The sequence below is a fragment of the Strigops habroptila genome, chromosome 5, assembly GCF_004027225.2.
Source record: "Strigops habroptila isolate Jane chromosome 5, bStrHab1.2.pri, whole genome shotgun sequence".
NCBI classification, from domain to species: Eukaryota; Metazoa; Chordata; class Aves; order Psittaciformes; family Psittacidae; genus Strigops; species Strigops habroptila.
In genome coordinates this window covers 77,607,740-77,751,918 of record NC_044281.2, presented here as the reverse complement: position 1 = coordinate 77,751,918, position 144,179 = coordinate 77,607,740, and the positions used below count along the sequence as shown (strand labels likewise).

The 144,179-nt window shown below is 41.6% G+C and overlaps 1 protein-coding gene across 11 annotated transcripts; it reads left to right on the top strand.

Moving 5' to 3' along the window:
- Positions 1-34,081: 34,081 nt before the first annotated feature.
- Positions 34,082-121,754, top strand: FGFR2 (fibroblast growth factor receptor 2). 11 transcript variants are annotated; one of them, XM_030487368.1, is made up of 18 exons: positions 34,082-34,523; positions 38,657-38,916; positions 54,583-54,849; positions 55,529-55,603; positions 62,898-63,067; positions 69,621-69,744; positions 88,598-88,788; positions 89,621-89,768; positions 93,676-93,878; positions 102,857-103,008; positions 106,555-106,676; positions 107,305-107,415; positions 108,181-108,371; positions 111,718-111,840; positions 113,191-113,261; positions 115,293-115,430; positions 116,189-116,294; positions 119,948-121,754. In XM_030487368.1, the coding sequence occupies exons 2-18, from the start codon at positions 38,742-38,744 to the stop codon at positions 120,110-120,112; spliced, it is 2,532 nt and encodes an 843-aa protein (XP_030343228.1). In that variant the 5' UTR covers positions 34,082-34,523; positions 38,657-38,741; the 3' UTR covers positions 120,113-121,754. The 11 variants fall into 11 exon arrangements, with proteins under 11 accessions (XP_030343228.1, XP_030343229.1, XP_030343226.1 ...); XM_030487369.1 differs by lacking the exon at positions 34,082-34,523 and adding an exon at positions 37,084-37,138; XM_030487366.1 differs by lacking the exon at positions 34,082-34,523 and having other exon boundaries at positions 38,617-38,916; positions 93,676-93,872.
- Positions 121,755-144,179: the final 22,425 nt, after the last annotated feature.

The following is a 144,179-nucleotide window of genomic DNA, read 5'->3' as shown; positions in this document are numbered from 1 at the left end:
TCAGGTTAGATGTAAGGAAGTTCTTCCCTGTGAGGGTGCTGAGGTGCTGGAACAGGTTGCCCAGAGAAGCTGTGACTTCCCCATCCCTGGCAGTGTTTAAGGCCAGGTTGGATGGGGCTTGGAGCAACCTGCTCTAGTGGAAGGTGTCCCTGTCCATGGCAGGGGGTTAGAACTGGATGAGCTTTAAGGTCCCTTCCAACACAAACCGTTCCATGATTCTGTGTTTCTACGCCTGTAGCAATGACTTTGGAGCCTGGTTTGGGGATAACTCAGTCTTGCCAGGTGGAAGCAATGACTCAGAGGGACCGCTCCTCCTCCTGATTCCTCTCCTGTCCAGACGTGGTTCTCTACCTACAGCCTCTGTCATCGCCTTCTCCTCTTCAGCCCTGTTGATGTGTTCCTAATCTGCCTGCTGGCAGCCCAGGATAGGTGTCTACCTGGAAAACTGAAGGAGCATTGGTATAGAAGTACAATATCAAAATACAGGATTTAGGGGTGAGGCTTTCCAGGGACTGTCTCAAGCTACTGATGAGTGAAGAGTCATCACAGTCATGCTTCAAAAAGGACTAAAGTGGTAATGCTAACAGGACAAAGGGAAAAAGGAAAAATCTATCCTTATGGTGTGCATCACTTGGAGACAAAAAGATCTGAGTGAGCTCATAACACTCCATGGACTTTAACAGTATCATACTGCTTTACATAGACCAGAAATGACTGCTACAGATACTGCTCTTGGGGCAAATCTTGGGCTTCAGCTTCTGTATTGTTACCAGTGCCTTTAAATTCATATAAAGTGAAAACATTTCAGATTACAGATTTTGATTCTAGAATTAGTTGGACTGACTGGGTATCACAGCATATAAACCTGGCAGATCTAAGGGCTGGGGCATCTTAGCTCAAGTTCTGTTTCAGAAGTCTGACGTTTCCAGCATCTCCTACTGGTGTCAGAATGAGTGAAGGTGTTCATCAGTGGTGTCAGAGGGTTGAAAAGCATTGATGGGGTGAACAGGTGAATGTCTCCACAGGAAGACAGTGAATGATGCAGTCCTTTGCTCCTCGAGCTTAATGCGTATATTGTGGGTTCAATGCATGTTGTGAGTCTATAGTACTCAGTTTCTGTTGTTCTGTCTCCAGTTTGGGGAGTGAAATTCTACCTTGAGACTCCTAGCAGCATCTCAGACAGGCCCCCGTAAAGAAGTGGATATCATCAAATGGGGTAGACCTTCCAAAAGAAAGTGTCCCTGACATGGCTTCAGGGACTTCTGCCATGTGCCCCTATTCTCCTTGAGATAGTAAACAGCGCAGAAGTCAAACTCCCATGGAGTGAGGCTGGGTTATAGGGGTGAAGCAGCACCCCTGGACTTGCTGCAATGCTGTGTCTAACAAGGCCTTCATTGGATGACTTCTGGTGGGAGAAGCCATCCTGCATGGCTGGATGCTGGCAGAGCGATGAGAGACGTCTCTCTCCTTCTGGCATCGTTAATAGTTTTATCTGTTTTGCTTCTCCCTGCCATGCCAGCATGGTGAGCAAACTGACAGTATTCGTCTGGTGCGAGTGCCAGCCAAGGAGAAGGGCAACAGAACTGCTGAGAGTCATGAAGAAATTATGTGGGGCTGGGACAGACTTCCCTCTGAGTCTTACCTCTGCTTTAAAACCTGGAATGCAGTCTTGGAGTTGATTAGAGAGAGCTGCTCCAGCCCTACCCATGAGACTGCATCCGAGCTGCTGAGTTGGAGGGACTATTGTCATCCCAGTGCTTCTGCTGTTATTTCCCCCCTAGGAAAACAGGCATGTGGCTCTGTGCATGGTGAAAGAGGTTTTGAGCATTGCGTTCAGGCCTGGACCTCTGAATGGAAAGACTGAGCTCTGCTCACCACTGAGCGAGGCTCCATGCAGCTTTCTGCCCAGAAGCTGTGTCTCTTGTGCCAACTCTGAGCCATGCCCAGCTTTCCCAGAACATTATGCTAAACCATCCCACTTTCTGCTTCAAATAGTGAGGAGCTCAAAATCAGGATTAGGATATGTGGGTATTCTCATGGTCCAGCTTTGGGAAAGGTGGTTGATAAGAGTACACCATTGGAAATATCTGCCATGGAAGTGATCCTGCAGAGGTCATCTAATGTGAAGGGAACAGCTTTTGTCTGAGTCTGCCAGACAAGGAACTAAAAGACATCTTTATTTTCTTTTCTTAAGCATTTCAGCTTCTGTCTGACTGTTGCAACCATCCTATTATTTGCTGCATCACTCTTCATCCCAGCGACGTGGAAGGCAGCCCTGCTCTTTAATCACTTGCCTTTACTGCTCACTTGTGGCTAATACTTGCTCCTCAGCATTGCAAGTGGAATGCAGTAGCACTGCTTTGCATTACCACCCTGTAGCTGAGAACCAGGCCAATATCATCAAAATTCAAGGCATTCCTTTCCCAAAAGCACTTTACATGGAAAAGTACCCTTAACTCTCTCTAGCCCTGAATACCAGGCGTGAGGGCCTCTTTACCTGCCAATGATGCTGGGCAAGCTTACAGCCCAGATAAACCCTAAGCAGCTGGGGAATGGGCTCCAGTTCTTGTTTCACCACTTGAAAAGTAGCTTTTAAAAACTGGTTGGAATTCAGCCTTTAATTTTGCACCCACAGATTTGAACCCATAATCAGATGTAGGCTGGGATCTGCAGATCTCATCTGCTGCACTACTAATGCCATCACCATGCATATTGCCTGCCTAATCCAAAGGAACAGTTAGATAATTAGGCATCTAAATGTCTTTAGTTTTTCCCACCACTAGTTAGGAACAGGGAATTAAAAGGCATTGGGTCCTCTGCACACGCCCTGGGTAAGCAGATTCTTTCACCCCTTATCTCCTGGTCATTCATTTGGTATCTGTAAGTGCTCCCTGCAGCTTTCCCATTTATCCCAGGCTGTTTTCCTAAGAGTAGCCCTCTGATGCGCTACTCCAAATGGAATTATTATTCTTACACAAAACCCCAAATCCACACACTTCCCAAAATGAGACTTAATTTAGAGGCAATTCTTTCAAACATATTTATTTTCTTTTCTTTTCCAAGTCCAAACTTCAGGAAAATTTCAAATGCAGCACATGCAGCATTCATGGCTTGGGGCTGTGCCTTGGGCATCGCTTCCAGGGGAACACAGCTCAGCAGAAAACTGTCATTTTTAGTGGCATTCCTACTGCAGCAGGATTTGGAGGAGGGCATGAGAGGTTTTATGGCACAGCCTTGTTGTTCTTGTTGATGTTGGTGCAAAAAACCTGTTATGTTAAAAACCTGCAGCCTCTGTTCTCTGCTTAATGATGGGGAAAATGGTCCTGTGGTTTGCTTCTTTGCTTGAAATGTCACTCCACACCTGAAAGGAAAAAATAAGGGAAGTAAAATGGAAAAATCCCACGTTTTTTCATTTTTTCCTAAGTGTATGGAATGAGTATGAAAGTGGAAGTTATATTTTTGATGGGACACTAATTGAAGTAACCATCAAAATGTGTGTTTACTGCTCGACAATGTCATATTTAAACAACTTCATTCACAGAGTGATGGACTTCACTCATAGAACGAAGTCGAATGGAGCAAAATGATTGGACTTACTTTGAAGTAGGTGATTCTCAGAAGTACTTTATTATGTTATTAAAAAAAATCTCAGTCTCTGCACAGAAGCAACTGATGCTTCATCAGGTTTTGGATGTCTGCTCACCTCTCCTGGGGAGTATGAGCTCAGTGACCTGACTGATTTCCAGCTGGAACTGAACGTTGTCTGGGTGTGATCCCAATGTCCAAACACACTAACCGTGGATGGTGGCTGGAGACTTCTCCAGAGAAGCCAGCTGATGCCAGGAAGATATCACTTCAATGAAGTCATTGGATGGGAGTCGCATTTTGCTCTCAGGCTGTGGTCTCGGCCGCCTTTCTCAGCCTGGATCATGATTAATGCTGTGTCCAGGCTAAAAATTAAGACTTTTTTATAACTGGGCATTGAATTTGCTTTTTCTATTTCCTGACTCATTTGAACCTGTGTCAGGCCAAGCCTTTTTCCTCCCCTGGAAAAGCTCTGTAAATCTCTTATCATTTATCCATTTTGGTAAGCTGTTGATTTTCCTCTCCATCTTGCCTTTCACTCTGGAACTTGCAGCATGTGTATATTTGTCGTAAGCACACATTTCTTTCTATGTCTTGAGATTCATTTTATTCTTTCCATCGTTTTGCATTCATTACCTTGCTTTGTCGCAATTTAGGCTGTAAAATCTATGGGGTAGAAATTTTACTGCAAAACACAGCTACAGTGGTTTGCAGACAATAATGCAGAAGGCAAATTATGTATTTTCATGGGCAACCAGTGTGGTTTTAGGAAAAGCTCTTTTTGCAGATGGACAAACAACATTGAAATTGAGTGGAATTTGTGTCTTTGTAATAAGCTCCCAGAGATTAATTACTTTGTGCTCTTTGTCATGTTCAAACTATGGGGAGCACCAAGATAATGTCAGATATCATGTAGGCAGTAGCTAGGTGGAACATCCCTCATAAAACCTACAGGATTTGGGTACTCATAACATTAAGCCTAATGTTCATCAGTTTGTTAGGAGCAATGAAGTGCTGGAGGTACCCGTCTCCCCAAGGAGCTGTTGCAACAGGACCCTGGTTGCTTACAGCCCACTGATGTTTCTATAGAGGGATGCTTGCTCCAGCCTCTTAGCCCAATTCCTACTAAGGATAACTGGATAATTATTTGGGGTTTTTTTTCCACTTGCATTTCAATTGCTTGTTAAATGCCGTAGGGTATTTACTCCACATTTACTCTTGAGCAATATTGTTGAATGCTGTTACCTGTCCCACTGGTGGAAGTGGTGGGGGTTTTGTGAGGCTGTGCAGACTCCTTCCACATGAAAGACCCTGTTCTTAGGAATATCAGGTTTTATTATTTATTTAAAGGATGTTTTCATGACACTGCAATTTCTAACCCAGCATGGTGAAACCATAAAATAATAGTGGGTCTGTTTAGAAGAATGTGTTTTATTTGGCACATTTGGGGAATAGCGGTACAAAGGAAGAAAATAAAGTTGCAATGTTTATGGCAGCTGGGTTCTCTGTCCGTTGGTAACCACTTACCACAAATAACTGCTTGCTGGTGCCTACACATGATATTTTAAGATCCGAGCTCTTAAAAAGAAGCCCTTAACCATCAGCAATATTTAGTGCTGTACAGTCTCCTGGCCACCACATAATGACTGCAGTGTTTTTTATGAAAATGAAACTCATCGCATTCTGGGCTTTGTTTTAAGACCTCACATCAATCACTCAACCCCAGGCCATGCCTCACACCTTTTCAATTCCCATAGCCTTGTCCTTTCCGTTACGTTAGTCTTAATGTCTCTTTTCTGCCTTCTTCCTTACTGCCTCCTCCTTGTGGAAATAGGCTCTCTCCAAAGCTCTTTTTGCTGAACAGTCCTTATAGTTATCTGGAAGAGAGCAGGAAACCTGGTCAAGTCTATGCAGCAGACACAACTAGAGCACACTTATTGACTGTTTCTTACAATAAAAACAAACTGGGCATAAGTACTGAAAAGATCAAGCAGCAGGTCAAGATAAGTAAAGGGAAAACCATTTTTTTCCTCCACAAAATTAACTGTGGGACCCATTGCCAGAGGATATTGTGAAGGCCAGAAATAGATATTACTTTTTAAAATGAACTAAGTAAATGAGTAAAGGCTGGATTCATCACTCCTTATGAAATGCAGTGACTCAGACAAGAGAAGCCACTGAGAAAGCACCCAGGAAGTTGGTAGGAACTGAGAGGTACCAGCATCTGCTGCTGGTCCTGTGGGAAGCAGGATGGATCTGAGTCAGTCACCATTCTGCGCTTTTCAATCATGCCACCCGTAAGGAATAAAACAATTACAAACATAATTACAAACTGGTACAAACTGTATAAATGCAGTTCATTTAAGGTTAGGGTTTGCCTTACTGATGAAATGACTCAGTTGTTTGACTTTTTGATCTCTCAGTTTCTTTCTTTCTGCCTAATACTTTCTTTCTCCTGCTCTGCCATGCGGAGTTTTGTTTGTGTACTACTCAGGGCTATGACCGTGTCTTTCTTTCTGAAAGGCTGTCTCATGCAACCAAAAAAATACAGTAGCTTTATCCATTCACTTTTACTTTCTCCCATTCCTTGACAACCCCATATGTTACAGCTCTCCTTTGCTCCTTAGTCTCCTGTTCACTAAACAGTGGATGATGTATACTGCACAAAGTCTTCCAACCACCCTCCTGGTGAAACTGGGGCTCAACAAGCAACGAGGCCAATGTTGAGTGTCTGACTCTTCCCACCAGTCTATTTTGCTCTGAAAACCTCCCACCCGTTGGTTGTTTTGAATTAGGGTTTTGGCCTGGCATCACTGAATTACATGACATGGCATGAGAATATATACTGCAAACAGAACACAAAACTGATCTGCGGCTGTAAGTTGTCTATACAGTGCCTTTAGCATCACTTTATATGCTGTGACTTGGATAGTGCAGGCTGCAGTCAGATGGATTTCCTGCACCGAGGCTGTACTCTTTCATAGAATCACAGAATGATCTGTGTTGGCAGGAACCTTAAAGCTCATCCAGTTCCAACCCCCTGCCACGGGCAGGGACACCTTCCACTAGAGCAGGTTGCTCCAAGCCCCTGTGTCCAACCTGGCCTTGAACACTGCCAGGGATGGGGCAGCCACAGCTTCTCTGGGCACCCTGTGCCAGCGCCTCAGCACCCTCACAGGGAAGAGCTTCTGCCTCAGAGCTCATCTCCATCTCCCCTCTGGCAGGTTAAAGCCATTCCCCTTGTCCTGTCCCTACAGGCCCTTGTCCAAAGCCCCTCTCCAGATTTCTTGTAGGTCCCCTTTAGGTATTGGAAGGCTGCTTTCCTATCTAGGATTACGATATCACAAAGGAAACGAAAGAAGAGATAAGCCACAGCTTCAGCAACCTCATTTATCTTGTTCCTTCTCATCTGAGATGCTGGTATACAAAGAGATACTGAGGAGCTTTGTTTCATTGCCTTGCTGAGGATGCCGGGCGGTTGGGCAATGCTTAGTGCTGCTAGTCCCCAGATGTCCCGATGCTGCAGAGCACAAATGTGCCCACAGTAAACAACCAGGGACAATGGGGACTCTAAGGAGGAGGAATGGGCTTGTACCAGGGCTAGTAACTGTACCTGAAATAACAAAGGGGCAATTCAGCTCGTTGGGATGGCGTACTGTGGCACAGTGCAGAAAGAATGAATGCGGAAAGATTAGCAAGGCTTGGCTTGTGCAGGGTGGCACATGATAACATTATTGGTTCTGTCATTTGATGCTGGGCAAAGAATGCAGAAAGAAAGTGCTTTTAGTCAGCATATGATATTGGTAAGGTTATTTTCTGGTATTTTCTGCTCCGTTCCCTTTTTCTGTCCCACGAGTCATTCCTCTTCTCCTTTTATCTGGTGATATTCCCGGTTATCAGGCAGCAACATGACTGCGGGATTCCTAGCATAGCAGAGCCAGCGGGGATCAATACACTCAGAAATTCCAGGAGTGGCTTACCAGCACTCGAGGCAGACTCTGAACACATCAAAACCTGGATGTCTGTCCTGGGGCATCCATAGCGGAAGAAAGGGAACTGTAACATCTGAGGAAAAAGTGGTCTGATGATGGTCTTTTATACTCTGACACATTGAGCAGTTCTGCTCAGGAGGGTGAGTGCACGTCGAGAAACCCAGCATGAGGCACCCGGGTTGAAGATGTTGGTTTGTACTCTCTGTGACATACTTTGTAAAACAGAAATCTTAATGTAAATAGTAGCAGATAAAGGCCTTTTAAAATGGCCCGTTGCCATGAAGAAAAGGAGCTGGGCAAGCAAACAAGCAAACGCAGCCGAGAGAATGAAGGTCCCATAACTCACAGTGCATTTGTTTACTTACTTTGGCATGGGGCTCAGGTGTGAGTTCATTCTTTGTTTCTCTCTGCAGGCTGGAGTTAAGCCTGCCTGCTCCTTGCCATGCAGGTAAAATAACTCGAGTACTGAAGAATATTCTTTAAAGCTGTGCTTTTCCACCTTGTTTTAATGAAAAGGCACATGCCTTTTGGAAAAAGAAGTCCAAAGACCAGCTAAAGTTAAATAAATAAAATCTGCAAACTGTTTCGTGCAAGGCTCTAACAACGGTTTTCATTTATTCTCCGCACATCTCCCTGAAAGGAGCTGAAGTTTGAATGTTCATGGCTTACTCTCCCCAGTTTTGCTTCCTGGCATAGATCTTTGCACATTTTCATCTCTCAGGTGCTGCAAATCTCCACGGACCCTCCTGGATGCAGACTTTTTACACACGCTCTTGGTTATATTAGTCCTTTTTATTTTAAACCTTGTAAGCATTTTTTTGATACGTACTTTTTGATCTTAGGCAACTTAGACCCTTTTACTGAGAGTTTAATGGTGTCTTCTCAGGGTACAGAGAGTTTGGGAGAGGGCAAAGTGTAAGAGCAGCAGTGAGGGCGGCTGAGCAGAGCCCAGGTAGGAGCTGCTTGGTTACAGAGGAACTGTTTTTGGGGAGGACTGGCCACATCCAGCCTCAGGAAAGGGACTTTAGTTTCCAGAACTAAACCCAGCTCTGGGTAAGCCCATCCTGGAGCTGCAGGTGAGTGGAGGTGTGCTGCAGAGCCATACTGGTTGTGTAACCCAAATGCCTCTTCTTTGGGATGGATAAAACAAAGAAAACAAGTACTTGGAGGTAGTAACCTGGGTAGACTGAGAAGCAGTATCTGCTGTGTGGAGATGTGGAGTCTGGAGTGCAGGAAGGGAAAGGAAGAGCAGGCAGCTGCCTTGTGGATGGTCCACCTATTTGGTTAATGATGGTAATAAAATAGGATTAGCTGCTAGTCCTGGATTGATGGCCATGGCAATTGCCAGGCACCCAGCTTCCCTTCTGTGAGTAAATAAAGGTGGGGGCACGTAGAAATGAGTTTTTAAAGCTAATTAGCTGGGTGTTAAGTCTCATCAGACAGTTAATGTTTCTAACGAGTACAACCTGGGTTTAATTGTAGCCTCTGTAAATGTGTTTGCCCCATTAATACCTGTCACTATTGATTATGCAATTCCCACTCAGCTGTTTGAATGCTTGTTTCAAATGGGGCTTTACATGGGTTTATTTGTTTATAGTACTGCTAGAGGATAGTAGGAGCTTTTCAAGCCAGAAGATATATTTTCTGTTCTGTGAGCTCCCTTATCTGAAGGTAAGAGGTTAAGGGGGAGACTTGAGAGAGATGCTGATGAGCACCTGTGGTTTGATGCTACAAAATCCATGGGAGATTTCTAAAGTGAGGGCAAGCCATGGTTTGGATTGTTGGTGTTTGGAGGACCTGGTTCAGGTCTCATAGATGTGACTGGGAGCTCCCACCAAAGCAAACAGATCCTGAGTCATACAGGAGAGTCCTGCTCCTGTTTATACCAGCAACGAGAGAACCATAGCAGCAGGAAAACAAACTCCAGGAGAGGGCAGGCAAATGAGACAGCCCTGGGAAGAGGATGGAGCTGGAGCTCAGCAGGGGTGCCAGAGGGGACACTGGGGAAGTTCAAGAGAGGTGAAAGCTCCCTGCCAGCTTGATAAGGGAAATATTAATCAGGAAAAATCTTTATTAGACCTGACTCAGACATTTTTGCCATATCTGAAATTGGAATGTTTGCTTTTACTGCTGTTGATTTTTCTCGTTTTCTGGCTGCTGCGTCTCTGCTGAAATCTTTGTGGCACAGATGGCTTCTGGTGATTTGTGTGTGAGTCCTTTCAGGAATAATATGCTCCTTCAGGACAGCTTTTTTTGGTGGTTTTTTTTTTTTAAAGTGACACCTGTTTGATGTGGGTATTAATCAGAGAGAGCCATAAAAGAGTGGGCTGATGGGTGAAAACCCTTCTCTTGATCTCCCTGTGCTTATCTTTAATGCTTTTAAGCTTATAGTATCAAAATAACTAATTAAGGTGGCATTTCTGTGGTCAAATTGAGAGGCCTCCTTTGGCTTCCAGCTCTTCATAGCTGTTCAGCTGATATGTAAGCAAGCATTTCTGTGCAGGGCATATGGGGTACGCTGCAGTCCTGGCGACTGAGTAGAGGAGTTTATTTTGGAAACTGCTAATGGCTTTGTTTGCACATTTATTCCCTTTGCTGAGAGAGGCTGCAAACTGTTACTGCGACCTTTTGTGTTACTATGATAAGAAGCTGTTTTGGAAGAAAGCAGGTCTGGTGCTTTGGAGACCCAGGAGCCTTTGGAAAGGCCTTCAGCCCATCTATGCAGAGGGAGGTACAATGCTGTTTGCAGCTGCAGTCCATAGGCTGGATAATATTTGCTAGGGTAAATACTTAGAGTTTAAGCATAGGAATTTAGGAATAAAAAGAGGCTAATGTATATGCCTTTTCAAGGCACTGGATTGCTGATTTTGAAGGTCCTGTTATGGAGGCATCTCCAACCATGGTGGGACAGATTCAAGTTGATTTCCAATAGAGCAGAGTGGAGGGGAACACGTCTTCCTCCCATCTTCACTGTGGAACCATACAAAGTTGTCCAATGCCAAGAGAAAGGGGGCTTTTGGTTTCTACAAGGGGAAATAGCAAATCATCCTGACCTTGCAATGTGTTGTTCTGTCTTCAGACCATCTCTTCAACAGAGCTGCAAAAAAAAAAAAAATAGAGTTTAAATGTTAATTTTTATATAGGTAGCAAATTGTTTGTTCTTTTTTTTGGCACTAGAGCTGCAAACAAGGCATGTCATACTGCCTTCATAAATTAGCCCTAATTTACTTTCAAGTTTTGATAATGTTGGTTTCCATACATCCCCAGTTCCTGTTATTAAGACAAATCTAGTCATATGAATCATAATTTATGGCAGGGAAAACTGAATTATGAAGACATTATTACTTCAAGCCCTATGTATATTTTATTGGTTAAATAAGTAGCTTGAAACAGGTCAATCAGAAAAGAAAGAACAGTGCTTGCTGCTTTTTGCAGTGTCCTTTTCAGATCTTGTGTATAATAATATATAAAATGAGGCATATTTCCCTAGCTGCCATTCAAGAGTGAACAAAGCTTGTTATTAGATGTCTAGCCTGGTTTGTTTGATTTGAACTGCAGTCAGAGGGATGAGTGCATGCTTGACATTTCTTCTGCAGTAAAATGTCTAAAGCTATGCCAGCCCAAGCTCCATTATGGGAAACTACTAAAATCCATTCAGTATGTTCATGAACAATTCTAACTTTTAATAAATTTACAAAGTATATAACTGCTTTTGGCTGCATATGTGGCCAAAGGTTTTTGATGTTAAAAAGGAATAATAGTGTAGGTTTTCTTAGATATGGAAAAAATACTAGCAAAATCCATATTTGTTTTATACGCCTGAGCCTGTTTATATTGCCCATGCTAAGGATTATATGCCCTCAAAAACAGAGGAATCTTGTCTACAGCTGTTGTGGAAAGTCTTTATTGTGAAAGATGATGGAGAAAAAGTAAAGAACTTTATTAATGAATATATAAATAATGAGAATAGAAGACAGACCAGGAGCAGTGACTCTAACTCAGTTCCTTGAACCCTGGAGGTAGTTTAAGTATATCCCTGCGCTGATCCCTGTTGAACAAATAATGTGAGTATATCTTTGAGTTTTATTATCTTTAATGGGGCTTACACATGTGTTCAATAAAAATGTATAATAAAAGCTCTGCTGAACTGGGGCTCTGGGTTTGCTTTTTAGGTCATGGATAATGGTATTTGTCCAGCTTGTCCTGATAGTTACAGATAAAATCACTCTCTGTGTTCAAAGTAGTATTATACATGCTTAAAAAAGTTAAAGGGAAAAGGCAAAGTGTATTTTGCCCTCTTGGACTCCCTGGAGATGCTTGTCTTGTTTGGTTGATGGTTTGACACCTTTGCTGGTGCTTCTCGGCGCATCAACTTGAAGTACTGCTTAAAAGATCTGACTTGTCTTCTCTTTTAAGCTGTAATATCTTCACATAAGGATGCTCTATTTCCAGCTCTTGGTCCAAGTTGTGGTAGGAAGTGGCATTTCACTGGGGTTGCTGAGAAGCCACCAGCTGCTTTATGGGGTATGCCTAAAATGGGAGCAGAATAATGTTGCTTATCCTAGAAATATAAACTGCTAATGTCCCAGGAAATCCACCACAGAGACATCTCTCCCTATAGCTGTGAAAAACAGCAGACCCCCCAAACCAGGGCAGCCATTTCAAGCTTTTTAATGCTACTGTAACTCAGCCAGGAGGGCTTGGAGCATCAATGTTGGGGCAGAGGAACACACAGAGATCCCCCTGGGACATCTGCACGGTAGGTATGGTCTTAGTTTCTTCATTCCTCACCTACCAAATGCAGAGGAGAGAAAAGGAGGATAAAGAAGGAGGAAGTCTAATGTACCTTTCAAATCTCTGCTAGGAGATTAGCAGAACCTAAACTCTGACAAGAACTTAATATGGCTTTTGAGTTTGGCTAGGACAGAAGACGCTATGGATCAATATCATAATCAGATATTCACCACTTTAGATATTGCTGTGCAAGCTCCAGGGGTTGTTCATGTATGTCTTACTTAATGGAATTATTTATGTATCTTGAGGTATGCACAAACCTTTTTTTTGGCACAGTTATTAGTTAACCAGTCGAAAAACTGATGCAAATGGCAGGCAACTAAGACCAGAAATCAGTGTGCAGCAGTGGCCTCTACTATACACCTTTACTGCTGGCTCTGATGCAGCCCTGTCAAGGCTTCCTCCAACAAGATGTGTTGGACAAGCTGGAGGGATGCTCTACACCCAGTCTCTACAAGCTCACTCAAGACTGATGTGGCAAGAGGTATCCTGGCTCTGCCTCTTTCCAGCAGCAGAAGGAAGTGATTTCAGAGTTGCTTCTTTGAGTTCATGCCACCCAAACGTGGATATTTCTTTTGGTAAACAAAGAATGTGTGCAGCTTACTTCATCTTGGTGAATAAAGTGTGAGCATATGTAAGCTTGACGCTAGTGCAGAGTTCATGACTGTGAGAGGCTGATCCAGCAGCTGGGGAGCTACCAGCAACCACAACCTGGTTTTAGAGTTTTGGCCTTTGCAAGCAAAGGAGGTAGTATTAACTCCATCAAGGCTGATAGAGCAGCACAACAGTAGAGATGTCAGTGAGATCAGTGCAGAGAAGATAACGGACCAAAAGCAAGCAGCCGACATAAGTAGGAGATCTATTTCTAAATGAAGGAAAGAAAATAAACCCCAAATGTTTTCATGCTGACTGCACTAGCACATGGACAAGCCTGGGAAGGCAGAAACATGTCCTCCCAGAACTCACCTTAGGAGAGTGTCCCAGTTAGGGATCTGCCTTTCCACCAAAGGGTCTTACCTGCTTAGAGCTTTTTCTTTTTGGCATTTGGACTGTTGTAGGTCACTTCCAACTGAAATATTCTATTTTCTAACCCCTTTCTGTTCTATTTTCTAATTGCTTCCCTCCTCTGATTTTAAGTGAGCCATTTTCACTATGAGGGTGCTGAGGCGCTGGCACAGGGTGCCCAGAGAAGCTGTGGCTGCCCCATCCCTGGCAGTGTTCAAGGCCAGGTTGGACACAGGGGCTTGGAGCAACCTGCTCTAGTGGAAGGTGTCCCTGCGCATGGCAGGGGGTTGGAACTGGGTGAGCTTTAAGGTCCCTTCCAGCACAAACCATTCCAAGGATTCTATGATTCTGGCCTGGCTCTATAGCACAAATGTGTCAGCAAAAACACTGGTGTGATACAGGATCTTCCATGTACAGGCAGCCTCTTGGTAGAAGGCCTCCCAGGCTACTGAAGGCTATGTCCCAATATGCCAAATAATAGGGATAATCAATAAAAACTCCAGATGAAAAGTATACTGGTGGCAAAATGACACTGCTGGGTGGTGTAATTAATCTGTGGTACTGTAGTGTATGCACAATAATAACATACCCATATCTCATCCCTAAATTATGGATAAGTTGGGTAGCTGGGAACATCTATGAAGTGATTTCTGAATTCAAGTCTGGATTGTGAACACAATGTAGTTGGGGTGGTTTTACTTAAAGAATGAAAACAAGATGTCACGGATCACTGTAGCACATACAGCAAACCAGGGTTCTTAGTCACTGTCAGTTGTTTTTCTGGTGGCTGGCAGTTATCACTTAAATTTTCCTAGCAAACTAGTTTGAGTCCCAAATATATGCCACTAATCAATTTGTTCTGGAGAAGAGGCTAAGCTCTTTATGCACAAAGATGTTTTTTCATCACTGGAAAACCATGTTTCCTTCATGAAATCCCCACTTTGGGATGTCCATGATGTCTTTAAACTGTCTCAAAAGCCTTTTTACATAAAGGCTCAGGGATAGTACCTGTTAATAGTAGTTTAACACTTCAGACTGTGTAACTGATGTTTTACTATTATTGGTTTGACGTCTGGGGGAAACTTTACTAATATTTTATTCCTGAAGATGAATCAGGTCATCCAAACCAGACATTACTATGAGGATAAAGTCTTCTGTAAACAGAATTATGTTTAATGGTCCCACTTCCAAGTGGTTCTCAGCACTGTTGCATTTCTTAAGCGTAGTGCAGACTTCCTAATAGTTTGATTAATAGTAAGATGGTTTGATGTTTTTAGCCTCAGCGTAAGAGCAGGGAGCTGCTGCCTTGCCATTCCTATTGTCAGCTGTTAGTCTGTGTTCACCACTCCTGGATTGCAATGAAGTTTTGCATAAGGCTTCTGTTTTTCTGAAGATAAACTAATACAATTTGCATGTGTTTCCAATCTTTTTATGTCCTGGTTTTCTTGGGGGGTTTCGTGTGTGTGGGTGAGGTTTTTTGGTGCATTTTGATTGAGATAATCTGGCAAACAAGTGTGTGACTATCGGCGACAAACTGACCCTCATGCCATCAATGATTCCTGTTGGGATGTTTTCAGTTGTGGTCCAATAGCGTTAAAGATGAAGACGAAGGAAGACAATATGGCCCCAATGAAACTAATTGGAAAAACTCCCATAAACTTCAGCAGAATCAGGATATAATCCCTGCTATTTAAGACTGAAGCAAAACTACATGGGAGAGAAGCCTTAAAAAAAAAAAAAAAAAAAGTCATTAGAGAACAGTTGTGATCTTGCATGTTGAATGTATTTAATTAGAAGGATTTTTCCAGTATCTCTAGAGAATTTAGGGACATTCAGTGGGACCTTCTTTTCTGTTTGGAAAATACTTTGCCCATTGTGGGCACTAGGAGAGGAAAAAATTGAAATAAGCTGTTTCCAATTGCAGTTGGAAATGTAATACAATGGGAGAGGGCTGGGACCCACAGGGAAGCCAGTGGCAGCACTCCCATTGACCTTAATGGGAGCTGGACCACATCCCACACGGCCTCGGAGACATTTGTGGGAAAAAAACGTCTACTGTAAAATTGAAAGATGAGAATGAAGAAACTCATGAATTTCAAAACTCTCTGGCTCAAGCAGGGTCAGCGCCAAAACCCGCTGAAGTAAACACGAAGGCAACGGTCAGGCTGACTTTGTTTGACTCGGTTGTGTCTCTCTCTTTGTTCTGCAGAAGATTTTGTCAGTTTGTTAGCTACTACTCTTGGAAAACACCTGTTCATCACACAGATAATGTATGATGGCAACAGTTCACTTTTGTGCAACTGGATTTTATCCAAAACCATGGGAGATATTTGTGTGTTTGAAGGTTTGTGACCTCCACTCTCTGGCAATTCCCCACCTAGAGATCCCCAGGGATGTCTGCCATGGGATCAGCTCATGGTGATATGAGACCTCTGGGAAAGGGCTGAATCACATTGCAGCCTGGGAAAGGCTGGCAAAAAGGGATCTTAGAGAGATGAGGTCTCTTTCTGCAAGGTGAGTTAGACCATGGTGGTATACAACTGGTGCCATCTCACTGGCAGGAAAATGAGGAGGAATTTTCATTAGAGGTAAAGTATTTTCTGGGTTTGAAATGCAGCTGAGGAAAAGCATCATATTGAGAAGGCATTCACGTAGAGGGAAAGAAACACCTAAAGATCTGAAAAAAAAGGTAAAAATGTCTTCTACATCAACAGTTCAGGCCAGCAAAGCCCTCAAGCTGCTGTATGACAGTATGAACGTAGACCCTTATCTTGAGTACCAGGATGAGCTTTCCTCCATGTCTCTCCAAATGCATCAGTTCTCCAAACCACATGAAGAAGTTTCCAGAACATAAAGAAAGCCGCGCTCACCGATACCAGCTTTGGAGGAGATCAGGATGGTCCTCACCCCCAAACTGCACTCGGATAGGCAAAGACCCATTAAGGCACAGCAACGCACAGAAAGAGCCTGGCTCCCAAGAAAAGGGGTGCTTGCACTTCCAGAAGAACTTGCTAGAAGCCACAGCGCATCTTGGAAGGAACGGGGATCGTGTTTCAGCCTTGGATTTCAGGCACACATTGTGACAGCCCGCGGCAGACATGCCAGGAACTTCATTCCGTAAATCACATTTCTTGCGAAGGAGGCCTCTGTGCTCAGTAGTAGTAGCATTTGTTTCTTCTTTTTCTTGGCTGCTTTGCTTGGAAGTAGTGTAAAGACTTAACCCTGGTGAGAAGGACCTGCAGAGAAATAATGGAGTATGTGAGAGCTCCGGCTTTTGCCTTGTTAAATGAAACTCAGTCTATATAAACACCCTTGAAAAAACCCACTGGTAATGCTGCAAACACAGGATTCAGCAGTGGGCTGTTTTCATTTAGCTTTTTGGCAGCGTTTTTAACAAGAATATGTTTTTTTGCGACTTTCAAACCAGACACATCATCTTGGATGAACTATAATGGTAATAAAAGCCTTGCAAATATCTCTATTTCTAACCCAGGTTTTGCTGGAAACATCTTACTACTTAGAGGAGAAATAGAACCTTCATGTACTGAGTGTAACAGCTTGCTTAGAACTGAGTGTGTAGTAAAGCATATTCCTGTCTTTACTTGTGCTCCATCTTTACTCATAGTGTTCCTCCTTTTGGTTTGCTCACACCATATTGTTATGGGTGGTTTTTCTTTCATCTAGTCACAGTGCAGAAACTTCAGAAGCTAGTGACCTGATGTACCTTGCCTTTTCCCTCTGAAGTGTGTGATGTGTTTAGTGTAATAGTGTTTCATATACACCAGGGCTAGCATCTCTGCAATGGTCTGTTTGTAGGGCAAAGTCAGTTTAGCTGTTGAGGGTGAGGAAGATCTCTGCTCTTGGGTAAGTAGGTACTCCAGTCTGGAGCAGGGCCTGCTTTGAACATTTCTGAATAAATATTTTGCGTAAAAATGTATATATGGAGCTATGATGTTCATCATAACTATAGTGGTGACCCTAAAGAAAAGAATGTAGAAAATATTAGTGGAGATAGTCATCATACAAAGGTTTTAATTAGCTAAAGCACCCATTAATTTGTGGAACAGAGGCAAACAGCTGCAATTCTACAATCTGCTTCTACCAGAGATACTGAACCCTGTCACTAGCTCTTACAGGCAACCATCCTACGCGTATCTAGCTGCAGCCTGAGGTGAGGGAGGAATTCTTCCTCACTACCATCTAGAAAGATATTTCAGAATCTCTATCACTAGCTAGAAACTTGCTAACTTCTACATTGTCTTGTCATTGCCAGCTGGACAGCTTGGCATAAGTTGTCATTGTTAATCTTGAGCAGCACAACTCCATTCATTGAATTCAGCCTGCTTTTTTATTCTAGTCTGTTCTCCCAGAATGGACATGCCCTTCTTCATCTATTTAAACAGTCCTTCCCAATCTTATGCTATCAGCAAAATTCATCAACATGCTTTTATTTCCCATGCCAAGAATATTAATGAAAATATATAATATATTCAGCCCCATGACCAAGCTTCTGGGAGCTCTCCTCTTTCAGTCCCCCTTTCAGCATCCCTAAGAATTTCCTTCTACCTCTCGGGTGAGAGAGCTGCAAGAAACACTGGTCTGTGCCTGTTCTTCCTCCCAAAAGCTGGGGGAAGCCCCCCAAACACAGGATGAGACTGCTGGCAGTTCACCATGGCATCCCTGGTGCCTTGTGCCTTTGTACCCTGCTAGTACTGAGCATCCTGCTGAAAGGTTGTAGTGGTGGGTCATCAGGCTTAAAACAGTCAAGGGTTTGGTTTGTGTTTCAATTATTTTGCTATAGAAAATACAGTAAGAATGTAAAGAAGCCCTAAAAAGTCATAATTTCCATATTGAGTACTCTTATAGTGTAGAAATGAGAAAAATAACTAACTGTTGACTTCAAAGTCTATGCCTAAAAAAACCTGAAGGCAGTCTGGAAACAGGTGAAGGTAGGAACGAATGGGGAGATGGCTTAAGTAAGCTAAGCTCTGTGGTTCATGGTCTCTTGAGGGGGCTAAAATATCCTGTAGGCCTCTACCATCCTTTGACATGCAAGAAACAGGCTCACTCGGTAGTGCCAGGCCAAGAAGTACATCTTTTTAACACAGAGATGATAAGAAAATGCAGAACACTTGAAGCTGGAGCTGTCTCAGGGTCAAAACACATCTTACTAATGAAGAGTTGAGTGTGAAAATAAATTGCCTCTTGCACAAAATTGTTGGGTTTTTAAGAATTATAGGTGTCTGGATGCTTATCACTAAGAGCCCTCTAGGACTTCATTGCTTTGATTAAAACTTGATAGGCTTGCTGTCCATGAAAGCATAGATTCAGTACGTCATCATCATACCTGTGCAACTCTTTTCCTTCAAAATGTGGCATCTGCATAGAGGATCTTCCCCAGCTTTGAAGCAGAGCTTCCCTCTGAGGATGTCAATTGCACCATGCTCTGCATGGCTGCAAACTGCTCTGCAGCAGCTGCAAATGCAACCACTGTTGACCATAACAGAAATCGTTGCCTCCAAGCTCATCGCTTATTCCTATGCACAAAACCACGACCTTACCATGCTTCTGTCCTCCTTCACCAGGTGAACAGTTCTCCAATGTCAATCACAGCAGTTGCAGGATATTTGGGCGTCACAACCTGAAGGAGGAGTGAGAGTGTGGTACTATTGTTGTGCTGGTCATTATTTTACTTGGTGCAGTGCGCCATAAGGCATGCAGTGAGTTAACTTCATGCTGTGCTATTGCTCAGAGTTACAAGTCAGACTCTTTGCATGAACACTGCCCACGCAGCAGGGAGAACTGTCAAGCTGCAACACGCCAGAGACACTGAGACACACCTATTGGAAGGGCGATTCGCCTCCCCCTTCGCCTTTCCCTGCTTTAGCCTTCCAAAGTCAAATGGAAAATAACAGGTACTGCATTGTTTATTTTCAGATCTTCTGCGCCAAGCACGATAAACATGTCCTGCACTGTGAAGTGTAGACAGTCACAGAAACAACATACTTACACAACATTTTCCTGCTGATTTGTGATGGCATGGATATGGCTTTCTGCAGTTGGGGCTTGTGGTGAAAACAGCAGCCGCAGCCTTGTGTATTCTGTGTGAATATTGCAGTTTAATGATGTTTAATGCAGTATGGCCCATAATAACATGGGAGATGGGTTGGAAGGCCTCTCAGAGAGGTGCCCATGCCCTTCTGCATGAGCTGTGATGGTCTGAACAGTCACCAGGAGCCAAGAACTGCTGAGTCACAACTTCACCAGTTGCGAAGAGGAGTTGCTGGGGCTATTGGCATTACTGTGTGTCTGCTTCCATAACCTATTTGCTGTCAATCACTTCTCTCCTCTAGCCCCTCGGGGTATTTAATTGAAAAATAAATATTCTTACAGTAGTGCTATGGGTGTGTGACCACAGGCTTTGCAGAGGGAGGTGGACAGTATCATGGTGTGCGAGGATAACTTCTAAGAATAAGGATTGTACAAGGATCACTTGGTGTTGGGAACAAGCCCTCATGTGGCATGTGTGTTGGGGAGCTGCATCTGGCTCTGGGACAGTGCCATCCATGGCTGAAGTGTGGGGACCAGAGAGATGGGGAGCAGGACTGATGTGTGGCCCCAAAGGCTCTTTCCTGCCTGGAGCCACCAGCAAACCTGGGATGTGCTGTCCCTGCTGTTGGTCATACACCATCATGGGTGCGTGCTAGAATCAGTCTCTCACCACACTGACCATGCTTTATTTTCTCCCAAATGTTAAATTCATCTACACAAAAGATTGAATAACCAACCTTAATTTAGGTTGCTCAGGTTAATTTAGGTTACTTTATTTACTCTGTAGTAAATTTACACCGAGTTTACTGGCTGTTCCGTGTGAACTCTCTCTGGCAGTATGTGCATCACCCCAAGCTTCTCTGTGTGGACAAACCACAGGTGCAAAGATATTGGTGCTGGGAAAGGGCTCTTTAATGAAGCAAAGTTATAATGAGGTTCTGCGGCTGAAAGCTGAAGCTGAAGAATTCAGACCAGTAATAAGGTGTGCATTCTTGGCCACTGGAGAATTTAATATCTAAAACAATTTGCCTAGGGACATGATGAATTCTCTCTTTGAAAACTTAATTTAAGATGGGGTTGGTTTTTTTTCCTAAACAATCTGGTTCAACCAGAAGTTATGGTCTTGATGCTGGAGGTACTGGGAGCAAATCTATGACCCAGGCAATGTAAGAGTTTAGACCAGATCCTGCAAGTCTCCACTTGGGTGGAATAAAATGTTTTGAATGATATATAAAAGCATTACTTACTCTCCTGTTTTGAATCTTAACCTGCTCTGCATGAAGAAATGGGGGAAAAGTGAGAACAAATGACCTTTCCTGAATTGTTTGTGATGTGTTTTTACCTTTTTATACCTATTTCTCCAATAATTTCTCACTGCCATGAAATGTGCTTGGCCTAAAAGGAATCAGAACACCTTTGTAGAGTTTTCCGATCTCTTCTCTTGTCCTGAGGAATGGGTTACTGCCTGCCTGCCTGCTAGAATACCAGCGTTAAGGGATAATTCACCAGGAAATACCCCAGGCCAAGTAATGAACTGCACAGTACAGCAGCCCTCTTTCTGCTCATTTTCCTGTAAAAACAATCCCTGTGCTTAGATATTTAAGGAATGCAAAATAAAGTGGTGGTAGTGACTTTGAGCTATTAAGTATATTTTTCTACTCTTCCCCTTAGTATAATGCGGCATAGAGGGGAGTTTTACAAAAGCCCCTGTATTTGGCAGGGCACAGACCTCCCTGGCTGGAGCAGAACTGCTCCTTCTCCTCCTGGTCCTTTGTAGAGGAGCTGTAGCTGCAATGCAGTGCCATCCAAACTGCTGCTACCTGCCCCAATGGCCCCTGAATCCACAATCCCCTGCAGATGAGCTGGGACGAGTATGGGCATGCAAAATGTTTACTACACCACTGGAAATACCTCAGCTGGCAGGAACTAACAAGGCTGTTACCACAGCTGTGCTGAACAGTTGGTAGCAGGTTTTTAGTGAGAAGGAAATAAAAGGCAAGTAAGAAGAGGACCTTTGTTTGAGATAGTCCCATAGAAACAACCTCTGCAACCCAAGAGTATTGCTACATACTCTTTCAGCATTGTATAGATCTACTAAATTAAACTATCAATATAATAATCTAGATGAATCCCTGTACTTTTTTCAGCTGTTTTATACAAGAACCCTGAAGAAAAAGGGAAAGAAAGGCCTATATATGAGGTCTACTTGACTTTTCTTTGTTGCTAATGATAGTGGTGAATGAGTATCTACAAGGAGTGCCAAACTTAATTGTGTTGTATGTGAATAAAGGGTCTTCTCTTAAGACTCTGCAATTGGTAGGTAAGCGAGAAAGTGCTTTTTGGGGAAACCAATGCAGAGATTCCAGTATTTCCCATGATTTTACATTTAAATGTATTCAGTCAGCTGGTTTGATGAACTCTCACAGTGCCCATACATTAGTCACACTCCCTCTCCTGTGATTTACAAAATCATTCTAATAAATATTGCTGGTTATTTTAACTTGTTATTTTACTGTAAGCAGAGCAGGGACAGAGGAGAACTGATTTACCAATTTACTTCATGTGAAGCTCTTGTGGAACGCAGGTAAGGCCCAAGGGATCAAATACTGGAAAAAGATTCTTTGATTTGTCATTAAGCTAAAGCCAGGATCCATCCTTTTGCCAATGCTAAATTATTCTTCATTTTGTACAATGCAGCTTTACATATTTGTATTACTTTTTTAAGCTTCTTGCCCAGTAGCTATTGAAACTAACAGAGAAAAACCACGTTTTCTTTTAAAAAATGGCATGCTTTGGGGGAAAAAAAACATACCTACTGACAAGAACTTTCATTTTTGAAGGAAAAAGAACACTTTGGTGAAGAGTGTTTTGGGAAAAACTACATAGGTTTACCTATGTGTTTACTGAAAATAGACAGAATAGTCTTCCTTTTACTGGTAATGAGGTGCAGACCTGAGAAGCCCTGTTGGGTTATAAGCTGGGAAAGTTCTTATGTTCTTCTGCCTTCATGGCCTTCAGCAGCAGAGGTGTGCAGGATGGCATTTTAAGGTTGTAGCTTGCCAGGGTACTATATACTATGTTGGGAAGAATACTCTCTAGGCAGGCAAGGCAGTGAGATTTATAAAAGGAATTTCAAAGCATGCAATTGAGAACTACATGTAGGTAATTTTTGCTGGGCAGATGTTTCTTTATTGGTCTGAGACACACGCTGCATTTTAAAATGCTTCGTGCTGTTTGCCCAGTAAAAAGTATTGTCCAGTAAAAAGGAACAAACAGTTAATCTTCAGTGTCCTAGCCTTGGCTCTGGCTCTGTTCCTCAGGCTTGTACTTACTCTAGAGCAAATGTTTCTGCTGACAAATTCACAGTGATTTTTCATATTGTTGGTGTGGTCTGGCACATTTCTACAAGGAAAACAAATCTTGATATCAAAAGGGGAATATTCTTATAAAGAGAACTTGAATAAAGACTTGGCTATTTGGGTGTATATCTTCCATCAGAAACTCATTCTTATGTTTAAAATGAAAGGTTTTATTGACTTCAAGCAGAAAGAAGAAACATCTTTTTAACAATAAAGCATACCATAAACTCCTGAAAATATATGATAGTCTGTATATTTATACTCCTTCATAGAGCAGAGCTGGAACCAAACATTGAATAAAGACAATCAGTAAACTTCTAGTAGATAAGGCACATGTGCAACGGCCAGAAACCCTCATCATGGGCAAATTAGATGGTATTGCCAACTAGCAATTAACCAAAAGTGTCATTAACACACAATTGTTTCTTCCTTCTGCTGCTCTTCTGATGAAAGGATTTCCCATTTCAGGTTTTAATCCAGCAGGTAGTAAAATATATATGTTTTAACTAGTGCTGACATGTGGTGGATGGCAATCAACTGGGGCATCAGGTGTGACCATTTTTGGATGTGAGAACATCACGTACAACCTATCCATGCATTGGTGCTCTAGCTGTTAAATGTGATACTGTAAGAGTAAAGGGAGAAACAGCCCTGAGGTGCTCTCTAGCAATAAGGTCCACTTCCATAATGCATAATTGGTAGGAGCAGACACAACCAAGTGTGTATGACCATGTCTTACCCTAGCATGATGATAGTCTGAGTGGAAAACTGACCTCAGGGAGATTAGCTGTATGAAAGCAGTACCCAGCCCTCACACAGAAATAATTTCCACTGCTTATCTGCAAGCGCTGCTGTGGAGTGGGAGAACTGAAGTCAAATATTACACTTTAAAGGACAATTACGTGTCCTTCACTTCCTCAAGCCTCTCGAAAGCCAAATAGCACTATCTAATCTAAACCACCCCAGCTCTTCTCCATCCCCTCAGACACATGCTGTGCATTACATTTCTGCAGAAATTCATTGCAGTCTGGTTCAGCAATCCCTTTGAAGTCCTTGGGAGCTTATCTGTACTCCAGCAAGCCAGGGTGTGTTCCCGGCCAGCTTGCAGGCGACCATAAAGCACAAATTTATCCCAGAGGCCACAGGTGCCTCTCAGGGGATTTGTTTTTCCTGTATATCAAGAAATCTCCAGAATTCACCCCGAAATTGTCGCTTGGCCTGAGGTGCTGCTGAGTGTGAGTGGGAATGTAGTATGGGATACATCACAGTGCCTGGTGGGCATGGTCCAGGAGAGCTTCAAAACAAAACAAACTTCAAGAAAGCACTGAAAAAGATCATAGCTGTCTTTTGGTACAACGGAGCAGGTAGAAACAAAGAGGGGCTGGCAGGAAGCATCCATCTGGCTCCCCACCAAACTTCATTTCATCCCAGTGTTTCAGAGCACTGTAACCCCCCAGCTGCACCCACCAGCATCAACCTTTCCCTGCCCAACTCCGCTTCCACTCTCCAGAGGGTGTCCAGACCCCTGCTCCCCCTACCCTTAGGGCCCCACATCCACCCCTTTCCTGGTAACCATTATTGCCTTCCCTAAAAAAAAAAAGTTGGAAAATGGTTTTACTGCCACAGGACAAAAGGGGGGAAAAAAAAGAGTCTGACGTTAATCCTGAGCTGAAAATGGCTGAGCAAGTATGTATGTTGATTTAGGGCTGTTCTTGTTACATTCTTGAAACTGCTGAGGTTATCTGGTAATCCATCTGAATTGCAGCTTGCGGCATTTCGAGCTAATTTTCAATTGTGCTGCATTTAACTATTCTTTACCTCCTTGTAGCACATGTGGAAAACTGTACATCAGGTTTTGGAGCCCCTAACCTATGGCTGTGTCTGCATCTGAAAACGGAGAAGAGAAATTTGGGGGGCTTATGACTGTTAAAGGCTGTTTTTCCAGTGCTGGGTTTTGGCTGGAGGAGGGATGCAGTTGAACAGCGCGCTCTGTTTATTTTCTGACTGTTTTGAGTGAACGCACGTCTCCATAGATGTTTAGAGAGCAGCAGCGCTGGAGATGAGGTTTATTTATTCACAAGATATGTATCATGCAAACAGCTGTGAACTGCTTCTCCTCACGGCTCTGTCGGTGCGGTTCGACTCCCACCCCAGCAGACCACCCGAGGGAGCGGAGGTCTGCATTGCTCATGGGGCTGCTGCCTCTTCTACAGCAAGGATCATACTGCTGGGCTTAGCAGCTCCTGGGGCTGAAGCTCTGTGCAGCAGGCTGGAAAGTGGGTGAAAAACTGGGTACAACCTGGCAGTGTGCACTTGCAGACCAGAAACCAATGGTGTCATGGGCTGCATCCCCAACACTGTGACCAATGCACTAGATACAGCTCTGGTGTCCCCAGCATAAGAAGGACATGGAGCTGTTAGAGCAAGTCCAGAGGAGGTCACAAGGATGATCAGGGGCTGAAGCACCTCTCATATGGAGACAGGCTGAGAAAGTTGGGGCTGTTCAGCCTGGAGAAGAGAAGCTGCGTGGAGACCTCAGAGCAGCTTCCAGTGTCTGAAGGGGGCTACAAGGATGCTGGGCAGGGACTCTTCGTCAGGGACTGTAGTGACAGGACAAGGGGTGATGGGTTCAAACTGAAACAGGGGAGATTTAGGTTGGATATAAGGAAGAAGTTCTTTACTGTGAGGGTGGTGAGGTGCTGGAACAGGTTGTGCAAGGAAGTTGTGAATGCTCCATCCCTGGCAATGTTCAAGCCCGGGTTGGGGTAATGGTTTTAAACTAAAAGAGGGGAGATTCAGACTAGGTATAATGGTTAAATTTTTCATGATGAGGTTTGTGAAACACTGGAGGAGGTTGTCCAGAGAGGTGGCAGATGCTCCATCCCTGGAAACTTCCAAGGTCAGGATGGATGGGGATCTGAGCAACCTGATTTAGTTGAAGATGTCCCTGCCCATGGCAGGGGGTTTGGACTAGATGACCTTTAAAGGTCTCTTCCAACCCAAACCATGGACACATGGATTTTGGAAGACTTTTTTTCCCTCTAATGAAGTTAATTTACTTCTCCTACCATTCTGTCTATTACGAGAAGAACTCCAAATGGGTGACAGATTTGTCAAATGTTTGGATGCAAGGCATGAGTAGGAATTTTCTCTTGGGCCCTTTTGGTGATGTTGGCATCCAAGAAAAGGAAGCCTCAGTATTAAACCCTGGATGTGACATATCCAAGGACCAGACACATTTTCCTGAAGGACAAACTGGATGTCTCTAACCAGATGGAATCACAGCATGATTTTCCTGTGTGATCTTTGGCAAATAAGTTCCTGAGGAAGGTGGGGGTTAACCCCATTTTTCACATCCCTTTGGAAAATGCTCCTGGTCTGCTCCCTACCCCCAAACCAGCAAAAACCTGGAGATCTGGGGCAGGCCAGGATATGTGCACAGAAACCTTGTATTTCCACATCACGTCCTGGCTTTGCCACAGTTGTAGTGGGGTTTTAGCCCCATATGACATCCCTCTTTCAGCTTCTTTTCCCTTTCGTCCCTCCTTCTGCCTCTCCCCATCCCAGGGAACCCACTGACCGCCCGCAATCACTTGTTGTTCCTGCTGCCTGTTTGTTTGCGGAGGCAGGGTTAAACAGTGTGTTATTTCTTATCTGTAAATGACATTTTTCCCATTGAGCACAATTACAAATGCAGCTCCTTCGCTTTCAGCTCTGTTTTTCACCTCTTGCTTTCCCTCCCACTCCCTCTTGGATGTACACTGGAGATCACAGTAGTTTCTGTTTAAAATGGTTCAGCTTCTGTGTTCTCCAGCATTTAACCGGGAGCCTGTTGCTACACGCTGAGCAGGGTGGGACTGATGAGTCCTTTATTTCTTTTTCCCCTTAGAAAGTAGCTTGCTGAATGTAAGGCTTCAGGGAATAAGATTTACAGGAGAGAAATTGCTGGTTATGTTTTTAACGCAGAGCTACCTCGCTGGCCAACATGGTGTTTTACCCTTTGCATGCCATGGAAAGCTCCTATTAGTGCTAAATGTCACTGAAGGTTCAATGTTTCTTCAGTTCCTGACTCCTTACTGCATTTTTCTCATCCTCTGCAGTGAAAATGAAATTTGCTTTCAGATTCACTGCTGAATTTCCCTTATTTGCAAGTAATGAGGCTGCATATGTCAGTAGAAATTGGAACCCCCTTTGAAAATCTTCTTTGGGGGGATTTAGCATCTGTCCCTGGTCATCATGACTGCTCTTTTCATAGGACATGCAATGTTTTGGGACACATCCAGCCTGGGGAGTTGTGGAGAGGAGATGGCTTGTAAGACGCCATCTCTTTTGAGCCCCTGATGGGGGATGTCCATGGGACAGGGTCCTGTGGATCCCAATCCAGAAGCTGCCTGTCTGTGCCTAGAGTGAGGAGCACTCTGCAGGACAGGGTAGCTCTTCAGATGCAGCTTCCTCATAGGAAGCATTGTGGGGGATCTGCTGGGATGTTTTTGGGTCTTTTTCTTGCCTGTGTTTATGCTCTTAGGGCCTGATCTTCCCAAACAGCTGAGGGCTGCGGCTGGGAGCACTACTTGTTGTGCACAGCCAGCTGGATGCAGCACCAAGCAAGGTCCCCGAGCGCTCGGTGCTCACTCAACACTTCACAGCAGAGGGGAAAGAGCATGCTGCAAGGTGGAATAAGCAGCGTGCCGGCTTCACCGGCATCTGGTCAAATCGATGCTGGCTGGGATGTGTGATCTGGGACTCAGCCATCACCTTCCCATGGCAGGGCTTGAACCAAAGCACTGGGTGGTTTTCTCAGTCTCCAAGCTTTTGTACAGTTTGCTCTCAGGATTTGCATTCACTATTGTATCAGACTGAAGGAGCAACAGCTCTAAGACTTTATAAACCTTGTTTATAAGATTCCTCTTGCCCCAAAACGCTCATGGTACCTGCTCACCAAGCGCAAGGTGGTCAGATAATCAAGTCGTGTTGGCTCTTCAAGGCTCTCCTTGGCACATTAAAGGAGCACTATCTCCAGCAAACATTAACAACCAGCAAAAGCCTTTCTGCAGATCCACACAGACCTGCTGTATTCCTCCCGCTAGAGGACGGTAGCTGTTGTATGCAGACATCAGTAGCAATTTACAACAGAAGCAAGAATAAAACAGCCCTACCCTTCCTGTAGAAACATGTTCCTTTCTAGTGGTTTTCACATAATGAATCCCAGTGAATATTTAACTAAGTCTCCCCTGTAATCAAGTTTCTGGCCTCCTTACTTGTATCCACAATGTAAAACATTTCCTGATCCATTGCATTCAGCAGCCCTGGGAGTCTCCAGCAATATCTGTTTCTCTGCTTAATTGGCATCAGAAGATGGTTACTGGGTTTTTCTCATCCAGCAATCACTGATACGACCATTTCTATCCTCTAAGAGATGGAAAGGATCTTTAGCACCTCAGCTTGGCCACCTAAATCAAATGCAGACCTCTTTGAGCTTTGAAATATCCCTGTATATTCACACACATATGAATACTCATTGATATGCATATTCAGTAATGCAAGTCTAGATTTCATGCAAAGTGAGCTCCCCTGTAACCCTCCCTTTAAAACACAAAAGAATGAAAGAGAAAAGTGTGTTTCTGGGTCTGTGCGAGCAGGGAAGGAGGGAGGATGGTTTGGATCTGTGTGGTGACTTAGGAAACCTTTCTATGGTAAAACCTTTGACTTTTGTCCATATTCCTTAAACAAACAAATCCCTAGTTGTGTTTGGGCTTTACCTGCCTGACCATTACCTTTTCATCCCATTTTTTGGACTGCAGCTTGTGAACGTGGTTACAGAGTTAACAAATGAGGGCTGTTGAACCTCAATGCATCTCTCTTTATGCAGAGGCTTTCTTGGGCAGGTCACTGGCTTCTCCCCAAGGCAATCCAGTTTCTCAAGTGAAATTGTGGGTACCTTAATCACCTGGCAAAGTGGAGGACGAGGTCATCTTACAGTGGAGACTGATAAAAGACATGATTTTCACTGGGGGAGAGACACAGGAAGAAGCAAATTCCTGTGAAAACTATGGTAGGAGACAGAGAAGTGAAATTATGTGCAAAGGATGAGGAGAGAAGAAAGAATATGAACTGCTTGTGGAATGCTGACTTAAAGATGGTTTGAGGGATGAGTAGAATGAAGCAGGGAAATAGTTGTAGGCATTTAGTGCTTCATCACCCAGGGCTGTGGAAAATAAAACATCCAAAAAGGACTTTTATTTTATGTTTTTGAGCTGCTGGGGAGTGAACGTGCCCGTTTGTGTCTGCAGCTGGGCCTCTGAAAGTGGAAACCCAGAGCCTGACACCGAAGAGAAGGATGTGGGAAGCAGAAGGGGTCTGCTGGGTTTCGGAGGCATGGGGTGGCTGGGTCAGAGGACCCTGCCCAGGAAGAAGAGATTGCCTACACTGTGCATCCCTGCTATGTAGTTTTCTGCGCCTTCCAGAGTTTAAACTATAACATGAACCCTGGTGTGAGGCCAACTTCACACCTTCTGCTCTCAGGTTGTGCCTGAAAGTAAGAGCTGAACCCTGTGGTGTCACCAGAGAAGAATCCAATCTGATATAACATTGCAGGGGAAGCTGCCACAACCACCAGTTGGTGTAGTTAGACAACAGAGCTTCAGTAAAACAAACCAGTGTGTATTGATCAACTGGAAGCAGGAACGAGAAGTGCGCAGGCCAACAAGCAAAATATATCCAACTTCTGTAACAGAAAGACAAATTGTCTTTGCAGCCTTTGTCTTCTCATTTTTATAAGTCTGGCTCTGTCTTGCTGTGCCCTGCTTGGTGCTGAAAAGGAGTTTATTCACATGGTTTCTCTGAGTCCTGCTTTAAGGGAGCTCACTGTTAAAAGATCTTCTCCAATGGATGCTGCTTTCCACTCTTTTAGAACACATACTATCCCCCAAGAGCCAGAGGTCCTCTACCAGGACAGTGTGTGACAAATTTTTTATGAGAGAATACATAATAAATTGAGGATTTTCTTTTATTTTGATTATTTAGTATTCAATATTTGCATTATGGAAGTGCCTGGAGGTTCCAGCTGAGATCGGTGTCCTATTGTTCTAAGCCATGCATAAAAACACGGTCAGAGATGAGGAGCTTACCATCTAAATAGATGAACTGGGTAAAGGGTGGGAGACAGGAAGCGTCTATTATTCTCATTTCATAGCTGGAGAGCTTGGACACAGACAAATTAAGCGCCTTTCCCAGGACCATGTAGGAAAGCTGATGTAGAAGGGCAGTGAGCATCGGATGTCCAGTATCCCAGTGTAATACCCTGCTCATAACACAGCACATTTCCTGTAAATACATCTTGCAACAGCATAATAACACAAAAAATGCTTTTTTCAATGTTTTCCTTAAGACTTACAAAATGAGAGGAGTACCAGAAAGGTTACATGGCTACAAGGCATAACAATCTGGAGGCAGTGTTCATACTCAAATGCCATTGCAAGACATTGACACAATAGCAGTGAAAATAATCTCTTTTTTTTCCAGCTGCTTAGCCTTACTGCATAAAGAAGTATCTCTTAGAAGTTTCTGCTCTGCATTATGCAGAGGGAGATAAAAAATTGATAGGCAAAAGCAATTAATTTGCCACTTTCTGTAGCTTAACTAAAGAGAGCTTTTTATTGATAAACCCTCAGTAAAACCATCCCTCTACAGACCAGGGCTTCAGCCCTTCCACCCCATATATATTTTGCTGCAAAAGTACTTGGTAGCCCATCTGCTTTGCACTTTTATGGATAATTATTGGACCTCCTGGCATTAAAATAAAGAAATTCTTACCTCAGTTTTCAGTTCAGCAGCAGCTTGAAGTAATACATGGTGAGGGCTAGCGGTGGAAGTCTCTCAGTAGCGGTTTTGTGTTAGAAAGGGATCGTGTTTACATGAACACAAAGTGACTTTCCCCTAAGACACTGACAAATATACAGAGCAACTTTGCCTGTCTTGGAGAAGAAAAAGATTATCAGAAGTGGGTTCCTATGATCTGCTTCTTTGGCACCCTAAAAAAAAGTTCAAAGCTCCCAGGAAAGGGAGCCATAAATACTTTGGAAACCAGGTAAATATTTTAGCTGCCAGAGTTTGGGTTTAGGCACTTTAGAAGAACTTAAAAGAAAAGCTAAACCTTGGACAAGTATTTAGTTACATCCAGCATGGTCAAGCAAAATTTTTGGACAGGACATGGAATAACAGGGAAGAAATGTTGTTTCCCAGTGTCTTCTGTAGAGAAGCTAAATCCTAATGTGTGTGGCTGAATTAGGATCTAGAGGATTTCTTTCCATAGATCTCTGAACTTGAATGTGTGGGTTTTCTTTTTCTTTATTTAATTTTCTGTATTATATTCCTATTTTCACCAGATAGAAATGTGGAATGTTAGCAGGTCCTGCACCTGGAGAATAGAACAGTAATGAAGAATTGTCTTCCTTCGGGTACCCATGGCCTCCCTTGCCATCTGTCTGCAATGTGGCAGGACCTGGGGCTTGCTCCTCGCTGGGATCCCATGGAGGAGCCTGTTTCTGTGGAGCCCTGATTACAGTAACATCTCCAACACTTAAAAGAAATGTCAGGGGCTCTGTAAGGATTAGAACTGAGGCGAGCTCAGAAGCAATGTGTTGTGTTTTTATCTAAGGTGACTTTTCCCACATTACTCGAAGGCATCGGTTGCCTATCTCACCTTATCTCTCTCTTGATGCAAGCTCTTTATCTTCTGCTTAACCTTCTACCTTCATCCCTAAAAGCCCTTGAGCCGGGCTTTTGGTGGCTCCAGCCTGGGAGCAGCCTGAAGTCAGGCACATCTTCACCTCAGCCTGCCAAGCAAAAGGAGATGCCAAGTGGAAATGAATCCATCTCCTCACCTCTGCCTGCTCCTCGGTGGAGATTGGGCTGAGCCCAGCTGTGCCTTCCCTGTTGAACATTAACCATATCCCTGCCTGCGTGCGGAGGGGGGACCAGGGTCCAGCTGACAGCACTGACAAAGAGCTGGCAGGGCTGAAAGATTCAATTTAACTTACTTTCTCCTCCCCCGCTTCCATATGCGAGGCGGGGGGACAGCACTGTTCCTGCTTTTGAAACTTGCGGTGCAAAGGAGCATTGGTGTCCTCATTTTCCTTCCTCCCTATTGATGTATCATTGCCAGGATGAAAAAGGACGTCTCAAGAGCTTTTGAAAAAATGGGTGACTACTCAAGACATTTTATAAAGGAGGAAGAATGGGGAAGAAAATAGGACTCGGTAGGGGGTAGAAGGAGCCTGAATGTGTGCCTTGTCTGTCTATTCTTTTGCTTGAAACCTGGAGCTGTTGTTCCTATTTCAGTTCAAACTGTCACCTTTAGTTCATGATGGCTTTACTGCCCTTGCTCCTGAACCTCAACAGATTGGGGCTTATTTACCTATTCACACTCTGCTGTGGAACCTCATTAATAGGCTTATTAGCCACACTATTCACGTGCAGGGGGGCTCACAGAAAAGGTCCCAGCCACTTTGAGAGGAGGAGGAAAAAACTGTAAAGAGATTATGCTCTCATTCAGCAGCCTAACTGCTATGAAAGGCTCCCTGGGCCCACTGAGATCTCTTGAAGCCTAAATATGATGACAGAATTGATCTCCCCCCTACTCCCCCCTTTTAATTCCAAACATGCTTCTGCTTTTCTCAGATGGAGGAGCTGGGCTGTTGTGGGCCACTTTAGGAGAATGTGGCTCATTTAAGAGAAAAGGCTGCTATTGATAGACTGCTATCTTTTCATCCCCAAAAAGAATAAATTCTGACAAGTGCTTCCAGACATTGGGAATAGGTGTTCTGATTTGTCATTTTTAGTGGAATGCTTCCTTTTCTTTCAGAGTATGCAAAGATATTGATGAATGGGGAAAGGTATTGCAGCTTCCTGTGCCGGACAATAATTTATGTGAGAATGCGTTAACAATGTTTTCAATGGGCAGTGGACATGCCCGGAGCTGGGAAAATTGGATCTTGACTGTGACATCTCCGCTTCTCAATTAGAACATTCACATGTCTGTTGCTTTAGGAACAACACCAGAAAAATAATTAAACCTGTGTTTCTAATCAATTACAAATTCGTCTGATGTCCCTCATAAAGCCTGAATTACTGCTGACGATGGTGGGAAAGTACTTGCTGGGAGGTAGGTATATGTTCCAGAGAAAACTTGTTTTCGGTGTCTGGAAGTATGTAAATAGGGAGTTACACTATGCTATGCAGCCACAGTCCTTGAAAATCCCCTTGGATCAATATTGCACACAGCATACAAAATGTACAGTAGGGCTATGCTTAAATAAAGTAGCTTTAAATTGATGAACACTGATTTAATTTGAGGCAACCACCATTTATTGATTTCTTTGTCAAGTTGACTCTCCAAAGCAAGCATTACATGGGCTTTGTATTAGCAACCTTTTAGTTAATGGTATCTAAAGCAAATGTTTCATTAAGCATGTATCAGGTTAAGCTAGAGTGAATTTTGAATGCCAGTTTAATGCAGTTTTAAATCTGTTTGTGCAGGCGGATGATGTTTGCACAACTGTTGGACAACTTCCCCTGTTTGGGCACTATTAGTAAAGGTGCTCTGTGAGACAAATTCACCAGGTGGTTGAAATCAGGCTTTGCACTCAAAGGCTCCTAAACGGAGGGTGGTTTTTTAGCGGGTGCTATGCACTCATCCTCTCCAGCTACAGGCTACAGGCCAAGCAGGGCTTCTGAGCCAAAAGAGCTCCTGGAGAGGTTTGTTGGGGGAAAGCTGTTGAGACGGGAACACTTTTGTGTGAGGATGGGGATGCCGATGCTGCCCTGTGCCGCCCCACCGTGCGGCCGGGCAGCACCAAGCCCCAAACCACTCTCCCCATCCTTCCTTTCCAAACTTTGAGCGGGGCAACACTGTGCGGGATTCCTCCCTTTCCACGGCAGGGATTTTGAACTAGATGAGCCTTAAGGTCCCTTCCAACCCAAACCGCTCTGTAATTCCTGCTTCCCTCCTGCCCCTGCGTTACCGCTGTTCCTCCGCGGTACCCCTGCCGCGGGCAGCAACTCCGGTCCCCGCTGGGGTGGTGGCGGCGGAGCGGAGCGGGGCCGTGCGGTGCCGGGCGGCGGGGAAAGGTGGCTCCGGCGGCGCGTCCGCCGCGATTGGCAGAGCCGAGCAGCGCCGTCCAGGAAACGGCTCGGGTTGCAGCGGGGGGAGTGACCAGGGGAGGGAGGAAGGGAGCCGGAGGAGTGCGCCGGGAGAGAGGGGAAGGGGAAGAGAAAGGGGGGGGGAAGAGAGGAAAAAAAAAGCCCCACCAAAACCAACCCAAACCACCACCCACCCGAGGGGGGTTGTCGGCTTGACAAAGCTGCGGGCGGCTGGATGGAGCGGAGCGGGACCCGCAGCGATGCCCGCACGGGGGAGGAGGCTGCTGGCGCCGGGCACGGCGGGCTCGCCCCTCTGAGGCGGTAGCCGCTGCAGCCGAGCGAAGGGACGGGACGGGACGGGGCGCCGGGCCGGCTCCTGCCTCGCCTCCCTGCTACCGCGTCCCGCGGGGGATGCGCCCCGCTGCGCTGCTGCGGGTTTGCCAGCCGGGGCTGCCCGCGGAGTGACCGCGGCCGCGGAGGGGTTCTTCCCGTCCCCGGAGGAGTTCCTGCCCACCGCGGGGACCCGCAGCCCAGCACCGCGCCTCAGCCCGCCTGTTGCGGGCGACCGGACCTTTCCCGCGGATCTTCCTCGCCGCAGGTAATGGCACTGAGCGGGATGGGGGGGGGGGAAGGCGCAGCCACCTTGTAAGGTGGCGGAGGGCAGCGGTCGGGCTGCCGGTGCGGGGCCCCGCAACTGGTGCACGCCGACTCCGGGGCGCGCTGTGCCGATGCGGGGCTTGGGATGCGGCGGGGGGCTCCGTTTCTCCCGTGCTCCCCGTTCTGTCACTTGATGGTCTCTGTGGGGCTGGGGGGGGGAGAAGTCCGAGGTATATTTGGGGCCGATGTCCAGCGGTGACAGCGGGGCGGTCGGTGCGGGATTAGAAGGGGGAGGCTCAGCATCCGGGGAGCATCCCCCCGGTTCGGAAAGGGATCGCCTGGACCGGCCGCCCGCAGCCCGGCGCCGCCGGAGCGGGGGGTCCTGCCCGCCGCGGGGCTGGGAAGGGGGTTCCCGGGGTAAAGCGGGAGAGAAATCCCCGATGAAATATATATTTAAATGCAAAACGGCCCGTTCAAACAGGCACCCATTATGCGTTTGGTGTGAAACGCTATCAACATTTAAAACTTCATTGTCTCCTTTGTACCAAATCCCTGTAAATCTTCCACTAGCCTTTACTCATTTTCATCTGAAAAGCCTGTTTGGGCTGAATAGACAGCAATCAGCAGCCTCGGGACTTCTCTCTCTCTCTGGAATGTCAATTAAAATGCAGATTTTTTTTTTCTTTTTCTCTCCCCCTGATCTCTTGGTGGCAAAAGACTTGAGAAAACCAGGATAGTCCTGGAAAGCAAATGAAAGAAGTTCAAACAATGCTAAAGTACTGAAGCTGCCAGCCGGTTCCCATTAGTCGTCCAGAATTAATGTTTAATAGCTGTGATGCTCAGATTTGCTTGGAGATTGAACTGTGATGAAGAGTCTTGTTAGTTACATATCTGTGTATATATATTTATAGATGCGTGTATATTTATGTGTGGGTATATGTGTGTGTATGTGTATATAAAGCTGTTAGCTCCAAAGCTTCACGTACCTGGATTTTTCTGATGAAGCTACTGGGCTTTTAGGGCGCTGGAGATTTCTTTGTGGAAGGAAGAGCCATATTTCATTCAGATTTTGCTATTCCCTGCCTAATAGAGAGAGATGCTGAAGGGCTGTACAGCGAGCAGTGTATTGATTTGGTTAACATACTCTACAAATTGTACTCTCCCTGGGGAGTGATAAACATCTTATAAACAACAATGGAAGTAGATTAAAAAGAACACTGAGCATTGAATTTAATTAATGCCACTGCTGAACAAGTACTACTTGTTTGTGTGTGTGAGTGCGTTTAAGCTGAAGTACAGCTTGGAAGAATTTGGTTGGGCTCCCAAACCAGTCTGCTTTCCCATGCTTGTCAGTTTGGCAAAGAAATTTGGGCAGGTATGTGACGAGGTGAAAATTGACTTGATGAGCGAGTGGCAAGGAGAGCCATCAATCATTGGAGCCTGACAACTCCTCCCCAAAGTGTAGGCTGAGAAGAGAGACAGAGTTCCCTTTCAAGGGGAAAAATAAACACTACGTGTGGCTTTCACTGAGTCTGAGACTCCAGGAGGGATTATGGTATTGTAGTCAGGAAGCCAGAATTGTGGAGGCCAAAAAGCATGCTGGGGCTGTGTTCCAAACATTGAGATAGAGGTACATAATTATCCAGCACAGGAGGTCTTTCCAGAGACTCGTCCCCCAGCAACTGTGGCGATTAAACTATGAAAAGAATTTGGTTTCATTTCATCTTCGTTGGACTCTGCTTCTTTTGGCAAAGGGCAACCCTCGAACCCCGGTCGCTGTTGTGGTGGTAAAGAGGGGTTTGGTTTCATGGATGGGTCCAGAGCTCTGATTTGTGCTTTGCTACGCCTTTGCAAGCCACGGGTTTGATTTTTGTGGTGCCCTGTGGATGAAGAGCCCCTTCGTTCTGCTGGCAGATGTTCAGGTGCGGAAGCAAATATCTAGAGGTGAGAAGATGCGTGGTCAAGTAGCCTTGTGGCCACTTCAGGCTTTAGGCTGAGGATAGGAACCACAAACGTGCTTTCAGTGGTGTATAATGTAGCCTAAAAATCTAAACCAGCTGAAATGTAAGTGGAATTAATGCTGTTGGAGTCTGGAATATAGGCTAGCATTCTGGTATGTTTTCTTTTTACAAAACCGTGATTTTCTCATTTATATACTTTGCCTTTAATTGGAATTTACAGGATGATTTATGGCAATTAAATCAGCATTACATCCAGCCTGTTCATTAGAGTTTCTACCTGCTTTACAGCTGGATAAACTGAGCTACAGAGCCATGGATATGGGTCTGTGGGTCGCGCGGTTGACCGGGGTGGCAGCATCCAGGAGGGCTTGATCCGATCCCTCACTGAATGCAATCCAGTCCCAGAGACAGAGCTCTCTTCAGTTCTACACCTGCTCAGTGCTTATTTAAAGAAGAGCTGGGCAAGCTCTTTGCAAATGTTTATGCAGTGGTCTGGTGATGTTTTCACTGGAGGTTTAATAGTAGTTGCTAGCTTGTGGTCTGGGATGCTTGTGCTATGTTCGAATCTCTAAAGGAGGGACAGAGCTTTTTGCTGATACCAGCTGAGGAGAAAAAAGCTTGCCCTGAAGAATAAGGGATTCACCTGAAATACCAGGTATTAATTATTTTCCCCAAGTGCTTTATTTATGTCATCTAAAATCTGTTCCTACTGACTCCAGATGTAACATTATTTAGTACCCAAGATAAAAGATGCCTCAACAGCATTTCTGTCCTTAGCTCTGTGAACTTGGCTTGTACACAGCAGATAGCAAAAGGCTAATAAAATCTGAATACACTTTTTAATGGTTGGCCTTATAAAGGGAGAATACTTGGCTGTGTTTTGTGTACTATACGCTGAGGTACCATACCACATCCAAATGGCAGGGGTTTTGAGAAGTTTGCCTTTATCTTTGCACTCCTTGCCTTTTTAAGGGTGAGGGCAGGAGCGAAAAAGAGTTTTTATGTTATTTTTCGCCTTCAAGATGAGTGCTCTTGAATTTTCAGTTGGGTTTGATCACATCTAAGATGAATCATTGGCCAGGTTGTATTATCCATTGACTGAGGTTTACCATCTTTTATTTTTGAAGCGGAAAATCAGGTCTAATTTTCTGGTTGAGCTGTTAAATTACTCTGTGAGGATGCTCTTCTGACCCTTACCTGACATCTTCCTGTGGTGGCAACAGAGTCCCATTAAGGGAGTAGTAGTTACTTTGGTACTGCTTCTCTTTTCCATCAGCCCATGCCTGGATTACCAGTTAACTCCATCCATTTAGATTAGTTTTACTGTGAATAAAATACTTATTTTTTTTAATCTTATCTGAAAAAATATAGATCAATAACCATTTTTGAAAGAGAAGAGAAATGTGTGTGCGCACAGTTTAGCATATATGAATGGAAAACAATGCTGGGGAGGTCCCCTGTGAAACTGCAGTCTGTACCATCCTTTATAAAGATTTTAATTGCCTGTAATGCCACGTAGCTAACCAGTATCCCTGCAAAGACTGGAGCCTTCCACCTGTACAGAGCTCTCAGGCTTTAGAAGGATACTGAACTGAGTCAGAAGAAGGTTCATCCATAGGGGAGCTGGAAGTCCTGTGGTGAAATAGAGTTTTACAGATTATCCAAGTATTTTTCAACTAGCTTCTTCTTTTTTTTTCCTTGTGGAAAATTACTGAATTCCTGCAACTTCAGCTGGCTGCAGAATTGCCTAGGTGAAGGAACGAAAACCAAGGCAAACTTACATAAACCTTCAAACAATAACAAGAATATAATTTGTATAATTGTGGTAATTTTGTAGCATTACAGGTTATGTGCCTGCACATGTGTGTGCCTCTCGGTTTGTTTTAAAACCTGTATGTTTTTCTGTCAGTAAAATAGCTCTCTAAATATGTGCTGAGAAGTGATTTTGTGAAAACAAGGAGGACTTGGTTACGCCTCAGGTGATGATGGAAGCTGCTAACAGAAAATGAAAAGTCACTCACTTTTCACATATTCTTGAAGCTGGAAAACTATTTTTCCCATCCTCCTCCTCCCTTCCCTCTCCCCTCAGCTCTGCTAGGGGCTTTCTGAAGTTTTTGGGTTTGCACTTTAAGATGTTTTTGCTGACAATGTTAAATCTCTCTTCTCTCCACAGCAGCAGCAGCCGTCGTTCCAAGGGAGGAGGTATTACCCTGGCCGAAGGCACTGCTTTCTCTCCATGCTTCTCTAGAGGTGTTCAGATGGGATTAAAGTCCACATGGAGATATGGAAATGGACCAGGAATTTGCTCTAAAAAGATGGTCAGCTGGGATTCGGGTTGCATTATCTGCCTGGTGGTGGTCACCATGGCTGGACTTTCCCTGGCTCGACCTTCATTTAATTTAGTTGTTGAAGACACCACGCTGGAACCTGAAGGTAAATCACTCTATAATCCTTAACTCTGCAAAAGAAGTTAATTCTAAATGCCTGAATGTCTGAAATAAAGTCAACATCTTTATATGCTTTGATAAATCTAAGGCAAGTAACAGATTAGCCCTCAAGAATTATGTTTTTTGTCTTTTCCTGCTCACACATGGGCTGTGTTCATGCAAGCGTTCGTTTGTTTAATCTTATGCAAGCGAGTGGTGTCAGTGATTTCACTTGGGACTGTCATCACGTTGTATAATCAAAGCGTACGGCTGAAAGTTTTCAGGAACGGGTCTGTAAGGAAACCAGGCTGCTGCACTTGCATACGTGTTACATGTTGCTGTCTCAAGGAATGAAATGGCTGTATAGCTGCATGTCTTTGTGATTGTCTTAACCTGAGAAGTTCAGAGAAAAATAAACCCCATGAGTTTTTCAGTCACGGGGCCTGAATGTTCAGTTTTGCCAGGCACTCTGCAAGTGGTGTTGCAGCTTTATTAGTGTTTGTACTTTGGATACATTTCCCTACTGCTGTTAATATCCAAGAACAACCGGTACAGTGTCTGAATTGCAAGTTCTGAAAGTGTAAATGTTGAGATTTGAACAGCAAGGACTGCAGTTCATTGCTGGGAAAGCAAAGGCTAATTGAGACCTTTACATTGGAAAAGGTGTTTTGATAAAATCTCCTTCTCTGAGCTGGCACCTGTTGATACGTTCTAGGTATATCCGTTCCTTAAGCTTTGCGAAGTGCTTTTCTTCTCCAAACAGCGAAGGAGGGGCTGCCTTTTTATTGTCGTGAACTGATTGTATATAAGGGTGATTCTACTGGATTGTGTAGGATCTTTCCTGCTCTCTGAGCACCTTAGGGGGAAAGAGAGGCTTCCTTCATAAGGTTTCATCTGTCCCTTGGAGGAGTGATTACATTTCTAACAACTCAACTGTCAACCTAATATAATAGTCCATAGAGCATTTCTGCCTCAGCAAGCTTGCTGGAAAGAATTTGGCCTTTACACATTCTACTACTCATGTCCACGGATACGGCTTTGTTTTTATTTAATACATTTTCATGCAAAACTTATTTGTTTCTATCCGCTGCCTCTAAAAATAGACGTCACCAGCTAACACATATTTAGAATCTGTTCCAAGTACATTTTTATTGATGGCAGGAGATGAACTATTTAGAGACGAGAAGCCCTCCTCCCTAGCAAGTGTTCCTGAAAGAAGTTAAGAGTACAGCAATATTGTCATCTGTCAGCCATAGAGATTGCTGATAGCAAAGATGTTTTATTTTCCTTTTGAAGGTAACTTGAGAATTAAGAAAATAAAGCCCAACTCTCCTCACCACTTACTGTATGGTTTGTTAATTGCACATCTGGTGCCTTTTTGGCTTTTCAGAGGAATGACAAAAGCATGAATAATTCTGGTTGCAGACTTGCTGTTTGTAGTGAGGTTCCCTAGTTTTAGGGTTAAATCAGAAAGAATGTGGATGCAGGATTGGTGGAGTGTTTTACGGGGGGAAGAGTAATATTTTCTGTATGATGCCGGATAATTTTTCAGCTTTTCAGGGAAAGAATAGCTTTTACTATTTTAAAAAGCACAGTTTAAAACCATGTTTCTTCCACAGTAAATATCCAGGGGGTAGAATCTGGGTTTTATCAAAGAGTAAATTGTTAAAAACGATTTAAAACTTCTTCCCTGGGCAGGAATGTTACTGACATGAAACAATTCTAGACGTGAGAACCCGAATCATTACCAGAAATGAGACAAGGAAAAACTAAACCAAAAAACCCAACAAAAAAATGCCTCAAAGTTAATGGCATAATAAGAGCTTTTATGCTGCAGAATACAGGGAATTGTGTGGGATTTATATCTGAGATTTGGGAAATAAAACCTCCTTTATGTACTTCATTAAACCCTAAGTTTTACACAATCACCTTCTCCGGGTTCCATCACTGCCACCCACAAGCTTTCCAGGCCCAAAACAAAACAAAAAACCCTTCCAAAAACCTCTTCAAAACCAAAGCAGACTTCTTTTTTAATTTAGTAAATGCCAAACATTTTGGCCAGAGCTAATCTGGGGGGTCAGGTGCTCCAATAATGCAGGTTTTCGGTAGGGCTGCTGAGTATGCAGTCATTAGAGCTATGACATTTCATACCAGCTGAGAAGGTCAGCAGGGCCATGACCTTTGGTGACACGTTGATCTGTTTTTTAGTCTTCCTTCATGGACATGCCCCGAATTCTGTGTTTATTTTTGATGTTAGGTGCTTTTATCATTACGATTTATTGTGTCAGTGACTCAGAATATTAAAAAAGAATATTCTTTTTCTTCTGTATAGAAGATTAAGGGGAATTGAGATTGTGGCTTTTTGTCCCTTTGATTTTAATAGAGGATATGTTCTTGTCTCTTAGCTAAACCTAACTTTAGGTTAGGTTGCAACCTTCAGAATAGCTGGTGTTAAGCACGTACTTTCGTACAAGCAGTATTTATCTAATAGGGTAATCAACTTCATGGATATGTGCAGGACATGGGCAAGATGTTATCATGCTTTGAGGTGCTTTGCTTGTGGTTATTTGCAGTCAATCAATCTCTTTGGTAGCACACTTTCAGGTGCTTTTATAAAGTGCTGGGCTCATTGAGCTCTGAATCTCATCTGTGACCATTAGATATTACTCCAGTAATTTACTCAGTATTTACTCTGAAAATGGTATCTTGAGCCGTTGTAAATTATGGTATCAATGATATTGTGGCTGTTCACCAGTGGCTGGATTCTGAGCGTTATTGGTTGTGGTGCTTTCTTCCCTAAGCTAAAATTGGAGGCTGTTGAGCGTCGTGAGCAGAAACAGGACCTGTAGGAGTTAGTTTGAGGGCTGTCAACTATCAAATTATGTCTCACATCAAGAGTTTACATCTGTGTTTTTTATCCTAGGGAGTATAAAGCCTTTCTGCTTTTAAATATTTAGAAATAAGCCTACCCCAGTGTGTACAAAGGAGCCATTCTCTTTCTGTGTACCCGGGCTATGAAGGCCTTTGATGATAGCCAACATTTCAAAAGGGCTCTGACCGCACACATAGGTTGAAGGGTTACTTTGTGAACTGAATAATTAGTTTAGACATATATTTGATAAATAGCAAGCTCTCCCTTGACCTTCCCTTGCCTGGGCTGTGTGTTATCGTTCTGCTGGGTAGCTAATTTAGTTTCTTCCCCACGTGCAATGCCTTGACGCTGTCCTTGGAGCACCCACTTGGAGCCCTCACCCGGTGCGGTAGCAATGTGTTTCAGTTCTTTCAATTTAGGTCAAATTTCAAAGGACTAATTTAAGCTTTCCACGAGGGACAGCCTAATTCTGTGTCCTGTGAAAAACACAGGAGTTCAAAATGGCCTTAAATGTGCGCTTGGGAGCAACAGTGAAGAAGAGAGACTTTCTTTGATGGGTGGTGTGTGCTTATGGTGGGCTCTGAAGTGAGTAAAGAGTTGTCATTTGGGTTTTAACTTGGTCATAGCTATTTTCTGGCACTAAACAACATAAAAACGTAAACACATTCACTGTAGTACACAGAGCAGTATCTTAATTTTGGTAAATATATTGCATAGTATGAGCAATATACCTTAATTTTGGCGACAATGTTGCATAATATGGGCAATATACCTTAATTTTGGTAGCACTGTTGTGTATATGAGCAATATAACTTTAAGTTTAGTAACAATATTGCATATATGAGCAATATACGTTAATTTTGGTGACAATATTGCACAATATGAACACTATGCCTTTGTTTTTTGTAAAACTGCTGCATAATATGAGCAATTTACCTTCACTTTTGTAAAACTCTTGGCAATACTTAAAGGTTAACATCACCCATGGTCACAGTGGTTAGCTCAGTCCACTTGGACATCCTCTGTTAGCCACTGCGACCTGCCTGGATGAGGATGTGGAGTCCTGTGAGGTTCTTCTTGGGCTCCCAAGCAGTGGGATACAGAGGATCCCAGTGGTGGGATGTGCCCTGTCCCATGCGAAGCAGTGTGCTCCCCATTCTGGATCACCCTCATGGGTCCTCTCCATGCCACCCTGCTGTGAGGGACCCCACATGGTGGTCGTCTTCCAGGAGTGGTGGAGAAACATCAGGATGCTGCTTCCAATTTGGTCGGAAAAATAAAGCAAAAAGTTCACCCAGGGTTCCTTTGTTGCTGGTGTTTTGGGGTTTTTACAAGAACAGTGGCTTTGATATCGGCAAGTTCTGAGTAACAATTCAAACTGATTAGTTAAATCAGAGTTTAGGGTTTGGGTTTATTTAAGGCAATTATCACAGCCTATTATGGAGGAATGTGACATCCCCGCAGCTTCGGGTGAGGGTTGGATGCCCTTTCGGGGATCCGGTTCAGTAAGTTATTTGGCCTAGTACAGGAATTGCTAGCTGAGATTCTGGGGAACTGTACAAACAGCCAGATTAAATCAGTCTTAATGTGTCCATTCTGCGTTGAAAATCTGCAGCGCTTTAGCAGGGGCATGGTCTTGAGCTGCAAACTAATTGGACATGGGTAGGGTTGTTATTTACTGGCTGTGTTGGTGAGACACTAGGAGTTGGTAAGGTGTCAGAGTGGCAAATATTTTGCAAAGTAGTACAAATAATTGCACATTTCAGGCTTATCTGCCATTTTTGCTTTCTTTTTAAACCATTCATATAGATAAAACCCTAACCCAGTGACCAACTCTGATGGATGTGTAGTTTTCCAACTTTAAAATAGCTCTTCCTTGGCAGAGAACTTGCAACAAACTTCAGGCCGTAGTAACTTTTTTACAGGCAAGCTACAAGTTTTCAAGTTACCTTTGAAAGCAGAATTTCCAATGAAAATGCTGACATCTCCAGTTATGTAAGTTGTCTACATGTGAGACGAGGGACTGTTGTGGTGCTTTAATGATAGTCATAGCATAGCTCTTAATGAGCATATTTCTATATCCAGCTTCCCAGCTTCAGTAGAAATGATCACTTGGCTTTGAATACATACAGTCAAAGATTAGTATTTTCTTGGAGTGAATATTTACTTCAGGAACAGATGGGGATGTGAGAAAAAGATTTAACTATCCCTTTTATCATCAATAGAGAAAAATTCCTTATTGGAAATGTCATATTTATAAAGCGTTACATATTTTGTGAGTCCTCAAGGTTGAAACTTTACAGTGAAAGCAGAGACTTTCTTTGAAGCAGAACTCCTTAGCAGTATAAATCCATGTTTTTAAAAGAACCATCGCCCGCTTAGGCAAGTTACATCTTGTCTGTTTGTAATAGTGTGCCTGGTTTCACTAGAAGAGAAAATATATTACAGTGTGGTTTAAGAAGTGCAAAAAAGTCCTTAGTCTTGCACCAGTGTGGCTGAGGGTTTGGTTCCCTGGTCAAAGCAGGACATGCTGTGCTTCTGCATCCATCAGTGGGTCGAGTGGGAGCATCTTCCCAGCGTCATTCAGGATGCGCTGATTTGTGTTTGTGGTGGCTGTGGGAAACTGGGCAACGTTTTAGCGTGGAGCCTGCCAGGGTAAAATTATCCTTACAACAAATTGGGAACCAATCTGAAATTCAGACCTTTGAATTTCAGCTCAGCACATTGCGCTGTGTGTCTGTAGTGTGGTTTTTGGTGGGGAGAATTTGGCACGATATACCCCCAAAATGAGAGGTGCCATCTTGCAGTACTAGGGATAAACTGTCTTTTAAGCTGGTTGAAAGAGAAACAACTTTGAATACAGGCAGATCTTAAATAAAGACCAGATTTGCGAGAGTGCAGCAGCCAACAGCTCCTGTTATAATTATGAAACGTGCACTGGGAGCGCCGAGCTGTTCTGGAAGTTTGGTCTTTTGGGTTTCAATCGAAGCAGAGAATGTCAGCGAAGCTGCGTCTGCATTTAGTCCATGGGGACTGTGCCTCTCAATGAGGACAGTTGCAAAATGAGATATTCTGTGAGATATTCGATCTTATAATCCATATACCAATTATGTACATCTCCAGGTTATCCGTTTCCATCTTAATTATCATTCCTGGCTTTTTTATTAGTATTTTTTTACTTTATGTTTAAAACAATAACCCTTTTTTCGGAGACTGGTTTTCCTGGACCTACTTCTGAGTATCAGAGTAGTCAGCACCTGGTATAGAGATGTCGCACGGGCTTCGCTTTCTGCTGGTTCAGGTCTTTTTGCTGCTTGTCACTACACAGATGCCATTAACCGTACCAAGGAGAGGCACAGAAAGGCAAACTGAGCGCTAGCTGCTTCCTTCGCTTGCCACGCTGCTATAATTTTAATTGTATTTCTAAAATGACTGTAAGTGAGAGCATTTGGTGAACCTCAGCGACGCTGAGGAGCTGGGATCTGACCTACTTTCTTTCCCTTCCTCACATGCTGTTGCAAGTTGTGTGTAATTATTGCTTTTCCTCCCCCGCAAAAGAACTGGCTCATGGGGCTGGGACACAAACCAATGTGGAGCAGCCCTGCAAAGCGCCTTACGGTAGTAAAACCACAAGAACTGAGAGGAGAGCAGATTTCTCTTGTACCAGGCTTGCATTTGTGAGGGTTTATTGGGAAGGGCAATGTGCTGGGGGGCTAGAAGGGAGAAAAAGGAGGGTGAGAAGCTGGTTAGGGAGGAGAGAACTCGTATTTTGGCTGTATATATATATTTTTTCCCCCTCCTAGCTTTTCATGAGTTCCTATTTTGAAAGGAGTTTTGGGACGTGGTAGTTATCACCTCAGGCTTTCTCCCAGGGGGTTTGTGGCTGTTTGAGCAGGGTTTGGAGTTGGCTGCGGTGGCTGGGCATGCCTCAGCAGTCTGCACTGAGCAGGACAAGTCTTGTAGGAGGTTAAAATGTGGTTGGATGGAACAGAACATGATCTGAGCACCATGCTCTGCTGAGTTTTTAGACTTTATAAGAAGTCATGGTGTAGAAAAGCTACATAAGGTTCATGATGCTCGGAAGGATGGGCTGTGTGTAGGTTTGCTGCTGGCAGGACCTGCTGCTGGAGAAGGTACTGCTGTGAGACTGGCTTTGCAAGTTTGTAAAGTGCCCTGCTCACTGTCTCTGTGTTGCAATGTTTAATTTGTTTCAGGGAAAGTAGTATGATTTATAATGCTGAATGCCACCCAACAGTTCTTAAAAGTCATTTCAAAACCACAGTTGAAATTCTGAGCAGTTCTTGAGCTTTGTTCTAATAAATATAAGCTTATTAATGAAAAATAATCCTGTTCAGATATTAGAGTGTTGAAATACACAGATTTGTCTGATATTGTTTGCTCACCAGGGTATTTCAGACGCGCAGATTAACATGGAGGCTCCTTAAGAAACCTGCACCACTGCTCAGTAATAGCCCTTCTCCTAACAACTCAGAAGCATTTGAACTATCTTCCATTAGTATGGCAAAGTGCCCAGGAGCCACTGCTACCAGCAAGGAGTGATGGAGGTGTCTGCAAGTTAAAAATAACCCTTGTCATGTAAATGGTTGTGTGCCACCTGGAAGTGCAGATAGCCAGCCTAGCTTTTAACTTCAGGGCTTGTTCTGCTGCTCTTGCTTTATCCCCAGGTACCCACTGGTGATTATTCTCTGTGTGGAGCTGGAATTAACTTAGCTCCGGTACCTTTTGACTAAACGTTAAAGGGGAGCCTGGCATGCCTCAAAACCTTGAAGTATTTGGAGAATATCCTATGGTTTATACGTGTTGTGGCAAACACTTTTGAAAGTGCTGAGGGGATGTTTTGGGGGTATTGTTTCCAGAGACTTTTTTTCCAATCCCACTTTAGGAAGAGGGGGAAGATGAATTTCAGGGGAACAGGCAAGACGAGACTTCCAGACAAGCTGCTAAAATTAAGAGGATTTGTATAGTCAAGTAAAAATGGGACCGTGTACAAAAGAAACAACTGCTGACTTGCTTATAGGGAATCTGAATAAATGTTCTCTGCATCCAGAACTAACACTTGAACATGAAATTGTGCAATTTTTAACCTCACAGTTGTAATTTATTTCTTTTGCATGTTGAATAGCAATAGTCCCGAGCGTGGCCTTCGGCAAACCTGGAAGAAATAGGTTGTGTTTTTATGTTTGGATTTGTGCTGTGTTCTGTTATGTTTTTATGTTGCTCTTGAAATGCAAATAAAGAACCTGAAAAAAAGCTACAGATTGGAAGAGATGCAAGAAAATATTAAACCCAAGAAAAAGCCTTTGCGACTAAATAAACCTGCTCATACCTTTCCCCAAGGCTGTGTATCTTATATGGAGCCTTTCCCAAGCAGATCTTAATGCTAAGTTGGACAATGGGAGTTGGTTAAATTGCTCTGTCACTTAGTTATGTGCAGAATAGAGTCAGGAAGATTTGATGTGCTGCTGAAAGCAGAAATAATTAGAAAATGATCCTAGTCTTGGATTCTGCTTTTTAGAGAGAGAAGGTTAATTTTTTTCCAGCTTTTCATTTGAGGTTCCGGCAGAGGTGATACATTTCCCCTTTGAATTGTATAATAGATTACATGAGAAGACTCTTCTATAATGAGTTTGAAGAGTAGTTAATTATTTTTGAGATTGTATTACTTGTGTGTGAGGTTTATATTGTACTCCCCTGCACACTTAGCACAGGGACTATCACTCTCTTAATTTAGGCAGCTAGGGGAGCTTATGGCTCGAACAGAAGTGGTCAAGATACGGTGCTTGGAACTAAAGGTTCAAATCCTGAAGGTGGCCTGTAGTTTCTTATCTTACTGATGATATTATAAAAAGCAGCACAATAATTTTAGGGGCTTTGGTGTGGCTGCTCAAGGTTGGGGGTGTGTTCTCCCTCCCTGGTTACCAAGTCTTTGAGCAGAAGACATACTGATTTGCTGTGTCTTGCTCTGCCCCATGTCTGGAGATAAATCCTATGGTGACTGTTGTATGAAGAAGTCTTCATCCTGTAAGGAGCAGGCTGTGAAGAATGGGGACAAACAGGAAGAAATTGCAGGGCAGTTCCCAGCAGCAGGAGGTGGCCTTGCTGGTCTCTGCTGTTTACTTTGAACTTGGCACGCTCTGAGTCTTCCCTGGCTTGGCTTCCAAAAGCATAAAGCACACGGCCAAGCCCAGGAGCATGTGATACTTGGCATTTTTGACGCATATTGCGTGGTTGTGCAGCCATAACTCAACAATCACAACTATAAAGACAGGTAGGAGCAAGCAGGCTGCAAGTTGTAAGAATTTTTAATCTCTGTATGAAGCCTAGACAAGTACAATTTCTCCTTCTTTTGAGAAGGAGTCTTCCTTTAACTGCAGGGTGAGACATCAACCCAGATGCTTTTGCCATTAAAGCCATGCTACAAACATGGGGTGGGTTCACCCACCTCACCACGTATCAGCCAACACACCAACATAGCAGGGGACCTCAGGAGGCTTGTCCCCATTGCTCTCTTCAGCTGGGTGTGATGAAGCCCTTCCTTGTGTCCGTAGCCAAGACTAAATGCTGCCTGGGGGTAGTTACCTCAAGGAGTTGCAGTTCTGTAATTGCTCATCTGCCAAAGAGCATTACACAAGGCAGATAGATGTAATCACATGGGCATGACTTTTAGGTGCACATGCAGAGCTCTTTTTCCTTGGCCAGGGGGTCTTGCAAGTGGTGAAACTCTGCTGCTCACTAGAATTATTTATTTTTCTAAGTCTTCAAAGCTTAGGAAGAAAAGTTAGCGCAGTGTAACATTTTCCCTTACCCATGATGACATTGGCAAGTGTTTCAATTGGAGGAGATTCACTTTTTTTTAATGATCTTAGTATATGTAACACTCAATAGGAGTTGACATGATGTTGGAGGTCCACGTTTTAGCAGGTCAGTGTGGCTGGAAGCTCTACGCTTGTTCTGGAGTACCGGGAATGTATTATGTGGCAACACTTCGTTTTGCAAATGTTTGCTTCCAGAGCAGAAGGATTCCTCCTGTTCCTCTGGTTTCATCTCTTGTACCCATCAGATGAACTAGGTCTCTATAGAATAAGGATAATGGGGTTAAATAAGATGCCAGGGAAAAAAAAATCTCAATTTATTTTGCAGAGTCTAGCACTTAATGTTTTATGGAATCACTGCTTTCAAATAGAGCAACCTGGAAGCTTGGTTTAAGGCTTGTGAAGACTTAGAATATGTCACGTATTAGTGTTTGTAACTATCATGGATATCTCTTTGATGCTTTGTGCTTGATGAAGTTTTACTAGAAGACTTAAATCCTTGTCATCACATGTTTTTATATGTTAGAGGAGGGAGAATGATTCCTGCTCTTTGGAGTGGTGTTCAGTGACAAGTGATTTTTTTATATATATATGTATATATATATTTTATATATATATATTTAGTGTTTTACAATTCTAGAAGGAACTGTAGTGATTTGGAAGGGAAAGGTTTTTGTCAGATCAGAGGCTTCCTGATTATGCCTGGCGGAGGCAGAGCTGGGCATAGCTGGCAGCTAGCTGACGGAAGCACAGTACAAATAAGCCAGCAGGAATCCAGTGACTTTGGAGAAGCAGATGGATGAATTGCAAATACTGTTTTGTCCCCATTTGTATAAGGAGACGTGCTTAGCCTTTGTGGCTTTGGTTTGCTGTTGGCTAATGGGTGATGGTCACTGTGGCCAGGAATGACTCTTTGCATTTTTAAACTGGTGGTTGTTTCTTTTGTAGGCTGAGTTTGCCACCCAGCATCAGAAGAGGAGATGGAGCTACTCTTAGTATTAGCCTGCCAACTTAAATTGAGGAAGAAGCCCATCAGTTTGTACCTGGGAGGTGGGATGGAAGGTTGCAAGCCTGGCTCATGATACCTTGGCTTCCCAATCCTTCAAAGGCTGCTTCTGGGAGAGAGCATAAAGGCTTGGGTTTGACTCCCAAAGTCAAATAGCCTGTGGCTATTCTGCTTCAGGCACGGTTCGACATCCCTATTCCATGTTGCTCATCCAGTGTGGTCTTGCTTGATTTTCCTCAATGGCAGGAAAAACAGGAGACGGGTAGGAGAAGCAGGAGGAGTGGTAGTGGTTGGCAGCCAGGCATTCCCTGTGGGGACATTCAGTTTTGCAATGAACCTCTTGGATTCCTGACAGGTCAGGTCTGTTGACCCTTCTGGGCACGCTATGGTGAGTGTTTAGTTATTTACTAAAGCCTTTTGAAGCGAAAGTGGCTTGATGGGGTCTGAGGCTTTTGTGTTATGGAGAGTTGTGTGAGAATCTTTGCTGGGGTTAGCTATTAGCTGATTGTTTAATTATTTGGCTCTGTAACTAAGTAACTAAATGCCTTGAGCCTTAAGATAAGCAGCTCTTTGTTAACGTTTTAATAAATGGAGACAAATAATAATAACTTAAAACCTAAGGAAGTATAAATCTCTTGTTTCAGTGACTGAATCTTGAACAGAAGCATGATTTGGAGTATAATTGCGTATCTCATAACAATCTGAAGTAGAGCATTCAGAATGTCCCCAGTCCTCTCTTGTGGTCATGGCTTTTACACAAACAGTATTTACTCCATTTGATGGCTGGATGGCATAAACCATGCTGTGAGACTGTATGAGCAGGCAAAGAAAAAGTTCACATGCGTTTATTCAAAAGCAGCTTGGTTTTCCATGGTGGTATTGTTCAACAGCTCCACCTATAAAATTTAAACACATTCTGTGCACTACTATTACAAATAAGGATGTAGCTGGGAGAGGACGATAGCAGAAACAATGTGCTCTCCCTTGTCCCCCAGTGTCTAAGAACACCACCAGAAATTTTGCACGTGCCTTTGTGGCTTGTTTGCTTTTTAAGGCATGATAAATAAGTGCTATACACATCAGGTAATGCGCCTTTGCAGTAGGAACTAATGCCACAATTACAGGATTTGCAGGAGAACTTTCTTAGAATGGAATTCATTCTTTAGCCTGGAGGATAGAAGGCTCTAGGGAGACCTTAGAGCAGCTCCCGGTGTCTAAAGGGGCTACAAGAAACCTGGAAAGGGGCTTTGGACAAGGGCCTGTAGGGACAGGCCAAGGGGAATGGCTTTAACCTGCCAGAGGGGAGATTGAGATGAGCTCTGAGGCAGAAGCTCTTCCCTGTGAGGGTGCTGAGGCGCTGGCACAGACTTTTCCCAGAGAAGCTGTGGCTGCCCCATCCCTGGCAGTGTTCAAGGCCAGGTTGGACACAGGGGCTTGGAGCAACCTGCTCTAGTGGAAGGTGTCCCTGCCCATGGCAGGGGGTTGGAACTGGATGAGCTTTAAGGTCCCTTCCAACACAAACCATTCTAGGATTCTATGAATCCCGTGCTGCGTTCCCACAGCTCAGCAGAGCTCTCCCAGGGAAGGGCTGATTTACAGGCTTGTGGTGATGACTGAAGGATGCAGTTTCAAGGCAGAGCTTTGGAGAGGGCTGGATGAGCATGGATTTGATACCAGATCACAAGCCTTGCTCGGTGCTGCAGGCTCTGCAGGGCTATCTCCTCCTCCTTCTCCCATCTAGCTATTTTCACTAGGGGAAAACTCAGGGTGCTGCTGCTGAGAATACTGGAGGATGGATGCAAATGAGAGCCGAGCAAACTTGCACACTTATTTCCCTGTTATGCTCAGAAGATGTGGATGTAAGGAAATAATCCTGATGCCAGCCTCAGAGAAGCCATGGGTTTGATGGTACAGCTTGCACATGGGTTCAAAACTTGTCCCTAACTTTCAGAGCAGTGTAAAAATCCTTGTGCAGTGTCCTGGAATGAGAATTAACTTTGCACATAGGTTGTTTATGTGCTGCTGGGAATGTTTTAACAGTTTAGACTGGTTGATTTTTGCATTGCAGCTGATGGGCGGACTCATGCCTCCGAATCCCACCTGTTCTCTGTTTGCTTTTGGGCACCATTTCAAACCCACACTGGAAAGAGTTTATAGGCAAACATTATAAAAAGTGACAGTCTTAAGTGCTGCTACATTCTAGTTTGGCAACACAAAGGCTTACCTGAAATAACTCACTATTTCCAAACATGACTTCATTATTGCATGACAACACTTTGCTGTGTCTTCCCTGAGACTCTAGAGAGAAAGAAATGGAGGAAGATAATATTTACCAAATGCTAATACCTATTGAAAACTTATTTTTCATCAGTGTACTAGTAATTTTCTGCGGAAAAGGCATTTTTTTTTCTTTGTAATTTTGAACTAAATTACTGCTCTTGAGTTTGGATTTGCATTTGTTTGAAAGACTCAGTGTACATTTGGGGATAGTAGTTTCTAAAGAGGTGGAATCAAGGATGGGAGGTAGAAAATTACTTACCTTCTAATTGTATGTGAACAACCAATCTGCCCAGGAGGATGCTGCAACCCATGTGAGCATCCTGTGAGTTTCCTAGCCCTCTTTGGTAAAAGCCTCTAATGCACTTAAAGGAGTGTTGAGTTATATTCACCCATGGTGGATTTTTACAAAGCTTAAACAAAGACATTTTCAGACTCCAGTACATTGTTGGCACAGTGTAAACTCTATTAAAGAAATTTGCTTTGCAGGTAGAGCGTTACAAAGAGTCTTAAAAACTTCAAAGTAAATTAGCTGGTTGGCTTCAACTTCCTTCTTTCTTTCTTTTTGTTTTAATCTGACAGAGGAATCTTAATTTAAAATAAAATCTCAAGCGAACTCAACTATACTGTTACAAAATACACATAGAAAGGAGCCCATGCTCCTTCTGGAAATTAGGTTCCTAACAGCATAGTGTAGTACTCAGTGAAGCACCTGCATTGCAGATCTGTGGATTTGTGACTGTATCAGCAAGACTGAATTAGTTTATAAGGAGTGTAAAGCTGTATTGGAGCTTGTCCTAGACTGAGATGGAACTTTGCACGCTAGAAAGTTTAGAGACCTTGTTATAAAATCTAATCCAAGAATCTTTATGTTCTCCATGACTGGTCTTGTTTAAATGGTTTTATGTACTTCTTCTGGTCACCATCTTGGTGGGATGCATGTGTCAAATCTGTTATTTAAAAAACCGCATTCGCTCTAGAGAAAAAACCAGGAGAAGCTGCTTGCTTTGCAAGGTCACATCACTGGATCTGTTCTCACTCAGGCAAACTCCCACTGAACTCCCTGAAATGACATAATTCCAGGATGAGTGGGAGAAGAAATCTGGCACACTATTTTCAAGTGTGTCGGTATAACCCAGTATTTAAATGCACAAGTGTCCCATCAAGGTGGCCACTTCTGGTACTTATAGAATAATGGACTATCTCAAGTTGGAAGGGACCTATAAGGATCAAGTCCAACTCCTCTGCTCCTTGCAAGGCTACCTAAAACTAAACTGCTGACAGAGCTTCAGCATTTCCAGACTCACATTCACAGGCCTGCTCAGATGTGATGCTTGTTTCGGAGTTCTCTGTTGGAAGTGTGATACAAGAAATGACAATGCCATGCCCTAAGGATAAGGAAGAGAGGTTTCAGGGTTTCCGTATTCTTAGAAGCAAGGGTGGGCATCGAGGAGTCACCTACTTTAATATTTTCTCCCTAACAAACACAAAGGTGTGTGTGTATATTTATATATGTACACAGTGGTGCACAGTTGGTGCCTGCATGGGAATGATGTGTGCCGCGGAGCAGCTGTCTGTGTGATGTGACCCTCCTCAGGAGCAAACAGAAGATGGTTTCATGCTTCTTTCCTTTATTTAATGTTCCTTGGTGAGGCGCAAAGGCTTGTGGGAGAGGGATATTGTGATTGTAGGGAGAAACCATTACAACTGCAGTCCCTGTATCTGGAGCATCCCTCTGTGGAGATGGTCCCAAGTGTCTGGAGCTGTGGTTCCCTCCCTCCTGCTGAGAGCCAGCCTTGGAAAAAGGGGTGATGAAGCTCTAGTAACTATAGGCAGATGTAGTTTTCCAGGGATTTTTTTTTTTGGTATAAGACTGTAGTTTGACTTTCTTTTTGTTATTTGGTTACAAAAGGGAATTGGTGGATGAGACATTTTGTTTTGAACTTGTGTGTACACTGTGATGTTGAAAGCTTTGCTCGTGTTCCTGGGTTTCTGCAGTATTCTGCTCAGGAGAGGCTGTGAAATAAGAAATGAAGCCTAGGTTAAGGGAAAAAGTTACTGTCACTGGGAGCAGAGCTGGTGGTGTAGAAGGTAAATGTAGAGGCTTTGGGAAGGGTGCAGGGATTAAAATAAAGGGCGTCATATATGCTGTGTATAGGAACTCATGTTTATTAGGTTAGCGAGGGGGGGTTTGATCATTCTTTTCTTCCAACACAGCTCTTCGCAGGTTGAAAAAGAAAACAACAAACTTATAAAATCAGATGGGGAAAGGTTAAATATTAATCTGAATTGCAGACCCAAATGCTAAGATATAAAACCGGATTTGCTTCTCGAACTCCTCCTGCCTCCTCCAAATTCCTCAAAGCCCTAGGTTCAGCAGCACTCATCTCTCTGGAGTCGCTTGCTGTGACCAGTGAGAAGGGTTGTGCCTCTGCGTGGCACTCGGGACAAGGCACTGATCAAAAGGGAATGAGCTTTGCTTGTGGTTAACTTCTTGACAATGAAGCCTATTCCATACCTGTGCGTGGTTCAGTTTTACAAGGCAGATTGCTGGACTAATCTGGATGAAACTTTTTTGTTTAACGTAAGTTGATTTCTGTGGATGAAAAGGGCCTTCACTGACTTGTGTTGGAAATTCTCTCCTTTCCCCTCTCTTCTTTTCCTCCTTTCCTCCCACCTTCACAGAGCCGCCAACCAAATACCAAATCTCTCAGCCAGATGTATACTCAGCACTTCCAGGAGAGCCTCTTGAGTTGCGCTGTCAATTGAGAGATGCCGTCATGATCAGTTGGACTAAGGATGGGGTCCCTCTGGGGCCTGACAATAGGACAGTGATTATTGGGGAGTACTTACAAATTAAGGATGCTACACCCAGAGATTCGGGCCTCTATGCTTGCACTGCTGTTAGGACCCTAGACAGTGATACTCTGTACTTCATTGTAAATGTTACAGGTGAGTGTACATAGGTTTTTGCATGTAGATGCTGTAAAATGTGATATGAAGACACATTATGCTATAATGTGAAGCAGTCCACTCGGGCACAGCGGGTTGAGCTGGATTCTCTAGTTATTTAGGTATTTTCCTCCTTGTCCTTGCCCTGAGATGGACTCTGTATATACTCCTTTTATTTCAAAGGATCTATTGTGGGGGGGGGTGTTAAGGTCCCTTCCAAACCAAACCATCCTATGATAACTGCTCCTGAATAGCTCTCTGTTTTATGCCACTATGACAGAGTTGTGATGACGATAAAGCCAGTAGAATGAATACAAAGGTATTCAGAAGAGGAAAAGGGGTGTCCCACATCCTTTAAGTTTAAGGATAAATCATTCTGGAGATACTCAGTTCTATTGAACTGAATGTCTTTAAGAAAAACAAAAATTGTAAGTGGAAAGAGATTTTTGGGGTTAGCAAGCTCCCTGTAGAAACTTTTCAGCATTTCAGGATTATTAGCTAGTTTTGTTAGAATTTTATAAGAATAACACACGTTTTGTGGCTGGATTTTCTTTTTCTGTAGCTACTGCACAATGTAACATCTGTTCTCCTGATAGATAATCTTAAGATGTAGCATATCGTTTTATTTGTCTGTAAAAAAATAGGCTGGTTTAAAGACTTGATTATTTTTAATGTGCAGATGCTCTTTCCTCTGGGGACGATGAAGATGACAATGATGGGTCCGAGGACTTTGTGAATGACAGCAACCAGATGAGTAAGTAACAGCCAACTGCCAGAAGTCGCTAGCAAGATCCACCTGGAAAATAATGTCCCGTCTTTTGCGCTCCTGCCTTCAGAGCTTCTTGATTGTTCACTGCATGGGCTGTCAAATAGTGGTTTCTTTGTCCTTCTCCATTTTCTGTTTCACATAGTATCTTGGAAAAGAAAAATAAAAATAAACTAATATTCTTCTAAACATGCTTTACTGGTCTGTACTTTCTTTCTCCTTTCTTGCTAGCATTTCTGCAGTTTCCTTTCTTCCTGAACTGAAGTTCGGTCTTTGTCTGGTTTAGACTCTCACAGATGAACTAACTTTCCCTGAACCTAAGCTGGAATGTAACAGAAGAACCAAAGATCCGGCTCACTTTGTTAAAAGGTGGTATGGAAACTTTAAAAATTAAGTTGTAATGAGGCAAATCCTTCAATCCTTAATCTCGGCAGAAATCTCCCCAGGGAGAATGAGTTTGGAGACAATGAGGTTCTTTTGTCTGCAAAGGACCTCAAGGTTTGTTGCATAGAAAGCAATCCAGCACTAAACCCACATTTTGTGTTACTTATGTGTGATGAAAATGGGCTAAAAGAGTCTTAAACCTATCTGAATGTTAAACCTCAGTCCCTTTAGAGAATTTGGAAAGCTATTAATAGGCTCTAAATAGAACAGTTGCTAAGGAGGAAAAAAAAAAGGTAAAATTCATATTGGTTCCTTATGCCCCTATGTGCTGCTGCAAAATCCCCTCGGTGACTGGTAGTTTGCTATCGCTTGTGCTTTGTAAAGTCAATAACACACAGAACACAGAAATCTTTCATGGGAGATGTCAGCTAGTTACCAAACACAGTAGCCAGGTAGTATGTTTGCTTGTCAGCCTGATTAGTAACTGGCAGCTATACTGTATGCTTGAAGTACGATAAAGTACGAGCCTGATTAGAGCTCCCCTAGTTAGTTACTGTTGTATATGACTGCTCCTGGTCTGAAGCTGTGAAACATTAGATGCTATTTAAAATGATATAAGTTGTTAGCTGCCTGTTTGGCCCCTGCCATCTGTTAGTGTGATTAACCCAGTCTGATTCACAGGTGCAGCTTGAAGTGGCTGAGATTAGGCAGCTGGAGGCTGCTCTGACAAAGGAATGTGGTGGCAAAGATAATTGGCGAGTTTGGGAAAGGGACACTGCTTTTAAAAGGAGTTGTCTAAGCAAAACCCACCAGCCCAGGCAATGTTAGTGTTCCCCTGAAAAGGACTTGTGGGTAGAAATTCCTTTTAGGAGACATCCCTATGTCTGTTATCACTTTAGAGCTTTTTTGGTGTTGGTCAGAAAAGGGCTTGCAATGTTTTTGGTGTGTTAGTAAAGACAGTTGTGCTTCTAATCTGTGCTGATGGCATTGGTGATTCATTGTGAGCACAAATGGCTTTTGGAAGAGACAAAAAAGAAAAGGACCTGATCGCAAGGCAGCTGTGCTATATAACATGGTTGTGCAACAGGGAGAACTACCCAGTGGTCATAGAGGTATAAAATGGTTTGATTTGGAAGGGACCTTAAAGCTCATCCAGTTCCAACCCCCTGCCACGGGCAGGGACACCTTCCACTAGAGCAGGTTGCTCCACGCAACCTTGAACACTGCCAGGGATGGGACAGCCGCAGCTTCTCTGGGCAGTGTTATCCTGTGTAACACTAGTGATGGTCTTGTAGTACGAGCTGTCATTATAAGCTACTGTTAATCAATCTTGGTTCAGGAGCTCATGAAAGGCCACTGACGATTTCCGTCTGCTGGGGATGGAGTGTGTGCTTCTGTAGGGGTCAGTCACACTTTCCCTGCTCGAAGTGAAAGATGCCTTTAAAGCGTGAGTGCACAAACATCTCTGGTGGCAGGGAGAGTGCAAGCTCTTGCAGTGCAGAAGGGAGGAAACAGCAAGAAGACAGATTGCTCCTGAGCAGAGCATTGCACAAATAAATCCTCATGAGATTGCTCTTTACAAGGAGCCCACAAACTGCTGGGGCTTCTTGCAAGCTGCGGATGGGTGCAGGGAGCAACGCAGCCTTCACCCTGGTGTCTGGGAGCTCGATGGGAAGAGCTGGAACCAAAAGAATGAACGTGGCACCACATCCCTGCAAGTAGTCTGCTTTCAATGAAAAGTTGCATCATAGTAACTCAGTTGGATTAAAGCAGTGTTGCTGAAAGAGGGTTGTGATTTGGCAAGATTGGAGCTGTATGAAAGTTAGGGGTGGGACTTGGTGTGGTGCTTTTGCAAACCACTGAGGCTTGTGCATCTAGTGTCTTCTAAGCCTTCTCATCAGTGCTCCTCTTCTAGACTTTATATCGCATCCAGAAGGCCACATCTCATTTAAGACACTATTGCAAGGCAGATTGAAAGGCAAATAAGGAGTTCAGGGGTAGCCAAAGGTCTACCATGAGCATCCCATGGGGCAGGCAGTGGTGTGTAAATGCTCAAATGCCCCTTACCACCTTCTCCTGCCTGCATGAGGCAGAGCCTAGGGAAGCCCAGGACCTCACAAGAGCCCCTGGTTGCTGCTCCTTAAGCGAAGAAGACTTCGTTTCCTGAATCCTGGCTTGAGCTTTGCAGATCTAAAACAATTTCACTGATAATTTACATACAAATTACAGCTGCGATCATTAAGGATAAGCAATGGAAATTGGCCTGGTTATGCCTTTACTGATGGAAACAAAAGGCCATAGTCTTCAAAGGTTGTTGCTTTTTGATGAAACAATTCTGATAAAGTCCAGCTGTCCTGGCATGTTAATTATGATGTGATGAGGCAGGAAATGGCTGTAGTGCCTTCCACAGGAAACTGAACCTTGGCATTCTCATTCCTGCATATTTAAAGCAAACCTTTTTAGAGCTGTTTCATTTACGATGGTAAGTATTCTTTTAAGCTTTTTGTCTTTGCCTCGGTTACAGATATGTTTTTCAGAGGCCAAGGTTTCCAAATACAAGCAGAGAGGCTATTGAGGAAACCTAGTGTCATTTTCAAGGCTGCCCAGAAAATATAACTGCCCTTGAAGTCAGTGGAGGCTGTAAGTGGCTCGGTAGCTGTGAGGAGCAATTCGTCCTCGGGAGAGGAGGGCACTTGTGTGTACACATGTGCATTTGACCATTTGCCCTGTGTGTATTTATAAGCAAAAGGCATGCACAGCAGATTTCACTCTGTGTTTGGTGTCCTTTTAGCTTGACAGATATTTTAACTGTCTGAAAAAAACACTGTGGTAGATTTGTTCCAGACTGCATCCTGAATAGCTTTTTATTACTTCCAGCTTTTGTTGAAGGGATTAGTGCTTGTGGGGAAGGTGCAGGATTGGTTCCCCTGCAAAATACACCTCTCTTTCCACAGAAATAGGTTTGTTGGCAAGTCAGTTTTCCCCATTGTTGCCCTAAAGAGGTGCCTTAGCTTGATTTTGGAGTGCCACCTCCAAGGACCTTGATCTGGGCCTTCTTTTTGCAAAGCTAAGGGCTGCTCATCGTCAGTTCCTACTGGCAGCAGTGGAGGATAATACATTGTTGGTACTTGTTGCCTCATCCTCATTGTGATGTTAAAAGATAGCCCTAATTTAAGGGATTTCTATAATCTTGACTTGGTGCTGGCAAGGCGACAACTCATGATGTGGTCCACTGAGGTCCACCAACAGTAATTTATTGTGGAGACCCCTGAGTAGCTGTGGAGATGCTGCCATTCTGCCTTGAATTCTAGTCAGGTGACTGGAAGCTTTAGGACTTTTTTCCTTATCGCCCTTTAAACAGTTTCTTCTGGGCCAAGTAATGGTAAATTGGCACCAAGAACAAAAAGCATCTAAATGCAATCCACATGCTGTTCTTTTCATGCCTTGAAGACTTTCAGAAAGGATGAAACAAGGTTCAAATTCATCAAATCCTGTAGAGTGGAAACCCACTCAAGGGAGCAGCAAAAATAGGATGTCGCCTAGAAGTGTCTTTTAATTAAAGGTCAAATACAATTGGACTGAAAACCTTTGGTGGGGGTTAGTGTGGTCATTTCAGGTGTGCTATTGCCTGGTTGAGGAGCTCGTCGGGCAGGCTTGGAGCTGACTGCTTTAGTATTTTTTTGTACCAGATAAGTCCAGGTAAAAATTAAAGAGTCCTGAAGTGAAGCCATCCCCTGGGCAGCCTAATTTCAATTTTGCATGCAGGAGATTTGCCTGATTAGATATAATGTATTTGCAGTGGAGTGCAGTGTGGGTCGGCAGGATATTTTCTTCACTAATGAGAGCTCCAAAAGCAATCAGGAATTCCCACCCATTCCCCTGCTGCTTGTTACTGCTGCGGGCTGGAGTCTGCCCTGTTGTAACCGTGAACTTTTAACAGTGGTGCTACCTACTTCCACCTGTCACGTTAGTAAAGCTGGGATGTGATGGGCACTGTCTGTAAGAGGAGCCGGCACTATTACCTATTATCTAATAGATCTATTAATGATCTATTATCATCAACTATGCTCGTTATTGGTTTCAGTGAATCTAGATGCTTTTCCTCTCACGACAAATAAAAGCAGTAAAAGGTGCCTTTAGGTTTTAATCTTTATAGATTAAAATGCTGTGTGTTAATCACTGTATGAAAGCACAAAATGAGGGCGAGTGTTATGGTTTGTGGATGTTGCTGCCTTTTTCTCTTTCCCCTTAAAACATGCTGAGAAGCTGCCAATATACATCGCTACTACCTAGTGAAAAATGGTAGGATGTCTTGAAGCAGTTTCAACATGTGATGTCCGCATGTTTTTCTCCAAGCTCCCCTGTAATTCGGGAGCATTGCAGGTTATGCTGAGGGTTGTGTGAGGGGAAGCTTTCCAAGCAGAGTCGTTTCAGCCTGGGGAGTTTCCTTTCCCCCTCTCTCCCTGGCACAGAACTGAGCTGCTTCTCTTTGTTCCTACCTGCATTCTCCTGGCCTCTTCTCTGCTGCCACCTCTTCCCCAGACCAAAGTTTTTTCTCCCTGTGCATTTGTCCTATATGAATCTTATTGGAGCACTTCTCTTCCAGGAGCAGAGTTTTTTAGAGGGTGAGGGTTGTTGGAGAGGGGGTTATATGCAAGAAAATCTGAGGATGAGCTGCACTATAATGCAGTAGAAACCAGGCTGCATGAAGTAGCCTGCTTTGAGGAACTGTTGGTGGCTGGATCCTGACCAACTCTCATACCATGCTGGGAGCTTCTGCAGAGCTTGGTCCATCCAGCAGAGCAGCATCATCATGGGTAAACTGTGGAGCTTGCCACTTGACATTGACTGCACCCAGGCTTTTTATTTTCTGTACGTGTAAGAAGGTGTGTGTGACGGATGTGATGAGAAGTGACCATGCTGGCTGAGAAACTGCTGGGTCAGCATTGTCTGTTTGGGGTGAAATCTGGGCACTCTGCTCTGTCTGAGATGCCAATAGAACTGGTTTGGGTGGTTGATTGGCTTTGACCTGCCACAGTTTACTTTGACTTTGTGGGAGTTGTGGGTAGGGCACTGTAGTGGTCATCTTGCATTGCCTTGTGCAAGAGTTTTAGCAGTCCAGAGAAAATAATCCTTTTAATATATCAGTACCAACATGTAATTCCGCCTTTTCCTGTTATACTTGTAATATAATTTGGTCTTTGCGTGTGGTAGTTAATTCCTTTGGTTGGCTTTGTTTAAAGTCTTCTGTTGTTTTAATGTGATCCTGGTTTTAGCAAATAATGTTCACAGTGATTTTCCTTGCATCCCTAATTCACTTCAGTCTGTGTAACAACTTCTTAGTGTTGCAGTTGAGTTTTCAATAGTTACCTGATTTTATACTTTGATTACATGCACAAATTTGCTTTGCTTTTCTACTTCATTAATTTTAACACTAATTGCCACTTCAGGGGGGAAAAAAGCCCAACCCACTTATCATTCTTAGCATCATTATAAGACTTGCTTTTAGAATGTTTTCTTTATACAGAGAGAGACGTTGTTAAAGGATTTATTCCTGTATTTTCTATCCAGCTGTATTTTTATTTAGAGAGGGGGGTAGCAGGATTTCTGAGTTTGCACTGATTGTAAGTACTGCTATAAATATTTAAGGAACGGAAGAGTTTATTTATAGTGGAGCGTTAGGCTGCTAATGAAGGAAATGAAACAGGGCTGAGAGAAATAGAGTTATTTTTCTGGACCCCTCTAGTCCTAAAAATTCCACACTAATCTGATTTGCTTCAGGAAAACTCCATTGTAAAAGAAATTAATGTTTCCTACTATTAAACAAATCCTGAATCTTTAACTTTAAAAAAAACCTGTTATGGTGAGACAACTGAAGCGATGCCATGAAGACTCTCTGCAATGTAGCCAAAGTGGTGCATTGATCCAGAGCATGGGATAACCTTGTATATGGATGTATCTATCCAGATTTACTTCTTGGGGGGGGTTAAACCAGATGGGTAGTTGTATGGTTTGTTCTGCTGTGTTTCCGTGCTGGTATGGGACAAATGATTGAGAACTTGGTTGAGAGGGGGTTTTTCCATGTGCTCCTCATGTGGGCGCATGCTGGGCCAGGGCATGGCAAGGAAGGAGCGAGTGAGTCAGGAGAGCCTTGATTGCAGTTGGTAAAAGTGGTCACTTCAGTAAATATGGGCTGAGAGAGGTACTCATTTTATGCTATGGTGTTGGTCATGTTCAATTCAGGCTTCGACAGGTTCGTGAGAGTGGGAAATCCCAGCAAAATGATAAATGCTATTACTGAGTTTTCCCGATCCACATGTGCTTATTTTCTTCCTCCTTGGTTAAGATTTCAGAAATATATTCAATTTGTAAGTATATTTTAGTGGTTTCTGTGACAGTAACAACACAGTTCACCTTGCCATTGCACAATGTAAGTTTTAGCATGCTGCCAGGCAGGTAGCTATGTTTATCCCCCTTCTAACACATGGAGGGAGGTTAAGGCTGATGCTTCCAACAAGTCTTCTGACTTGGTCTGTCTGGCTTCACAGCTGAGGTCAAAGAATTCAAAGTTTGCTGGGCACTCACAGTAACTCAACTTGAAGTCAAAAGTGTCTCATCATTTGAGTCTGCTGAAAACTCGGTCCCTCTGTCTTACTTGACACACACAAACCAAAAGATATCTGTGGTTAATTATTGGAATTTTGCCATAAGTGATATACTCAAAGCTGCAAACTGAGCCGTTTGCAAAACTCTGGTCAACACTTGCAGCATATGATTTCCAGTCACGTACTCGAACTCTGCTTAAAACGAATATGTGCAGCGCTTTATGTCTTTATGGAAGGGGCTGGAAAGGGAGTTTCCAAGCACTGATGTTTCTGGGTGTATTTCCTTGTAACAGGGGCACCCTACTGGACACATACGGACAAAATGGAGAAAAGGCTTCATGCGGTGCCAGCAGCAAACACCGTCAAGTTTCGTTGTCCGGCGATGGGAAACCCAACACCGACCATGCGATGGCTGAAAAATGGGAAAGAGTTTAAACAAGAGCATCGTATTGGTGGATATAAGGTAAGAACTCACAATGTGATTTTGCAATTTCTTTTCTTGACCAAGGCTGTGAAAAAAAACAAAACCAAACCCCAACTTGAAGTCAACAGAAAACTTGGATCAAATGTAGAAGGAAAAAAAAGAGTAATTGTTTTCTTCTGGGGATGGGTGGGTGGTTTCTTTGGCAGTTACTGAGCATTATTCTCTCTCTATATATAACTTTTTGTCAAATTCAGGCTTCTGGCATAGCAGTGCAGCTAAAAATTATATATAGAGACTTACTTGGAAAGCTAAAGACTGACTTTGCAAAGTGGAGTAAGACTATTTTGCTGTATTCATTTTTGACTGCATTGTTAAAAACATGACTGTCCACACTGGTGATTAAAGGCAGTTTAATAAAGGAAGGGTTGTAAGTCAAAAGTTATTATTTTCTATAGAGTTTATGGTCTGTAAAACTGAAATGGGAAGCAGAATTTGAGGGGAAAGTAACAGCAATTACTTACAAGGGTTTGTTTGAATTTTAAGCAGCTTAGATTAGATGTTTCATTCTAAATTGGTGGTTACTGATTAAGAGAGAGGTTTAGGGAGGCCATTTAGCTCTGTGGGTTAGTGCATGGACCTTTAACCTCCCAGTATCTGCCTAGGTCAGGTCAGAAGTCAGGATTCGGTCATCTTATCCCACTCCTCGCAGGGTATGGGAGTGTGTGACTTTAATGGCAAATTGCTGTTCAAGCACTACCCTTGCCATCCTGCCCCACGTTTCTGGGGTAATTTAACCTCTTCTGTAGACCTTCTGCCAGTGGCTGCTTCACAGACCCAACACCTCAGCAACTGCTCTCCAACAATGAGAAGTTTCTGAATTAGTCACTTTGTGTCATGCTGCAAGCCCCAGCCTAGAACTTGCTCAGAGCAATTTCTAATGCTCATTCAGACAGAAGTTAACTGATGTTTCCAGACAACACAGTAAGCTTAAGACTGAGTCCTGGGTTACCTCACTGCTGCCTTACCCCAGTAGCTGCAGTATTTTTGGGGTGCCGCATTTTGCAATGCCCTGATGGAGCCAGGGTGTATATTTCTTCGTGTGCTGTTGACTCAGATCCTGCTTGGTACAAAAAAACCCGAAGTTTTCCAGTGCAGAGGAGGACGAGCCATAGTCTCCTTCACTCTCTAGCTGGATTTACTGTAGAAAGTGTCAGTTTTTCCAACATTTGTGTTAGCACAGAGCGAAGCCCAGAAAATCTCCCTGCATGAACACTAATTATCTAAGTAGACTTTTCCATCTATGTTTGCTTACACCATAAATTAGTGTTGCTTATGAGCGTACACCTGGCAACACCTTCTGCCTTTCATAACGCTGCGGAGTGTTAACGAATTGGCTACAATTCAGTGATTTTCACCTTTCTCAGTGCTTTTTTAAAACCAAAAAGAAGGCAATTAAAAAACAACCCAAACACGAAACCCAAACTAATCCTGTCTTGGAAAATAATAGTAACTGTTTTGGTACTAACTGGGACATTATTTAAACACTTTACATCTCATGAAGGGGAAACGGAGATATCACTCTTGAAAACCATGCAGGAAAATGTGTGTCTTGCAAGGCAAGGATGGAGATACCTGATCTCTGGTTTGGGAGGGTGATCTTTGGCAGGGTAGATCAGCCCTTGTTGGGCTCCGTGCTGCCACTGCTAGCTTGTGTTAGGATTCTGGGTGAGCTCATTTAGACCTGTGCCCGTTAAGTGCCACAAGTTAAATTTTTGCTTGTGTGTATTAAATGTATACAATTTCCTAGGTATGTATGTACTCTGGGAAGAAACCACAGATGCCTATTTCTAAACCCAGCTGGACCAGCGAAGTATATACCTATAATTTTCAATCATAACTTCTTACCTCTCTTTAGTCTGAAGCAAATAAAGAGGGGGCACAGCTGTGGATTTTAAACTTTCTTGTTGCTCAGAAATACATCAGCTGTTAAATGATCTGGTAGCATTTACTTATAGTATCATAAATCAACTAGGTTGGAAAAGATCTTTAAGATCATCAAGTCGAAACTCATCATTGCCACTCTGCTTACAAAATCTACCTATATTCTAGTTTCTGATGGTGGTTTAAATAACCATCTTTTTAAGATGGAAGCTTGTTTTCAGTGAATGGGTATTAAACAATGAGGCCTCCAGAGATTCTGGAGCCTGTGTCCGCTTCTTGTAGAGGAGCAGGTTGAGGTCATTATGAGCTTATTCAAAATTATTATGGAATAAAGAGAGAATTGTATTTTCTTGACATGTCTCTACTGACAAACTTGTAATGAAGGAATCCTCAGAAAGGACTGGTCTGTGTTCAGCCAGATATCACAGCAACTTGAGATAATTCTTGTACGATAGCTTGTCTTGAATCTGGGTGTTGCTATATGTAAAGCATTTGTGCTGGAAATCTCCATAATACTTTGAGCAAATAGAATAGCTGGAACCAAACTTAGCCATATCTGCCGCCACCAATTGATGTAACACCATCTGTCCTTTTCGGAAGAGGCAATCATCCCTTGAAGACTTTAAGAACAAACTAAAAGGAAGGAAAACGTGTAAAGATTTCCAGTAATCCTGCAGCCACCTCTCTCCTTCTACCTTGAGCTAAGAAATCTCTTCTTTGTATGCGTTTTATCACAATCAGATAGTGGCCTGTAGCATTTTGTCCTTCTGACTGGGGAATGTCTTGAGTCAATTTGCACTCAGTCAGGCTAGCAGGAAGGTGTATGTGCTAGCCAAGATAGCTTCCAGAGTGAAATTCCTCTAATGTGACTAATTCTGGGTGGCGAATTTCAAATTTGAACCTTCTATAATTTTTCAAGGTATACACAAAATTCTGACAGCAAAGGGAAAAGTAACATTTATTGAAAGTCTAAATCCCTTATAGTCTGTTTTTTTATCTGTCTCTAAAGTGATGATAGCTCTTGCTTGTGCAGTTGGAGGCATAACTTTGAGTGAATAATCTACATCCTCTGTGAGAGACCACAGAAGCCTTTACTTTTCTGTACACCACCCGGAAAGCAAATGTACTTCTATCAGTTGATACTGTTTAAGCATTAACAGGTGTGTGTTTTCACATATGCATTTTGATAAGCTTCATCACTACAGTTGTCTTAAACACATTTAGATTCAGACAGGTAAATACGGAGTAAAGAAAGAGTTCTGGCTCTAGAGGAACTGTAAAAGCCTATGGCTTTTGCATGGGTGTTCTGCACTTGTTCTCTCTACCTGAGCTGACTTTTTGGGGAATCATATTTTTATAGAATCCCAGAATGTTTTGGATTGGAAGGGACCTTAAAGCTCATCCAGCTCCAACCCCCTGCCACGGGCAGGGACACCTTCCGTAAGAGCAGGTTGCTCCAAGCCCCTGTGTCCAACCTGGCCTTGAACACTGCCAGGGATGGGGCAGCCACAGCTTCTCTGGGCACCCTGTGCCAGCGCCTCAGCACCCTCACAGGAAATAATTCCCCTATTTCAAGAAAAGGCAATGGCAAATAGAAATGGATACCCTGAAGACCAGGTAATGGAGTGGATTCTCCAGGATTTAGAAAAGAACTCAATATGAATTAAGGTTTCTTAATTAAGGAATAGCATGGTAGAAATAGCAGGATAATAGCTGGCAGCAAGGAGCTAGTCAGGTTGGAGAACTGGAAAGGTTTCCTACGACTGATAAATGTGTCTATGGGCACATCCTTTTCTGGACCCTGTAGGCCTGGTGAGGATGCTCCCACTTTCAGCAGCTTGTTGCTGCCCTTGTGTTTTTTCCCTAATGGATTAGTGCATATAAGCTCCCTAATATGTTCTGTCTGCCAGATGAGCTCAAGTCATACATTTAAACAGCTTAAATGGACCCAGTTGGTATTATCCGTGGAAACTTATTAGGGAATATTTGGAGAGCTGTAACACTGGTGTCTTCAGTTAGAAGGGCCCTAGTGTGCAACCAGGATGGAGCTAATGGCTTTAACCTACATTACCAAAGAGACCATCTATTTGCAGCTTCAGTCATAAGAGTGGGGTTGGTTTTGCTTGGTTTGTTGGTTCTTTTTCTCCAAAAAATGAATATCAGTGGTGTAGTTCATCCATAGACAGAAGGCTGGTGTAGGACCTGTGTACTGTGGAAGCAGTGTTTTGAACCTCTTTTGAAACTAGCTTTTATATAAACTGCTGTGACATTGTGTAGGGTTGGACTTGGTAGTCCTGGGTTAATGGTTGGACTTGATGGTCTTAAAGGTCTTTTCCAGCCTAGTTGATTCTATGATTCCATGATTTTGGTGCTGGTTGTCTGTAATGGCTCTAGTTTTGCTCCCCAAAGACATACTTTGTTGCAACCAGGGAGTGACAGAATGTTACTTAAAAAACCCACGTTAACAAAGGTTGTAAGATCAAGGTGTTGGTGGGTATGTGGCAGGACCACCGCGTCTCTGAGAATGAAAGGTTGATTTTGGAGTCTTCAGTGGGAGGAGATGCCGTCATCCCCATCAAAGGGGAGTTTTTCTGGGTGTTGCAGTGCTGCACTTGTAACCAGAAAGCACTAAGCCAACAAGCTGGATCTAGTTGGATCCAGATCCATGTCATAAATCCAGTTGTGTGACAATATGTGTCTTGTATGCTTTAGGCCTCTACAGCAGTTGTTTAGCTTAAACTGAAGAATCTCAAGCTGTTGTTTTACGATAAAGATATTATCTCCTCTAATTTGAGTTACAAGAAGGGAAATTGCAGAAATACTTTTTAATATTGCCATCCAGTGTATCCACATGTGGGTGTAAGTTAGTTATGTTTCCTTATTGGATGCTAAACAATTTCTTGTGTTTTCCTATCAAATTAATTACAGCTTGTTAGGAATTTTTAAGTTGTTTTAACTTTCATGCAGCCATGATCTGTTCTTCCTGTTTTGTGGTCAGATTGGTTAAAAACCCTTGTTCTGATTCTGAGAAGCATGATGTAACTTGTAGTGACAAAAAGTTCAGGTCACTTTGACCAAATCTCCATCAAAATAGCTTGCAAGGAAGTAAAATATTCAAAATATGTAGATGTTGTATTTGCTATTTACCAGCGGTTTATGACAGTAATTCTTCCTGTCAGAGACTTTGACTTTCAAGGTTGCATAGCAGAATAACAACACAGTAACACTGAAACTTTTTCTAGCTCTATAAAATCACTTTGCAGCTCTTAATAGCATGGAAAAAAAAAAAATAAATCAATATGCCATAACTGGAAAATAATAATATCATCTACCTAATGAGCTAATTACTTGCTGGGGGCACTAGGAAATCCAGGAGCCCCTTACAGAGAGGACTCTTCTTCCAAGCTTTGAACTGAAGGCATTTTTACCTCCAGCAAGTGTGAGGGCTAAGCTCTTGGCAGTGGGAATAGGGCCCTGTGCAGCCTTTTCCTGCTGGCTAAGGACCTCCACAATAGTCAGGCATGAAGCAGGATTTCAGACCTATGGTTGTAATGATGTTTTAAGAATGTATAGTTACTGGAAGTGTTGCTGGTCCATAAATTTTTTTGGTGTACTGTGCTGAATTTGAATTGCTACTTTCCATTTGGCTGATTAAAATGACTGTACCAGATTGGATTTTATTCCATTTGCTAAACTAAAGTACTTTGCAATTTCAAAGTTGTATGTTACAGCTACATAATGTTAAGATTTTTGAGTGCTTTGTCAAAAATGTAATGCTAAAACAAGGGATTAGTGGATAGCCAGCAAAAGGTCATTTTGGGAGCCAATTTATGATGCAGGAAATATATGTGTGTACCGGATGACTCTAAATCCTTCCAGTATTGGGCTAGATCCTATTTTCTGCAAGACCAATGCCAATGCTCCTGTTGAGTTCAAACGGGAACAGAATCAGCATCTTTAATACATGTCGTCCGAAAGAATTGTATGCAATAAATGTATATCCTTATGCTCTGCTTCCATGAGGATTTTCTTCAGGCATTTTTCAGGAGGCAACATCTTAATTTCTTTTGCTGCCCTGGGGTACCACAAGAGAGGTGTTGCCACTTCTGTGTCTGTGGGAGGGATCCCAAACATTGTCCTTCGGTACTTTGTTTCTCCAAAACCCAGGCTGTGTAATTGAGCTACTAGAAAGACAGAGATTTGATGTTAGGGGATAATATCCATCCTGTATTGCTGGTGGGTAGTTAATATTGTCAGATGATTGTTTGGAGACAGACAGGGAAATGTCCTGAGGGTACGAATTCGCTTTAGAGTGGATTGAGAGGTAAAGCCTGGTAAGATGACTGCTGCTAATTGGTGCCATCCTCATAAGCCTGTTAGGACTGAGTGTGCACCGAGGTCTGCAGTGCTCAGATCAGGGACAAGGTAAATTTATAGCAGAATGTGTGAAAGCTTTCACAGCTGCAGCTGTGCTGTACCAGATCAGGCATAGCTAAAGTATTTCAGTGTCCAGAACAGTCAAATGAGCACAAAATAGGTTCTTAACCATGGATTACAAAAGATTAACTATTCAGGAAACAGTTCTTTTGGAGGGGGAGAGGGTGAAACTATACTAGTGAAGTTCTCAGTCTTTCTGGTTACAACCCACCAGGTCCGCAACCAGCACTGGAGTCTCATCATGGAAAGCGTGGTCCCATCTGACAAGGGAAATTATACGTGCATAGTGGAAAACCAGTACGGATCCATCAACCACACGTACCATCTCGACGTTGTTGGTAAGTAAAGCTCTGTGCGGTCTAAGAAAATGGTTTTAGTTAATGAGTTTATTAAAACATTTAGAATTAAGCTGATGTTTTTGGAATTAATTTTGAAGATGATTTCACAGTAGTCTGAAGATAAGATTTTACTACATAACCAATTGCTACCTATGTTCATCTGTCTCACTCGCGTCTGTAGGACTAATCTACTTGTACCTTGCAAAGGTGTAACATACATGTGTACAAGTGAATTCTTGTTGCTGTGATCCACCTACAAGCTTACCATGACGACCAAATAATAAACACTGATGCAATTTTAATCATTAGTATTACAATTTAATTATTACTTGTACAATTGTCCTAACACAGATTTTAATGACTGCAGTTATGAAAACTGCCGAGGGATCCTTTAGATTGCTGCTGTTAGAGCTGAAATGATTTTTTTTTTTTTTTTTTTTTTACAATGAGAAGCTAAATATTGACTTTGGTGAAGCTAGTGCTGATCTGGAGCTTTAGGAAAGGTGCTTTGCACTCACAGCAGTATAACAGAGATCTGACCATAGCCTGTTGTGTGGGGGCTCTGAGGAGTTCCTGAAACACGGATGCCAAAAGCAGTGAAGAAGTGTTTTACCTGAGGACAAATCATAAACAACTGTATGAATTCTTAGTAGTAGCAAAGCTGTGATTGAGCAAGACTATTAAGCACATGCTTAATAATGTTAACTTAATACCGAAATCCCGTTGGACTTTAATAAGGCTTACACATATTTATTTAAGTGCTTAGTTAAATTAGGGCTTGAAATCTCAGGATCCAATTCTATTTTATTTACTCCTACTCTTGCTGATTAGGCTGAATGGATGTGAGCAGTTTTATTGACTCTGAAGGCATCTCTGTCCAAAAGTAATCATTTTGGCTGTTATAGTAGGACCTGTTGGTAGTACTTTTGGGGATCAGAGCTGTTGATTCTGAAGTATGTCTCTAATAGGCTTTGCTCTCTCCAGGCTTGTTGAGGTGACCTAAGCATCACAAGCTCTGAGAATAATACTTTCTATCAATTAGTATTGAAAGCAAACATGAATTTGGTTATTGTAAGCCATTTTTAGCTGGTGGCTGACTGCGCAACTTGTCTTCTATGGAGAATCTTTCTGTGAGTTTGGGTTTATATGACCAAAACAGTGATAAAATTTTCACTTCCCTATTTCTTAATTGTTTTTTACATGAATAAGTACACATCCCTCACATTGTTTTGGATAGTCTTTAAAAGTAGAGTCATTATTTTGTCTGAGACCGCTCAAATCTGCAGAAAACCCCGAATCCAAAATAAAGAAGGTGCCAGCTTCTCAGGCAGCAAGAAATGAAAAAATTCCTCATGGAAATACCAGTGAGAGCCCATCGTCGTGGAGCAGAGGAGGAAAAAGGCAACTTTGTGATGCTGTCAGACTGAAGCCCTATCACCAGCCCACAAACATTTAAGTCTTCAAAGCCAGTCTGTGAACCACCCACTTGGTTTTAGGTAGTCAACAGTGAAAGCAGTGGGGATTTTTATAGCCTTGGAAACATTTTTGTCATCAATAGTGAGCTATGGGTATTGTTGAGGTGAACCAAGCAAAGCCATTTTTGTTTGAACACTTGTTTAAACAAAGTTTATGGAGGGTGCAGCAGCAACGGCTGTCAGAGATGGTAGTAAATTGTGTTCTGCTGCCTCGGTCCTCTGCTGACCACCTCACAGGAGGCAATGGGCTGCTCGCATGAGCTTGCCAGGGATGAGTCTTGACTTAAAGACTGGCCCAGAAAGTGTATAAGAGGATGATGAGTCATGGCATTTTTTGAGTTGTTTTGGGTTTGATTTTTCTTAATCCTTTAGGAAATGTAGATTGACTCAAGTTGCTCAAAACTCTTTTTATTAGTAGTGTTTTAATACATAGAAGGAAAAAGGCACTTTTGGATTATTGGGAATTTTCCTTGCAGAAATGGAACTGATTAAAAATTCCCCTTCCCTCCTCTGTCCCCTGCTCCTTTTCCTTGTTACTGCTCCAGCCCCAATCTATCTATCTGGCATGTTTCACATTGACCATAAATCTCTTCACCCATTTTTTTCTAGCAAATGTGTTCCTGGATGATGTGGTCACTTGAGCAAATATTTGTCAGAAGCCCTCTCACGTCCTCTCCCCCTTTGAGCCTTTTGAATGTCTTACATTGAGGAATATTATGCAGAAGTTTATTTTTCCTGGCAGTAAATTATAGGGACCTGCATGAATGAATGGAATGGTAATAAGGATTATGTCATTTATTTAAATGTCTATTCCTTTCCTATAGAGAGGCAGAAAAGTAAATAATGAGGTTTTTCAAAACTGACTAGTGATTTGGGGTGCTGGGCACCAGGCTGATGGCACCCAAAGGAGCCTTGATTTTTCCTGGGGGAATAATCAGCATTTTCTGATGCTGAGGCCCTGTGAGATATGAAACCAGAAGTCCAAAAGTGATTTTTGCAAGTCATGACCTGCATTTTGGAGTTCTGTGTAATCATTTTACTTGCTTTTTGCATTTAATTTCATGAGTTCAAGAGTGTAAACTGAAATATCTGTGCTCAATTTACTGTGAGTCTCTCGAGAGATACTGCACTGGGACTTTAACCTGAAAGGGGGATTGATGCTGGAGCTCAGCCATTGCTGTGGCTGAAAGCTTGGAGGTTGGGCATAAAACTGCTGAAGCAGTAAATTAAAGCTGGCCAGAAGGGGAAACTCTGACAGTTTTTCTAGTTAAGACAGTTCTACAGAAATTTATTTTGTCTTTTTTTCTGTTTTCATATAAATTTTCAGTTCCCACAGGGTTGTGGAGAGTTATGGATGTTTGTTTAGAGGCAATTGCGTATGTAGACTGCATCTTACAAACTTCAGATCGTAATTTTAGGGCAAGTTCTATGTGGAAAACTGTCAGTTGAAAGCCTCTGAAATTGCTTTTCCTATATGGTTTAACTGGTTCCAGAGTTGATTAAGTGTAAGTAATAGCAAATGGTATTAAATATGGCAATGTATTACACTGACATGAGCATCTGACTATATGCTGTAATGTAGAGAACCCTCTGATTATGTCACAGATTTGGGAGGTATCCCAGCAAAAATCGTGCCAAATAATGACACAATGCTGGTTAGGAATATGCCAATAACTTTCCAAACCTTGAACTTGTCTGACAATTAAAAACCTGGAGCCAGCAGGGCTGAGTAGTTTTCAGTCAGAATGTAGGTGTGAAGTATTCTCGTTTTTACCTTGTAATTACTTGCAAGAACCCTCTTAAAATAGTCAACTCAGCTCAAATGGTCTCATTCAAATTTACAAACCTGGCAACACCACTGGGCTGAAATTTTTACAAGGGGAGTAGAAAATACTGAAGAAAAAGCAGCAAGTTGTTGGCAGCCTCTCTGTATTGCACAGGATACTCGTGCACATTGACACTTTTAGTGGGGAATTGTCCATTCGAGTTGGCCAGGATATTCTGTGTTGGACAAAGTTATTCTTTACGTGTTTGGGATACCCCAATCCACTGCCTTTTCCTCTCTCCGCCTCCATTTCAAAACAGGGACTTAAGCAGGCTGACTGCAGGACTTTGCCCAGGGATACAAATGTGTTAGATTGCAGTAGTGGCAAATGGCAGCAATACAAAGCTCTGTTAGGATCCTGTGTAAGGGAGACGAGTTGATTTTAGCTTTTTATTGGAGTACTACCCAAAGGCTTCAATTAATATCAAATACTTATTGTCCAAGGCAATGTGCCAATGCACAGTAATTGCTTACAACTGAAATGTGGAGAGGCTGGGAGAAGGAAATGTCACTGTCCATTTCATAGATGAAAAACTGAGCTGTGGAGTGATAAAATTTCTTGCCCTGGGTCACACAGGAAGTTGGTGGCAGAGCCAAAAAATAAAGCTGGCACTTGAATCCTAATCCAGGACCTTAATTAAAAGAATGTTCTTTCCCTTGTACAGTTTAGCCCATCAGCTGAAGTGCCTTTCTATTCTTTTGTATTTAATGGTAGGTAGAAACTCGCATTTTTATAGTAAGCTTACTAATCAACTAACTCCTTTCTCATTAAACATATATAAGTCATGCAGTCTTAAGGGAGAATGAATGAAAACGATGTGGTTTTCACTTACCAGTTGTATTGTAGTGAATCCGGGTTGTAGGAAGCAACGTGGGAATGCAGCCACTGAGACTTGTATATAATTAGATCACTCTTGGATTGCAATTATCGCTAGAGCGCAATTTCAGCAGCAGCAGTTCTGTTTAAGTATGGAAGTAACTAATTGAATTTATATTTTAACAGCAAAAAAAAAAAAAGGTTAGTCTTTGTACAGCCCTAGTGCAGGTAGCCATTTCTGTCCTATTTAATGTCATCATCCAGTGAAACAAAAGATGAAGTTTGGCACTACCCTGTTTACTGGGTTTTATAAGCAGCTGCTATAGCACATCTCTTCCAAGAATGTATGAGAAGACTCTGCTGTTTACTAGAAAAATGAACATAACTTATCACAATTATATTTGTTGTTAAAAAGGTCCTCTTGCAGCCAGTTTAGCTATACTTTGACCAGTTTCTAATTTGCCTAATAGCACTGCCTTTGGCTCTGGTTACTGAGGAGTGAACTCCAGAGGTGGCCACACAGTTGTCCCTTACCAGTAATTCATATTTTCACATGAAAACAGTGTGAGAAAAACATCTCATCCAGGGAGCATTTTAAATGACTCCCAGTTTAAAGCTTGTGCCCCAGAAATCTCATGTATGAGTGGTTTTACTGACGGGTGTGCAGAAAAATGCTTTTATTCTGAACTCCTGGAGGTTTTAGAGGGCTGGGGGATGAATTTTACTCTGGCTTTTTACAGCACGCTGTTAGAAAAGATCTGATTAAAATGGAATCAACTTTTTTGCTATTGGTACTTCACTGTTTATATTTCCCTTAGTTTAGGCAGAAGAAAGAACTTTGCCTTTGTTTCTAGTCAGTTTTATTTTTGGATTCTCATGTGCTCTCAGAGTCTCTAGCTGCGAACGTGGCACGGACACATATTTTTCTTTTAAAGACATGTTTTCATTTTGTCATTCCCAGATTCATAAAAACATATGCATTGTTATTTGCTTTTTGCTGAGGCTTGTTTTGTCAAAATAAAGCTCAGAAGTAGCTTGACTGAACTATAGTATGTCCCTTAATTTCCAAAGAATTATATTTAGGATTCAGGTTACATATGAAAAAGGAACTGACACCAACTAAATACATGCCTTGAACGTTGCATCACTAATGTCTGGCAGGAGTTAAGTGTAGGTATTACAACCAAGCCTAAACTTGTATTTCTGGCAGATGTGCTTGTAGTTGTTGACTACCTCTTTACATGGACAAGCTTTGGCTTGATGTCTTCACCCAGGCGCTTGCGGCACAGGACATGACGAGACAGGGGCTGAAAGCATGAAGGAATCTGCACTGATGCTTGCCCTCAGGGATTTGGTTAGGCCGAGAGGGAAGAAGACCTTATTTAATGTACTGATAAGCCCAAGTGTGGACTTTACACCTGGCACTAGGCTTTTGGCAAGGTGTGTGCATCTGAGAAGAAATTACACAGATTGTTTAGTGCTGGAGGCTGTGTGGTTCACTCCTGAAAACAAAGACCACGGTGTGATGGTTCAGCTAAGGGAAAAGGCAAGTGTATGTTTCCCCCTCCCCTTTCTTAATAAGGTAAAAATATTCCAACCCCCTGGTTTTACAGCGTTAAAGCTTCTGATTTCATTGGAGTAGTCTGGTTAAATTATGTTTTATGGACAAATAGTAGTGTCATTACTTCATCTGCTGAGTGAACAGTGAATTTGTCATGTTTGGAATGCTTCCTGCAGAGTCTGCTGGGGGAGGACTGGTCTCCCTGTCCCACTTTCTGTCTTATTACAGCCCCAAGGCAGGTATTTCTCTTTCTTTTGATGAATGATGAACAGGATATTGTTTCAGCTCTGTTATTATCATTTTTAATCATGCCTTCTAATTCGTGCAGTATCCTACTTGTGGAAATGCAAGTAGGAATTTGCAGGAGTTGTCTGAAGATGCTAACAAGACTGTTGCCTTGTCAAATGTGCAGTTGGCATGTGTCGAAAGCCATGTCTGTGCCTAATAAGAGGGGCTTTTTGACCTGATCCAGTCTTTTCTAACAATTTTATTACCGAAAGAAATGAGTGTAATTGGCAGTAAATTGGTAAAGTTACATCCTCTTAAAAAGTGCTTATCGCAACTATAGAAAAGTCATAAATGAACTGTGATGCAAACTGGATGAATGGACCATATTAAAAACAAATACAGGACTATTTAATCATGTCTGCCTTATTAATGAGGAGTTTGCACCTTCATTTCTTCATATTTTCTCTGAGAGTGGGAGGAAATGCAGAGGTGGGACAGCCCCATGGCTGCAGTGGGATAGCTGCCTGTGGTGGGTGACATGAATCCCTACAGACCACCACACTGGTGGTTTTGGGGATTAAACTGGGGTTAAAACCAATGTGGTAGGGGTGGTAATGGATGGAGATGGCACTCAGCAGTAGACATCAGGGGTTGTGTGTGGCTGAGACTGGTGAAGGACAGGACTGGTAATATAAAGGAGTGAAAGGCTGTGGGGAGTCTTCCCAGAGGTTTTCAATGTAGCAGAGGAAGAACCTTTGACAGATGGTGTCAGGGTGAGATAGGTAAGAGGATGAGAGATCAGAGGAGGGCCATAAAGATGATCAGAAAGGTGGAACACCTCTCCTACGAAGATAGGCTGAGAGAGCTGGGCTTGTTCAGCCTGGAGAAGGCTCAGGGAAGACCTTATAGCAGCTTCCAGTGCCTAAAGAGGTCCTACAAGATAGTTTGTTAAGCACTTTTGAATATTGAACTGCTCTGTATATGAAAACCATTAAGATTATTTTTTCATTTTGATCTGTAGAAGGTTGCATGAACATGTTGAACTCTTTAACTGTTCAGGAAAATAAAACTGATACTGTCAGAACTTGAGTGGAGTTAAGAACTTGACGTGATAGTGTATTAGTTGGAATAAAGTTAGTCTTTACCATTTTTACAAAATGCTTCTGAAAGTCTAAAATTTGTAAGTACCATCACAAATTAGGTGATCAAAACAGTTGCTCTTAAGTTGTTCGTGTATTCTGCATTTACAAGTGAATACACTTGCATTGGTTAGTGTTTATATCTGCAGCATTGTTTCTGCTATTAAATTGGATTATACGCATTGCTGAGCAACATAATTTCATTGCAGCAGTTGGTTTCAAATGTACTTTTCCTTTGATATCTGTGCTCATGCACTGTCTAGAGTGCCTGTGAAACCCACCTATGTCTACATTTGAATGAATATTACAACAAATGACATTTCCTTTGTTCCCCCCCTCTACTCTTCAGTGAAATTTTCTCAGAAAGCAGTTCTGGCATCCACTGCTCAACCAGAGGCTGATGATGGTCCTTCTGGCTCTTGGCTTCATATAGGCTGGTCATTCAGATTGTATGCTAAAAAGCAGGAAAATGTGGGTGCAGAAGAGTTGTGGTTTAACCCTAGTCAACAACTAAGTATTATGCAGCTGCTCGCTCATTGCTCTGGTGGGATGGGGGAGAGAATTGGAAGGGTAAAAGTAAGAAACCTCATGGGTGAGAAAAAGACAGTTGAATAGTTGAAATAAAATAATAATAATAAATAATTAGAATAATAATAAAAACTTTAATGAAAAGAGAAATAACAAAAAGAGAAATAAACCCCAAGGGTTGCAAATGTAAAGCAGTTGCTCACCAACTGACCGACAACCAGCCAGTTCTTGAGCACTGGCACCCTGGTTTATATACTGAGCATGATGCCATATCATGTGGAATATCCCTTTGGTCATCTGGGGTCGTCTGTTAATCTCTCTGGTGGGGTAGTGTGAGAAGCTGAAAAGTCCTTGACTTAGTGTAAGCACTGCTCAGTAACAACTAAGACATCACTGTGTTATCAACATTACTCTCATCCTAAATCCAAAATTGAGTGAGGTCCAACATAGATATGTCTTGAGACTGAGCCAGAGTGGTCCAGCACAGAGCTTTGAAAATCTGGATGCTGGAGTTTGTCCTCTGCCCTGAGAGCCTGCACACCAGGTATGATCAGTCAGCCACTGGTCAGCTGTGTCTTGGTAGGGAAGGGAGAATACCACAGTGCTTCCAATAATTTCACGCCTGTGTTGCTCAACAGAGCAACTGTGCTGTGTAAGAAAAGGGGAAGAAGTGTAGAAATATAAGAGCTTTTAAGGATTTACATAATCTTTTCCATTTGGCATTAAAGGCAGAACTGTTTTCAGAAAAGGAAATGTGGAGGATGCAAAATCTGCAGTCAGGTCACAATAACAACAGCAACAATAACTCCCACTGTGTGCTTTATGGCATCACTGGGTGCACTGGTGAGTTAAACCCACTGCAGCTGGGAGGGGACATCATCCCTGTGGGAGAGATGCTATTTGCCAGGCTTACAGTAAACCTTTGGCAGAGCCTACTGGAGAGCCCAGTCCAATGGTGCTGGACCTCAGTGTTGTCTCTGGTTATTATAAAGCAGCTGAGTGCTGGGATCTGTGCACAGTGCAAAGGATATCTCTGTGTGTAAAAATTAATGCAGTCTCTGGAAACAGCCAGAACAATACAATTTTGCCACTTGTCTGTGAGAAGTCACAAGTTGCTTTTCTTATTCTCTTGTAGCCTTTTTGTTTTAGGGTGCACTGAAAATAATTTCAATGATAATTTCAGCTCCTCATTGTTCCATTTCCCATGTTTTTTCACACTAAAGTGAGGCCTCTCCTTCCTTTGTTCAGACGTGTGAAGCTTTTGCTTAAGCATGCACTGTGTGAGGGATACTACTGCAAGTGAGCTCCAAGGTTAGTGTTGGAGCAACATCTCTAGCTGCTATGACTTTTTCTACTCCATGGGGCTGATGATACCCATGCTGTGTCTCCATGACAATAGGACTTTGCTTTAAGGACAAACTGGTCTTAAAACCCTGTTGATAATTTCATGTTGTAAAACAAAAGTGTTCATGTTGCCTGCCTTAGCCCTGGGCTTGCTGGATATACATGTGATTTGAAAGGACAGCTTTTAACTAGTTCTGATTGTGATATTTTTCCTCCCCTACTGTTTTCACTGACATCAATGGACTTCATATCAAGCCAAATAAGTCAGTCTGGCTTGTTTTCTTTTCCCTGGCTTGCTGCCATATGAAAAAGAGGTGTGCAGATGAACTTACGCTGTAAAAGTGTTATGCAAAGATGGATTTTAGCTAAAATGCACATAGGATAGCAAGCTGAAGCCATTCTGTAGAGCTATCCAAAGAAACAGATGGGATAACATCAGTGGGAGCTTTGCCTGCTGGAGTAGCAGTGCCATTACTTCAAATTGGAGGTGAAGGTGGTGAAACCAAGGACAAAGAGTTAGAATGCACCTGATTAGTTTCTGTAAAGATTTTAAAAAGGCACTGCCTTTTCCTCAGGTGGTCTTTCTAAGTAGGAGGGCTTGGGTAGCACAATAAAGTTGGGTGGCAAAGGCTTTGCTCTGGGTAGCAAATGGGTCTGCTCCTGGTGTCTGCGACAGTCTTTATTCTTTGGAACTAAAGTGCTTTAATAATCTTCAAATGTTTAATTATATGAGAAAATATTCACTGACAGAAGGGAATAGATGGACTCTGGTTCCCTCCTGTCTCACTTTATGCTGACTGTTGATACTGGTACACAAACCAAAGCAGGGGTGGAGGTTTGGGTCCAGCAGTTATCAATGGTGAAGTGTCTGACACAGCAGCAGAAAGAAACACCTCCAGTTTACATAAAACGCTTCTAATTTGAGGACAAAGGGAGTTCAGAAAGTGGTTATGGAGGTTAGCCACTCACTCCCATCTGCATAGACCAGCAGATCCCTGTGCTGGTCCAGGCCTCACTGTGTTCACTCATGAGGGCCAGCGATACCCTTTTGAGCTCTTGGCCACTGAGATGACTGCTTCAAGTAGCATTGGGCAGGCAGGAAATGCTGTACATGGAGACTCCTGCTGTACGGGAACATTGAATAGCATGAACATTTGTTGGCTAATGCCTCCTGATAAAAGATACCAAAATTTATAAGGCATGATTTCATCAGCACTGGTAATGCTGGTTTGATCCCTAAGCTATTCCGCTAGTCTGACTGAAAGGCTCCTGTTCTTTATCAAGTATTCTTGCCAGGGATGGTCTTTATCTCTTAGTGTTTAGTGACAAAGATCTATTATTCCTTGTAGCCTTAAAACATCTTCCAATTTTGCAGAGTTTGGGAAGAGAGCATTGTCCCTAACTTGCTGTGGATGCTACCTTGGTGTGTACGAATTACCTAGGAAGAGATGGTTTGAGGGGTGTGTATGTATGTACATAGAAATGGAACAGGGCAGTTCAGCAGCACTCCCGAATTGGCCATAAACAGCACGCAGTGCTTCATATTATGCAGAAAGGAAACCAAACTGACATGCAGCTGGTAGAAGCTGCTCAGCCCCTGGCTCACGTACATATAGTGTATGATGTTATTTAGTAGAGGCATCTGCCTATACCTGCTCCATTGATCCTGATCTTTTGAAAGCACAGCCAGCACTCAGCCTCGCTCCTTCATGCCATGGAACAAATAGGAGTTAACAATGTTTTCCTTCCAGCACTTTATTGAGCACAGGCCCCCTAAGCAGTTGCTTATTTCTGGAGAAAGGAAGAGAAGGTTTGGCTTGGCCCTTGAGTAGAAAGCTACCTTGAAGGAGGAAATTCCTGTGGGGACTCTGACATCTGTTTGGTTAGACCCCTCCTATGCCAATCCACCTAGGGATATGGAGAGCAAGTGTGGTTTCAAATCAGGTCCTTTGTATGAACTTGGATAATGCTGGATTTATACAGAAATCCAAGTTGCAATTCCTCATGTGCCTTGGCTGCTCCTGGAACTCTCCTCACAAGCGATCTATACTTTAGAGAGCAATAATTGATCCAGCCTCGGAGTGCTTGTGAACTGAGGCCAGATTTGCAGCCTGTGTGGGTGGGATGTTTCATGAAGCACAGTGATCCTTACAAAGTGGTTCTTTTGCTGCCAGCTAGGGCAGGGTAGAAACTTGACAGGTTTTCACTCACTGAATGGTAAGGTATTGATAAAAATTTAATTTTTTCTTTTAATGATTGATATTTAGCCCCAATAGATAGTGATATAATAGGGACTGATATCCTGTGTTTGACCCAGTGGCTTTATAAATGCCCTCACCCAGAGACAGGTATTCACACCACCGAACACCATCATTAGAGCCAGCAATAATAGTGTGAATTTGTACAGTCTCAACAGAGATGCCAGGATTTGAACATAGAGACAGTGGTTTGAACAGGTAGAGAGTTGTTCTCTCAAACTGTGGCTGAAATGGTTGTTAGTGCCACTTCTGAGAAGAAATGGTGTTTCGGCTTTGAGGCGGCACAGGGTGCTCTGGCCTGTGGGGAGCTGGAGCTATACCTGAGAGGTTTTACCTTCCTGTCAACTCTAGGCAGTGGTTAACGCACCTGAGAAGTTACCATATAACTGCATTTCTGTTGGAGCAGTTTGGGTAATCCTGTGGGTATTGTTTCGAAGAGGTGTCCTGGCAGAGACAAAAGCGATGGTATATTGAAAAATGTGGGATCTGAGCATGATGTGAATGGTATGGAGTAAGGGGTGGATACTGTCCTGGGTTCAGCTGTAGCAGTCGTTTTTTCTCCTTCTTAGTAGCTGGTGCAGTGCTGTGTTTTTGACTTTCAGCCTGGGAACAACGCTGATAACACCGATGTTTTTAGTTGTTGCTAAGTAATGTCTACTCCGATCAAGGACTTTCTCAGTCTCATGCTTTGCCAGGGAGGAGGGGAAGCTGGGAGGAAGCAGAGACAGGACACCTGACCCAAACTGGCCAAAGGGGTATTCCATACCACAGCACGTCATGCCCAGTATATAAACCGGGGGGAGTTACCCGGAAGGCCCAGATCACTGCTCAGGTCGGGCTGGGTATCGGTCAGCGGGTGGTGAGCAATTGTGTCCTCTCCCCTTGTTATTTCCCTTATCATTATTATTGGTGGCAGCAGTAGTGGTTTTGTATTATACCTTAGTTACGGGACTGCTCTTATCTCAACCCGTGGGAGTTACATTCTTTCCATTCTCCCCCCCATCCCTCCGGGAGCAGGGGGAGGAAGAAGAATGGGAGTGAGTGAGCGGCTGCATGGTTCCGAGTTACCGGCTGGGCTTAAACTACGACAGAGGGCACGAGGAGGGGGCTCTGAGTGTCCTGGAGATGGGTGATGCTGTCTCAACGCCACGAGGCTCATCTGTGGGTCAGTTAGTGGCATGAGGGATATCAGGTGGGTATGTCTCTAAAGTACCTGCCAAGGGAATCCCCTGATGTGATGCATTGTTGGATAGGAGAGGACACACGCAGCTAATTTGGAGACAGAGCCATGTAGCAATACATTTCTCTGTCAGCAGGGCTGCTCCCAAACCTCAGTGGCCTTCTGAGACCTCCCATGTCAGGTATATGGCTCAGTGGAACTCGTGGGATAGTGCTCTATACTGGGTGAAGGCAAAACACAGGAGAGAAATATTTCCATCTGAGTGTATGATGAAAAGGCTGTGATTTGATTTATATATATATAAATATATATACACATATATTTTTTTAAGGCTTAAGAGTCAGTCTTGCAAGTTTGGGAAGCTAAACCAAAGCCAAGGCAAGAGGCTGTGATTACAATCTGGCCTAAATCACTGTAGGATGCTTTTGAGACCCATAATTTACTGGATAATTAGCATTTTCCAAAGCAACAGATGTTGCATGGTCAGAAGGAAGGTGGTTGGGAATGGGCAGTTTTTACTGAATGGGGTCCAGGCTGCTGCTTGAAGATTTCTTGAGCTCAGAGTCAGGCAAAATAAGCAAGTAGAGCTGAGCATGCTGTGCTGACCAGGGCAAATGAAGACGAGGGCATGGCAGGTCTGTGTTTTCACTTACGCTGAGAGACAGCTGGGGCTGCTTCATTTTTCATTCGTTGATGTCTGGTTACACAGAACCTCTGCCAAGGGCTATAGATCCAGAAGTGTTGCTGGTGCACTGAGAGGCATCGTTTGAGAGAACCCCTCTGTAGCTTCACAGTGGCAGCCGTCAAGATGACTCCTTAGGAGTCAGTAACATTTCAAAACTGATATTAAAGACTCTGAGAAATGTGTCTAATTAGAAACTGTGGAAAAGAATTAGATAACTTTTTTCCCTCCCTTTCCTTCCCCTCCCTCCCATTAACTGAGGATCTCTCCATTGTCCTCAGAGCTCATGTTTGGTCTTGCATTTGTTATTCAGCTTTTATTTTCCTAGCGCGCGCTTGAATCCAACATTTGCAAGGAGAGGAAACAAGCACAATCAAAAGGGGAAAATAAGAGTAGTTTTCATTTCTTTCTTTATTTTTTTAATGAATCAGATGCCTTATGCAAAGCCCATTGAATTCCATGTGAGTTTTCCCCCTGACTTCAATGGGCTTTGGTTCTGGCTTTTAGCTCCCATGAAAGGTCCTGAACTGTCTGTGCTAGGGTGACAAGGAGCCCTAGACAGACAATTGCCAGAGCTCTTCTCAGCCCCTGGCACAGCCAGGTTGCTAAGGAGACTTGGCCTGGGGATGGGCCCCAGAGCTCACCCCTTCCGGGGTTATTGTCTCCTCTCCCTGCCAAGGCACTCCAGTAGCAGTAGAGACACTCGTTCAGTCACAATATGCTCTACTTGGGCCTCTGGCAGCAGCAGATCCTGCCCTGCATCTTCCCTCTGCCAGCATGTTTGGCGAGCAGCCTCTCTTCCTGCAGTTGTTCCATCCCTGCACCCGCTGCGCTAGGACTGGAGTGGTCGGATCACATCATCTGGTTCCGTTGGCTGTGGAACGTGGGGTTTTGGCTCCTATCACCCACCTCTTTACCTCAGTGTCTTCACCTCATACATTTGCATCACGACTCTTTTGTCTCCTCTCTGACTTCCTGCTGTGTTGGCTGCAGCTATCAGCAAAATTTGGAGGAGATAAAGCCAAGGATGGGAGAGAAATGAGGCCCTTTTTCAGGAACCACCTATCCAGGGGCTTAAACTTCTTTAAGATTCAATTCTCAGGACTCCTTGGGAAGTGTGCAGGCTCTGGTTGTCATTTCCAGGATGGTTCTTCCAGTCATTTCTCCCTTCATCACCTGTGGCAGGATGGGCCTGCTGTATGAGGAAAGGCTGAGAGAGCTGGGTTTGTTCAGCCTTGAGAAAAGTCGGCTCAGGAGAGACCTTGTCACCATGTTCCAGTATTTAAAGTGGCTGCAAAGAGGATGGAGACTCCCTTTTTACAAGGAGTCACATGGAAAAGTTGAGGGGTGATGGGTACAAGTTATTCCTGGGAAGATTTGGACTGACACAAGAGGAAAATTGCTCACAAGGAGGACAACCAGTCATTGGAATAATCTCCCCAGGGAAGTGGTGGATTCCCCAGCATTGGACACTTTGAAGATTTGGCTGGACAGGGTGCTGCGACATCTAGTCCAGGTCATGCTTTTCGTAGAATGGTTGGACCAGATGAGCCTGAGGTCCTTTCCAACCTGGTATTCAGTGATTTCATGATTGGACTCCCAGCTATCTCCAGGTGTCCTGCAGGGCTGGGAGCTGTCTGAGCAGCTCCTTCCATTGTGCCAGTTTTGCGGAAGCTTGGAATTTTCCAGCTTTCCTGGATTCTTTGCAGTTTTTTCTGCAAAGGAACGTATTCTGAAGTTTTAACATTAATAGGCCAAATGACAGTTTCTTCCAAGCCATTGGGCAGGTATCCTTTATCAGTCATCTTTTCAGATAGCAAGTCTGTTTGTCTATAGATAAGCAAGGAGAATTACTCAGGCCCTGGGTACTTCTAAGGTGGTGTAAAATTTAGCTGCTTGTAGCCTTGAATATGATATTCCTCACGTGAACAATCATTTTGTACATAGCTGACTCCTCAGATGGGAGCAATGTTGGTTTTTTATCTAAACTGCAAGTTGGAGAAAGCAAGCTGGTGTCTATCTCTTAGGGTGGGATCCAGCATTAACCATGCTTTCTCTCTAAAAAGTATTATAAAGTTAGACTTTGGGAAGAACTAGAATACAAATGAAATGTAAGATATGGAGATTTATATGTAATTATCAGTTTGGCTCAATTTCAGATCAATATACAGAAAATATTGTTCAATTTAAAAAATTTTTAAACACCCATTACATTTGCTTTGAAACATCTATGGCATTTCAGTTGAACCAGGAAGGTCTGCTTGAGAAAGCAGGGCATATCTCTGAAAAACCTTGTAGATCTCTGTGTAGTTCACTCAGTAACTATTATTTATAGTTTATTTATGGTTTAATGTGCTTAAAGACAGCTCATCTGTGGGGTGATTTTCTGTATGCATATGCTGTTGACTTGGTTTTGAAATGTGTTAGCAGTGACAGTGGGCAGGTAGCAAAGATTTATTTCTTGAGGTTCTGATTCAATTCAATACTAATAAGCAAGAAGAATATTGAATTCAGTAGGGCTACGGAGGCATGAGATGGGTTGCGAACTTGTTTTGTATGAAAATACTGTTTGTCTGAGTTAAATAACTAGAGATGTCTTGTTTAGCAGTGATCCTGTTTATAAATGTTAGGTTTTGTAGGGCTAGTGATAAAAATAGTTCCACCAACCTTTAAGACTCTTTTGTTAGTCTTTAGTAAAAAAGAACACACTGTTTCCATCTAATATTTGTGTAGCCAGTTGTTTGAGTGATGATATCTGCTTACACATGTACGGCTTGTATTTTAAATGCTAAATAGTGATGTGAGATTTATGAATATGATTTTGCCATACCTATGCTTAAGCAGAGTCCTTAGATGTGTGTGGTTTGCAGAGAAATTGGTAAGACAGGATAATGTCCTGAAATGGCTATTTCTAAGAAATCATACTGTATAGAATTATACTTGGTCATCTGTAATTAGCGGAAGTTTCTCCATATTTAGTTATTTGCCCCAATACTGAGTGTTTCTTGTGGTCTTTGTCATGAAACCCTGCTGAATTTGCATCGTGATGATTATGTTGTGCTGTTTGCCTGTGTGGGCATAGAAATACTCCCTTCTGCTGAAGTGGGGGAGTTGACAAACACCAATCGTTGCTCCAGATGTTGGAGGGCAACCAAAGTTTCTTTTTAACACACTTACCCTGAGAGAAGAAATTTCACAACTGGCTACACATACACACCTATACATCTGCACACACTTTATTTAGGTTTTTTAAAGGAATTTGGGACCTAGAATGTAAGAACTCTGCTTTTATTTCTTTGCTTTGCCTCCTCTTTTCTGGTAGAGGAAATGTTTGACAGTCATCAATAAAAGATTAAATCATTGATGGCTATCGGGATAAACTAAACACATTTCGTGTGTTGATGCTGGCATAGTAGGAACTTTTCCAAGATGTTTCAGGCCTCATTCTCTGGTTTGTTTAAGGGCAGAGGATAAGGTCACAAAGGAAATCAAACCCTTATGTGGAGAAATGAAACATGAGGCCTACTGACTTCTAAAAAACATTTTAAATAACATTCTCTAAGGTTTCATTTTATACTGAAGGCAGCTGTAATAAGTTTTGGAAGATGGTGTAAGGTTTCTATTAAAGAGAGATTTTTTGCTTGCTGTTTTTGTACCCAAATGAAGGAGCGAGAGAGATGGAATTAAAGCTTATTTAGTTTAAGGTGAGAAACTAAAAGTTCTCTCCAGAACTGTAAAATAGTAATTTATATGTTCTGCTGTAATTTACAAATTAAAAAATAGATCTTTGTTCCTAGATCTTTGAAAATGACACACACAGCCTTGGAATAATTTAATAACTGCAACAACAAATGCACTTTTGCCGCAAGTAAAGTAAGACTGCTGCTTTGTAGTACGCTGCCAGCGTAGCCTCAGTGAATAAATTCCCAGTAGATGTTTGCTGCATGCCAAATATATTGGACTGTATAAAAGATCCCATTGTTCCATGGGCATCATTATTTGCTATTATACTTGCAATGTTTGCTTGTGAAACAGTTTATTGGAAACTAGTATGTTTAAAAAGGAATGCTTGGTTTGAAATTCAGTTGATTTGGCTCGTAACGTTCAAAGATTTTACAGCGTACAGCCTCTAAAAATAAATACTGAGGTCCACTGCTCTTTACTTGTCTTTGAAAGAATTCCTGGAGCAGGGGGGAAAGGGACAGTTTGGGATGGGCAATGGGCGTTTCACTTCTAATTCGTAGATTGAAAGTATATGTAGCTCTGTAGTAACTTTACATTCTTATAAAATGAAATGGACAGCATTAGATTTGCAGGAAGAATCCTGGAATGGTTTGTGTTGGAAGGGAGCTTAAAGCTCATCCAGGTCCAACCCCCTGCCATGGGCAGGGACACCTTCCACTAGAGCAGGTTGCTCCAAGCACCTGTGTCCAACCTGGCCTTGAACACTGCTAGGGATGGGGCAGCCACAGCTTCTCTGGGCACCCTGTGCCAGCACCTCAGCACCCTCACAGGGAAGAACTTCTGCCTAATGTCTAATCTCAATCTAATCTAAGAAGGTGGTGAGTTCCGTGCTAGGCTGGTGAAACTCCATCTCTCTAAAGGCTTTCTGGGGAAGGTGGCATTGTCCATCCCACTCACTGGATAATAAAGCAATTTGGTAACCAGGGTTGCTGTTTTGAGGACTTTTCATTCAAACATCACATAAGGGAAAGCCTTTATGCTTTGCTCATTTGCCTTGTCCAGCGAAAAAAGTCTGTTGGTGGCCCTGGATAATGGGGAGCTGGCTCCTGCACTGCCCACCACCCAGAAGACTTCAGGTGCTGTTAGATCAGGCTTACTGAGGGTGATGGAAACTTGATGCTTTCCCCACAGCCTATGTATATTGCATCCACAAAATTCGGCTGGTAACGCTGGCTGCAGCGGTTCTCTGGGTACCCAGGTGATACAGGGTACACTCGGTATGTTCAGTGATGTGAGCTTGGCCAAGAACATTTGATAAATGCGTAAGCAAGTCCATAGATTAAGTCGAAGTCCATAGATCCAAAGCTCGATTGGCTTACACTAAACACACTGCACTTTTCCAGAGAACTCTGTGTTTCCCTGTGTCCTGCTCAGAATAAGAACGAACCGATATTTCTGCTGCTGTGTCTGGGTAAAGCAGAGAGCAACTATTGTGGTAGCACTGGCCAAAGCATTTTCAAAAGTCTAGGTGCTTGGTATGTGCATCCTGCATGAGGACTTTCAGTGCTGAGGCTTCTACTAGTTTTGAGAAGTTCCCTTTGGTTGTTTTCTTGGCAGGCTGGCATTGTCTGTCCTGCTCACTGGACAATAAAGCAATTTGGTAACCAGGACTGTCATTTTGACTTTTCATCCAAACATCACATACATTAATCAGGTTTTAAAATTAATCAACAAACTTTCTTCTTAATTTGTAGAGTTTTAGTCCAATTAAAATGTTTTAAAACTCAGAGATACTTATAGGAGCTCAAAAAAAAAAAAAAAGCTATTGTACTTAATTCTTGCTGAGTTGAGCTAGGAAAAATGCTTAAAGTTTTTAAGCACAATTTCTCCCCTTCCCCCAAATAGTTATTCTTTCTACTACAAGTGTAGTGCTCGAGTCATCTCCTTTGAACTGCAGTTTTTGTTACAGGTTTTGGCCGCAGTGTTATTTCGGAGGAGTCAGCCAACAGGCTTACAGGGCTGTTTGGCTCGAGTTCACTTACAGTTTTCTTGGCAGCTCTGCTTATTTATGCATCTTTATTTCTCTCCCTCCCCCTCTCCCTCCTCCTCTCTGCCTCTCTCCACCCGAACAGAGCGATCACCACACAGGCCCATTCTCCAAGCTGGCCTTCCAGCAAATGCCTCTGCAGTCGTCGGAGGGGATGTCGAGTTTGTCTGCAAAGTCTACAGTGATGCCCAACCTCATATTCAGTGGATAAAACACGTAGAGAAGAATGGCAGTAAATACGGACCAGATGGACTGCCGTATCTTCAGGTTCTGAAGGTGAGGCTTTACAGATGCTGGCGGTGGTGATGCCTTCTTTAAAGCATCGAATGTATTTGGTGTAAATCCAGGAGTTTTGAGATGTGAGCTTCTTTTGGAAGAGGAAGTGTTTATGTTACAAATGAAATAATGGCTTAGATAAACATTTGATTGTCTAAATATTAATTATGCAGTTTATATACACTGTTTTGCTCTTTTTTGCTTCTGTGAAGTCCTTTATCTCTGAATGTTTCAGGCATGACTTATTCAGCAAAAAATTGAAAACCCTCTTAAGAGCATCATTGACATTTATGTATGGGTAGAACACATCCAAAACATCCCTAGGACAATCTACTTCATTTCTTTCACGTTTCTTCAGCCTCTATTTCAAAGTAACATGACACCCACTGCAAAAGCTTGTTGGCAAGGTTGGGTTTTCTGGATACTGAGCCTACAGAGATGTCCATTTTTTGCCGGTGTATCAGTGGTGGTGTTCTGAGCAAGCCTGACCAAGGAAACTCTAGAGTTTTCCAAGCTGGGTGGCATTGCCAAAACTCAGCACATTGGCAGGCAGGACAGCCAGGTCTATACCATCTTGTTCCATACAGCCGGTGAACCAGCCCAGGTCCTTTTCCCCCCCTTGCCACTGTTTTCTAACTCCTCATGTGACTCTTCGGATTTAAAAACCAATAAAACCCCAACAAAAACCCCAAGCAAACCCCAAGCCCTCAATGTTTCGATGCTGCGTGAAGTGGAAGGCATATTCTTATGACGCGTTGGTGGTGGGACCATAGATTGGTGTCCGTTTTGGGCAGCAGTGACATTATTCTCCTGTGTTATTGGTCTATTCTAGCATTCGGGGATAAATAGTTCCAATGCTGAAGTGCTGACACTGTACAATGTGACAGAGGCGGACGCTGGAGAATATATTTGTAAGGTCTCCAATTATATAGGGGAGGCCAACCAGTCTGCCTGGCTCTCAGTTCTGCCAAGTTTACAAGGTAACAATGTTTTTTAAAGCAAGCTGGATGTAGAAGCTGGAAAAAGTGGTGCTTTGGGAGACTGCAGGCAGCTTGTAGGATAACTCTTTGGCCTTGTGGTATATGTGTAATCCTCCTTTGGTGATGCAACTGGTATTACACCAGCAGCCATGGAAAAATTCCCACAATATTCTATGTGTATCATAAGCACTGGTTTCTTTGTTCTCTCTTGTGTCTGTGTCTTTATGTCCAGTTTTGTTGTTGATTCTGCATACTTTGCAGTTCACATATAGGGTACTCGTTGAACAAAGTAGTTATGACCTAATTAGTGTATATTTACATATATATATGCATACATATATATATGAAGTGTTCATGTAAGTACCCGCTGAAGCATAAGTCAGATCAATTTAGTCACTTAACTTCCCACATCACCTGTGAATGTGCAGGGTGGGAGGGTTTCCCAGTTGTTATTCACACGTTATTAACTGGGTGATAACCCATCAATAACGTGACTACAATTCACAACTACATTTACTTTAAAATGGTCTGGTAAAATTGTGTTTATTCCCTCATCATGTGTTTCAAAGTAATGTCTTTGAATGGAACAGAGACAAAAAGCAGCAAACAATAATTTCTCTAAATCTCTATCATAGAGACCTTGATGCTGATGCCCTGCTGAGCCTATCTATCTTGGGACAGCTGGGAAGTTCCAGGTCTAAGATTTACTCTATTTGTATCAGTTTGGATAATCACTGATACACAGATTGGTTTGGTGCATAATGACTTGTCAAGCCAGAGATTTAGCAAGTCTGGAAGGAGACCAGTTAAAAAAAACCCCAACTTCTAGAATATATTTTTCAGTCTTTAAGATTTAGGTATAGTGGAAGATGTCCCTGCCCATGGCAGGAGGTTGGAACTAAATGATCTTTAAGGTCCCTTCCAACCCAAACCATTCTATGATTTCCATTTCCTGGTTCTTGAACCTTTAGAGTCCAGTTCTTCTCCACATCTCTGAGAGCTGTAACTGATCTTTTTTTTTTTTAACAAGATCTGAGATACCTTCCACTGTACTTCTAAGCAACCACCAAATATTACCAGACTTAGATTAAAACAAGATTTGGCAACACTACACAATGTACGATATTTATGTGAAGTGCAGTGGATGATGCAAGGATCATACACTGCTTAAGACAGCTACTAAGTTGTGTCTTTTGAAGCAGAATTTGCCTTTCTTCTAATCCTTTCAGAGTATATTTTTATAGTAAATTCTTTCCTCTGGAACAGGTAACTACATGTGAAGGATCCTGCATTCTGTCCTACTTTGTTTTCTCTTTGTCTTTCTTTCAACTTTCTTTTATTACAAAAGAAGAAGAAAAAAAAGCTTTGTGGGTGAATTTTTCCATGTCATTTGATTGCATGCATGTTTAGGTGGTGAGTTTAGGTCTGGTGAAGGGTGTCGATTACTTTCTGAGGTGAGCTGGGACCTGTTGGTAAACGCCTTTTGGATGAGGGATTGTGGATGGGGAATGAGCTTTGCATCTCTACATCTCTACCTTTACAAAGTGCAAAGCCCTGTGGCTCCATCTCCCTATCCACAAGAATTCTCTCAATGTCTAGCTTTTTCTCTTGCTTCCCTCTCTTGTTTTTTTTTAGGCTGCCGGTGTTAACACCACGGACAAAGAAATTGAGGTTCTCTATATACGGAATGTAACTTTTGAGGATGCTGGGGAGTATACATGCTTGGCGGGTAATTCTATTGGGATATCCTTTCACACTGCATGGTTGACAGTTCTGCCAGGTATACACTGCTCTCTTTCTGTGGTTTTTCCTCTTTTGTTTTTCCCCTTGTTGATTGCTGCAGAATTAAGCACGGCTTCTGTCTCAGAAAAGGAATTTTACAATGATTTTTATTTTAACAGAGTTGTCTCAAGCCAATGAATTGTTTTGTCACATATTTGAAACTCCAAAAATCTAACAACAACAATGAAATAAAAGGTTTGGGGGAATGGCTTTTGCACTTAATTGAAATATTTTTACATCTGTTAAATGATCATCAGAAATGCTAAGGAGCTGCATTTCCTTAGCACTTCGGTGAGATAACTGAAAATCAACACATTAATCATTGTAAACTTTTTCAAGAGGATGAAAGTCAAAGCTTCTTCTGAAGCTTTGGGACTAATCTGGCCACAATCATGTACTGGTTCATTAAAATACCTGAGCTATTCAGTGTACTTCAATTCAGTTCCACCTATCATCCAAATTCTGATTTTAATGCCAATGGATTGCATACAGAAGCAGTGCCTTCCATATCTTGGGAATCGGCTCTGTGCATCTTTAAACATTGCATGCTCTAAGGAAACAAGTAGTCATTTGCTTTTACTGCAAAGCATGTCTTGCTGTTTTGGGGTTGATGATGTTTCTGTCCTTAAAAGAAACAAACATCAATGTGCTTTATTGCCTGAAAATTGTTATCAGCTGTTAGAAGATGTAACTGTAGTTGGTTTTGACACTAGTCAAATCTTCTCGTTTATAACTGTTGGCAGCTGCCTTAGGAGTTCCTTTGAAAAAGAACATGAACCACCTGAGGTTTGCTGGGTCATCTTGTGCTTACTATTTATTAATTGTTAATCCTAAGTAAAAGGTACAAAACCTGCATGTGCATATGGCTGAGGTTCATGTTACTGGAGTGAAATGTTCCCATTTGCTGCAGATTTCTTACCCTTTATTAAAATATACTGAACAAGGCAACTTCATTACATCTCACTCGTGTGTGAACATGGAGCCTGTGTGGTCTCGTCACCAAGCAGGCAAAGCAGTACTTGTGTAGAGCTTGCTTCTGCAGTGTTTGCATTTTGCAAGTGCTTGAAATGTAATTTTTTTAACTCATTTTCTGGAATGAAATATTTTTATGAGCCTAAAATGAAGCACAAGAAAATCTCAGCTTGAACGTGCATTGCTTGCGGAGTGACCGCTGATTGCTGTGGAATGCTGTTTATCCGGGGGGTTGAATCCCAGATAAGGGATTAAGGACAGTGTTTGCACATATAACTGCCTTGAAGATAATTTCAAAATGCTTTCAATCAGAGCAACAGCTATGTGGAACCGCTCCCACCAAAATCTAATCTCATAGGCTTGTAACCACTGATGAGGTTACTTGAAGTATGCAGTCCTCATAAAAGAGAACTCATTAATTAATGTATTGGTAGCAATTCAGCTTTCACTTGCCTTATGCTTCTTAATCTGACAGTGGGCTCTTCCAAGGTCCTCAGGGGAGGCAGGCATCTGGCATAATCTTGCAGCCAGGTCCTTGAAACACCCCTGAGATTCCTAACCTGAGTTTAGAAGCATGATAAGGGACTGATTGATCCTGCCTTTCCTCTGTGTTTTGAGATCCCACTGGAAACTTTGGATAAACGAGCAATGCAGACTCAAGTCCAGATGTCTGTTTGCACATTTAGACAATTTTAGGCTAGCTAATTTAATGTCTTACCTTTAGACGTGTCTTTATGTGGTTTAAAAGAATTACAGTGCCTTTGAAATTTGACTTGAGCCACAAAATGAACCTGAGCCTAGTTTGGGCACTTAATTTTTTGATTCTCCCCTAAAATTATGCTTGATCATCCAATATTTCAATGTATATGCATCTACCTTTCTAGGCAGAAACATGTATATGTGTTTATGTGTATAGATACATGCACAAGCTCATACTCAATGGCAAACTGAGAAGTCAAAGCAGTAGAAAGAAGAATTACTCAGATTGCAAGATGGCCTAAACATTCATAACATTCTGTATGTCACACAATCACTGCAAGAATTGCTGGTATTTTACCATGTCAAGTTGTTCCAAGCACTATGTTGAACTATGTTTGTTACTATCTGCTAACTCTGTGGCATGATTGTTCCCTCCTAAAAACTTCCAATCCAGCTCCTGAAAAAGAAAAAGAATATCCGACATCCCCAGACTACCTGGAAATAGCAATTTACTGCATAGGGGTCTTCTTAATTGCCTGCATGGTGCTGACAGTCATCCTGTGTCGTATGAAGAACACCACCAAGAAGCCTGATTTCAGCAGCCAGCCCGCTGTCCATAAGCTGACAAAGCGAATCCCTCTGCGCAGACAGGTAACAGAAAGTAGATAAAGAGTTCAAAAAACCTTTTACCAAACAACTAAGCCAGCACATCCTTAGCTTTGGAATGAAAAGCTTTGGAACGGGGAATAAATAAGCATTACACCAAGTTGCAGTGAGAATGGGATTTAATCTGGCACCTAGGAGACTGGCATGGGCAAAAAGTACATCTTAACACAGCAATGTGTGTCTCAGGGCAAGGGAATCAGGGCAGGGATGTTAGAGAAGAGATGAAAAAAAGGGAATATGTTCTGTATTATCAGGCTTTAGATGGAAAAAATGTATTTAAAGTATTTCGGGGCCTGATCCCACAGCTCATTGAAGTCAACGGAAAATATTTTACTGGCTTAATGGACTTTGGAACAGAATCCTATTTAATTGTGTATTTATAATGTTTCTAAGGTGACTATTATTGTAGTAACTAGGTACCAGATACAGAGAGGTATTTTTCAGGAAGAATTTTGGAGACTGAGGGGAGGGAATTTCATAGCCAAGCATACAGAAACAACCCCAAAATAGAAAAAGACTGTAATAAAATAAGAATAGTGGAGATACTGTATCAACTCTTGGACAGTTAGATAAAGATGCTGATGCTTTTGAGTGAGGAACAAAAGCAAATGTCAGATTTAAAACCAGCATTGCATGAAATATATTTTACAATTGCTTGTGGCTGGCAATGACTGTTCCTGGAGAGGGCAGTACCACGAGCAGCAAACCAGTTGAATGAGTAACAGGACTTTGGCTTTGTCACAGGCCATCCCTTGCCAAAACAACCTCCATTCCCACATACCATCCTCTCCTGAAAGACTTGTTTCTTTTGAAGCTGGAGTTTAATATGTTTTGATTTTCTTGCAGTAGGTCTTCAGGATAGACCTCTGAACCCACCAGATCCAACCCCAGACCTCACCCCTGTGAGGTGGAGGGATGTTGGCACCTGAGGCTGTGGTTCACCTCGTTATTCAAAATAGGGACCATCTGCAGGGGTTGGATCCAGGCTCTGCTCAGGGGGTTTGGATCTGAGGGTTTAATTTGGGTCTAGTTTGGGTCCATCTACACCATGAGTAGGTTGTGCATTATTTCTGCAGGTTGTTTTTACAGCCTGTCCAGAATATCGTCAATGTCAGAGTACCTTTAAAGTACTATTCCAGTGTGGGTAAGTGTTTGAAATTTAGATGCACCATCACACATGATAGGATAGAGCTTGGTCTTGGGATTTTGAACAGCATTACTTTCTTTTCTGAACCCTTCTTTCATGGTTTCTGAATGTCCATGGTTAAAAATACTACCAAGTAGTAATGATTTCGCCAATCTTCCTCTAAAGTGTAGTACTTTACAAAATCATGAGGTGGGGGACATGAACATTGTCTGACCTGAAAAATATTTGGTTTATTTTACGAGCAAAAATGTTAATTCTTATTTTTTCTGGCTTTTTTGCCACTTTTTTTGGGGGGTAATATTATGATGTTACTCATTTGCTGGGGAATCACTGGGAAGAAAAGGGACTTTTGACTCTGAGTGTATCAGAAAGAGTGATGAGACGCCGTCAGCTCAATTCACCCATCTCTATGGCTAAAAATCTATGTAGATTGCTGGACAAAGAAGGCTTTTCAAATGTTGTATACTTAACCAGAGAGAGATACATATCAGCTGCTTAGATAAAAGACATTTGTTAGATTTCTGCCTGAATACAAAAACATCATAATGACTCAGATAAGTTGACGGCATAAAAAAATACCTCGGGTTTGGTGTGAGCTCAGTTGTGTCAGTTGGAAATGGTTCCTCAGGGGGAGAGTGTTATTTCATTGCGTGTGACAGCAGTGCCAGCCACTGCCCTCAGTTTAGTTATTTATCGTTAAATGATGCAATATGGACCTTCTCCAAAGCTATTGTTTCACAGAGGAAAAAATATTCGTCTTACAACATGCCTGTCAGATAGGATTTTATTGATGTATTTTGTTTTTCTAGATCTTCTTAGCCAAAACAGCATTTTGCTTTTAAAAGTGGGAATAATTTTTTTGAAGGGCAGTATATGTTTGAAAGTGCGAATCCTATTTCAACCCCTAAGCAAAAATTCCACTACTCTCAATTCTCCCAAGTAGTTTTTTGTTAACAGGAGTTTCTCATTGAAGGGCTTTCTGCTGCTTTCATATCTTCAGAGAGGAAAATGTAACTGCTATAAGCATTACAAGAAATCTGTATTTCTATTTTGATGATTTCACTGGTCATTTCACTAATTGCCTGTATTACCTTGTAGAGGAAGGATAAGACAAGCAATCCCTGAAGACTTACTCATCAACAGTGAAGATTCCTTAATTTTTCAGTTAGTATCTCCTTAGTCTCTAAGGCTGCAGCTATTGTTTAGTTTCTGTGTTTTTTTACAGCTGGTTTTGGATATCAGAATTGTTGTCAAAAATCAAGAAATATCAAAAATAATCCAGGAGATGTTTTATTTCATGGGTGTGTGTTTCTGGATTATTCAACTCTGTTTGTTTTGCTGTACTGCCAGGTTTACTTTTTGTTTTGGTTTATTTGTATTTCAGAGGTCTGTATTTAAAGCCTGCTGGGGTTTTGTCACTGAACCTTTGTTTATCTGTTGATCATAGAAGGTTCTCCCTTGCCTTTGTGCTGTGTGTGTGAGGAATAGAGAAAGTGGCTGAGTTGTTGAGAGGATGGGGGAGATGCTCACGGCAGGTAAACTGTGAGCTGGGCAGAAATCTGGGGCTGGCCGATGGGATTTGTTGGAATTCCAGAGAAATGAGGCCATAGATTGGGGAATTCTTGATATTGTTTTCAAAGCTTTCTGCTGCTGGGTCAAGCTCCCTAAGGATCTGGATATGAAAATAATCCTGGTTCACAAAGAGGAATTTGCATGAGTGTGATGCCATCTTGTATAAGCAGGAGAAGAGTCTTGCTGAGTAACATATGGTTTGGTTTGCAGGACTAGATTCTCGTACACTATTTTGTCTGAGCTACTACAGGATTTTATCATTCCCCACATGCAGGCATTTTTTTTTTCCCTGCCAAAATGCAGTTCTTTTCACGTTTATAGAAAAGGTCATGATGAAGTCAGGATTTATCAGTTTCCTCCCGCTACAATCCTCAGCCTCACTAGATCTGGTACTTGGTTGTCGAAATAGAAACTGCTTACAGGGAAATCCAGCAAGCAGTTCCTCCTCTTTACATAAAAGCAGAGAGGTGCAGTGCTCTGTTGGTATTAGCCATGTTCTGCATAGAAGTACCAGCTTGCGAGGGAGGAGGAAGGAATATTTGTAGGATTGAACATCACAAGCTGATTTGCAGTATGGGCTTCAAAAGACAGGGTCACTGAACCAAAAGGTAAAGAATAGCCTTTAGTAGGATATACATCTACTTTGTAGAACTTATTTTTCTTTTCTCAAATAACTATAATTCAAAAAGACAAAAAGGCAGTCTCTGGTGACTTGCCCAGTCAAAGTCAAGTATGAGTGTGTGTCATCACTAGAGCATTTCATTAGTGCTATCACAGTTAATCTGTCAAATATGGACCCCCTTGACTTGGGTGTACATATGTGTCTTAAATAGGGAGGAATGATTTCTGATGCTTAGTATTTTAAATACATTCCCATCAATTTGTATCTACTGTCATTATTGAGTCTAAGCCTTCATAGAGATATAGTGAGTGCCTTTGTGATGAACAAAGACTGATTGGTTTAAAACAAGACTTAAGCTCACACAGAAAATAGCTATTTCAAAATGATGATATCAGCTGGAACCTGTAAAAAAGAAAAGTGATCTGGAACAAGTGAAGTAACATGGTATTTCACACAGTATTGAGTTTTACAAAGATAATTCATTTTAAGGAATAGACTCTGAACTACAAAGATTAATACACAACTGTCAGTAGGATGGTTGCAAGGAATTTACCTTAATACCTACTTTAGTTTCTTGCTTTATCCTTGGATTTCTCTATATGGAAACCACTGACTTGCTCAGGAGTACTCATTCGTTATGTTGTTGCAGTATAAGTGTTTCAAAAGGAGCGCTTTTGATGAAGGGGTGATGATGTGTGCTTTAAATGTCAGTACCTAACACTAGGAATCCTCAGTTTTGTGTAGTGCGTTTAACCTTCTATTTTCCTAGATCTAGGCACTTAGATGGACTGATTTCTACCAACAGCTAATAGCGTTACTTACTAATTATATTTATATACATATATGCATATGACTTCAAATTAACTTTTATAGCAGAGCCTTCAAAAAGACTGACAATTATATGAAATCACTGCATGGCTGCTAAAATCTCACAGCATGAGTGCCAGAACTGACAGATCTAGGCTTCGGGACATGGTATAAATCATCAGTAGAGGAAAACACCCTTCATAATCAATTACAGACAATTACACACTGCTCTGCAGCTGATTTTGCCACATGGCATTTAAAGATTCCAGCAAAGATTTGTTTGTTTTAAATGCTCCACTGCTTAGAAATGCTTGTAAAGCATTAACTTAGAGCTGATTAAATACAGTGTGTTGGCCAAAGGAAAAATACATTGGGGATATAATCATGCATTGGTCCATAATGTTTGGACACAGCGGGATTTTCTTTCTCAAGTGCAGATCTGGGGCAGATCTGGGGCTAAAGGCCTGTCTGAGGCTGGTACTTTCATAGATTCTGGCCTCCTAAAAGCAGAAGGGAAGTACACAAAGAATATTTTATGGTGGAGATCTACATTTCTGTTGAGGTTGAGGTCCTTTTCAGTGTTTGCTTAAGTCAAGCCGACTTCTGCCTTACTTGCTTTAATTAAGCACTCAAAATAGCTCCTTATTGTAGTATTACCACTTAAAACAGGTGTCACCAACACACCGAGTAGACCTTGAAGAAGTCTAATTCACCTATGTCAGATGCCCTTCCTTGCTTCTCTGCCCTGGCTTGGCCTTGTTCCTTTGTCTCTGAGAAGTGATAAAGGTGGTGAGCTGGGTGACTGCCCAGAAGTTCATGCATTTTGACTAGATATCCAGCTGCTGCTTCTTGGCATCTGGTAGACTCCAAAGTGGCCCTGGAGTTTGTATATTGGCCATGTACGATTACAGGCTTGTGGTAAAAGCTCACTGTGGCTTCTATTAGGCCTGTGTCCAATGTACCTTGAGTCTTTGCATAACTGAAAGCAAAAAGAGCATCCACATACTCGAAGGCAACACCACATGCTGAAACGTGGGGTTCATGCCAGGAGTGTCACTGGTTCTTGAACCTGCATGGTGGGAGGTTGGCGAGCAGTGCTGCAAGTAGCAAGGTAGAAAAAGGCTTTCTATATGCTCTTACTTAAATGTATACATTAAAGTTGACCATGTCTACTGACCTTGGAGTAGGTGGGGTTTTCCTTATTGTTTGATAGTGCACTCTAAGGCAACGAAAGAAGATGCTTAAGGGATGAGTTCAAAGGTTAATTCTTGACTACTGCAGAAAAGTTGTAAGGCCATTTTGAAGCAGAAAATCTTCTCCAATCACAGGCCAGCCTGGGTTGGCTTCATCTTTTCTGGAGCAGATTTTTATAGCCCTTGAGCACCTGTAACTCCTTGTACTGCTCCAGTTAATCAGAAGAATATTCCCTGGGAGTACAGTCCATTTTTCTTCTCCCAGACAGTGAGTAAGTAGTTCCTCTGGATTTCTCATCATTCCTATCCACGTTAATGCACTCTGGTTACCTACAGCATCTCTGGCCAATCGTGCAGTTATTGTGTGAAGTAAACATGTGCATTAGTGTTAAAAGGGAAACTGGCAGAGTCTTTCATCTGTTTTTTCTATACATTATTCCTATTTAACTTCTGTGTTTAAAATGCATCACCAGCGTATTTCTGTTTATTGCAAGTTTACATTTATAGGTTTTAATCATGCTAAGATTGCTGAATTCTAGCATAAGAGCTAGGGAAAAGATGAAACTCTGGCAGAGAACTGAACAGTGTCTAATACAAATATTGCATTCATGAAAAAAAAGACCTCAGAACATTTTGGGCCATTTCTGATACGTAAGGGATATCTAACTTCGGCAGTTTCACTTCCATGCCTGCCTGATGTCCCATGAAGACAGTGGCTATAATGACAAAGAAAGGCAAGGAAAGAAAGTGAATAAATACAGGAGAATCAAGACTTGAATAAAGGTCTTGGTAGAATGGCTGGAGAATACTGGGTGGATTTTGGAAATGTGGGGGAAGTGGTCACAGAGTATTAGTAGGTTTGTAGTGGGAGATGGTAAAAGTGGAATCCAGAAATAACAGAAAAATGAAATTCAGGGGAACTCAAGGGGGACAGAGGAGTTGCCACATTCTTTGTGGACATTTGCACATCTTGTAGTGCTGAGCTGGTTCATTTCATGAAACATCGTTTTTAAACCATAATGAAAATAAGCAGAACTATAAGCAAAAGCCTGATTCCAGCCCTGGTTCTCATGCTGGCTTGCCATAATGCTCCAGCAGATGTGTTCCCCTCTGTAGACTGGGCACGGCATCATCTCTCTCTTGGTCTCTGCTCAGCATTCATTTACTGATTTATTTAGAGCTATGTAGTCTGCCTTAAGAGTAGTTTTCTGTTTGTATCCCAAGTGGTCACTGTATCTAGTATCTTAATGTGCCAGGTACTTACATTTGCTCAAAATAAATATTAACATTAAAGATGGTAGGGTGAATGAGTCCATCTTTCTTTTAAATGGTAGCCTAATTTGTGCAGTTATACTCTCTTGCTCCATAGACACCACATCCTGTGTGCAGAAGCTGGAGCTTCTGATGTCAGGAAAGGTCTGTCAGCTGCAATACTGGTTATCAAGGCTAATTTTTTGATAGCAATCCTGAACACTTCTTTCCTTATGAAACCTCTTTCCAGTCTTAATCTCTGGTCTTAGAAAAAGGTGTCAAGAAACCAAACCCATTTGATGAGGTGGGTTTGAGGACATCTTCCTGCAAAAAGACCTCTTAAGCAAAAAAAAGTGGTCAAGAGTTATGATGAGAAATCTGTTTGAGAGCATTAGCCGTGTCTTGTCAAAATATGTTGCATAAGAGCATGGCTTGAAAAAGCCTTTCAGCCCCATTCTGAGGAGCTTAAGTAATTCTGTGGGCTGAGGTGCTGTAATTGTTAATTTGGCTTAGTATAAGGAAGCAGTAATAATGGACTTCTCAGGTGTCATGGAGACAAGAGGATTTTTGTGTTCATATCACTGTGTGTCACTGATTTGCACTTTAATGCCGTTAGGATCTATTTGCTTATAATTGCTTCTTTTTATCTAGTTATAAGATCTGTTGAACAAAATTTTAGCCTGGTGACACTTTACATAAGCAAACCTGGATTTTACATGAGCAAACCTGATGTCAAAGTTGGCTCCAGGTGAAGAAGACGGAGGTCTACAGTGGTAGTTATTCCGATGCTCTAGGCTTCCAGCTTGGGCAGGGTCCCAACAATGCCGGCTGAGAAGCACCTCCTGCAGCCTGATGCGAGGGTGATACCTCACTGGCACTGTGAAACAACCTGCATCCCGCTTTGGCCACCAGATTTGGGCTTGGCCAAGACTTTCATGGCCTGAAGAGAGAAGCAGGATTCACACTTAAAAGAGGGGAAGACTGTCAACACAAGCATTTTTGTTTTGTGTTCGTATTCACTTGAAACTCTGAGGTCAGCAGACAGCAGGTTGCTGCTTGCAGGTTTGGGGAAAGAGCCTTATGGAAGATTCACACCAAAACAAGTTTTGTTACATGGATGGAAGAGCTGCCTCCTTTTTCAAAGCAGTTATCATTAAGTGCCTTTGCTCTAAGGAAAATGTTGAGACCCATGGGAAACGGTACTCCGAAGTGAATTACATTTCAAAGCATTGGACATTAAATTATTCTCAGGAGCTCTTCTCCACATTGCCTGCAGAATCTTTAATTAAGAATGTAGTTAACTGAAAACTTGAGTGTCCCCCACTTATTGTGATAACTTTTTTATGCTTTCAATATAGAATGCTTAGAAAATATAGAATCACAGAATCATTTAGGTTTGAAAAGACCTTTGAGGTCATCAAGTCCTAACATAAACCCTACACTGCCAAGTCCACCATTAAACCATGTCCCTAAGCACCACATCTGCATGTCTTTTAGATAGCTCCAGCGCTGGTGACTCCACCACTTCCCTGGGCAGCCTGTTCCAATGCTTTTGATAACCCTTTTGATGAATGTTATTTTTCCTAATACCCAGTTCAAACCTTCCCTGGTGCAACTTGAAGCTGTTTCTTCTTGTCCTATCACTTGCTAATTGGGAAAAATACAACACCCACCTCACTACAACCTCCTTTCAGGTAGTTGTAGAGAGGAATAAAGTCCCCCCTGAGCCTTCTCTTCTCCGGACTAAATGCTCCCAGTTCCCTCAGCTGTTCTTCATCACATTTGTGCTCCAGATTCTTCACCAACTTTGCTGCCCTTCTCTGATGAAAAATATAGGAGCCTTTGCAAAAATACTGGTTTTAATAAAAAATCCAAAATTTCAATTTATTATTAACACACAAAAATAATAAATTGTGTGCTGATTGGGGAAGAGAAATGGTGACATAGACAAGTGGAAGCAAGTGCAAGAAGAGAGCTTATTGGTAACCTCTGCTCACAATGTAAGCTGCCCACATAGGCATCTGAGAGTGGCAATGAAAATACTCTCTGTTGATTAAATATACATTAATTTGATTTAAAAAAAAAAGAGGGAAAAAATATTTGTCTTCAGAGCGTATCTTCAGAGAATATTTAAAACTTACATGGTTTTTGACCTATAGGGCAGACACAGCCTTGGCAGCAATTGGAGTTGTTACTGTGCTTAGAGGGGAGGGAAAATATGTGAGAATAGTGCACTAGAAACAAGACTGTAGGTTCAGCCACTTCGTAACACCACTGTTCTGAGCTGGCTTGGTTATCAGGCACTGCTGGTTTTCAGATTTTGGGTCAGAATTACATCTCTGCCTTTCTTTTTTTGCATCTTGTATTACAACAACAGGTGTCAGCCGACTCGAGCTCCTCCATGAATTCCAACACGCCTCTGGTGAGGATAACCACTCGCCTCTCCTCTACTGCTGATGCTCCCATGCTGGCAGGAGTCTCTGAATACGAATTGCCAGAAGACCCAAAGTGGGAGTTTCCAAGAGATAAGTATGTAGCCTGTTTCTCTTAGCACTACCTATGCACATCTGAAGAACATGACATGTAATGTGTCCTTTTAACTCAAGAAACCCTGGGAAATCTCAATTACCCAAAACTCCTGAAGATCAAGATCTAATTCAATTATCTGAAGTCAGTTTGTTTAAATAGAAACTCAATTTTCTCTGCCTGTTGTTCTGATTTTACTTTCAGATTTCTTGTAGGTTTTCAGATACTCTGCTAAATACATCTCCTCTATCAGGAAAAGAGTGAATCTGAAATGCTATCTCAAAATATATATTATCAAGACTGGGAGACATACAAGCATTGGTGAAGGGCAGTCAAGATTTCCCCAAGCAATACCTCTGTATATTAAACCAATGTTCTTCAGTTATTTCTAAGTTAATATTTATAGAGCAGGAAATACAATATTGTGTAGGAGGTAAAGTCTAAAATATGGCATTAGACAATCTTTTTCTGTCAGGACTCTGGGTAGGATTTGTTTTGATTTTGTATTAGCCTGTATTAATGGAAATGATGGTTTTTGATTTGGGGGGACATTTTGCATATTGTGTGCATATATGTACAACTTCTGTGGCTTAAAGATATTAGGTTTCAAGGAGAGCATACTGAATTTTGATCTATGCAAATTGTTGTGGCTACATAATATTTTCTTCAAAGTCTGTTGACTAACATGCAAAATGAGCTTCCGAATAATTTAAAGCTGTAACCGTATTTTTTAATATAAAGAAGACATGTAAAAGAGATAATATTAATACAGGTAGAACCATGATTATATATTAAAGTTAATACTAACTTTAAGAAGCCTTTAGGTGGCATTGAGAAAATAACGCCTTTTATCATGAACGGTTCTCTTTGAAAGTTCAGGGTTGTAACTTTTGGATAGAAGAGCTGTAATTCTGAACCTTCTGACAACTGTTCTGGAAATTATTTTAATGATGTAGCTGCAAAGTAGTGTAAAATGCTGTAATTGCCACCTGCAGTATTCTAGTCAACAGTGGGGGCCTGTATATGTGCTTCTGTCAGCCCATACCCTGTGGGGATACACTAAATGCGGAAAATTTTAGAGTGCTAAACATTTAAAACCAGCATTCAGCACAAATGTCGGTGGAGCAGATTTGCAATGAAAGGAGGCTATTTAGAGGCAGTTTATTAGGTTGGGGGGCAGGAGGCACACAATGAGGGGTTTGTTACTTTAGTCCTAGCAGGGCAATAGCACATAAATTAACCAGTTTCCAATGCAAATGTTTGTTCTCTGCCAAGATCCTAAATTCAATTTTAGTTCTGGAGTGACCTCAGCATAGCATACGCTGCCCTTCAGTCTTTGCACCTTTTAAAACTCGCGTTTGCTTTAGAAACCAATCCAAAACAGCTCGAGGAATTCTAACTGAGGCAAAGACCGCATCTGACAAGGAGTCAGCGGGCTGCCCTCCCGAGGAGCCACCTCTCACTTCTGACTTGTGCCCAAGTAGATAAGCGGGGTTTTCAAACTGCTCAGCCTTGGTTTAACACTCTTCTGTGGATGATACGACAACCTCTCCCTATATTTCACGGGGGAAGACAGAAGTCCATGCTTTAAGAATGAGTCCCTACATACCCTGTATCTGTGAATCTTGCTTTTGAGCATGAAAAGCCAATCCTGAAGTTCTCTGTTATGAAAATGCTTATCTGAATCTGGCCCCTCCTCTGGATAACATTAGCAGCACCAAACTCATCAACTGCCCTTCCTGATTTCTGCTATGGCACTGCTTCTGGATGTTAGATGATACTCTCTGCAAGTAAAGGAGCCCAAATCTGGACCTTAAGCATTTAGACTGGAACAAAAAAGATTTTGCCCAGAGGCTTTGAAGTTTCTTTTTCATTTTATCTCTTTATCCTCATAAATTTGAGATTGACATCTCTGTGTCTGTCTGTTACAGCTGAGCAGGTTTTGCAAGCAGGTATATGCTCTGCTAAATACCCTTTGCACAGCACACTTAGTAACTGCTCCTTTTAAAAGGTTTCTGATATGGATACTGTGATTATAGCCAAGTTTCAGTTTCCCCCAGTCTCTGCTTCCCGCTTTCTGAGCGTAACCCAGGTGCTTGCAGGCAGGAGGCATCTTCTGTTACCTTCCTAAATGACACTTGTGGCAGCAAAGACCCTGCAGCCAAGAAACAGCCTCTGTGCTAGACCCAGCTGTGCGTAAATGAAGCGTCATGTCTCGCTCCTTAAAGGATCAAAGGAATGCGTGAGGATGTTGGATCTTGTAGTGGCTGAGGAGGTCATAGAGAACATGGCTCGTAGGGGATGCTTGGATGTGCCAAGTGCTTTGTGCCATGGAGGTGCTGCTGGGCAGGGAGAGCATCGCCTCTGCATGCACAGTGGGACTTGCAGCAGAGAGTGGAGCCAGCGACTATGGCGGCTCTTGGCAGCCATTCAAGACACAGGAGCATCAGCATCACGGGAGCCTTTACCCAGTCCTTCACAACAGTAACCCTTCCTGAGCTTTCACCACATGCTTGTCACCAGCCTCCTGGGGAAAGAGCCTTATGGAAAATATACCATTCACACCAGGAGGTTTGTTACGTGGATGGAAGATCTGCCTCCTTTTTCAAAGCAGTTATCATTAAGTGCCTCTGCTTTAAGGAATATATCAAGACCCATAAGAAATCATACTCTAAAGTGAAGTACATTTCAGAGCATTGGACATTAAATTATTTTTAGGACCTCTTCTCCACATTGCCTGCCACCAACCTCCTTTCTCTCACCTTCATCCTCTCTCCCTCGAGAAGGTGGCCGGGTGGCCACTTTATTGGCCATACAACAGAGAAATGGGTTTGATAATCACCTGCAACTTTGCCCAACCATGGTGTCTGATGTCTGTCCTGGCTGATTCCTCCAGTGCAAGACATCATTAGACAAATCTTCACAGCTGGCGTCCCCAGACAGAAAGCAAGAACATGAATTCTGAGCTAAAATTACTCTGCCTGAGACCATATTTGATTTTACTTTCTGTTTGCACTGTGCCATTATATCACAGGAGTTAATATTTAAAACATCCTCCTGCGTTTAATACCACCCTTTACCACACAAATCATCAGCTGCCTGAAAGCGACCACATGGCAACACGCACAAAGAAACTTTTCTTTCATCTGCTTGCGGTCAATGTGCAAAAGAAGACGACTGGCCTGGTTACAAGGACAAGGAAAAGCTCAAGAGTTGCTCGCTGCTCCTGGAGTTCTGCTGCTTTCTGAAAGCTCTGCCCCTCTGTGCTGTGTCTCCCTGCTCCAGCCTCTTATTACAAGGAGAGGGAGAGCTTAAAAGCCAGGTTTAGCAACTGATCTGCCCTTCTGAGATGCTCACTATCCCATCCCTAAGAAAACATACTGCGGCGCGCGTGAAAACTGATGCGCACACAGAGTCTCATTAGTTCCATATGATAAATGCTTCGTGCTACAGCAAGTTGCTGAAAGCTTTTTATATTTAGCCCTGGAATTTCACTGGCTGCATCCCTTAACCAGATGCTGAGTGTTAATCTCCTGTTTGCACCTCTAGGCTGACGCTGGGTAAACCCCTGGGAGAAGGTTGCTTTGGGCAAGTCGTCATGGCCGAAGCAGTGGGGATTGACAAAGACAGGCCTAAAGAAGCAGTGACTGTGGCAGTCAAGATGTTGAAAGGTAAGAAAATTGGGTGATTAGGGATCAGAATGGGTGATATGGCAGCCTTCATCCACGAAAAGTTTCTTTTGTGGCATCTGAACTCTGTCATCATGGGGGGGGTCAAAGAGCACATAGCTGACCTCAGCCTTCAGCAGTTTGGGGTGTAAATCTGTGCCCTTGACAGCCTGTTTATCTTGAGCAGTGAGTATTTAGGAGGCTGGATATGTATTAGCGTTGTGTGGGTCTCTCTGCTTTTAGTTTAGTTCATGTCAGAGGCTGTCAATATGTGTATCCCAGCCCATTCAGTCCAGGTAGTCGGTGCCTATTTATTTTGAATTTAATTATAAGGTTAGTTTGCAGGAAAGGCATAGTTATTGAAGTTTGATAGCTATGGACAGCATTTTCATGTCTGATATTACTGCTGCCTCTTAACATACAACATTAAAGAGTTGGTCAGTTCATCAAAGAGGCTGAGATTATTTTTGTTAGGACACAGCATATAACTTTGTGTAACATACAGTGTATACCGGAAAACAAATCCTGTATTCTGCATTTTGAAGCACACGTTTTGCATCAACTGGTGAGCCTTAGTGAAGTTCAGGGTGGCATGCTTAGAAAATACAAACTGAACCTATGTCCTGTACAGATGATGCTACAGAAAAAGATCTGTCTGACCTGGTGTCAGAGATGGAGATGATGAAGATGATTGGGAAGCACAAAAACATCATCAATCTCCTTGGAGCCTGTACCCAGGACGGTGAGTAGAGAAAAGAAGGTAAACCAGGACTTTCCAATAGGTCTGCAAAAGTCTCATTAATCATAATTTTTCAAGAGTTTTTAAGGAAGCAGTCATGCCGTGATGGGATTTTTAGATATTTCCTCAGCTTAGCAGCAATATTTTAACTTCTGTCTCTCATTATACTTGCAGCTTTAATATGAGAAAGGGTATTATATCATATGAAAACTCTCTAATCCCTAGCTGCAGGGGAAAAAATGACATTTTACGGGGGCTTTACCCATGCCTGTTGTTCTGAATTGTCAGTCCTGCTTTAGTGCAACTTGTATCCCATGAATTTGAAATGAGTATTTTTACTCTCTGAAGACCACAGTGTTTTTATTAAAAGCTAATTATGTCATGTAAAGTGATGCAGAATGGCATAAATCTCTGGAAATTAAAAAAATCTTAAGCACTTTCCCTTTGTTTGAGATCTCACAGCATTTTCTGATTGAAAATGCTTGCTGTTCAGTACATGGCATGATCTGGAAGGAACAGGCACTGGGTCAGGGTTTAAGTACTTTCAGACACTAATTGTAGCTCTGCCTCTATCCTGCTATGGAGCTTTGGGCCACTCATTTGGCCAGGTCTGGACCTCTGTTTTCTTTCAAGTTGTCCTTACCGGTTTCACTGTTAAACATTTATTGGTTCAGTTCATTTATTATAGAACGCTGAAAGCTTCTTCACATAAAAACATTTTACCCTTCAACCTTACTCTGGTTTTCACACGCTTCTGTTTATCCAAAGGTCCATTGTATGTGATAGTAGAATATGCTTCCAAAGGAAACCTGCGTGAGTACCTACGAGCACGCCGCCCTCCAGGGATGGAGTATTCGTTTGATATTAACAGGGTACCAGAAGAGCAGATGACATTCAAGGACTTAGTGTCATGCACCTACCAGTTGGCAAGAGGCATGGAGTATCTGGCTTCACAAAAAGTAAGTAGAACTCAGCAAATATTGCACAAAGCACATGGTGTATATTTGTTTGGCACTCTGTGAGTTTGGTTTTGTTCTCATCTCATTTACGTTGAAGAAGGGCCCTTCTCAAACAAGTTGCATAGTCCATCCTCTTGGAGTGCAGTGGGAAAATTCAAACACTTGAAGTTTTTAATCACTGTTTAACAATATTGCTAAAATGAGGCCCAGAATGGATCATTTAAAGTAAATACTGTGTACATATCTGCCATTTAAATTCATAAGCGCAGGTGGTCACTTGATTACACAAGTCACATTATTCCACCCATGGGGCAGCAGGCACCATTTGCCTTCTGTTTCCAGTCAAATCAACCAAATCGGTTCATGTAGTAATGTAAAATAAATGAGTTCAGTTACTGAGAGGTTTTACAGAATGATAATAGGCAGACTTAAGAAGACTACAAGATGCCAGGGAAGAAATTGTGAACAGAAGGGGCAAAAATAAATGGAGTGAATTAGTCACTTAAATTATGTACTTAAAACTGGTGTTTGTCAGGAGAGCAAGCTTATTGAAAGAATTTATTTATCCTGTCATGTCCCTAGACATTTATTTCTTCAACTTTTCTTTTTAACCAGTAATTTGATTAAATTATAGTTATGAAACCTTAAATAGCCCTGTAAAACTAACTCTGTAAATGTACTGTGGCTTGGTGGACAAGCAATCATGAATACCCTGCTTGGTGTTTGGACCCAGTGGCTAATCCAGAGCACCAGATATTGAAGATAAGTACTTCCTGCAAGGTGTGGAGTAGTTAGTGGGATTTATACTAATTTCCAGTCATGTTCACTCCCAAGTATGGAGCTGTTTTTAACCAAAGACCAGAGCTGAGTGTAAACATCCATTCCTGTTGTGTGGAGTCATGATTTTACTGCTTTTCTGCACTTGTAGAGGTTGTGTATGTATGTGTGTAATCTAGGTCTAATTTTGCTTTTATTCTTCTGTTTTGAAGCAGTAATTCAGAGCATAGTAGGGCAGACAGGGCAACATGCATGACACCAAGGCAGAAATCTAATGGAGTAAACATGGGCATTGTGTTATATAAAGCACCTCAGGATATCTCTTTCTAAGAGTAATGAAACATTTGCCTGGCAATGAGCCATATCCCAAGAAAATAGAACTATTTTGGAAAGAAAAAAACCCCACTTTTGATAAGCAAATCTTGAGAACAAGCATCCACCTGAGAAGCCCTGAAGTGCTGCTGTAGGACACTACCGAGAAGGTGTGAGCTTGCACACATGCACAGGGCAGAACCATTTCATCCTTGACGCAGACCCTTCACAAAAGCACTTGGTCAGCACTGCGCCAAACTCGACAGAGTGTGAGGCATTGCACAAGGCAGAGGGAAAACAAAGGCAGCACATAGTAAAGCTGTGCATTCCGGTTCTTCAGATATCCCACCACTTCTGTTTGCATTTCACTAGTTCTTTTCCCCTTAGGGATCCATTTACTGAGCTGGAATAATAAGAGAGCTGGTCTTCTCACGGTATTTCCATCATGCAGGAACTGTGAGGAGGCCAGTGTTCTTGTTATTTCAATCCAATAAATAACTCACGAGACTTCAAAAAAAAGAATTAAACATTATGTTTGGGCACCTATTTTTTGCCTTACAAAAAGTTTTTGCCTTACAAGCTATTGTACTTAGAATAATATCCCATTTCCAAAGTTGGATAGATGCTTTTTAAAACTCTTTTGGCATGCCCTTTCTAACCTTCCAGTACTATGCAAGAACCACAGAGGAGCTCCAGGAACAGGGACTGGCCCAGATCCTTACAAAGAGACAGCAAATTGTTAAAGCCAGAGGGTCAGCTATGAAACCTGCCAGATAGGAAAATCAATAAGGCACCATTCTGAAGACAGGAAGAGCCTCAGTTGCAAAAATGCAGGAAATGAGAAATATACTGACAGAAGGTGCCAGGATTTGACTCACTCGGTGTATCCACTCAGAGCTGTTACTTGCCATTTGAGATGCTCTATGGTACCCTCAGCCTGCTGTTCTTGAAAGTCTTGGGTTTGCTCCAGATCCTGTGTTATCCCTGATGTAGCCTCATCCTAGGGTATCTCAGATGATATTATGCACTTGTAGTTGGGTGACTGCATTGAGCTCCTAGTGTCTCAGAGGGTGTTCTTGTAGGGATAAGAACAGGGACAGGAAAGTAGGAAGGCTGGCCTATGTAGTTTTTGCTGATGGTAAATTAGAAGACTGATGCTGAAATCATGTACTGTTGTCTGGTCCTGTGCACATAAAGGCATTGCTGGAGCAGGTTTTTCTTGGCAGTTCCCCATGGCTAACCCAGTGAGGAGCAGAAACTTCATTTTACCCATGCAGGATAAGAGATCTCAGCAAGTTACTGTGACAGGTTATAATGCAAGAAAGAAATTGGCTCTGGTATAGTTTTTGTAGTGGTTCAGTCCAGCATGACTATGCACATGCTGAAATAAAGAGTACAACATAAAGGGTAATCCAAAATTAAGGGGAAAGATGTTTAACTTGAAAAGAAGTACAATATCTTGGGGGGAATCCAAATACATTTCTTACCATGCCATCTTGTATGAACCCTAATAAGGCTGCTTAAACACAGGAATAATACCCAGAGCAGTCACATTGTTCTTTCAGTGATAAGAATCAGTTACACAATTTCAGAATAATGCTGACATGAAGGAAAAGTCTCTGTGGAGACAGCTTTGATACTGAACCTAAAAAAAAAAACCCAAGCAAACAACCAAGCCTAGACTGTTTGGGTTTTTTTCCTTTTCGTAATTAAATTTCTATAGTCTTAGGGTTGAAGTAAATACACGCACCTTTGACAACGAGTTTAAAATTATATACTGTGGCTATGTCTCATATTAAGATCTCTTCTACTCGAAATGGTTGCACTGATCCAGACTGCCAGCTTTTAACTCTGGTGAGATGGTATAATTTAAGAGAAGCAATGTAACATTCGTTAACGGTATTTGTAATGAAAGTGCTGCAATACCTGTAATGCACGTGTAATGGAGAGTGAATCGCAAACAGCTTGGCATGGTCTGTGTCACCACCCAGTCTTTCAGCCTTAGCAAAATATAAATCTTAAATCGAGCTTTTCTAAGAGGCTTCTTAGGGCTGTTCAACCTGGAAACACCAGCTGAGAGGGTGGACTACAGTAAGACAGACAATCTTATTTCACAGGCTTTTAGTAAATGCATGGCTTTCCCACCTTTTGATTTAGGTTAAAATCTGTAAAGGAGACTTACTTACAGTGTGGAAGTAATTTAACTTTTACAGCAGTTTATTTCAGTGGGCCTTTTTTATTTCCCTTTTCTTTCTAGTGTATCCATCGAGACTTGGCTGCAAGAAATGTGTTGGTAACTGAAAATAATGTCATGAAGATAGCAGACTTTGGTTTAGCCAGAGACATCAACAATATAGATTATTATAAAAAGACTACTAATGTAAGTGGATGGTTTTCTTATCTCTGGAAACAAGCGTTTCTTTCAATGTTTCACTTAAAAACTGTGGTTGTAAACTTAATGGGCTTCTTGCACAGCAGCCTCACTTTTCATCTCAGACAGAAAACAGGGATCAAGGACATAAGTGTTTCTGTCCCCTCTTACAGTGACAGTTAGTGAAAAGATAATCAAAGAGGCTGTATGTTGTATGATTTATTAGAAATGCTAAAATGCAAGAATTGCTTTTTGTATGTCCCTGACTCCAGTCACTTGAAATAGTGGAAATACTGGCTCCTGTTGGCTCCAGCATATTTTGTACCAAGTCTAGGAGCTTGAAAAGCACTGTATGAACAGTGCTAGAAATCACCCTAATAAAAATCCTATTTATGTGTGCTAGTGCCACATACAGCTTTATGCTTTTTGCCTGTACTGATCTTGTACGAGTTATGGGGGTAGTATCAAAGTGGGGCTAGAGGCTGAGAAAATAGGTTTTTACTCCCTGCTCTGTCACCATTTTGCTGTTTACCTTGTACCAGATCAAGAAGATAGAACGTTTCAGAGGTAGTTATTGATGCCTAGTTTGAACAGCTTACACCTCCTTCCCAGGGAATCTCTTAAGATCTGATGAACTACACTTGGGTTTTGATGACAGCTTTGCAGTTCTACAGGCTTTAATATTTTGTATAAATATTTATTATTGTTAACAGTCATGTTAAGTGGCTTATCTCTCAAAATAAAGCACCAAGTAATTAATGACATTTAAACGGTAATATCTGCCTGCTTCTAAAAGAGAGAGCAATCAGGTGTAGATACATCAGTTCTGGAGGGAGTTGAACCTTCTTCATATCAAATGTAGTGCAGTTCTTGGGCTCTGGGCAGAGCAGACTCTGTGCAAAGCAACAAGCAGTTGTGACTGAGATTTGGGTCACTGCAAAAGGTGGAAGACAACCCCCAAATTCTTAGGTTTAGTGATCAACTCATTTTTGCAGGCAGGCCTATTTTTCAGAAGATTATTTATTGGGGTTTTTTTTGTCTCTAAAGAGCCATGGTTTAATTTTTAATTTTGATCTGTTTCTTGTATGGTTCTCCTAGCAAGCAATCTGGGAACTTTTTGGGGAGCCCTCAATGCTTTTACTTTCATCTTCGGTGATTATATCCATTTTCCTTCACGCTCTCCCTGCTTACCCCATGTTACTTCTCTCCCCTCAAAATTTAGAAGGTAAATTCTGTGCTGGTTTGCATTAACAGACTGTTCTCTAAGAACTGATTAATCTTTTAGAAAAATTGGTGCTGAAACCATCGTGTAAATTGCTGCTGTTTTAATTTTTTTTCCCTTTCCCTCCCAACTTACAGGGACGGCTTCCAGTAAAGTGGATGGCTCCAGAAGCTCTGTTTGACAGAGTTTACACGCATCAAAGTGATGTGTGAGTGGCCTTATTTGAGTGGGATTTTGGAGGGTGGAAGGAGGGTTGTTTTGTTTTTCATTTGTGAAAGTTTGGGTTATTTTTAGTGTATTTTACTGTTGTCCTTTAGCTTTAAGTGTTTTCATTCTTTTTCACATATTAATAGATGGAGCAGGACTTGCCCTTAGAAAGTGAGGATTTTATGGTAGACTGCTAACCAGTGCTCTGTTACTAATCTGCCCAGCTTCAAAGCACATGAAAGGTGGAAAATGCTAACCTCCTTCTGTCAGTGCGGAAGTTTCCCCCCTTGAACTTATTTACGGATGTGCAGCTACAAAGAGTCTATCTAATTTGCTTGGCTTTTGACATACTCTGGACTTCCTTCAGGTTAAAAAACATGAGAGAAAAGAAAGAAAGAAAAAGTTCTTATAAAAATTTGTGCTAAGTTTAGGTATAATGAAACATAGGCTGGGTATACTGGGAAAGTTTTCTCTCATTTTCAGAAGTGTTGGTGCTTCCCAGCAATACTTCCCATGTAGCAGAAATCATTGGACTTTGGCACTTCAAATCTTTTAATGTGTGCACAAAAGTCACCGGCTGATGCAACCCAACTGCTCAGGATTTATTCTGCTTCCTATTACAGTTTCCTAAGCCCATCTACAGTACTCGCGTGCACTGTGCTTGGAGTAGATGTGTATTTTTTATGCAATGCAGATGAAGATCTCATGGTTTTTATTTCTCAAAGAGAAGCTATTAACTGTAAAGGGCTGGATGCTTCCCAGCACCAGTTTAAAAGGTTATGCATGTCAGTGCAGGGTTAAAAGGAAAAAGGGCAGGGTGGAGAAAATAAGGGGTATCTCCTCATTCTTTAACGTGGGGGCACTTCCTGAGCTGTTCTCTCCTGAAGAAAAGCATTTACTGAGGTTTTTCTTCAGTATTTACAAGGAAACTATATACATAGGTTAAGGGTGGATCCCACTTTTGTTTTAAAATAACATCTTGGCAAAATATTTAAGTGAATGTGAAGTAAACTACTTCACTGGTTCAGGGATGAAAATCGGTCTGAGCTCTTCAGCAGCACACCGGTTTCAGTGCTGGAACTTGGAGCCTCTTGGCCCCATGGTGGCTTTGAAGACGGCTAAAGATAATATTATTGTAAGTTTGTGCAAACAGTTTACTAAAATACACTGCTCTGAAGCTCAGATTGCTGCAGAGAAGCTGGGGAGCCAGTGCAAGCTGTGTGCTGTTGTTCACCTGGCAAAGCTCCCTGCCAAAGAGCTCTGGGTTGCCAGCAGGGCGTGATGAGGAGAGCACTGGAGGAGGTGGCAAGCAGGCAGGAAAACAGGCTTAAAATGATCCTCTTTCATTTCCTAACAACAATTAATATAAAAAAAAAAAAAAAAAAGAGCAGAATGGTGCAAAATATTTTTGTTTTGAACAGTCTGCTTTTTTTCCAAAATACCCTGCTACATCATTGCAATCCAGCTCAGCTGTGAGTGTTCTGTAAATAATTGAGCTGTAAAGATGTGGTTCTTTGCAACAGTCCTGCAAACACGGGTGCTTAAAGCACAGCAGACAAAAGCAGAGTGTGTTTCTGACCCTTCTACTGAGGTCAGTCCCTATTCTATATGCTGTGCAGGCATATATCCAATTCATGGATTGATGTAGTGACAGGACAAGGGGGAATAACTTTAAGCTGAAAGAGGGAAGACTTAGATTAGATATTAGGAAGAAGTTCTTCCCTATGAGTGTGGTGGAACAAGTTGCTCAGAGAAGCTGTGGCTGCCCCATCCCTGGCAGTGTTCAAGGCCGGGTTGGACACAGGGGCTTGGAGCAACCTGCTCTAGTGGAAGGTGTCCCTGCCTGTGGCAGGGGGTTGGAACTGGATGAGCTTTAAGGTCCCTTCCTTCCAACTCTGCAGTCGGAGTTGGGCAGATGCTGATTTAAAGCATCTCCTAAGAGGGACCAGCAGTCATTGCATCTGCCACAGACACATCTCTGTTTCCAGCAGTAAGGCAGATTTACTAATGCAGTTTTCTCTTTGATTTGTAGTTGGTCATTTGGTGTGTTAATGTGGGAGATCTTCACATTAGGAGGATCGCCCTACCCAGGAATCCCAGTGGAGGAACTTTTTAAGCTGCTTAAAGAAGGGCACCGAATGGATAAACCTGCCAACTGCACCAATGAACTGTAAGGGCCCTTATTTGCTATACCGGGACTGGAGGGCATAAACTGGACTGAATTCATGTGTTTAATGCTACCCCCAGCAGAATTGCTTGACTCTAAAATTGTGGATGTACGTGTGTGTAAGATATGTAAAGAAAAGGTATGAAAAGGTCTTCAGGCAATCTTTACTACCCTGTCTTCATCAGTGTTTTTACACCCATATTTGTTTTATTTTAATCTCATTAACATGAAAATGTCTAAATGGCACACATACCACTAATCATATGTAAAGTACATCAGGCTGGTTTTGTACAGAACAAAACACATTTGGGAACTTCTGCTTTAGCACACCATTATCTCCTGGTGATGGAGGGGAGAGTGTTTTCCCACTCTGGTATTTCAGTAGAGCCCTTAACTATTTTTTAATTTTTTTTTTTTTTTTGCACATTTTGATTTCTTCACTTCACAAAGACCACAATCCCTAACGTGCACAAATATTTAAGCACATGTAATTTAATACCACTGAAATTCCTGGGAAAGAAGGCTATAGAATTGGGTCCACAAAAAAGCAATTTATACACTGGGGAAAAAAAAGAGGTTCAGGAGTAGAAATGCACCTTTGAGGGAAGGGAATATCACACAGTTTCAGGAAAGTCAGTGGTCCATGCGTAGGGCTGTGGGTGCTCGCTGCTTTACTTCTGATGAAGAGCATTGTGTCTGAAAAGGTTTGTGAGGAGAACGCGTGATTTTAATTAAGCCAAGAAAATGTGTATTTCTTACAGCTATATGATGATGAGAGATTGCTGGCATGCTGTGCCTTCACAGAGACCGACTTTCAAACAGTTGGTAGAAGACTTGGATCGGATTCTCACTCTCACAACTAATGAGGTAGGTAAATTGTTTCCCTCCATAAGCTGCTGATCAGGACAAATGGTTCAGGAGACAGATGGAATTTATTCAATTATGAAATCCTGCTCAAGTTCTCTTCTTGTTCTGTTTGTCGTTGTCCTCTGAGGTTACACGCATGAAATCCTCGGTTTCTTGCCATTATGCCTTGATTTATGTAACTAAACAGAAACACATCTTTAAAATGTTTTTGTTTATTTCTTAGTGCATCTTTTGATGTTTTTAGCATAGCAGTATCGAGAGAGTGCATTCAGCAGGTTGAAAGGCAGTGCTTATGTTCCAACATTAATTTCATGTGAAGGAGATATGTGGAGTTCATGGTGCTTTTCATTTATTGACTGGATTTGATTCCCAGCCATGATATCTAGGTCAGAAAAGGAGAAACTGTTGATGGTAGATTTCAGATTATATGTCTGAGAGTGAATTAGGTTCACTGAAATAGCTCTCTGTGGAGGGAAGGAGGACCCATAGGGAACATGTGAACAGTCATCCAATTATCCAAAGGTCCTGCCTAACACTGCTTCAGGTTGGGATATATGAATGCAGAAAGGTTTTATTTGAAGAGCATTCTTTCAGAGGTCTGAGATATTATTAGTTTTAGCAAGGAACACACTGATTAGGGTATTCACACAGGAATCGGTTCTCTTATCACTAAATCCCATGCACCTTTGAGGAAGATGACAAGTGATGGAAATGTTGATTCTTTTGATGGAAACTTCTTTTGAGGGAGAATGCTTGGTGTCCCAGAAATATTTTATGAATTCCTATTGTTCCGAGAAATTATATGTATTATATGTATCATTCTGAGAAAATATAGGTATTATATGTATAATGGGAGGAAAAAAAGAACAAAACACTTAGGAAAGTAGCAACAACTTGTTTTAACAGTTTCAAAATAAATTTTTCAGATTTGCTATTACTTCTTTATAAGGGAGGAAAAGGTAGGAAAAAAGATTTGGATTCTTTTATATACGTATATATTACTTTCTGATTTTTCGTAATTGTCAGAGAAATAAGAAATGGATTTTTAAGCAGCTTTAAGAAAGTCTGTGCAACAGAGATGACAGGAGAACCTGAGTAAAGAGATCCCATCTTTTATGATCATAATTTATTCAGTAGATCTGATTGAAAAAGATTCTTTGGCTTCAGCAGCAGCTATGTATTTATCTGGATTCTGTTTTTAAGGCTTACTCTAAAAGATGGCACCTTCAGGAGTGGCTCAGAGGTGGGTAGGAATACGTGTGTGCTCCCTTTGGAGTTGGTAATGCAGCTCTGCATACCATGACCATTTTCCCCTCATTCAGACTGATTGCATCTTTTCCTGCCTAATTTATATATGATTTCACAAGACTTGTTGGAGGTGGGCTGGCTGCCACTGCGGAGTGCTGGGTGGCTTGGACTGGATATGCATTTGCAAATTCTGGGCTGCAATTCTAAGCCTGGGAAAGGATATTGCTTGCTTTCTTGTGTGTGTTTAACCATCTTGCCTTCCCAAATCATGGAGCTGGAAGGATCTCAAAGGTAACCTGAAAAGGCCTTTAGGGTTCTGTAAATTACTTTAGGCTAGAATCATAGGAAAAAAGGCTGGGAAAAGCCCAGGAGCACATCCAGTCCATCTGATCAGCCTATGGCAGGAGCCACTATAAGTTTGTCATTCCTGACAGATGTTTATGTAACTTGTCCTTCAAGATCTCCACTGTTGTATTTCTGCATCCCTTGACAGTCTATTGCTTTGTTTCATTAGCTTTACTTCTTGAAAGCTTTTCCTAATCTCTGATCTTTCAACATAAGATATTGCTTTTTGTCCTATTTACCCTGGACATAAAAAGCAAATTATTTCACCTGTCTTTGCAGCACATTTTATGTTCTTGAAAACTTGTCATGTTCTCACTGAGTATCTCCTGAGAACTCCGGTGTGTCTCGTTTTCCTCCATAGCTTTTGAGTCCTCTGATTTCGTGTAATCTGCACAGGTTTCCTGAAGTGCAGGTCCTTCATGCTTCAGTGTGACAGTACTTCTGCTTGTCCTCTCCACAGTGACACTTTCCCTTTCCCCTGGAATGACACTGTTGATACAGGGTCAGGTTATATCTTCCTCTGCATTTGCGCAAGTAATTACTTCTGCTTAAATGGTACTGTCTTGCTCTTCTCCGTGATCATCATCACTTGTTGGGTTTTTTTGTTGGTGTTTTGTTGGGATTTTTTGGTTTTTTTGTTATTTTTTCGCCCTCCCGAAAGACCGTATTTCTGATGTTTCCAAGAGTAGCATGGAATGTTTCCTCAAGCTGCATAAGCAGGAGCTACCAAGAGTCAGACATGTGGCTGTATTGTTGTATCAACACCAGGAATGAACCTGATACTGGAAACTTCTTACGCCCCTTTATGTGACTCTGGCCCTCGGCATTGGATAAGGCTGGAGAGGGGATAAGGATCCCACCTTCAATACTGGATTCAAAACTGAATTACATCAAGTCTTTTGATCCGATGAGCCATGCCTGATATCCCATGGGAAAGCCCTGTTTCTTCAGATACTGGAGTACTTTCTTCTTCTATCTGTCTAGAAAGTGGCTGATTATTTCTTTTCATGTAGGGCCGGTTTGCTAATAAATGTGTCATGATTGCCCTCATGGATTTTTCAAAGGTTAGGCAGCAAGGCAGGCAGTAATCACAGATCCAAACTGTCTTCTCTTGCTGCCTCCTGTATTTGTTGGCATTTTAAAACTTACATTCACTGCTTTTAAAATGGTGACCATTTTTTAACTATAATATGGTAATGATTGAATGTCTGATGGAAAAAAATATGTTAGCTGAAGAACTAAATTACCCCAAACTGAAGCACAGCAGCATAAAATACCGACTGAGGTGGAAGACTTGTCTCGTCAGTACGATCATAACTTGCGGTTTAGCAAATGAAGAGATTGCATTTAAATGAATGCAGCTGCCTTTAGAAGTTGAAAGAGAAGGAACATTTCAAGGGGAAAAAATAACTTTATTCTCTTGCCAAAACTGTTGTTTCTAGCAAAAGAGCCTTAACCCAAAACTTGGATTCAGCAGATATTATTTCCTTTTTTAATGACTGCTTTGGTCATAGCTACTCTGGGACACACACACATAAGAAAACCCCAAAATCTAGGGAATTTATTTTCCTTTTTCAGCTCTTTTTTGCATGTATGCCACTGTATGTTTAAACACAAATTTAATATCACAGAATATAAAACAGATATTCAAAGTGACCAAAGGAATATAAAGTTGGAAGTATCGTTCCCTCACCAAATCATTACCACGTGCTAAAGAAAAATGGTTCTATTTAGGATGAAATTTCATTTTTATCATTGCAAGTTAAAAGTCCTCTTTTGATGTGGTTGACATGTTTATTTCCAGCGACGTGGCTAATACTGTGATGCTGGACTTCAGAAAAGCACCGTGTTATTGGTTTGGGTTTTCTTTCTTTATCCAAGCTCCTTGTTTTATCAGATATTTAAGCAAGAGGTGGGTTTGAATGCAGTTGCGTTACAGAAATGAGTATCATCTTTAAACTCCTCTTTCACCCATGGGACGATCAAGCCAAATCAGAGCAGCAGTAACACGTTATTGTCAGTCTTACTGTCTAAAATGTGGTCTATTTCTTCTGTCATAGGAGTATCTGGACCTCAGTGGACCTCTTGAACAGTATTCACCTAGTTACCCTGACACGAGGAGTTCGTGTTCTTCAGGTGATGACTCTGTTTTTTCTCCCGATCCAATGCCTTATGAACCTTGTCTTCCCAAGTACCAACACATGAATGGAAGTGTTAAAACATGAAAAGAAATCATACAGAGGAATAAAGAAACAAGAACATCAAGCTACCTACCATATACAAAACAAAATCTTTACTCCGGGACCTTAATGTTTCTGCTTGTACATATGAAATATGGAAAAAAAGAAGTAAAAGGAGAAAAAAAAACCCAAACTTGGAGGAAAGCAGTCAGAACCTACATAAGGAATCTCATAATTCACAACTTTTACATATTCCCAACAAGAAGAATGTTTATGAACTGTGTCTAGATACCCATTGCTATCAATTCTCTAGCTTCCTGTAAGCTGCAACAGACTTTGTTTGTACAATGGACCAGTTGGACTTGAGGCAAACTCTGGGTCTGCCTTTCTTGTTTATTTTGTAATATTTGGAGAAAATATATGTTGGCACACACTTACAGAGCACAAATGCAGTATATAGGTGCTGGATGTATGTAAATATATTCAAAATATGTATAAATATATATTATATATATTTACAATGAATTATTTTTTGTATTGATTTAAAAATGGATGTCCCAATCCACCTAGCAAATTAGTCTCTTTTTTAACAGCTATTTGCTAAATGCTGTTCTTACACAGAATTTCTTAATTTTCACCATCCAAAGGTGGAAAATACTTTGCTTTCAGGGAAAATGGTATATCATTAATTTATTAACTAATTGGTAATGTACAAAACAGTTAATCGTTTATAGGGTTGTTGTGTTTTTGTAATTTAAATGGCATTTCTATGCAGGCAGCACAGAGAACTAGTAGATATATTGCTCAGACTTTACTAGTTTTCAGATCTTTAAAAAAAAAGAAATATTTACAGTATATAACTAATTTTGGGGAATTAAACTTTTGATTTATTTGTGTTTAAAAACTGCAGTGTCAGATGATTGTTCTTATCAAAACCAAATCCTTTAACAACAAAGTCTTTTATTCTCAATACCTGTCACTTTAACAATTTAACTCTTTAGAAATGTTTTCTCATGGCCAAAAAGCAGGATCATTACACACACACACACACACACACACACACACACACACACACACACACACACAAAAGGAGGGTTCCTAAGGTAAGGAAAGACATGAATTTGTCTATAACCATAGCAGAACATACTGCTCTAAAAGGAGCTGAGCTTCTACCCTGAGTTGCACATGCGTCAAATTAACTACAATTCTCTTCCTTGAGTTTGGATAATAGGTTCCAGATCTTTTGGCCTGGATCTTTTGCCTTTTAGACTATCCCTCTATTGTAACTTAAGTTAAAAAGAGAGAAGTTGTTTATAATGACAATTTGCCATAGGAATATCAGCATCTTTTTAAGGGATTAATTCATGCTGACTCCAGTATTTCCTTCTGATCCATTCCATAACAGCAGGTATAGCACTGGCCTCTGCTAAAATATCACTGGTGTTTGTATCTTTTTACAGAAGTCTTGTGTTTTTACTTTCAGAACACTCACACTGATATGGCCATGCAATATGAATGCAAATTACACTGTTTTATGTGGTAGTGTTTTGTTTTGGTTGTCCTTTTATTTTTAAATTGGGTAAAAGAAGTATTAAAATCTGTTAACTTTTGTACTGACAATAAAATGTTTCTACAGATATTAATGTTAAAATTACAAAATAAATGTCATGCAGCTTATTTTTCCTAATCCTTTGTGTCATACAAAATGGTTTCCTGAACATCAAGTGATGGAATGTATCCAGAAATGCTTCCTTTTGACTTCATCAGAGATCCTATACTACAAAGCAATTCATTCAGGAATAATACTTTTGCCTCCGTCTTATAAAATGTCTGCTCATGAATAACATGGATTATTTGAGTAAATATATGTACAATCTTTAGTGTTTGTGGGATGGGACGCTCTTTACTGGAAACTGGTTCATAGTGAAGACAGAATATTTTCTCGAGTTAGTCTGTGTCCTCTAATTAGTGAGGTTTCTCATTCATACTGGAGAGGTTGAAGGACCATTTTTATAGGAGATTTAAAACAAAAATGGTATGGAAAGAGAGTCATTGTGGAGAGAGTATAAAAGTTGGGGGCTTTAGACTTGAAAACAGAAGGGAGATACACTAAAATAGCTGGAAAGAGAAAAAGTTCCCATTTTCTGCTCAAGACAGAAATGAGAACTTTATGGTCGTGTTGCTGCTGCAGGTTAACCAGAAAAGGATTGTTGAACTTCGTCTTTACCACATGCTATAAGAATGCTCCAGACACCAAACTAATCTTTGGTTTCTTTTTGTCTCTTTCTATTGTGACCAGAAATCTCATACCAATCCCAAGAAACTCTGAAAAAGTGTCTGTTAAAAAGGTGATGTTTTCCAACTAAGAATTATCTGATGATTGAAAAATTCCCACTGGCTCCACTAAAAAACAACAGTTCCCTTTCCCCACAGCATCTATGCCTATTAGCAACGATGGTAGCAGCTGTCTGACTGAAACCACAGTAGTCTTAATGACACACGTCTCGCTTTAAGATTAAAAAAGGGTATGAAAAGATCTTGAATCTTGCTCTGCTTCTATTGAAATGAATGTAAATGATCTTTACTACTGTCTTTTAAAAAGAACAGTATGTAGATGCTCAGAATCATGATGGAAAGGTGCTACTAAATAATGTAAACTTATTTGGTTACCCTGATTTTGTTTAAAACAGTTTGTCTGTTTTTCCTTTGTTATTTTTTTCGGTTTACCTCTCAAAGATTTAGATTTGCTCCATGGAGATAGACCACAACTTCACAGACACTGCCTAAAGTATATTTATTATGCAATTTATGTAATTTTGTAGTGTAATCCCTGAATCAAATTTTTATTCTTTTCTGCTATCTATCTGAAGACTTTCTTCTCAATTGCCTATGATTTAATTTCCTTCTATGAAAACACTGGCTGTAGAGCAGGGCACAGAAGCCTCAGTTTCTGGGGGAGAAGCAGATCATCCTCTGTGGGGTTGCAAGAGGAAACTAGGCAGCAAAAAATAAGATCTGACATTGACATTTGTCCAAAGGGGAAATATTCTTTATTGCCATGCTTACTTCTGGCTTTTCAGGGGAAGAAGGGGTTAGGAATTTGGATTGCTAGCTCATCTAAAAATAAAGTTGACATTATTAACAGGAGCAATAATGAAAAGTAGCATTATATCAGGAAATGAATTTATATTGATGTGGATAATGAGGATTATGTTCAGTGTGTAAGCAATTTCCTGTAGCACCTAATTGTTTCTTGTCTTCTGTTCAAGTATTGATTCAAATCAACACAGCGTAAGAGAAAATATGAATGTAAAAATCAGGTTTGTCATAGCTTAAGTTCATAAACAAGTTCATGTTACCTGTTTGGTTTTTGGGGGTTATTTTCAACTTTTTAACTATAATATGTATACATACATCAGACAAGAATATTGCTTCTATTCTGTCATTTTTTGTTGATATAACTATCATATAGAACTATCATATAGTTTGTATCATTCAATATATGTTTCATTATGCTTTTACAAAAGTAAGAGTTGAACTGCATTCTGATTTTGAAATCTGTCAAAAGAGAAATAACTTTACTGTGTTATTTCTGGAAGTAACATGAGCAAAGCTGTCTACAAAGTAGTAATTTTCATGTCTAACCCTTGAGAAAAGAGCACCACAAAACCCTGAGGTCTAGAAACCACCTTTTTAGTGAAAGATTCAGTGATCTCAATGTCACTTATTAAACCAAGAGAAGGTTAAGGGTTTTCTTGAACAGGGTATATAGACTGCTGTTGAAGTATATTTTTAATAGTAAAGGTCTCTTCCATAAGAACTGTAAGTCAGTGCCTGAAATGTGGAACAAGACCCATCCAGGCTAAATGGAAAGGCACACTTTTTGGATAGTAAAAGTAATCAGTGGAGGGAGCAGTGTACCCTTGGGTGCCATTGACTTGCCCCCAGTTGGGTCTCCCATGGCTCAACAGTGAGCAAAATCCAGAAGTCAGGTAAGCTGGGTGTAGTATTTCTTCTGTCCTCCAAGTCTGAGATGGGAAAGCTCACGTCATGCAGATCCTGAATAGCAAGCTTTGGAGACTTTCTTTAGTCCAAGAAATTTCAAGTATGTGCATAGTGTTGCTTGAATCTGTGTCTGTTATTGTTAAGGAAAGGTAAAGAACCATTAGAAGACCAGTCCTTTAGCAAACCTTGCAGAAATCTTCATATGCTTTAGTTTCATTTGGAGGTTTTTTAAGTAGCTTAACATATTCAAGGAAAAAAACTGGGGCAAAACCAGTTGCTATAGAAGGAAAAAAAAGCCAACTAACACCTGTTTTTGAAGGATCATCTGTCTGCTCTGTAATCAGGAAGTTCTGTATCTGCATCATTTGATCTAATTAGTATAAAAATATTTCATTGATTTTTCCACAGTAAATGTAATAGATTTGTTGTGATGGATGAAGCATAAGTTACCTCCAGCAATTTGTGCTTGAAAAGACTGTCAATCCTTCTGCACCTGTAAATATGCCAGTATACTTCCGAGCTTTTGTCGCCGTGAGTCCTAAATGTTACAAGCAGCCTAAATGCAATAGAATTCGTAGAGCAAGTGTTCTTTTTTTATCCTCTTTTACGTATGCAAAACTCCTGTTAACTAGATTTTCCCTAAAATTCCTACAGGAGAGAAGATGGAGGCAGTCATTCTCTTCACAAGGATGCACAGAAACAGAACAGGTAAGAGGCACCAGTTGCTTCAGGGTGTTTCTGTGTGGATTTTAGAAACAATTTCTCCACTGAGACCACTTGGACACTGGGATAAGCTGCGTAGAGAACAGTGGAATCTGTCTGGCTGCAGATATTCAAGACTTGGCTGGATGGGGCTGTGGATAACCTAATCTAAGGCCCTGCTTTCAACATGAGGTTGGCAAAGATGATCTCCGGGGTCCCTTCCAGCTGAAACTTTTCCATGCTTTTGCAAAGCTGAGCTATTGGCCAAAGGTAGCCCAGGTCTGAAGAGGAGATCTGGAAAGCTGCACTATCTCATGCTGAGCTTGTCAGTGGGATGTATTGTTCAGTAAATTCAATTTAGTGATGCATTTAACAAGAGGAGAGATTCCCCTCTATTAAGGCATTTGGATTTTAAAAGTCAGGTCCTGGCTTGCTTTTGATTATCACAGCTGGCCAAAATTTTTCTGATTGAATTCCTACGGAGTGGAAAACCACTGTTTTGTCAAAAGCTTTGTAAAGCACAAGCGTCTTGCAGAAGATAAAGTATTTTGACCTTTTCAGAATGACACGACCCTATCAGAGTCATCTTGTCAGGAGGAAATGAAGTCATTTTATGTTGCAACTATTGAGCAGCAGACAATAATATATAAGGTCAAAGTAGGAATCGAGTATTTTGATTTTATCAAAACAGTGGTTGGACTAACTTGAAGTGACACCCAAGTACTGCAAGTAATTGCAACTTTTAAATTTTTTATTTTGTTTATTATAAGAATATTATAAATAAACTCCAAATGCCAGAATTTCCTGAGGAATACACTTCTAGATATCAATAATGTTTATATTGCTTAGAGTACCTATCAATATTTTGACAGGCTTTTTCCTGATGCACCAATTGTTTTGCCCTGCAATCAGACTGCTGTGAGAGGGGCCAAGAGCCACTATATCTCAGGAGGGTTTGTGAGGAGCCTGGTATTGTTTGCACTTACCAGCACCCTGTACTGGGACCAGGTTGTCTGAATTACCGGACAAGCTTTTCCAAAGCCTCAAAGGATTTCCAGGGAGGACTAATATATTTGTGGCATAGGAGCGACTCATCTCCTCTGCTGTGGCATCTGAATTGTCTGAGGCAATAAGGAGAAATAGGACAGCAATTGAGAGCCCCGGTGTCACTGCTGTCTGGAGAAATCTATGGCCCATTATGCTGGAACTAAAGGGAATTACAATTTATGGGAAAAAAATCAATACAGCCAAGGACTGTTTTAAAGACATCTCAGAGAAGGTAGCTGAGGTGCAGTATTTTGTCTAGACGTGTTTCCCTGGCATGACTATAATTTTCTTTAAGGGCTATTCAGCAGCATACAGTACTTTCTTGTCCAAAGTTTGTTGCCACAGAGATGCACAAACTGACAGCTGAATAGTGCTGTACTGCTAAATTCAATAAGTCAGAGATCTGCCATGGGAATGATAGTTTGGATATTCAGAAGAGCAGGGTTCATCCAAGTCTGGAAAGAGAGGGTGTGACACCACTGGAGAAAGTGGAGTTGCATCTTCTTGCATCATGCCTGAATTTCAAGTGTTATGTGTTAAGTCGTAAGTGACAAGAGCATTTGAGAATGGTTTGCCATCACAAAACATTAGTGCCAAAGCTCCTGAGGAAACTCTGACCATGTGTACCTGCAGCAGTGATGAGGTTTCCTGAGGAGGTGAGGGGCCTTCTCTGTGCAACCTTTGTACTGGTGTTGCAGAAGATGTATGTAGAGGCTTTCAGCTGAAGGGAAAGTAATGGTCTACCACAAGCAAGAAATAAGCTGCAAGAAGAGAGGTGAGAGAAGAAAACTTGTGCAGTTGGCACTGGCTCTTAGTTCAAAGTGTTTCCTTATGAAACTGTTCATTTTCTCCTCATCAGCTCCAGGAAGCCGCCAACCCAAATGCCTGTGTGCTCATCTCCTGTGGAGCTGCCAATGGGTTTGAAATGAAGCTGCCAGCATGCAACTTGCCTGGCACATCCAACTTTGCTGAAGCGCTTTCTTTCATGAATACTCATCTTACCAGTTTTCTTGACTATTTCATTTACTTTTCAATAAGGTGTTTTTATAAAGGATTTGCATTTTTCAAGTCACAGATTTGGGGAAAAAAAACCCCAAAAGAACAAACCAAACCCAAAGGTTTCTACTAGGGAATTACATAAGCAAATTTGTATTACTTATATTTTTCCAAATTCATATTTTCCCTCTCATTTAAGATTTCCAAGACTTGTTCCCTGACAGCTGTTATAACAAATGGTGGACTTCTTCAGCTGATGTAATCCAAGACTTCATTCACGTCAGAGGAGATGTAATATTTATTTATCAGCTGGTCAATGAAGTATAATCCACTGGTTTGTTTTTTTTTAATGTTCAGTAGCCTTTTTTTCATATTTTTCAGTAAAAATAGTATATTTATCTCTAATTATCTGTATAGACTAAATATGTACAAGAATTTCTGTAGGTCCAGCCCTACAGGTTGCTAAATCATAAAGCTAATGCCATATAAATGTTCAGTAGTCACATAATAGATGTAATCATGACAGGGTTCTGGAAGGGTCAGTAAAAATGTTACTAACCAGATAAAAATTCTGAAGGAAAAATGGTTTTATTGTGAGTGAAAAGTTTTGGGTTTTTTTCCCTGTAGTATTTGGCAGTGCTTTGCTTGTTCCTCCTTTGACTTTTTGTTTCATTGTTCACAAATACTCTGTGGATCCTCATCTGGTTTAATAGTTGGAAAACAGTTACACTCAGGGTGGTTCCAACAAGTCTTAAAATCACCCCAGAATTTCATGCCCGATCTCTCTTTTGATATCGACTGCCCTAAATATGACAGATGTCACTTGGATCCAGACTTGGTTCTTGTAATCTCTATTTTTCTGTGTATGTAAGTTGGCTTCACATACATAGTGTATGTGCTGAGCCCCCTTTATTCTAGGTGTTGCAATAAACAAGGAGGAAAAATCTCTTGTGGCTTTCTTTAGACTTTGTTTCTCTCATTGCAGGCAGGAAAGAGGCAGCAGTCCCTTGCTTTTCCTAGCGCTGTGTTCATTGTCTCTCTTGCTGCAGCCCCCTCCACCTCGCACCCACAGCACACTCCACGTCGGTAGTTAAAAACCATACACCCTCAAAGACTTTCATATTTTGTTGAGATTTCTTTGTAGCTCGACTACAGCCAGCCATTGCTCTATTAATCACCTCACTCTGTTTGACAAGCGGTAGATTTATGGCACTGCATGGATGAAACCAAAATGCAATTAAACACAATCAATCAGTCCCACTGAAGCTTCCAGATTCTGCTCACAGAATCCTTTTCAAACGTCATTAGAGTTGGGGCTTTGAGAAGCACAGGGTGAAAACAAAGAAGAGATGGTAGTTTATCCAAGGTATTTTCAGTCTCTCAAAATACACCCCCAAAGATCTAAATGTCTTTTTAAAGAAATAAACAGCAAGGGGAAGACTAGATTCTTTAGGGGTTACTTTTGGTCCTGGGGTAGGATCGAGGGCAAAAGGAGTATCAGATGATGAAGTGGTAAGTCACTACATTTGTATGGTTTCTGCAGGCACAATGTGTGTTTTCACTCTGAGTAGCACAGCAGTCGTGAATGCTGTGTTCCTTTTGGGGGAGAACATTACCACTTCATTAATTAATAGCAAAGATGTGATACAAACATGGGAAGATACCTGCTGGGTTTGTAAACACTTTCTTAAATAGCTTTGGAGTTCTTGCTCTCCTCAGTGTTTCTGTGTACATTCATACCTCAGCAACTGACTTCCAGAGAAGTACCATCAAGCAGAAGTAGCTTAATTTTATTTATTAATCTATTATTTATTTATTTATTTGCTACCAAATGCAATTCTTTTTCTTCAAAGCAGCTGCAATATTCATATGCTGAATTCAAAACATTTTTAGGTTTTATTCTTCTGTCTATTGTATATCCTTTGAGGAGAAATGTTTAGTATTCCTTGAGGTTACATACATTAACAAATGCAGTGTCAATATTGTATCTGTTGCAACTGAAAGCATGTGTAAATTACTATGTGCTCTTAATATAATATAAAAAGGGGAAGATGCTCAGATATTAGTGCCTGTGCTCCTTATGCAATCCACATATTGAGCTGATTCTTACATAGGAGATCAAGAATATATTCCTATACACACTGGGGGAAGGATGTCTCTAGGACTTTTTAACCCAATAGAAAAATCTGACAGTTTCTGACATCTAATTCTGTGTTTGATAGTCAAGAAAGTCCAGTAGTCATTTTTGTATATTTGTTTTTCATTGTAATCCCATCTTTATTTGAACAACTTCTGTTTTGAATCTTCTATGGAGCCAGTACCCAAGACTCACCATAAAAAAGTAACAAGGCTCTCTCTCTGCAAAATATATACACATTTGATGCCATTAAAAGTAGGAATTTTGCCAGTAACCACATGATGAAGTTCCTTATGGTGCCAGATTAACATGGTGAGGAAGTTGTCTCCGTATCTAAACCCCCACTTTTTGCCGTTCTTTGAAAGGCAAAGAACATTTGAAGGGTATTACACTTGACAAAAGTCTGTAGGAAATTATCACAGTGCGTTTACTCCCTGTGTACTTGACCATTTCATGATAACAATTAGTTATGGAGCAGCTCCACATGAAAGGAACGTGTTGGCTCCTTTTAAACATGCATCCACCCCACAGGAACACGATGCCTCAGATGTACAGAAGATGGGTCCAGACCTGATAGCATCCTCACTCATGCAGCTGCCAGCCCAGCAGTAAGGAAATACAGAAAGGAGCTGCCTTGCTGCATAGACTTTTTTTTCCAGTAATGAATAGAAGAACATTGGAATCTCTGGAATCTTGTGGTAAGTGGTGTGATACGGTAAGCATTCACACTTGATATATCATAAGCTTAGCATGATAGAAGGATCAGATTCTTGGACCAGAGTCTACCACTGCTACCAGTGCTCAGTGCCCACTGTAGGCTGCTACTGTTTGTCTCCAAAAGGGCTGCTGAGAGGCTCTGGAAAAAGGTACTACAACTCCAAAACCACATCCTTGAGAGGAACGTTGCTTGTAAGGTTCATATTATCTCTGTGAACACCTCTTCTGCTCCCCTTTGCAGTACCAACCACCCCCAGCTTCTCTGCCTACAGCAACAGTATCAGGGGAAGAAGCAGCTGATGGGAGTAAAAGTATGTTCTCCCACATTAGTTTTTTCCCCCAAAAGGGACCCCCATCCTTATAAAGCTCCCCAATGTGTGGCTGACCCACATCAACACTGCTGGCTGCAGGAGCGAGCAGCTTTCATCTTGGCCTGCCTGGCTGCCCCTTTACCTCCTAAAAACTCAGTTTTATTTTAGATCAAAAACCCCCACTCCAGTGCCTCTGCTGTGTGATCTAAAGATAGCTACTTCATTGACTATATAGTGTGGACACTGCACGCATGCTGCTGGATTTTGGACGTGTTTTAAATTTTCCAATTGTTAATTTTATAATGTGTCCCTCAGGTCCCTTATTAATGGACAGCTTACAGAGGAGGTCTGGGTTACTGTTTACCACAGCCCTCAATACTTTGGCATCCCTTGAGTCAAATTGAGCGCTCAGGCTTCTGCTTGCCAAGTTAAATCCTTTTAGCATTTTTATAATCTCCAAACACACGTTTCTTCATCTCTCAGACTCAGTCTCTGCAATTCAGTAAGCATTTGTTGTTTGAAATCAGATCATGATGAAATCTCTTAATAGTTGCTCTATGAAAATATTTTGTTTAAAAAACACTCCAAACTTAATTGGAATGAAAATACCAGCAGCTGGATTGTAGTTTGAAGTTGTAAGTCTGAGAAACAGCTGGAACAGCAGGATTCGGAGAGGCATTTCTAAATCTTCCTCTTCCTAGAGGAACGTTTCAAGGCTGCTCTATTTTGGCAGGCAATGAAAAGGACCCACTTGAGTTTAGCCTTCTCTGACCAATACCATACGCTGCTATTAGATCTGTCACTTAGCTTTGCAGCTAGAGCACGCAAAAAGGTTCTGTCTTGTTCTAAGTTTTACAAAGAGATCTGATGAGCTCCACGTATTACCAAAACATCATTGCCATTACTGCCATATCTGAACAATGACTTGCTCTAGTAGATAAATTAATTTCTTCTCAGCTCCTCTAATGAGACTTACTGAAAAAATATGCCGTAAAGAAAGATTTTTGGATGACTTTTTCATTGGATGAGGGTTTTACTCCTGAAATTGTATTGAGTCTGGCTCTTAACTTGTCCTGAACCAGAGATCTAATTAATACAAGCATTCATAAACTTGCTAGACAATTTTTGTTGTGTTTTATTTACACTTGGTTGGAGAAGTTGTTAAGGTTCAAATAGTTTGAGACATTGGATATGCACACTGGTGTCCTTATGATGAGTTGAGTTGGCAAAATATTGCATGTTTTCAGACCAGTTCTCTGTCCAATTTCTACTAGATAAAATTCCTTCCATCACAAGAGCTAATTGATAAGGGTGGAAGTAATTGCCTGGAGAAACTGCCCTCTCAGGGTAGGAGTAATCTTCACAAACAACACAGCAGCTTTTTGTGTTGTATCTGCAATTTGATCACTGTAGAACATTGAATTTTAGGTAAAGAGGAAAATTTAGTTATAAAAAAATGGAATTTTGACATTGGGGCTTTAAGAGTACCCCCTAAAAAAAATCCTACATTAATGGAAAGTCATTGGAGCAGCCTTTAGATAAATTCTTCCCACTGCATGTTTACTTTCAAATTACACTTTTGACCAGCAGGCTGCCTGGATGCCTGTTGGTCATTTTATAAAGTTAAAGATATAATAATGCAAACTTGGCACATAATGCAATGAGAATGTCAGCAACATCTGAAGTCTAAAAGGATCCCGTGCACTTGCCTGGGTGCAGCATCTTCCTTTCTGGCATTAACAGCTGAGTATAGTTGCTGAATGAAATGGTTAAGGATATAAACCAGACTCCCAGCTTGAAGGAGTTGTCCTTGTTTTAACTCCTACTGAACAATCTAATTATCCTAAGGAAATCACAACTATGAGAATGAGGAGAGAGGAAGCAAACATGTTTTAATGCAAAAGGGGAATGATTATCTTATGTTACTTTAAGCTACTCCACCCTGACCATACCGGAAATCACTTATTAGGGGATAAAGTGTGCTCCATATATGTATTTTGCTTGTTCTTTCTCAGCAGTGTTATTTCAGTGGCTAGAAACAAGTTATTTTGTGCTTTAGGTATTTAAGAAAACACTAATTTTTGCTGGCTTTTGAATTCCTCCATCAAGCATTTGATTAAGTGCATGGACTCTATACCTGCAGATAACGTTGAAACTCATTAGAACTGCAGTCTTCTCTTTTTCCTCCTAGATTTTGTGGGGACAAAACTTGGGAGATGTGACTGGAAAAGTATCTGCTTTGTTCATGTTAATAGGCTCTTTCTGAAACTCCTCTATGGAGAGGTTCCCTCTCTCTTACAGCACTGCTGCAAAACCCTGGCATTAATTCAACAAACTGGTTTAATGCTTGCTTCATGCATCTCCTTTGTTCCCACTGAAATCAAGCTAGGCATAAATCATGCCCTTATATACAAGATTCAGGGCTTCTGTGTAAATGAGGTGAAAGTGACCTTAGGGAAAGGGTTTTTGGGTGCCTTGACTGCCCCATGTCAAGCAAGACTGAGGTGCAAAAGCACGTTCAGCTTAAACAGGACGTACCGCAGGTCTGGATTATCCTTCTGGGCCCACCTCTATGTTGATGCAAACAGTGCTCAAGCCAAAGTTGTCCTGAGGAGAAGATCCATAGGAAATATTAACAGACCACTTTTAGCTGTTGACAACTGATTTTGGAGGGTTCTTTTCTTTGTTTAATAACCTTCCAAGTTCTGTATTATGAAGGAAGATGCCTTTCTGGACAACACTGTAGACAGCAGGAGTGTCTCATTAGCTTGGCAATGTAAAATGGACACACATTAAAGATGTGATGCAGACTAGACCTGGCAAATATTTGCCAAAATATTCTATGAATATTTATTTGGATTTTGAACTGAATTCACTTTGGCCTTTTTCCCCTTTCTTTGGAGCTCATACACTAAGAGCACTGCAGTCTTACTATCCCTGACTATGCATAAAAACAATGTTTAAAATCATTTGCTTCAGCAGAAGTAAAGTTTTGGATTTGTCACATTTGCATTGCAGATACTTGCCCAACTCTCCAGAAAGAAGGGAGAGAAAAAGTGAGTGCAGCACCTCTGGCTGCACAGCCTCTGGAGTGGTAATGAGGAAGGGATTGATGTTGCTAATTTTGCCTTGGAAGTACAGCAGAAGATTAATTTTGTAGAGAGGAAAAATATATAGGAAAATGTCTTTTTTCCTGCCTTTTGCTGAAGGTTGTATTTCACCCAGAGAGTAGTCACATCAATCCTTAAATCATTAAGTGGTACCAATGGAGAGGGAGATGTCAGGTGAAGGCGTATGAGTGGAAAAGGGGATGTGGGACCCTACAGCAGTTTTGCTGACACTGAAGAAAGTTTCTGTTATTGTAGGTGATCTTTGTGTGCCTGTATTTAAGCTGTGTTGAGGGATTTTTTTCTACCAGGTTGTCTTACAGGCAGGACTAAATGTAGATATTGGTCTAATGGTCTGGGGCAGGAGAAACTGGTAGCAGTGGCTGGAAAAGCTAACTGGAGAGCCAGGAGTGGATTGGTATCAGATAAAATGGATTTAGCACAAAGCATTTAGCAGCTTTATAAACAATCAATGAAAGAAGGGAAATAAGAAATATGAGAAAAGAAATCCTGGTGTGGTTTTAATAATGAGAGCATCCAAACAGGTTGTGATCTGTTCATGGAATCTCTGCATTTAGGGAAGTTAAATCTGCCAAATACTTTATTGCTTTGAACATTCATTTCAGAAATCAAGGAGTTCATTAGACTCCTAAATAAGCATATAACCAACAGATAAACATGAGTTTCAAGAATAACCGACTGTCGTAAGGCCGATGACAGCTGAGATTCCCAGTTGTGGTCTGATAAATCTGTTTTCCTTTATCCTTCTGGACTAGCCAGAATCCCAGATTGTTAGATTAGGTTTACCTTTCAGAAAAGAGTAATTTACAAGATATATTTTATCACACACATCACAGAGCTAGTTGTACTATCCCAGCAGAGTTGTACTCTGCTGAAATCAATGTGAATGCCATCATTGTATTGATCAGTTGACTGTGACGGCAGATATTTGAGGGATATAGGTTCTTTCCTGAGATCATATTAAATCTTAAATTAAGTTTCTAAATAACTGAAGAAGAACATCAGCACGTATAAATGAATAAAAGCGCATAAATGAATAACCAAGGAAGTTGCATCAATTTGCGCAGCCTGTTTGTGAACTGTACTTTATTTTGTGCCAACTGCATGTTCCTACATCATTAAGTTATTGTCATGGTATCTGGTTGTGGCCATTTGATTATAAAGTGATTTTTTCATATTTTAGTGTTCAGGTGCTATGAAGATATCAAGCAATAACCAAACCTTTTCTTCACGATTTTAAATATACCCTGGAGCATAATGGATTGAAAAATCCACTCTAACCTTTTGCTATTGGAACACAGCACGTGTCTGACCTCCTGACCTCACAGCTGTATTCAGGGAATTGTATACTTCAATGATTTCTTTTATACAAACCTGTGTTTGGTTAATTTTAAAAATAATTATTCTGAGTTTTCATAGAAATGAAAGTCAGAGATACAGCATGTTCCAACATGCAAAAAAAAATAACAATTCTACTAAAATAACCTTATTTAAGAACCTTACTTATACAAGAATATATAATTTTTACCAAGGCAGAAGTGTTATTTATGACTGCCTCTCCTTATCATGGTGAGTATAGTTTAATATGCCACTTTTAACTACAGCTTTACTGCTGCTCTTTAAGAGTAATATCCCATGAAATAGATGTCAATTCTCAAATACTTTCAGGCTGAGAGGCTCAGATGAATTATTCTGAAATAGAAGGAGTCTTTTTATGCTGTAGTGAAGCATCAGACCAGCTGACAAACAGTTAGCTTTACATTGAATGGTGTGCAATCACTTAATTCCTGCTAGGGCTCTTTGAGAATTCTGTTTTACAAGGATAGGTCTCTAAAATAGTTGCGCCTATGTTTCTGCTTCCAATTTTGTGACTTTTATCACTGCACTAGCAGACCAACACAAATTGCTGTACTGGTGCAAGTGATGGGTGATGTAGAGATGATAGAAGTATTTGAAAGGTGTGACAGTACAGGCCTTTTAAAATAGGTTTGTTTTTGGAGAAAGACTGATATTGTTATATCCTGATTGCCAGACAAAACTTACAAATGAAAAAGTAATTATTTCAGAACATTGAATAAAAAGATGTAAATATATATATACAAAGCCACACTTATAATTGAGTACTACAAGTGGACATCTGGAAACAGAGATATTCGTTTTGAAATTTGATGGTATGGCAGGACTTCTAACAAGAGGTTTAAACACAGGAAAGTCAGAGTAATATTCTGAGTTTCACTTTTACCTACATCATTGATGCCTACTTCTTTGTGCCTAGCATTGCTTTAAATACAGCAGGACAGATCTGAGTTTTCAATGTCAGCCTTCTCATTCCTTTCTGACTTACAGAATAAAACTCACTGTTCCCATTTGTCATCTTTTTCTCTCTCCCAAAATTGCCCATAGACCAAGGCCTCAGCCTGCATGTCGTTGCTCCCATGTGACTCCCACTCTGTCCTGCTCACAACAGTGCGCTTGCTCCAAAGCTCAGTTTGTCTCTGCAGCATCTCGGTTGAGCCCTCTGCCTATATCTGCTTTGCGAGCTGTGTTCTTCCACTTATCAGGGCATTTACAAGTTTTACAAGTTATCTGGGGGAATAAACCAAGAAAAAGCCCAACAACCCTATACATCTTCAATATTGTCATATATTTGACAGGTTACTTCGTACAGTACCTAGTAAAAAGAGACTGTACAAATTGTATGGGTACAAAAATGAGCATTGCATAGTCGATAAATCATGCAAGGAATTTGGTATCTGTGTACTTAATCTAAATTTGTTAACACTGGCAAGATAAAGGTCATTTTGACTCCATGCCGACTCTTGAAACTGGGACGCTGTTCAGAAATTTGAGGTTTCTTCATCCAGCTGTGTACATGTGCCTTGTTATCTAATACTTTAATTGCTAACAAAACACTGGGTAGTGGAGAATATACTGTTCTGTGTCAATATTTAAGCAGGACTTTACTTATGGCTTAAGTTTATTCACCTTGGAGAGAGCATTTTTGCCTCACTTCAATAATTGGGCAAAGAAAAAGCAGAGTTTCAACTTGCTCCTGTGGTTTGCACTTACTATAAGCAAACAGAGAAATATGTGAACTATTTTTGAAACATGTGTCCTTCAGGTCCTTTTTCTTCTTTTTTTTTGAGGTTTCAGGAACTGTTAAGACCTCACAAGGGTCTGGGACCTTTTTCTTTCTCTTTCCTGTTCCCAATGGTTGAGTTAAACTCTCTGGTTTGTTTCTGATGAATATTTGCCTAAATTCTTAACATACTTCTGCAAAGGAAATTAACAATTGTAATTTTTTCTCTTTTCCTTCTCATCACTGCTTGAAAAGCTGAACATGGGGACGGGGACTTCTGCAGGTGTACATGCAGAGGAACCTGAGAAGAGAAAGCATAAGCTGCTCAGGTTTAGGTAGAGAAGTCACCAGTGTTGTCTGTCTCCACCCCATTCTCAGTGGCTTTTCCCAAAAGATGTTGTTGCTTAAAGTCTAAAACTCACAATTTTCCATGTCTAAAAGTCTGATCCTCGCAGTGGAGGAAGTTAAAAGATGCCATTCTATTCCCGTAAAGCCTTAAAATATTTGAAATAACAATTAAGGAGGAGGGCATACAGATGAATATTACATTTTCAAACTGGAGTTCTCCAAGTGGGAGAAACAACAATGTAGAGCTGTGAAGCCTGCCCCGTGTGGAGACTCATTTTGGATCATTTTTTATCAAATCTCTTCACATGGCTAAAGGATCTGTTTGTTTTTAATACATTGTGTTCACCAACCCATGATAACATGAACAGAGCAAGTTGTGAGGAATTTACATACTTTGATCATCCCTGTACGCTTCCTGAAATTTTCTCCTCAACTGGTTCTGCTTCAAACTTCCCCTTCCATACTGTGAGTTTAATCCTTTCACTGTTTCTGTGCTACACTAGGACGTGAAATAAATATGTAGTAAAATGAAACTTCTGTATCAAGACACTGAAGGTATATTCAGTCTTTGTCCTGTGAGATAAGACAATATTCTAACCCAAAAGTATCATAGCTTATGGCTCTACTATTCATCACAGGACCCTAGAAAATAACAATCTAGGTACCAGACTGCTGCGTTTAGTACAAGTCTCATTCTTAGTTTTAAGACCTGGCTTAAGTTTTAAGACCTGCATTTAGCAAGCTGAACAATAGTTTTCAGCCTTTTTCTATGACAAACAGATCTCACCTTGTCTTTCAAGGCAAGTTTTGGACATTTTTCTTAGCTAGTTTCAAGCTGTGGTGAAACCCAGTGTGGCTTTTGTTTGCAAACCAGCTTTTTCTTCCACATCCTCTCTCTAATCCAGATTTTTCATGAATTCGGAGCAATTTTTACTGATACAAGTCCAACGCCAAAACAATTCCAATGCCAAAGCAATTTAAATATTTGTGTTATAATAATCTCAATTCTTACATTTATTTTCAGTAGGAGTACTTATTGAAAGGGCACTATCTATTTTGCAAGAGCACTGCATTATGGCATGATGAGGATCTAAAGTGTGCAGTGTCAAAGTTAAAGCTAAAATATTTTCTGCTCTGAGAATAAAGTCTGAAGATCAATATTGCTAAACCTGAATATATAAAACAATTTGTCTGTCCTCCCTCTCTGTAATATTTAGCCAGGTGCTAGACCAGCTGAAATCTGAGATCTCTCTTATTAAGCTTCTGAGGTTTGGATCTTTAGAGTTTATATTTACAAAACTTTTTGTAACAATGAGCAATAACCTTTTCTTCTAAGAAGTTCATGTAATCACTCTAAACATTGATGCTTTAAGAAAAAAAACCAAACACTTGGTAGAATTAGGAGTATGGGAGGTCATCTAAAAGGATGAAATGCGAAAGATCTCCAGATGTGAAGGAACCAACTTCGTTATGTTATAAGAAGCTGAAAACCCAACCAAATTTAAGTGCTGAGTTTCACATAGGTGTATTTTCTGTAGAATTTCCTGCCAAAACCGATAGATCCAACATCCTTTATTACGTCAGTGATTTTGACTTTGTAGGAGAATTGGTGTATGCTGGCAAGAAAGGTTTTTCTGATATCACCCTTGATAAATGTTTCGACACAAACTAGTTTTTGTAGTGTTAGGAAAAAGTGGTTTGCCTCTAATCCTAGTACTTTCCTTCCTGAATTCTCTGTGATATCTTGCTTCTCAAAGTCAGTTTTTGTCTCAGCCTAGCAGAACTTTGAAACATAGGTTATAAGGAATGTTGTCCCTTCTAATACAGTTAAATCCATGCCATTTAAGATTTCCTATGTCATTAATTTAAAATGTGCATTTTTGGGTCTTTTCCCCACTTTTGGGTATTGGCAGGCTGCAAAGAGCTGTGTATTACACTGTTCCAGTTTTTCTCAATCATTCTTGTGACAATATTATCCCTGTAATATGGTCAAAGCAGAGTCTATGTTGATTATCTGACACTTAATTACCTGAATTACTAGATATAAAATGTACTTTGAGTGCTCATAAGGTATGTAACCAAATTATTCCACTGCTTTTGTATTCTTCCCTACTTTGCCCTTCTTCATGGTTTGCATTTGTGAACTATTATTAAAGAAACCCCAACTAAACCAGGAGATTTGTGTTTCTATGCTGGTTTGGATTAAGATAGCACATAACATAAATATAAGAGTCAGTTTGTGGGTTAGCTTTGTTTCTCATCCTTTCCCACATTGTATTTAAACCCAGGGCAGACCAATTGCTCTGGAGCATATGACTGTGGGGTTTTGTGCCTTCTCATACATGTGACTTTTTTAAAGAAATGCTCAATGAATGATTTTAATGACTTTTGTGTGATTTCTTGTACCTGGTTCATGCAGAGATATTCATGGTTTTACTGCTCCTGAGCAATGGAGGTGCATAGATCTGAATTTACAAATGAGTTCTGATCTCTCAGAAGAGGTATAACTCAAATGTGGATACAGAGACACTAAAACTCTGGGGGTATTACGAACTACTAACTAGGTGAGTGCCTCAGAGGAAATATTCCTGCAGTAATTCTAGGAGTCTCTACATCTTTCCTTGCTTGATTTTTTGCTGTCACTAGGCAAATGTTACATCCTTTGCAGTGCTAATGTTGACTTGGGGACAGCTTTGACAGAATGTCTACAGAGGCCAGTTCTGGTATTCCCACCTTGACAAGCCAGCAGACAGTTCAGAGTGATAATACTGGCATTATCCAGACTTCTATATTGGGGAAAAAATAATGTAGTAAACCCCTACCCTTTCTGTTAGTTCTAGTATAGTAATTCCTTGCCAAATAGCCCCATAGAGCCACACTACCCTCAATTTCTACGCTGTCTCAACAAACAACTATTCAGCTGATGACAAGTTATTCTACACATCCTCATAGTAAAGTAAGGTGCTGAGAACTTCTTCAGGATACTTCCTTCTTTCTTAAAAAAACCCCCAAACAGCAAAACAACCAAAACCCAAAACCAGATCTGAATGTAGTTTTCATAAGTGCACAGTTCTCTTCTAAGCCATTGCTCTTAATCTTCCCTGTGTGTTACAAGCTGTTCTTAGGTACTATGTTCCAGATAATGGAATTTAAAACAAATGGTTTAACTTGCAGAGACTATCTTAAAGCTAAAATCATGCCAAACTCTGGGTTACTTTGAGACTCTAATCAGCCACCTTTTGCATTTAATTGCTATTTTGGCAGGCTAGAGAAAGGAAATGGAGATTTTTAATAATTTTATATCAACATGAACCAAAAAGAATTTGACGAGACAATGAAAAGGTCTTTTTCTAACTCAGAGATGCTCTGCTTGCCAAGTGTCAGAAGCTTTTTGCAAATATCAGAGGTGGGAGAGGGTTTATATTTGAGAAAAGCTTGTTAGACTCCTTCATAATGGAAGACTTTATGCAACACAGGTAAATGCATGATATGCTCCCATTTATAGGACGTCCTGCTTAACACATCACACCTACCTAATGTTCCACTCCAACGGACCAGCTTCTTGGAAGGCTTTGTGGAACTCTGATATGCACTGAAAGGTAACAAACCTGTTATCCAACTTTCCTAGGTAAGTTTACCTCTATATCTGTATCCTAGGTTGTATTTCCTACAGCAGACGTGTGCTACAGTATTACTGACTTTCACCCCATTGCCTAACAGTACAAGCATAGCTGTGGCCAAATGCATCGTTATCATTAAGGTCTATCCTCTCCTGATTCATCCAGTAAAAAGCAGTGGTACAGTTGTTAATCAAGAAAGTGCTGTTTCTCATTAATATCCACTTCACTTCAAATTTATTTAAGTGTTGGAAACCTCAGAAGCTGCTATTCCAGTTGCTTATAATGTGCTCTTTGTTTTCTGTTTGGCTTATCTTTAAGCACAATACAATACGAAGGAAGCACACCCACTCCCTAATGTTTTCCTTGGGAGCCAGAAATGTGTGCTGCGGCGTATTTAGGCAGTTGCAAGTTAAAGAGAAGTGTATGTTATGAAAGGTGCGGGGGATGGTAGCGGTGGGATGCAGGAAATTATACTCAACTTTAAAGGTTGCAGATCCAGGCTAAAACCAGAGTTATGACACTTCCTGATTTGAAACTGTGCAGCCGAAGTCAAAAAGCTCAAAAAGCAAATGCAAAACCATTCAGCTCTCCTTGCTTGACGGATGGCTTTTTAAGGCTGGTACACCTTGTGTTCTGAGTACACCCAGTCTTTTAAAAGTTCAGCAGCTAAACTGAAACTAACCATTGTTCAAATACTTTTGTAATGACAGAATCTTGTTTACTTTAACGGTTTCCCTTCCTAACAGGCATGCTGGTTTTTCCCAGCCTGCAAAGTTTCTTCTTTCTTTATAGCTCCTTGGATCATTGATTCTGATTTCTTTGTAAATCTTTTGTTGTTGTTGTTTTGGGTTTTTAATACTAAATCTTTCTTAAAAATCCTAGATCTTAGTTTAGATAATGCTAAAGCTATTCATACAGAGGTCTTATTGTTTATGCATAGTTGGCCTGGAAGGCTACCTAGGTAGTTCAGATCCAGTGTGTACCTACATATATATGTGTGTGTATATATATATATTTTGCTCTTACCCTCCCATATATGTGTGTGTATATATATATATCTATATAAACACATGCTGTTTAAGGATTCTGCTTTTGCAGTTGTCAGACACACCATCACTGTGTGGATTGTCAGCCACTCCTGCGTGTTGGCAATGGCCAAAAGCCTTATCTGGATGTGGATTCAAACCCACAGAGATACGTACATGCCCCCTCTCATGCCCCACCTGTGAGAGGATAGCAGCCTACTGCTATATTACTTACTAGACTTCCTCTTTTTTCGAGACACTAAATCTCTGCTCTGAACATCTCATTGTTCTTCAAAGCCCTGTGGGATTCTCCATACCTGCAGTCTCAGCTCCTACTCACTTTGGCATATGACTTTTCATTTTCTGCTGCATTTAGAGTAAAGTTCCAAGGTATCAAACCAAAAAGGATAAAAAATGATTGAATTAAAAATAAAATTCTGCATATGTTTTGTATCCCATTGCTGCTTCTTTAAAAAAAAACCCAAAACTAAGACCAAATTGTCTACAGGCACCAGATACAAGACCTTATTTTAGAATTCCTTTAAATTTCACAAGGATTCAATCTTTAATGCTGAAATTAAAAAAGTCATTTCTGATTGTGGTTCAGAGTCACAAGTAAATATCATCGTAGGCTTCTGAAAACTCAATTTAAAAACTGATTTTGGAAGATCTCTGATTTAACAGTGTCTTACAAACAATATAAGGAGTTTTTTGCTCCCTCTGAATAAAACTCAGACCTGGGTTTAGATTCAAATTTCAATTCTGAGTTTTTATTTTAAATGCAGTCTGTGAACCATGGCAAGTTTCAGACAAGGCTGTTTTTCTAGTAAATAAATAAGCATTACTATTTCATTGATACTTCTTAACCAGAAAGGTCAACTCCATTGTTTCTAAAGCAGTAGTATACGAATCTGAAGCATAAATAATTAGTATCAACAGCGAAAGCCACAATACAGTCTAGCATTTTCACAATGAATGGAAAAATAAACAAGTTATTCCCCAAGACCTCTGTGCTATTTAGAGCTGAATGAAAACTTAATTGAATAAAATAATCAGTTTGAATAGTTTTGATTGTTTTGTGAATGTGATTTGAGAGATTATATCTTGTTTAAAGGTATCTACACATGAAGTACTTGACTTTTAAAAAGGCTCTAAATGAGAGATTAAGCATTAAAAGCAGGTGTCTTCAATCCCACTTTTAACACCATCTTGATATTTGTAATTTTTGCTAACTAAAAAATCTTACAGAAATAAAAAGTTGGACTTCCTTGTATTTCTAGTATCTCATACCGCTTCATCCTTTCTGGAGAGGGAAAGAAAGAAAAGACAAAAACTGAAAGTGGTAAAAGGAAAACTGTCATTTTTCAGTTTTCAGAAGCCAGGATGAAATGTTTTGAACTGAAATTGAAATATTTTTTTCAGTGAGAAATGAAGGGTGGAAAAATACTCCAAAGCAGATCTGTAGGTATTTAACAGCTTCTTCCTTTTGCAGTCCCACCTGCTATTGGTACAATAGCACTTTCTTATTTTCTTTCTCTCCTAGTACAGAAAAATAGTCTGAAAACATGAAATTTTCATTTGGCCTAATCTCCTTCTGCTATTCTTGCTGCACCTCTTTGGAAAAAAGCTAAGAAAGAGAAAATATACTACTATTAGAAGTATGTGGTGTGATAAGCCTTTGAACCTTAGCTTTTTGATGTATATCTGTTGGTCATACACTTTCAGAAGAATAATTTGCCTTAAAATATTATTCATCTCTCTCATACAAATTGTTCAACAAAGATGGCAATGATGCAGGGAGGAAAAGGAAGGCTGCAGGGCACACCCATGTGTGCAATATCACATACACCATCAGCTAGCGTAACCTTTGTTCCAGTGCAGGGCTGCCTGGAAGTTATACGGACTAATGTCTAGAAAATCTTTCAAAACAAAGTTTCTAAGTGGTATTCTTGGGTTTATTTTATTCTGGGTTTGAAAGATTTCCTTGGTTGATTAAGTCATACAGGTGGTAGAGCCTCTTGCTTTCGTCCTTTCATCATCACAGCTACAGCACTTCTATTCACTTTCCAGAGTTTCTTTTATATAAGTTGATATAGGAAGGGATTTATTTTTTTTCAAGTTAATTGTTGCTAAGTCTTATATTGACTACTAGAAAAAAGCATAATGGTCTAGGAAAACAAACCAGAAATTGTTTGCATACTGGACTGTGTTTAAATACTGGTCCCATTACCTTAGTTGCTTATTGTCTTTTATTGGTCTCTGTGAAATTATGTTCACTAAAAAAGTGTGCCTGTATGACAGAAGTGTCTGTACCTGCTTGTGTTTGCTTGCAGACTTTTGTGTCTGAACAGCAGTGAAATACCTCCTGTATTATTCTGATTCTCACTATATCTAATGAGATGCAGGGAGGCAGAATGCCGTGAAAAATGTGACACTTAAGGACAATCCAACAGACAGCAAACATGTATCTTAAGCAAATATTCTTCAGTTACTGGATTGCCTCGGGATGTCAGTGACAGTCAAACCAGCCCTGTATTTGCAGCCACTGCAAAATGCAGATGTAATAAACAGTCTCTCATGCTTGCAGCTGGACCCAGCTGGTGCAGTCCCAGCAGCCAGGGAAGGGGAAGGGGCTGGTCTGTGCTTGAGGAGTGGGCGCTCAGAGCATCCTTCTGGGGCAAGAGCTTTGGGAAGCCTCATGCAGTTCAACAAGGCCAAATGCAAGGTCCCGCATACAGGCCAGGGCAATCCCCAGCACAAACACAGGCTGGGCAGAGACTGGATGGAGCAGCCCTGAGGAGAAGGACTTGGGGGTGCTGGGTGGGGAGAAGCTCCTCATGACCTGGCTTTAGTGTGTGCTTGATCCCAGAAACCCGCCGTGTGCTGGGCTGCACCCCCAGAGCATGAGCAGCAGATCGAGGGAGGGGATTCTCCCCCTCTACTGTGCTCCGGGGAGACCCTCCCTGCAGTCCTGATCCAGCTCTGGGGCAACAGCAC

Bases quoted from the DNA above. Each gene is read 5' to 3' on its own strand.
- FGFR2 (XM_030487364.1), top strand. From the start codon at position 38,631: ATGTTAAATCTCTCTTCTCTCCACAGCAGCAGCAGCCGTCGTTCCAAG. The intron at 63,068-69,620 runs GTAAGAACTCAC...ACAACCCACCAG, and splicing joins ATCGTATTGGTGGATATAAG to GTCCGCAACCAGCACTGGAG. The intron at 103,009-106,554 runs GTATGTAGCCTG...TTGCACCTCTAG, and splicing joins TGGGAGTTTCCAAGAGATAA to GCTGACGCTGGGTAAACCCC.